At 39.7% G+C, this 144179-nt stretch overlaps 1 protein-coding gene across 2 annotated transcripts; it reads left to right on the top strand.

Annotated features, from left to right (window-relative positions):
- The first annotated feature begins 23615 nt into the window (after positions 1-23615).
- Positions 23616-135875, top strand: LOC124788218 (nucleotide exchange factor SIL1). 2 transcript variants are annotated; one of them, XM_047255398.1, is made up of 6 exons: positions 23616-24484; positions 60756-60979; positions 71690-71925; positions 73738-74053; positions 120305-120505; positions 135282-135875. In XM_047255398.1, the coding sequence occupies exons 1-6, from the start codon at positions 24334-24336 to the stop codon at positions 135576-135578; spliced, it is 1425 nt and encodes a 474-aa protein (XP_047111354.1). In that variant the 5' UTR covers positions 23616-24333; the 3' UTR covers positions 135579-135875. The 2 variants fall into 2 exon arrangements, with proteins under 2 accessions (XP_047111354.1, XP_047111355.1); XM_047255399.1 differs by lacking the exon at positions 23616-24484 and adding an exon at positions 54091-54232.
- Positions 135876-144179: the final 8304 nt, after the last annotated feature.

The following is a 144179-nucleotide window of genomic DNA, read 5'->3' as shown; positions in this document are numbered from 1 at the left end:
TGGAGGGTAAAAATCGTAGAGGGAGACCAAGAGATGAATACACTAAGCAGATTCAGAAGGATGTAGGTTGCAGTAGGTACTGGGAGATGAAAAAGCTTGCACAGGATAGAGTAGCATGGAGAGCTGCATCAAACCAGTCTCAGGACTGAAGACCACAACAACAACAACAACATCGAGGATACATTAAAGGCACCACCAACTATAATTGTATGAGTGGGTACATGTCTGAAATCAAACTCAAGTTTTCTTTGAAACTTTCAGAAACTGTATCATCTGAATTAGGAGTTCGGTAAAAGGATCCAATAAATATTTTCTGCCGGTTGCCAACAATGACCGCTGCCCATACTAAGTCACAGGAAGTATCTACTTCAATTTCGCAACGGGATAAACTACTTCTATCAGCAACTAACACGCCACCGTCAAACGTGCTTAGCCTATCCTTTCGGAACATCGGTTCTTCGCAAAAATTACGGCTGAGCTTATATCCGGCTTCAATCAGCTTTCAGTGCCTATAACGATTTGAACATCAGTGCTTTCTATTAGCGCTTGGAGCTCTTGTACTTTCCCAACACAGCTACGACAATTTACAACTGTTATACCGATGGTTCCTGTACCTAAGTTCTTCCCCTGTTCAACCTGCATCTTTTGTGACTGAAGCACTTCTTGTGTTTTCCCGAAACCCTCTAATCTAAAAAACCGCCCAGTCCACACAACACAGCCCCTGCTATCCGTGTCATCCCCTTCTGAGTGTAGTGGACACCTCATCTATTCAGCGGAACCCGAAACTCAACCCCCCTTTGGCGCAAGTCGAGGAATGTGCAGCCTACATGGTCGCAGAACTGTCTGAGCCTCTGATTCAGACCCTCCACTCAGCTCTGTACCAGAGGTCCACAATTGGTCCTGCCGACTATGCTGCAAATCGTCAGCTCTGCTTTCATCTTGCAAGCAAGACTGGCAGCCTTTACCACTTCTGTTAGCTGCTCGAAACCAGAGAGAATCTCTTCTGATCCAAAGTGACACACATCACTGGTACTGACATAAGCAACCACCTGTAGTTAGCTGCACCCTGTGCTCTTCATGGCATCCAGGAAGACCCGTTCCACATCTGGAATGGCTCCACCCAGTATGCACACAGAATGCACACTGGTTTTCTTTCCCTTCTTGGCAGTTATGTCCCTAAGTGGCACCATAACACGTCTAATGTTGGAGCTCAGAACTATCAATAATTCCTCCCTCTGTGATTGTCCGGATCTTGCAGGTTGAGAGGTTTCCTCTGAAACAGGACAGGTGACAGCATCTGGCTCAGTGACAGTGTCAGCCACAGACAGCACCTGGAACCTGTTTGTCAGACAAACTTGGGGGGGTGTGGGGGGTGTGGCTTACGTGCGGCCACCTGGGAAGTTTTTCGCCGCCTGCTACGCCCCAGGGGAACCTCCCACTCGATCACAGGTGAGGGGTGAACCTCAGTGCGAGGAGTAACTGGGCTGGCCACCAGTGAGAACCGATAAAAGGACTCAGACGTGCTGGATGTCCATTGGATCCCCACGGCCAGCCATCAATAGTGGTGTCCATCCACTGTAGCCTCAAGATATGTAACTGAAGCCATCACAGCCTGAAGCTGAGAGCAAAGTGTCACCAACTCCAACATGTAATGGAATTGGACATAGTCCTAATCTCCGTTTACTCTCCCCCTCTCTCTGGTTGTCTCCTCATCCGCCCTCTCTTTGTCCATCTTCTCCTGCTTCCGATTTCTCTGTCCATCACCTCCTCCTCCCTCTCTCTGTCATTCACCTCTCCCCCCTCCCTCTGGCCATCTCCTACTTCCTTTCTCTCTGTTCATTCCCCATCCCCACCCCCTTTGTTCACCTTATCTTCCCCTCTCTCTGAGTCTTGTTTATTCGTGTTCAAAAGAAAACCTCGATAGAAAACTGAAGTCACTTGAAATGAATGAGTAAATTGGTTGGGATAATTGGTACATAGGGTATGAGAGAGATCTCTCCAACTGCAGAATCGGTGAGGATAGTAGCTTCAGTGACAGTGCTCTGAATATTCTGCAAATTGGTATGGTTACGAAGTTTGGTACTATTCAGTTTCTGTAGTAGTTAATTTAACCATAAGCTGATAAGCCATTAAGACAGCTTCCCCGTTTCTGTTAAAACCGAGTGTGAGGAATAAAACAAAACAGAACATTGTTGGTTATGCAAATTCTGTTTCAAACTGTATCTAAGGAGAAAGAATATTATATAGGAGAACTAATTTGTCTAATGGTTTAAATGCTCTGATACTGTAGTTAAAATATATTGTGAGAAAAACAAATAAACCACACATTTTCACTGTACAACATTTTTTCCTAACAGAAAACCTATACATTGTTGTTCAAAAACTATAGGTTATGTCCATCTGAATGTTTATTAGAGTACTGTGCAAAAAAAACTGAAATAAATCGATCAAGAACTTTTCGAGATTTTTGTTGTATATTACATACATATTTATATACAATATATATTTATATGCAATACATATTTAAAGATATGTAGCCTCTGTCTGTCCAAACTTTAGTACAGTATGGTCTAAAGATTTAAAGTTTACAGTACTGTCAGACATAGAAAATATATACAACAACATACTTCGTTGTTGTAGGCCAGCTGGAGTGGCCATGCAGTTCTAGGCGCTACAGTCTGGAACCGCGTGACCGCTATGGTCGCAGGTTCGAATTCTGCCTCAGACATGGATGTGTGTGATGTCCTTAGGTTAGTTAGGTTTACGTAGTTCTAAGTTCTAGGGGACTGATGACCACAGCAGTTAACTCCCATAGTGCTCAGAGCCATTTGAACCATACTTCGTTGTTCTTGTCAGAACAGCAATTTTTGTATAATAACACCATTTTATGTAATACACCGAAGCCAGATACCAATGCAGGAAAGAAGGGCAATTTATATATTTAATTATTCACATGTGCAGTACACTTCCTTAAAATAGATCCCTATATCCAGTTTGGTGATGTTTGTGAATTGAATGAATGGCTGGTCGTCTGCTGACCACAGATAGTGAAGGTAGATTCTATAATCATCTTTGAGGCAGTCCTCTGGTCACCTTTGGCCAAACCAAAGAGAGGAAGTACACCAGAGCACTACAGGGCCTGGAATGTGGCTGACCAATATGGTGGCAAGGTCCTCCCCCACTTCCGTGGAAGTGCGGGATGACCTGATGAACGGCCATGTTTCAGCACTCTGTCACTGGTTCCTGAGGTGTGAAGATGTGTTTTATGTGTGCTCCATAAAAACAAATTTAAATGAAAATGGTATGGACGTGGAATATTTAAGAGTAGATAAAAATAATGATTTCTTTTTTTAGAAACTTTTGGTGGGAGGCTCATGTGAATTATTCGCAAAAAGATACCCAGATAAAGTTCATGGGGAACATAGGATTCTTTGGAAGTGACCAACAGTCACAATGAAAGTGTTTGTTGTAATTATAAGATGATATACTTACATGTGGTAAAATTAAGATGAAATACTTGCGTGTGTAAATCAAAGTTGGAAATATTTCAGAACTGTGTGTGCAGAACTTGAATGAGAGACAAACACTTCCATGTGGTAACTACAGTGTGAGTCTCAACGTGACTATGAGACAATAAAAAAATAGAAGTGCTTGTCCAAGCATTCAGTTGAGGATCCATGTATGAGATAATTAAGATACCAAAAATTTCCATTATGAGATACATTTGTGTGACACTAGCTTGATATTCTGATACTCTGGGAGAGAATTAAGGTGAGACAGCCATGTACCTGGCAATGCCATGTGGGTTGCATTGCACAGGCAGATGTGCAGAAATCCTCCAGAGTTTGTGGTAGGGAAATTTATTACGTGGGTCAGTGACATGTGAATGTGGGATGACTATTGATTGATGTGGGAAAGCAGAACAAGTAGATAACCAAACATTTTTTAAAATGTGTTTTATACTGCCAATGCGATTTATTTTGTATATTTAATCAGTGTGATTTGCATGAAACAGTGGCAAATTAGTTTCAAATACGGTGGGTCAACCATGATTTTCCTTAGTCCAGCCCAATAGTCAGTAAATTCGTTATGTAGCCAATGAATGATATTATGAGAGTATGGGAGAGGATGAAGTAGTGAAAGATTCCTTACCAATCCAGAAAGTGCACAGTACCAATAAACTGAAACATTATGAGACTATAGAATAATAAAATGCTTATGTAATGTCATGCCCATTGGGTGGAGAATCCCTTGTTTAACTATTGTGTTTAAGTGTAATGCAAGAAATTATGCAACATTAGTGTCAAAGAATTTATTATAAAAAAAGAGGATATATATGAAACAAATGGTGGTCTTGATTATTGAGTTGTGGATAGCCATTTTTGTTGAGGCATTATAACATAAGTCTCATTTTTTGCTAGTATGCCCAAGCTTTGATTGAAATATATGCCACAGAAAGGAAATGTGGTCTTGCCAGGGTGGAGTGAGTCAATCAGAAATGTGCACAAGCTATTAGACAGATGGGTTATCCATTCTGCTGCGTTAAGAAGTAAAGACGAGAATGAGTTATAGCTTAACTGTTAGGTACTAAGGCTCTAATTTCAAGCATTGCAGTTGGTATGATAAATCATGAATATATTTCTGATGTACAAATAATAAAAGCAATTGCCTGGCAGGCCACTCATCTGGTAGGCCTGACTACTAGATGCCACAGATGAGGATAACATTCCACAACGTTAAACAACGCTTTGTCTTTATATAATAGCGTAGCAGTGGATGAGTGTAATTGCAGGTGTAAATTGTGAAGGCAAAAAAAAAAAAGAACGGAGGTTGCGCTACATACTTACACTGTACATTGTTTTGAAACCAGAGCAGGCAGGGCCTACCGCCATTTTAAATAGCCCAAAACATTAGCAGACTATTGTTTACGATTGCTTCCTGTTCATTATTTCTGTAGTGTGCAAGCAAAAGCTGTTTTAAATACTAAAAATTACAGTGCTTATACAAATAACATAGAGTAAGGAAGGCAGTTTCGAGAGCTTCTTTTTTTCTTGAGTGCTCATTTGCTCTAGTAATGCGACACATTTGGCCTCGTTAATGTACTATATTTCTCTTCATATGTTTCAAATAACCAAGAAGAGAAGGATGTGATGTGAAAAGGATGGTTTCGTAATGTCGACAGCAAATAAAGCTGTAATCCTGAAACCAATGGTTGTTTGCTTACTGGTACTGCTTTTTATTCGTCACATTTTCAGCTTTCAGCTCGTAAGCACAACATTTGTAATAATTCACGAGTGCAAAAACTTTATCTACATGTCCTTTTGTAGGACACACACGTAATATAGAGATATACCTCCATGCAGAATAGAGTTTTTATTTTATTAGATTGTCAGTTCTTTGGTCTCACTGCAGTTTATACATCTTCTCGCTTTGAAATCTACCTATGATGCATCATTCAATATGTGACCTATAATAGCAATTTACAGGGTAAAAAAGATGTAATTTTTTAAACATCTTCCAGCATTCTGGAATGCTATAAATATCATTAAGGGAATGGATTTAAACGTTCAAGACGCTGTAAAATGGATATTTTGCTTCAACATGTATGCAAGTAGTTCATTTTAGTAATGATAGCCTAATCTGTGTAAGATGTAGGTCTACCTTTCCAACAGTGACCTATTTGCTTATTTTCTTGGAATATTTCTCGCTAGTAACATTTTTTCAGGAATAACAAGACATAGCACAATTGGGATGTATGTCTAGTTTGATCATATGATTGATTTTACTTTTGAATTTCATTTTGAGATTTTCAAAGTACATACTCCTATACCATGATTTTGGTATACAAATAGTTAGTTGATTACATAGTTAGCTCGTTAGTTCCGTGTTCCATGTGTCAATTACACGATAAATTTAATAAAATAGAACAACTCATTATATACTGACATCAATTTTTTTCAAACATGCCTTCTTGCTGATCATTTATTAGTTTTTTCGTTTCTAATTAAAGACAGACAGGTGGTAGTGAGTAATTCCTACCCATCGCCATTTACACATCACAGTAATACATATCCATCTGCGGAACAGGAGGAGTTTTCAAAGATTTTTTTCAGTTTAGTTCTAAATTTTACTTTTTTGTCTGTCATGCGTTTTATAAGTGACCAAAGCTTTTCTTTGCAGCATTGTGAACACCTCTTTGTGTTAGAAACAATCTTAATGTGGCGTAATGAATGTGATTTTTTTCTTTTGGTACCATAATTACGTTCATCATTGTTCCTGTTGATATATAGTGGATCATTTGCAACAAACTTTATGAGAGATTAACTATGCTGTGAAATGCATGGACTGTTACTCACATGGCGAGCAGCAGGCACCTATGATGAAACGAGTATTCACATAAGTTTTCAGCAAAAGCTTTCTTCAGAAAGGAAGCAAAGCACGCACACACATTCACACGGTCATAAACACAAAACTCACACACACATGACCGCTGTCTCCCGCTGTTCTAGCCAGAATAATTTTTAAAGTATGAGGAAATGATAGTAACAAATTATTATCAGCAGGGGGGATTTAGGGCATGAGATGCTGCCCCAACGATCAGCGCTGTTACATGGCCGTGTGTAGTACGAGGACGAGACCATTGATACATTGTGGCTAGTAAGTGGGAGCATTGGGACTTAGAAGGCAATGAAAAACATGGGGAAGAAAAGAAAACAGACACTGAGTAAGGCCGGTATTACACTATCAAATTTCTTTGTCAAAGATTTGATCAGAGATGTGATCAAATATTCCATCAAATATTATCTGACAAAGATCTTCGACGTAGCACTAGAAGGGGTATTACACTGTCATCATATTTTTCGTCAAAGTTCAAGATGGCTGACAACAACTTGTTATTAACCATAGCAGTTGCATGTACCACAATTGCACTGTGTGCATATGCGAAAAGGAAGTGGGGGGAAAAAGGAAACATACCTGGGTGAAGCCGTGGGTTTAACGACGACACGATAAAAGCATTCAACAAAACTTGTTATGTAAGCTTATAGTAGAGGACGTCAAGTCGTACATCAATTACTTAAGAATGGATGAGCACACATTTCTGTATGTGCTCAATGAAGTGTATCCTCATATCACAAAGCACAATATTCACTTAAGAACTGCTACATCTGCAGAAGAGAGGCTCACTGTAACACTCCGATTCTTTGCTACAGGAGAGGGTTAGATTAGGCTAGGTCAGGTCTCCAATCTTCGTAATCTATTTTTGTATTCAGCATGCCTCAGGTTGTAAAGTGCCTCATCAGCTTCATAAGTCTCTATTAATTTTTTAGTTGTCGGCATACACCAATTATATTTACCCGCAATGTTTATAAAAACCCTACAGATGACAGAATGCAGTGATGCTAGTGCTCCATGTGGTAACATGTCACATTGTACTGAACAGAAGACAAGCGACTTCTTTGATCAAATCTACAGCGAGGCCCTAGATTTGATAAAATATTGGACGACATTTATCAAAGTTCCCTATTACACCATCAAATATCTTTGACAAAGATATTGGACAAAGATATTTGACAAAGAAATTTGATAGTGTAATACCGGCCTAAAGTAAGGCAAATCTAAAGTCAAATGACAGAAATAAAACCACTACAATAAAAGTAAACAGTGCAACCGTAATTCGCGTATACAAAAGAAAATATTGCTTGAGCAGCTTCACTTACGAATGAAATGTAATTTCTTTACACTTAAGACTGTGATCGCATCAATTAGTACACCCAAAAACAACACAAGTTGGCATTTTTGATGAAACAACTACGTCTCCACACATTCAAAGCATCCAACACGGTCGGAAATGGGTACAGGCACGTCAGAGTGACGCCACAGGGAAGTATCACAGCGGTGAAGCTAATGTTTTAAGCTACTTAAGATGGTGGACGTCGGCTTCAAGTCCGTGACGTAATGACATCTCCCTTCTTTTAGCTCCATGTAAATGATGCATCAGAAGAAGATCACTGGTTGCAGCATGGAATTATTATTATTATTATTATTATTATTATTATTATTATTATTATTATTATTATTATTATCGTTATGGAACTTTTGTCCTTTTTATTCTTTGGTTTATCTTTGTTGTTTGTTGGTTAATTACATAAATAAAATACGAAAATGTTACTTGCGTGTTTCTTTAATTAGTTACTATTATGCTGCTAAATTTGTGTCCCCAACGAAGCAAGCAAATTTATAAGATAACATACCTTTTTCCTCTGAGGCGACGGCAAAATGAGACATGCCAGAGGCAGAAGCCAATGTAAAGGCTACCCATGCCTTGAACATCACTGCATCAAACCACTATGGAGATGGTTCAAGCAGAAAGACATCCTATAAATAATATGGGCTGTAACAACTTGCCACGCCTTAGCGAGAATAATAACAGCGAAAAAAAGAAACAAGTAAGTAATCATTAACTCCTTAATTCGCATAGAAAACCAACAAATTACAAAGATAAATCAAAGAACAACAAGGACAAAAGTTCTGCCATAAAAATAATTCCATGCTGAAATCAGAGATCTGTGTCAGCTCTAGTAATCAGGGCTGATTTTGTGTCACGTCGATAGAAGACTGCTCGCAATTGTTACAACATTCCAGCAAAGTAACACAGTTGTGGGCCTGTCAGTGCGAAATGTTCAACAAACGGATATACAGATCAAAACGACAACGCATTCAATAATCTCTTGCACAAACAATGGGAGATCACGCAGCCATATAGTGCCAAAAGAAGATTCAGACACGTGATGGTGCATCACATAAACATGACCCCTGGGCAGCCAATAGCAGCCAGATCGAGAAGACTGCCACTGGACATCCTACGAGTAGCACAAGCGTGTTTTGAAGAACTAATCACAACAAGTATCCTAACCCGTTCTTGCCTGCCCAGTTAGCCATGCCGTCTAACGCACTGCTTTCCAGGTGGGAAGGCGTACTGGTCTCCAGCACAAATCCGCCTGCCGGATTAGTGTCGAAGTCCGGTGTGCCGGCAAGTCTGTGGATGGCTTTTAAGGCGGCTTTCCATCTGCTTCGGCGTATGCGGGCTGGTCCCCCTTATTCCACGTCAGTTACAGTCTGTCGGGGACTGCTGCACAAAGTGGGGTGAGTGGACTGCTGTAGCCTGTTGTGGGTTGTGGACCACTGAGGACTATGGCAGGGACGAAGCTTCTCTGTCGTTTCTAGGTCCCCAGTTCTATACAATACAATACATGCTACGGTCGCAGGTTCGAATCCTGCCTCGGGCATGGATGTGTGTGATGTCCTTAGGTTAGTTAGGTTTAAGTAGTTCTAAGTTCTAGGGGACTGATGACCACAGATGTTAAGTCCCATAATGCTCAGAGCCACAATACAACCCGTTCTAACACCTCTTGGCCTTCATCATTCAATACGGTATGTAAAAAGGACAAGACTTGGCGTTTATGTGGTGATTACAGGGCACTTACAATTCCCGACAGATACCCGGTACCTAATGGCACATATTTTAATTGTTCTATTGCACAGACAAAAGTATTCAGCACAGTAGACTGTGCGAAATCATATTTACAGATACTGGTAGCCAAAGAGGGTGCACACAAAACTGCAGTAATTACACCCTTCAGCTGTCCCAGTGTAGTTTCATGCCGTTTGTGTTAAGAAATGCAGCACAAATATGGCAAAGATTCATGCACAAGGTATTGCGCGAATTTTCGTTTCTCTTCAGCTACATGGATGACATACTCACTATCTCGGCTTCAGAGAAGAACACAGGTCATTTGAACCTACTGTTTCAATGGTCGCAGTACATAACAGTGGCCAATGTCGCCAAATGTATACTAGGCAGGAGTAAAGTGAGTGAGGTGGCGCAGTGGTTAGCACACTGGACTCGCATTCGTGCAGATGACGGTTCAAACCCGCATCCGGCTATTCTGATTTAGGTTGTCCGTGATTTCCCTAAATCGCTTCGGGCAAATTTCTGGATGATTCCTTTGAAATGTCACAGCCGACTTCTTTCCCCATTCTCCCCTAACCGATGACCTCGCTGTTTGGTCCCTTCCTCCCAAATCAACCAATCAACCAAAGTGCAATTTCTCGGATACACAGTATCTAAGGAAGGATTTTTGCCACTTCCAAGCCGAGTAGAAGTAATACCAAGCATGCGGCTACTGGCAAAGCCCTTTCAAAGAATTACGTAGATTTCTTCGATGGTCAATTATCATCGACGATATCTTCCACATCTAGCATAACAACAAGGACAGCTTAATGCACCACTCACTGGCAAGCAGTCTTCAGAAAACCGTAAAATTATGTGGAAGCCAGCAGGCGAAGAGGCTTTTAACATGATCAAATCGCGTTTACCACAGGATACAGTTTGTGAAGGCACTGATAATTACATATATAATTTTTTGCTATAATTTTCTTCCATTTTCTACTTTTTTCTTTTGTTCATACCAGCATATAAAACTATGAGGATGTAACGTACTACTGTTGCTTTTAAATGTAAAGATGTAATTGTGATTATTTCGTTTGCCAATGGATAAATATGTTTCTTGCTTTGTAACTGTGAAAAAGTTTGTAAATTTATTTTTTGCTGTATTATTAATTACGATAAATGCAGTCAATAGCATTTATAAAGATTTGTGTAATTTACGTTAATGATGTAGCATCTGTAGACAAGGCACAGCGATAGTCGGACAGAGGATGTGTAGTAGAAGATATGGTGGACGATGCATCTGTGAAGTGTGCGCGGGAAAATGATAGTATGTTTTTATGATAAGCACCCGGAATTGTATGGACAGTGCTAACGAACTATGAGAATGTGAGTTCGCTTTACTACTGCGGTCCGTAATGCCATCGCCAGCGAACTTTAGGATCAAATAAATCGAACTGTGAAAGTGCTGCTAACAAGACTTTCTTGTGACCGTCACAAACAATGCCTTTATGCGAATGAACTTTCCTGGCATTGATATTCGGGTGCTTTAACTACTGTCTTTCTCATTCTATCAAGCCTTGAAAGTGGAGACTAATGAACTGTGAAGTAGATTTGGCTTTCAATGACGTTACAGAAGTTTGAATTGCGACAACAGAGTAGACATTGTTTACGATGTGCATCACGTAAAAGAACGATTCTATGAACTGTGGCTACAGGTACGGCTATATGAATGTGACGATCTGTGTCGCTGTGGACGAAAGCCTCACGGACAGTGCACAAAGTGTATAAACGAACGCTGTCTGCGTAATGTGCTTTGGAAGAAGGACGTGTCAACAGTGGTCGCATACCAGCGTCTTGTGGTTTGTTAATCGCCACTGGGTTACTGATACAGCTGCGCATAGTCTTTGCTCGCCTTTCGGCGGAGAAGGTTAACAAGCGAAACTGCCTGTATCCTGCTCACAACATCGTAACCCGCCAACATCATGCAGCGCAACACTTGCAACGAAAAGTTAAGATATTTCGCCAAACGCTATCCCCTGGTCTAAAAACTTTCTTTCTCTATTAAAAGTAGCAGAATTATGGACTCTATTCAAATCAGTTCTTTGCTTGTTTATGTTTGCTTTCTGCCATCGAAAATAATAATACAATTAGTGAACAATAGTCACTGTTGAAACACTGGTAAATGTAAACTTCATCCTCTCATTAGAACTCTTTCTCCTTGCATGCCAAAATTATTGCAGTCGTATTATTTTAGGTGATTTTATGTATTGTCATGGATACAGAAATGTGACAGTGATTAATAAGAGTATATTGTCGCGAAATACGGCTGCGCTAGTAAATTACGACGACCATCATAATTGCCTGAGATCCAACCAATGACATAAAAGCTACTATTTCACTATTGGTGCATTTCCTGCCGTGCATGTGAATCATATATGTCAGTTGCAAAGACACGGGGGAACGTTTACACATTATTAAAAGCTTTGATATTATATTGCTACTAGTCGAAGTATTGAGATATGCTGGAAATACTCAGAAGTGGGTAGATGTATGGTGAATACACCCAGTGTTCGTGTAATTATTAACAGTGTTGTATGAGATTCAAGTAATTTTGTCAACTTTTATAAATTCTGTCAAATGTTGTCTTTGACGTTTTTGAAGTTTCCGAGACTATATACACAATTTTATTGACTCAGGTTATTTTCAAAGCAGTTTCTCGTAAACATTCGGCTTTTAAGTTCATAAATAAAGTGGGGTTGTGACCAATTGAGAAGTATAACAAATAGTTTGGTTTTCCAACTAGAATTTTGGATGACTTCACGGTTCAGATTTTTATAATTATTTTTCCTATGGGGTGAGGTCATCACTAGACCTAGCACACCCTCGTAGCGATGCTCAAATGGCTCTCGTGATATACATGAGCAACACATCAATTGGCGTGGCGCTGTAACAAAAGATAAACGGACATGGTAAGCTGTCGGAATTTTTTTTCGAAACCTCTCATGTCATCAGACAAAATAGAGTGCAGTTGATCGCAAACTATGGACAATTTTTGGTGCGATCAAACATTCCCATTTGACAGTAAAAGAGAGGCATTTTATAGTTTCCTCCGATCATAAGCCACAGATGTTTTTTCAACTCATAATGAAGCACAGGTCTCAGAGACAATGTAGACAGGCGGAATTCATTGCTCAATTTACAATCAACGCATGTCACATTTCCGGGGCACAGAACATAGCGCCAGCTTCTCTATCATGAAACTGTGCTACCTTAAGTACAATTTCGTGGGAAGAAATAGCTGATGAACAGAAGGATGATAGGAAGGTGCAAGATCTGAGAAAAAGTAAACACATGGCATTGTGGTCACAATGCATATTGGAGGCTTACAGTGGTATCAGAATCAGGTGTGATATGTCAAGAGATCACACTGACCTTTTATTCCAAAGGAATTTAGACCAAGTATTTTTCATAACTTGCATAGTTCGAACCACGCAGTAATCACAAACGATGTCATATGGCCAGGCACACAAAAAGATGTACTTGTCACGAGCATGCTTAGAATGTCAATGTAACGAAATCAGCTGACATGCCCTTCCACCAATTTTGCAATTTCCAACACCTTCTAGGAGATTCGCAGTCATTCATGTGGATTTAGTAGGGCTGTTCCCTTCATCTAGTGGGCAATGGTACGTGGTGACAATCGTGGATCGTTTAACAAGATGGCCGGAAGCAACACTGGTAGCAAATATCTTGGTCGAAACTGGCGAAAGTTTTAGTGGGTGAGTGGTTGGCACGTATCGAAATTCCACACATGACCACGACAGACAGAGATCATCGATTAGAATCACAACTGTTCATGAAAGTAACGAATACACTGATCAGCCAAGGTGTTAAGAACACCGCCCACCGCGACGTTGGTTGCCGCTTGGTGGCGTTATGGGCACATGACACAGTACCAAAACTATGTAAGCAGACACGGACGGGGAATCACAGTAGCGAAAATATGAGCTGGAAATGGGGAAATCCATTGAGATAAGTGACTTTTACAAGGGGAGATTACTATTATGCAGAGCCTGTGAACGAGTATTCCGCAAATGGCGAAGGTGGTCGAATGTTCATGTGCTACTATCATGAGCTTCTACAGAAACCACCACTAGGCGCTAAATGGTTGGACATCCATGACTTTTCACGGAACTTTGGATTCGGAGGCTTGTCTGGTCTGTAAAGTAGGATAGATGGTGATCTGTGGCGCCTGCTGAAAGAGCACAATGCTGGTGCATGCACGAGTGTTTTGGAGCACACCGTTCATTGTACATTGTTAAACATGGAGCTCCACAGCAGACCACTCATACGTGTTCACATGTTGACCCAAGAGCATCGTCAAATACGAATGTCGTGGGCATGGGGCCATTGGGTGAATCACACTTTCGCTACACTAGGTCGACAGTCGTCTCGACAAATGGCATCATCGAGATGAACAGCGGTTCGAAATGTGCAGCATTCCACGAATGTAGGCTGCTGGGAGCAGTATTATGCTGTGAAAGCCATTCTGCTGCGCTTGCATGGGACCTGTGGTAGTACTCAAAGACACGCTCATAGCTGCAGACCACATGCATCCCTTTCTGCTTGATGGCAATGTCATCTTTCAGCAGTAAAATTGTCCATCTCTCAGAGCCAGAACCATGCTATGGTGGTTTGAGGAGCATTATAGTGAACTCATTGTGATATCTCCGCGACCAAATTCTCCTGATGTAAATTCTCTGCAATCCATCTGGGTCGCTATTGGGTGCCATCACCACGGACTCAAATCAGCAGTCTGTTATTTACTCCCATTATAAGACCTGTAGGAAGACATCCAATGCCACATACCTCCACAAAGCTAATAACGAACTGTCAGATCCCTGATACATAGAATCAGTGATGTATTTCGTTACAAAGATGGACAAACAGTCTATTAAGCAGGTGGTCACATTGCTTTGGTTCATCAATGTACCTGCAGCTGAAACTATCTACGTACAACCAGTTACCATCCAGCAAGTAAAGGTATGGTGGAAAAGTTTCAACAGACATTAAAGGCAGCACTAATGTGCCACAAGACAGTATGAACTGAGACGTTTCCTCTTGTGTTATTAGTCTTGCACACAATAGTGAAGGAAGATATACTAAGTTCACTGGCAGAGTTGATGTATGGAGAAGGTTTGAGAGTTCCAGGAGAACTAATAAATCCAACGACATCCTCAGGTGTGCAAGAGCTGAGAACAGAATTCGTTAGGTAGGTCAGCAAGCACATGAGACAGTTACAAACTGTGCCACCCATCAGGCATGGGGATAGAAGGACATTCCGACATAAGGCCTTATAAATATGCCGCTTCGTCTAGCTACATAGCTGCATCATGCAACTGCTGCTACAACCACGTTATGTAGGTCCATATAAAGTATCGACAAAAACAGTAACAACTGAATAGTTGAAATAGCATTACCAGTAGAAGGAGGGAACACTATGGCACAAGCAAGTAAACACACCTACCGCCAATGACTCGTCACCAGTGTCAAATGGAAGAGACAGATACTCAGTAGAGAACCTCTGAGCAGGAAGACATCCTGGCACAGAGACTGCAGGCTTTCGTTACCAGGACAGGTTGTCGTATGAAGTACCAGTACCCCAACAAACCTGGGGCACCAGGTTTAAGAAAAAGGAGGGGAGGGGGTGATGTAGCAACAGAGGAGTATAAATGGCAAGTAGTAGAAGATGATCGCTGGTTGCAGCACAGAATTATTATTACTATGACAAAACATTTAAACTTGTTATTCTTTGATTAATCTTTGTTGTTTGTTGGTTGGTTACGTGAATAAAGTACAAAAAGACTACTTATCTGTTTCTTTTATTTGCTGCTATTATTCTTGCTAAAGTAGTTACATACATCTACAAATGTTTATTAAAGTACTGTGCAAAAATCTGTAGTAGCCTAAATCAGTCAAGGACTTTCGAGATATGTATATTCAAATGTTTAGTATAGTGTAAAAATTTGAAGTGCTTCTGTCAGGAACTTTTGGAGATTTTTGCCAACAACTTATCCCCTTTGTATAATATATAGATATTTATACATCACTTATATTAAAAATATATAGTCTGTGTCCAAACGTTTTTAGACTATATCTAAAAATTTAAAGAAAGTCGGTAACAAACTATTTCTGAGATTTTTGCAACAATGTTTCTCTTTTATATAGTTTTTATAAATGTAGATAGTATATTCATTAAAAATATATAGCACAATCGGTCTGAACGTTTGCTAGAGTATCGTGTAAAAATCTGAAGAACATTTGTGAAAACATTTTGAGACTTTTACGAACAACCATATCCACTTTTACAGTATATGTGTACACTTGTATATAATATATGTTTAAAAATGTGCAGCTAGTGCCTGTCTGAGCGTTTATTAGAGAATCATGTAAAAATCTGAAGTAAATTGGTCAAGAACTTTTCGAGATTTCTGTTAACAACACTAAATTTTGTCTTGTCTTCCATTAAAAGTACTGATTCTAGATACAACTTTATATTCCATCTGTATTAACATTATATGTAGCCTTGTCTAACTGAATGATTATTAGAGTGTCGTGTAAAACTTTGAAGTAAATCAGTCAGTAACTTTTACAGTTTTTTGCCAAAAGCCATTCGTCTGTCCCAACGTTTATTAAAGTCAAGAGCTTTTCGAGGTCATCGGTAAGATCGTTAAACGACCTATCTTTGTATGGTAGTCTAGTTAATTTCACTGTATTATCATTGAAAGACTATTTAAAGACACTGGAGTAAAACATATTTGCAAAAGGAAGGCGTTTTATTACATGCATAATATTATGTACGCAATGGCACTCAAGTCATTTAAGATCATTCAACTGTTTTAATTATGAGAATAGTAGAAACACAACTTTTAAGAAAGAGAAAGAAACACTGTACTTTTCTACAGGGAGGAAAGCATTAATTCAAGTTCTTCCAAAGCAATAACCTTTTCACTCTTACAAGAGACTTCTCATTATCATACACACTTTAGCTTCATTTTCCTCTGATTTAGTTTTCTTACACAATTATTTTTTCTCTGTACGTTGTCACTGTGTCATGAAAAATACGGTCTTTTCGCCACTTGTCAAGGCCAGGCACATACACAATGAGGCTTTTTTTTTTGCCTACTTTTGTCATTATTTCATCAAGAAGCAATGATAGTACATCTTGATATGGTCTGTCTGAAATAAGGAAAGCAGAAAAAAGCCTTGTTTCATGTTGGCACATATAAGAATTGAAATTAATTGATTACCAAAACCATGGATTCCATCGATGCAATTACAGTCACTGTGAAAATTTGTAGCAGTTCATCTTTAGCACTATTGATAATAATGAGAACAAATGTTACTTGTGATCAAAGAAGTTTCACTGAATTTAGACTTTGTTTGCACAAATAACTCTGAGATTATTTCCAGTTTGTGTTTATTTTCTGTGTGAGCACCTACCAGATTAATATCTAATTGGTACATTGCTACTGTCCATATGAGTTGTGAAAATTATTCCATTTTTGAAATACCTCACTTAAACGGAAAGTTCTTATAACAATTTCTTGATAAATTTTGGGAATATTATGACTACATGTAAATTTTCTCCTTGAGAACACTACACAACAATTTTAACAAAGACCTCCCACAGTCTGTAGGTCTCCTGTCTGGGTAACCCATGTCCTGAGGGAGTGTCTGGTGCCATTTCTAAACAATGTATGCCATCACTTCTTACGAAAGGAGGAAAGATATATAGGGTGGCTGGCCAGTTCAAGAACATCTTAGACCTCATAACAAAATTTCATTCTAAAACTTTTCTCATTTACTTTTCAGTGAAGCAACCAGCATGAATCCTTTGCACTGCCTAGGTGACATCCAAGACTGTCCAGGACAGAAGCAGTTAAAAGCAACTGACAGGGTGTACTTTCAGCCTCTGCTGAAAGCACTGGCATGCCAACACCAGCGAGTTGACCAATGGGGAATGTGGGAGGTGAGTGACATGTGAGGTCACTCGAGAGTCTTGTAGGATGGGATGTGGTTGCTTCTCTGACTTGCTTTCCATGTTTGAGATAGAGCAGATGTTCTCTTGTACTCCACATTTCAACCAGGACAGACACCTACAACTGTCCATCCCTGGCCCTGCTCACTGGGATCTGTTGCCAGGCACACAAACATGAACCGGCACTTCTGCTGTGTCTTATTTCATAAATTTCTTCCTAGACTGGCAGTTGAACTCTGCCTTCACACTCAGGGTGAACTCTTTCTATATTCCATCACTGGGAATATATCCAAAGTTTCCTTTAATCAGCTCTTTTATTTTGACACCACCCTTCCGATACTCACCATTTCTGCAGCGCATCCTGTAGCTCACTTAGATCAGTATCAAACAGAAAAAGTGGAGTTAAGAGATACCATCTGTATTACAAAATGTCGAAGCATAGTACTAGAATTAAGGAACAAAAAAGTGCCAAGTTTATTAATGGCCAAAGAAAACTTCATAATGGATGTTCTCCATCTGTTTTGTACTATAAAATGGTGAGTGATAAAACAACATTTGAAAGCATCGAAGTTTACTCACCAGCGATAACACAATACATACAAACATGTCAAACAATACTATAGAGGAATACACAAGTTATGTTTATCTTATCCATTATGTTTTTTTCGTATGTAGCATATGCTATCAAAAACAACTGTATTTTTCTCCCTCAGTACAGCTGACTTTTACACTTGACAAAAGATTATTTAATAATTGCTTCAACAATTTATGTTCTTAGTTTTACATGTAGTGTTGGCATCAACACAGTTTGTAAAACAAATTTTTGCTTTTAGATACCTGACCTCTGTTGTGGAGGAACACTCTGTGAACAAAATACTCATGTCATAACGGTTGGTTTGCAATTCACTACGAGAACTGTTAAAAGAAAAGAAAAAATTCCTTGACGTCTATATTTATGTGCTGCTCCATGACTCTGCTGTCAATATCTTTATTCTTGGCTTGTGTGTAACTTCTGTGTATTTTCTTACAGTAAATGTGTTTTTTTTTCGTATCCAGGGTGTAATTACAAAGCTAATAAAATGTTTTCTTGCCTTTAAATAATATTTTTCATCAGGTTATGGGCCCAGTACACGTGTAAAGGCAAACAACACAGTTTCATTAAAACAATATTTGAAATGAGCGTATGTCTGTAAACAAACATGACTGCTAGTGGCGATTATAAGGTCAGCATTGATAAGCTTGAAGGACCTGACGACTGGGCGAAATGGAAATGGCATATTTCTATGGTGCTACGTTCATATGGACTAGAAGATATTATTAACGGTACACGTGAACGTGTAGAGTTGCCGCAAGATGCGACAAGTGAACAAAAAGAAGCGTACGTGGAATAGCACAAGGACGACGCAAAGGCAGCAAGTCTTATAGCAAGTGCGCTAAGTAAACCTGTTCCAGAACTCGTCTTAACGTGCAAGAATGCTAAAGAAATCTGGGACAAATTACGCGCCCGATTTGAACGAAGCAGTACTCAGCGTTTGAATATGTTGATTGAAACATTTTTCCGTGTTAAACGTGATGAATCGGAAGATATTAGTGCACATGTGGCCAAACTGCAAAAGTTATTTGTGGACCTCAACGGTGAATTATCAAAACATGAAGAAAATACGCTATCTGAAAGAATCTTAAATGGTCGAATTTTGTCTACACTGGGAAAAGACTACGACAATTTTAAGGATCTCTGGGATACGATACCGACAGAAAAGCAAAGCTTGAATTTATTGATTGAAAAACTCTGTATTATTGAACTGCGTGAACAAGACGTTAATGGAAGTGCAGCTTTTGTCGTTTCTAAAACAAGAAAACGGCAAACAAGTAATCAGCAAGTAAAGATGACGAAGTCACAATGAAAACAGAAGTTTCCGTGTAATAAATGCAAGCAATTAGGTCACTGGGCAGCAGAGTGTCCACAGAACATTCGTGACAGCAATAAAAGAAAAGAGAAGAAGCGAGACAGTGAACACGCTGCATTTACTTCATATGCTATGGGTGTGTGTACCAGTAATCACAGTGACCCAAATAAATGGTATTGCGACAGTGGCGCTACAAATCATATCACTCCCAACAAACAGTATTTTGTTTCGTATAGTGAATTTGATGTTCCTCAAGTAATTTCATTGGGAAAACAAGATGTCAAAATGTGTGCGTACGGTCAAGGAACAGTTTACATCCAAATCCGACGAAACAATAAATGGTACAATGCTAGAATGGACAATGTTTTATACGTCCCTGATGCAAGTGCTAATCTGTTCTCTGTGAGAGCCATTGCCTGCAGAGGCTACAGTACTAATTTTAGTTATAATAATGTCTGTGTTCGAAAACAAGTCAGTGGCAATATTGTTATGACAGGTTATGTGAAAAATGGACTTTATGTGTTGAACATGCATGTTGTTAGAAATGCAAAAATGAATCGTATGAGCTTGATGACTTCATCCGAAACATTGCAAGTGTACCATGAAAGGTTTGGTCATCAGAATAAACAACATGTGAAGAATATTTTAAAAGGAATGAACATTAATGTGGAAGATGCCAAGAGTGAATTTTGTGACGGCTGTGCGGTTGGAAAGATGCATAGGCTGCCATTCAAATCACGAACAATACGAGGTACCAGTACTGGTGAATTAATACACGCAGATGTAAATGGACCAATGAGCACGAAATCTTTTGGAGGCAAGCATTATTATGTATGTTTCAAAGACGATTTTAGTAAATTTCGTCGAATTTTCTTTTTAAGACACAAAAGTGAAGTGTGTACTGTGCTTAAGCAGTTTTTAAATGAAGCACGAACTAATGGACATCTTGTCAAACAATTTAGATGTGATGGTGGCAAAGAATTTAACAATAAGAATGTCAGTGAACTGCTTGCAGACAGGGTAATAGAGGTACTGATTCCTCCTCCTTACACTCCTGAACAAAATGGTGTGGCTGAACGGGAAAATAGGACCATTGTTGAAGCTGCCCGGTCAATGCTAAATCCGAGTAAATTACCTAAAGGGTTGTGGGCAGAGGCATGTAACACAGCAGTCTACCTAATAAATCGAACTGGAAAATCTTCAGTTGAAAATAAAACCCCTTATGAACTATGGTTTAATCGACCAGTAGGACGACTTGATCATCTCAGAATTTTTGGTACAGGCTGCTATGTTCACATTAACAAACAATTCCGTTCCAAGTTTGATGATAAGGCAGTTTTTGGACGACTTGTTGGATATGTTAATGACAAAGATGGGTTCAGAGTTTGGATTCCATCTAAAAGAAAAGTGGTGTTGAGTCACGATGTAAAATTTAAGCCAGAAATTGTTTGTGATTTACATAGTGATCATGTTGAATTTGAAGTCCCTCAGGAAGAATTTAATGATCCGAATTCATCTAAAGATGACCAATGTAAATCTCCTAGGCTGTACACTTCTGGAGGAAGCCAAACTCAAGAAAAAATTGGCACTCTCGATTCTAGAAAAAGTCAAGAGTCGAGTGAATCTGAAGAAAATAAAGAATTAACAGAATTTCTAAAAGCAGAAGCTGCTGAATCTTCTAATGAAGAGAAACAGAAGAATAAAAGACAACGAAGAAAACCAACCTGGATGGAAAGTGGTGAATTTTGTATGGCAACAAAAGTTCATGCACTTGGATACAAAGATCCAAACTGTTTTTCAGAAATATTGCAGTCAAACGAGAAGGAAGAATGGATGCAAGCTATTAGTGAAGAACTTCAATCACTTAAGGAAAACAATACCTTGGTTGCTGGTTGACCGTCCGAAGAATGCCAAAGTATTGCAAAACCGCTGGGTTCTACGGCGAAAGGTCGCAGTCAATGGAGGTACTCGCTTTAAAGTCAGATTGGTTGCAAAAGGCTGTATTCAGAAAGCAGGAATTGATTATGACGACGCCTTTAGCCCTGTGGCACGTTATGACACCATACGAACTCTGTTGGCTGTAGCTGCTTCAAAGAAAATGCTGCTAGAACAATTCGACGTAAAGACAGCTTTTTTGAATGGAATACTTGAAGATGAAGTATATATGGAACAACCAGAAGGTTTCGAAGATGGTACAGGCCGAGTATGTTTCTTAAAAAAAGGTCTTTATGGGTTGAAGCAAGCGCCACGTTGCTGGAACAAACGTTTTGTTGAGTTCATGAAGAAAGCTGGTTTTTCAAACAGTGATGCAGACCCATGCCTATTTTATCATAGACAAAATGGAAATAGCCTTTATGTGGCAATCTACGTTGATGATGGCCTGATTGTCGGCAGTAACAAGAAAGAAATTCCTGTTTTTATGGATGTTTTACAACATGAATTCGAAATAACAACTGGCAGTCTTGACAATTTTCTTGGCATAAAAATAAAGCAATATGAAGATGGAGCAATAATGATAAGTCAAGAGAAATACACAGAAGAAATTCTGCAAAGATTTCGAATGGCAGAATGCAATACAATCTCAACTCCTATTGGACGTGAGGACAATAATCAAAACGAAGAAGTTTCGTCATCTGTACCCTACCGTGAAGCAATTGGTTGTCTCATGTACCTTTCAACAGTAACTCGTCCAGATATCACTTTTGCAGTCAATAAAGCTGCTCGAGCTATGGAGAAACCAACCACTGAAGACTGGAATAGAGTAAAGCGCATTTTCCGATATTTGAAAGGGACCTTAAATTTTGGAATTGTATATAATAAAAAAGAAGAGTTAAAGATTTACGCTGGTGCAGATTTCGCAGGTGATAACCGGACAAGGCGCTCAACAACTGGAATTCTTGCAAAGTACTCAGGTGGTGCAGTGTAATGGACAAGTCTGTTGCAGAAAGTAGTGGCCACATCCACAACCGAGGCGGAAATAATTGCAGCTAGTGAAGGAGCAAAAGAGTTAGTTTGGTTACGTCCTCTGCTATCAGAATTAGTGGAAATGTCGGGGCAGCCTCCAGTTCTTTACATTGACAATGCTAGTGCATTGAAGTTGGCAAAAAATCCAGAATATCATCGACGTTCTAAACATATAGAGGTCCGACATATCTATTTTCGTGAAAGATATCTGAACGGTGAGATTTTCTTGGAACACATTGATGGACACAATCAGTTGGCAGATATTTTGACGAAACCTCTTGAACGAGTTCGATTTAATTTTCTATGTTCAGAAATTGGCATGCAAGAGACAAAGCAATAATTTCATGATTTTTTTCTTTTGGAGGAAGTGTTAAAAGAAAAGAAAAAATTCCTTGACGTCTATATTTATGTGCTGCTCCATGACTCTGCTGTCAATATCTTTATTCTTGGCTTGTGTGTAACTTCTGTGTATTTTCTTACAGTAAATGTGTTTTTTTTTCGTATCCAGGGTGTAATTACAAAGCTAATAAAATGTTTTCTTGCCTTTAAATAATATTTTTCATCAAATCAAAATAATAAAATAAAGGCTAAGAAGGCCCAACAGCAGAAAATCCAGTACTGTAATATGGGTGAGAATGGCGAAAATAGGTTAACTTTCGATAACCCATTTCCCTCATCAACGTCAAGGTTAAAACTTCCTTCCCGAGAAACCTTGACAGTGACGTTCCTCTGCGTTCTGTGGCGTTGATAGCGTGTGTAAATGCCGCCATTTGAAATACAAAGTGGAATGTTTTGACGTGACATTCTGTTGCGTCAAGTATGAATCATCCTTAATGGAAGAAATATTCAAGTCGTTATGTGTCACAAAAACGAAGCAAAATAATAAAATAAAGACTAAGATGACAAGAAAGCACAAGCGTTGCAAAATCGATTTGACTTCCGATGTTAACAGACGACGACACCGTCTCCGCCGTCAACAACAAAACTTTCATGTAGAGAAACCTTGACTGTCCTTCACTCCGTTGATAGCTTGTTCGAATGACGTCATTTGAAACATTTTGTGGGATGTTTCGGCGTTCCTTCCCGTCAAGTATTAGTCGACCTGACTAAAAATCGGAAACAAAGATTAGATTCGAAAGGCATGGTTTGGATGCACATCGCCCGGATCAGGTTGGCTACACTTGTCACGACGATGTCATGTTTGTACATCACAAAATATAAATGCAAGTTTTGGCGAGCGAAGATTGGAGTAAGACTTAAAATAAAACTGCCAATAACGACCTCATGTGATGACTATTAATTATTACCTCTGCTCAAACAACGTTATTTCTAGACTCAAACAATGTACATATACAAACAGTTGTATGCTTCACTAATGAGAACGAAAGACATTATTGGAGGTGTAACACATCGAGTTACATTTGTTGCTGCGTACTTATGTTATGAGTTTTATACCCCATGTATGATAATTCCCCTTTTAACTTTAATTATTAAAAATGTTCATGTAGATAACTTGAGACGAGCGCACCTTTCAGTTTCTCTCCTCGTTTACGGTATATATTATGAGAGCAAGAGTTTCCAATAAAGTATTTGTAGTGCATAGATTTTTCAAATTCGAAATCGTATTAATGACGTAGATAAAATTGCCAGGACAGTGCGAAATAATATCACATTTTTCCCTAAAAGGAATATAAGCATGCGAATTTTCTTGTCTCGGTTCAGAGATTATTCCGTGCTGAGAAACAATTTTTAGTTTTGAATTAAATTTTGGTTGCGCATGGTTTCGTAAGTAATTACAATCGTACATCATTTTCCCCTTGATACACGTGGAAAAATCTGATTCGATGTTTACGCTGTCTTTCCTGAGTAAATATAACCAACACGAGTGACGAATACACACGCCTCAGGTTTTGCTGTTGAACCAATGTGAAAATTTCTGTTTGTAACTTGTTCGTAGTCAGTATTCCATTATGAGGTTATGTGTCGTGTTTGCTGTGCTGTTTTTCGTCGAAGCCGTCATCGGACAATTTGCAACCGTGCGAATGAAGAAGGTTGTAGTGAAAGATGACGAAGAAGACGATGATTTTGTAGCTACTGAAGAATGGCAAACAGTGAAAAAAGGTATCAAACTCTTATTTCTCTCTCGTAAGAATTATTAAAGTGACTGTATTTTGATATCAGCCACAACTTGCAGAAAATATTCCGTTCAAAATACGAATCACACCGTTATGCTAAGATGATGTCTTCTAAGAATTCACGCGACTAGGCAACAAACAATATAAGCAATACAAACAGAAAGATCCACGATAATGCATTTCAATTAGACCGCTTACTGCTCTCATGACAAGTGCCGAAGTCCGTATTTGAGTACTACTATGTACAAATAAAGCTTCCCAGTCTTTGAAGGCTCTCCTGCATGATGGGATTGACGAAACACGTTTGTGAATGAATGAATGAAAAGTGAATGCTGATAATCATTTTCCTTGTAATAACTTTTGATGGATTGTCTGACACGCGTAACAAATGACATTTTTTTCGCTTCCTCATTGTAGCCTTTGTATATTAAAATTTTTAATATCTTCACACACTACTGTATAATATTACAGTTTCAGGCCTATAGCATATTGAAGCCAGATATTTTTCCTCCCACCGATTCACGGAGGGAGCTATGAAATTCAGTGTATCGATTTCTTCTAAATATATTAGTTGCTAAATGAATTCTCTCTGTATTGTGACTACCTGTTTCACTTGTAATTTTAATTCCATTATACCGTATCTGTACAGATCAGTTTGCATAATGAGGTGACAAATGGGTCACAATCGTATCCTATTTATGGGTGTATTTTAAACGGTCAAACCTATTGTAGCAGAAGTTATCAGTGCAAAATACTTGCAACCTATTATTTTTATGCCAAAACAATGTCCTATGCGTTGTGCAGACAGTTTTTTAAGCCTTGTAAAGAGATTTATATGACAGGGCCTATACTGTCCTATACTGTTGGATAGATTTTGTCAACAAGCAGTAAAATCTTTATATATAAATGATCAGCTATTCTTAAATATGGTTGTTTTAAAATCAATATTTAGTAGAAATCATACTGTTATAACTCTGTGGGTCTCTAAATTGAACATGAGGTACTTTGTAACACTCGAGTGCACATTGTGGAAGGATTTCAGTGATTTCTGTATGTTTACTAACCCTCTATTACTAAACCCATGTAACAATACCAGAGAAGGAAAGTTGCTACTCACCATATAGCGGAGATACTGAGTCTCAATAGGCACAAATAGTTTCGGCTCTCTGAGACTGCAGACATGTATGCAAGTTGCATTTGCGTGAGTGTGTGTGTGAGTGGTATATGTGTGTCTACTGCTGACAAAGGCCTTAATGGCCGAAAGCTATGAGTGTATGAATATTTTTATTGTGCCTATTGCGACTCAGCATCTCTGCTATATAGTGAGTAGCAACTTTCCTTCTCTGTTATTGTTACATTCCATCCTGGACTTTCCATTGTTTGATTTAGACCCACGTAAGATTTACGAATACAGTTAGTACCAATTCGCAGTTCTCAGCAATCTGGTATTGTCAGTATAGAGTATAAAACAGAACATTTTGTACATATTTTGTGTGTGAAACACCACTGCAGGCCTTACAATTGTAATTAGCTAGTACATGAACTATAAATTAGGACTTTATTTGAATAATGTATCGAGTAGTAAAATTGACGATGATTTTGGAACAATGTAATATTTTCCCCTCTGTAGGCCTAGTGTTCTAGAGCAAAGGTGAATGCTAGGATGATTTCTTCGAGAGAGCATGGTAGATTTCTTTCATCACCTTTCCTAAATCTGAGCTAGTGCTCTGTGTCGAATGGCCTTTTTGTCAACGGTATGTAACACCTTAATCTTCCTTCATTTTTTTCATTAGCTGCAATTGGAAAAAAAATGGGACTGTGTACAAGAGTATCTTCTTCATTGGGGTAATTTTTATGTGTAATATGGACAAATGGAATAAAATTTTTCAAAATTATCTGAGGATGAGCTCAGAGATTAGAAATAAGACTAATCATGGCCATAGTTGCATCATATCTGCAAATAACATTGGCAAGGCTTGTTTTGCCTCTTTAGTATCTGTTGCATTACGCATACTGGAATAAATTAAGTTATCTGCTGTGGCAGTTGTCAGAAAAGAAAATATCCTCACAACTTCTCCATTTGAAATTTCACTCAAAAGATTTCTGATTGACATTAAACACAGCATTGATCCAAGGACTGCTGCAGGATAACACCACTGGTAATGTAAATGGGAGGACTGTAAATGATCAGTCCCAGGTAGTAGACTTGTTTAATAATCATTTCTTAAATGTAGTAGGAAATATAGGGACAGACACTTCAAGAAGAAAAATCAAAAGAGTATACTGAACAAACATATCATACATATGGCCATCTCACCCACTTCTCCTTCTGAAAGTAAGAAAATTATATATTCTCTCAAAAATAAAAGCTCATCTAGATTTGATGGGTTTTCCAACGAAGTACTAAAGACTTGGCACCACATAATAAACAATGTTTTTTCTGAAATATGTAATGCATCATTATCTTAGGGCATTTTTCCAGAGACATTGAAATGTGCTAATGTTTAAGCAGTCTACAAAAAAAGGTGATAGGAGAGATCATCATTAACTACCAACCGGTTTCACTACTGACATCATTAGCCAAAACTTTGTGATGGTCATGTATTTTTGCCACCTGTGCAACAATAATATCCCCAGTAAACCATAGTTTGGACTGCAGAAGAGTTGCTCAACTAAGCATGCCAGTTACACACTACCTCACCAAATTTGATCTATGATCATGTATGTAATAATAATAATAATAATAATAGTAAGAGAGTTACCTCATGAGTGTTTGTGAGAACAGCACAGAAAAGGACATGCGCACAAACTGAAAATATGCCCCCAGACTAAAATGTTGCTGGAGTCCCATCTGCACAGGGCATCCATATGCATGTTAAGAGCATCAGCAAAGTATTGGGCAAGTTGTAATGACAGGCACTAAGCATCGCTGGGAGTGGGTGGAGGGTGGGGCTGCAGTGCAGTAACAGCAAAAAATCATAAAATAATAATGAACAAATTAACAAACAAATGCAAACCACATTACAATAAAAATGCAAGTATACATAGTTCAGGATGTATAAGATCAAAAACTGTGAGTGGAGTTATAAACAGAAAGGCTCGTAGTCACAAGTGCAGTACAATAAAACTAAAATTCAGAAAAGCACTAATAAAAGAAAAAAATTGGCAGTAAATATAAAGCTAAAATGAAACAAAAAAATTTAAATGAAGTACAATAAAATACATATGGTGAAAAACAGAGACCTTGGTCTTAAATAACAAGTTGAATTAAAAAGTCATTAACTCTTTAAAAATGGTAAAATACAATCGTGGAAGACTTTATGAATATTTAACAATTTCAGTCTCTTCGAGACCATTGGGTCTCTTCCCTTTGGGAACATGACGTAAAACCATTAGGTTTCTAAGGGTGAGTTGTTGTTGGCGACTGGATATGGGACGTTCAGCAAAGACAAATTACATTTAACATGCCCCTTTGAAGTGATTAAGCAAATCCGTTGTGCTAAGAAACTATGCTATGTGATCGAAAGTATCCGGACACCTGGCTGAAAATGACTCACAAGTTTGTGGTACTCTCCATCAGTAATGCTGAAATTAAATGTGGTGTTGGCTCACCCTAGCCTTGATGACAGCTTCCACTCTCACAGGCATACATTCAATCAGATACTGGAAGGTTTCTTGAGGAATGGCAACCCATTCTTCATGGAGTGCTACACTTAGGATAGGAGTCAATGTCAGTAGGTGAGACCCGGCACGAAGTTGCTGTTTCAAAACATCCCAAAGGTGTTCTGTAGGATCCAGGAGTCTGTGCAGGCCAGTCCATTACAGGGGTGTCATTGTCATGTAACCATTCTGCCACAAGCCATGCATCATGAACAGGTGCTCGATCATGTTGGAAGATGCACTCACCATCCCCGAATTGGTCTTCAACAGTGGGAAGCAAGAAGGTGCTTAATACACCAGTGTAGCCTGTTCTGTGATAGTGCCATGCAAAACGACAAGGGGTGCAAGCCCCCTCCATGAAAAACACGACCACACCATAACATCATTGCCTCCGAATTTTACTGCTAGCACTACACACGCTGGCAGATAACGTTCACTGGGTATTCACCATACCCACACCCTGCCATCGGATCGCCACATTGTGTACCGTGATTCGTTACTCCACAAAACGTTTTTCCACTGCTCAGTCATCCAGTGTTTACATTCCTTACACCAAATGAGGTGTCGTTTTGCATTTACTGGCGTGATATGTGGCTTATGAGCAGCCACTCGACCATGAAATCCAAGTTTTCTCACCTCCTGCCTAACTGTCATGTACTTACAGTGGATCCTGATGCTGTTTGGAATTCCTGTGTGTTGGTCTGGATATATGTCTGCCTATTACACATTATGGCGCTCTTTAATTGTCAGCAGTCTCTGTCTGTCACCAGATGAGGTCGGCCTGTACTCTTTTGTGCTGTACGTGTCCCTGATGTGGAATCAAACGCTCCCTTCCCTACAGCCTAGGTATTCGTGGTAAACGTATCTGCTCCAGTGATGAATCCCTCAACAATTACACCAATAACCTGACCAGTGCTTTCCTCTCCCACAATTATCCTGCAGACCTTGTCCACAAATAGATCTCCCGAGCAATATATTCCTCCCCGTCCAACAACAATGTTCCTATCTCCAGACCACACAGAAGCATCCCCCGTGTCACCCAGTATTATCCTGGCCTCGAATACATCAACAAATTACTCCACCAGGGATATGACTTTCTCAAGTCAATCCCTGAAATGAGATCATCCCTTGACAAAATTCTCCCCACACCACCCAGAGTTGCCTTTCGTCGCCCCCCAAACCTCCGTAACATCCTTGTTAAACCCTACAATATTCCCAGACTACCTTCTCTACCCAGCGGTTCCTACCCCTGTAACCAACCCCGCTGCAAAACCTGCCCCCCCCACAACCACCTACTCCAGCCCCGCTACTGGTAAAACGTACACAATTCAAGGCAGGGCCACATGTGAAACAACACATGTCATTTATCAGCTGACATGCCTGCACTGCACAGCCTTTTACATCGGTATGACAACAACTAAACTGGCTGAGCGCATGAACGGACACAGACGAACTGTCCGCCTAGGAGATGTCCATTACCCAGTAGCAGAGCATGCCCTCCAGCATAATTCTAGGGACCTAGGAACCTGCTACACCGTATGTGCCATTTGGTTTCTCCCACCCAACACCAGTCCCTCGGAACTGCGGAGATGGGAACTTGCACTCCAACACATCCTTTCATCCCGCCATCCCCCTGGACTGAACCTACGTTTAACAATCTCACTCCCATTTACTCTTCAGTCTTCTCCTCTTTCCCTTTCCTCTTTAGCCATTCACGCATCTTTTCATCCTACATAGTTGTGTTTATCTTTATACTATATACCTCTTTACTTCTGTATGCATTCTTTTTGGTTTGAAGCTGGCACAGTACTTACAGTAGAATATCTTTGGCTTCCCTCTGACAACCATGCCTCCATCCTTGCTACCCTCGCTGTTTTCATTTCCCTGTTGCTTCATAACCTGGGTTGTGAGTAACTGAATCCACTTTCCCTTCTTCCCTTTCTTTCCCCTTTCTCCTCCCTGATGAAGGAACAAAGTTCCGAAAGCTAGGAACATAAATTTTCTGCTCTGTTTTGTGTATCTATCGGCTGTACTGAGCTGAGGTAAGTACTGGCCAACCCCTCTATCTCTTTGTTAGTATTTTTTGAATTGTTTCACAAATATGACGAGGAAATGCCAGACAGTATTACCTTCAAACAGTGGGTCACAACTGACAGGGCAGAAATGATAACGCTGGTTAAATCTCTGGAAGAGTACTTAGAATCTTTAATTGATAACTTACACAAACTCAGAAGTCACCACTATGTTTCTAAAATCCAAAGTAATTTTTTAAAGGACAAAAAAGCACAACTTCATGAAACTGAATGCATAGAGCTAGCTGATTTTGCATTTGTGATTCAGGATGCAATACAAGGGTAGCACTGGGTCAATGACCAGGCAACAGTGCATCCATGTATTCTCTACTTTAAAAATGAGAAAGATGAAGTTCTTCAGTTTGCATTCTAAGCGACTACTTGGAGCACAACACTTTGGCTGTACATGTGTTTCAAAAGTATGTAATAAATTACATAAAAGAAAATTTTCCCAAGGTTGAGAAGCGGATACACTTTTCAAATGGAAGTGGTAGTCAGTATAAGAACAAAAATAATTTTTCAAATCTGTGTAACCACAAAGTAGACTTTGGGTTGGAGGCTGAATAGCCCTTTTTTGCATCTTGCCATGGTAAAAATGCATGTGATGGAGTAGGAGGTACAACAAAATGTGAAGTACCGTAACTAAAGCCAGCCTACAAAGACCAACCACAGACCAAATTCTCAAAGTACAGGACATGTATGTCTTTTTCAAGTAGAATATTAAAGGCATTACCTATTTTCCTATCAAGAAAGAAGAATTAGTTCTGCATATGAAATTAACACTTCAAACCAGATTTGTAAACTGTTTAGCAATAAAAACGACAAGGCATTTCCACAAATTCTTTATCATTGCAGAAAACTTAGTTTGATGCTGTGTAACATCAGAAACCAAAATTTACGAGGTTCATTGTGTCAGTAAAATTACATCTCTGTCTTTAACTTTGAATGACATAGTGGCATGTGTGTATGATGGACAGTGGTGGCTTGCAGAGATTGAAAGAATGAGTTTGGAAAACAATGATGTTTTTGTGCATTTTTACCACCCTGCTGGCTCAAGAACATCATTCAAGAAATCTACTAGTGACAACGTTTGGATACCAATGAAAAATGTTTTAAGGAAACTTTAAGTGCTTGAACTTATCACAGCAACTGGGAGGTCGTATTCTGTACCACAGAAGCTGTCTTAACATTCACCACCAGGCTTAGGGACAGTCGCATCTCAAAGGATGTTAATTGAAAATATTGATTTTAAGTATGTCAAAAGAATATAAATGTTAATTTCAGCGATGTTTCCACTTTTTGTATATAATTCAGTACCTTACTTCAATAATAACTAATTATATTCCGCCAATATCACACATGAATAGGCAACAGCCCAGATCAGTTGTAGACTAATGCGAATTATCTCCTCATTTTCAAAAAATCATATCTTTGTTCACAGTCAAGATATCAATGTTGAAATTTTTACAGTACGTTGCTATCATATAGGTGTACACACTGTCCAAAAACCATATTTTTATATTCAGTTCCACCTGAGATAGCTAATCCCAAACTTCCAAAAAAATGAAAATTTCAAATTTCAAAAATTCATAAAAAATTAAGGAAACATTTGTAAGTTCTGTATGAGGCTAGTAGTGTATGATATATAACTATAGGAAAAAAGATAGTGTCTCATAAATCACTCCTTGTTTGTTAATTTTGGACCTAAAAAGTGGATTTTGGAAAATTTGGATACCAAACTTTGGAGGTCATTTTGACTGGTTATTTTTTAATTTAGGGTAGTTTGTGTAATAGACAGTGTTGTAGAGGACACTTTTCTAAAAGCGATCATGTCAATTGCAATGTTGTAACTTAACCCAGTGCGGAGATATTCATATTTTTGCTAACGTCTCTAAACTGAAACAGTCGCACGTTTAAAAACAAAAATGGTCACTATTCAGTAAAGGTGAAAGATAAAATTTTTTAAAAACTGTTTTGAACTTCTCTATTATAGGGTAACCACATATAAAAAAATTCAAATATTTAAAAATGGTCAAGCAACCAACTTAATTTTTATTGGACCACTTCATTTGGATTGACCCTTCTTTATTTTTTTTACAGTTTGTGAACTTGAAGTTTCAGTTTTAGTGACCTGATTTTGACATTATATGTAAGATTTTTGCAGGTGTGATTGATGTGCATCTTCTGCAGTTTTTGACACGTACCTTCATGGATGTTTACAAAAAGCTTGTTCTGCTGTTTGCATTTAGGGAGGAGAGAGAAAATCCATAGAAGAGGAGTATGTTTCAGCATAGATTAATTTTGTTATAGTGAAAACTTCATGGAGATCGTCATGAGACTGTGTAGTTTCATTAAAAGGGGTGCTGTGCATCATGAAGTCTCCTGTTAAAATTCTGAGGGCATTCGTTTAAAGAAGTCAGGCAGTGTATTATTTCCTTCCACATACAACTCATTAAATGACAACAATGGAAATAGATAGATTGTCCAGAGGCTTGCAGACAGTCCCTCATGCCATTTGTGACTGGAACAAAAAGAAAAGGAAAACTATAGCTGCTTTCAAAGTACCCTCCTTCACACATAGTAATGTGACTTGTAGAGTGCAGACATAGTGCTAAACAAGAATTGTGGTCTTCATATCTGACATTTGTGAACAAATAACTACTATCAGAGAAATCAGAGTTTATCAGCTTATTACAGAGATGATGATGATTTCAATGAGAATCACTCATACAGCAGGAGGACGTAGGTCAAGTGTTAACTTGGTATGTGGAATAGTTTTTTATGTGTAAAGCTTTTTAACATAATCACAATATTATGAAAAGGATAGATAGATAGTCGCCATATAGTGGGGATATTGAGTTGCAGATAGGTACAACAAAAAGACTGTCAAACAAGTAAGCTTTTGGCCAAAAAGGCCTTCTTCTGAATTAGACAAGACATACACATACACAAGTGTTCACAGCCCCCCCCCCTCCACACACACACACACACACACACACACACACACACACACACACACACACACGACCTCTGCCTGTGGCTGCCAAGGCCAGACTGTGATTAGCTGTGCTTGATGGGAGAAGCAGTCTGGGTGGTGGGTGTGAGGAGGAGGCTGGCTGGGGTGGGGAGGGAGAGGGATAGCGGGGTAAAGGTGGGGGACATTAAAATGCAGTTTGTGGGAGCATACAGGGTCAAGATGGAGAGAGGAGAGAAGGTAGGGCAGCTAAGTGCAGTCAGGAGGCTAGACAGAGGGCAAGTGGGAGAGGGGGGTGGGGGGGGGGAGCAGTAGAAAAGGAAAGAAATAAAGACTGTGGGTGTGTTGGTGGAATAGAGGGTTGTGTAGTGCTGGGGTGGGGAAAGGTAGGTGGATGAAGGACAGTGACTATGAAGATTGAGGCCAGGAGGGTTACGGGAATGTAGGATGTATTGCAGGGAGAGTTCCCACCTGCAATTCAAAAAATCTGGTATTGGTAGGATTGGTCCAGAGGGCACAGCAGTGAAGCAGTCATTAAAATGAAGAATGTTGTGTTGGGCATATGATGAATAGCAGTCTATCCTTTTCATAATATAATATTATCATTATTCCACCCTGGATTTTCCATTTTTCTAAAGTAATCATTTTTTTTATTTTTCAGATAATTAGTGTTTTTTTTAAGATGGGTAAATTCTTATACTGTGCTGTCACAAAATGTTTTACTTTGTTTGCTTAATCACCATCATCATCCAAAATAAGGAGCCTGCCCTTTCTTTCATTTTCAACAGTTGGGAAATGGGCAACTAATTCAAACAATGGAAAAATCCGGGATAGAACATTGCAATAGTGTGTGTGTGTGTGTGTGTGTGTGTGTGTGTGTGTGTGTGTGTGTGTGTGTGTGTGTGTGTGTGTAGCTTTAATTGTGAGAGTCTTTTTGTTGTACCTATCTGCGACTCAGCATCTCTGCTATATGGTGTGTAGCAACTTTCCTTCACATAATATTGCATGTAATTCAAACATAGCCATACTTTTCTTGAAGGAGGATTGGCAGTAGTAGGTCCCAAAAGTGGAACTCTATATGAGTAGTAGCAGCAGCAGCAGCAAAAACAACAGCAACAGTTGTTTTCATCTTTGACTTACTTTTACGAGATAATTGGACAAGGGGTATTGTGTTAAAACTTCATATTTTATAGGCACATCCTTCCAGATCTAGTTTGACGAGGATAGGCCAGTCATCTGCCATGGCCTTGTAGTGGGAACTATCCTATGCATAATATGATTTGGACAGTCAACAATTATAGGCATTCATTCACTCACACATCACGTTTCTTGAAGTCCATCATCCTTTTACTTGCCAGTGTTTCCTGAATTCTGTGAGTTGACTACATGCTTTTTATCAGTGTCCAGAGCAGCAAAGTAGTGGGAATGTCTTGGCTAAAGCTAGCAGACTTGCAGTTGTTTCTCTTTGAACCTGCTGCATGGGGTAGCCGCATGGTCTGAGGCGCCTTGGTACGGCTACCCCCCGTCGGAGGTTTGAGTCCTCCCTCGGGCATGGGTGTGTGTGTTGTCCTTAGTGTAAGTTATTTTAGGTTAGATTAAGTAGTGTGTAAGCCTAGGGACTGATGACATCGGCAGTTTTGTCCCATAGTCCTTACCACAAATTTCCAAATTTTTCTTTAAACCTCTTGCCGAGTTTGGCAGGTTTGTGTGCAGTCCAGTCACCTACCATATTCCTAACCTTGGTGCTGCCAATTACAGCTCTTAAATGCTCTAATTCTGAAAATAACTCACTACCTGGCACATTTATATTTGTATTTCTAGTGAGAAGGCATTGTCCATTCTCAGATCATAAAATACATGCTATGGTTCAATCATACCATGTATAAACCACATTTTTTGTTTGAAAACATCATTTATATATGTTATGATTGAACCATGGTCTGTATTTTGTGATCTGGCGATTGCCAAAATTGGTCATTTCATTGTAACAGTGATTGTGCTGGATGGTAAGTTATTTTAAAAACAGTCACTCACTGTGTTCTTCGGCTCAACAGAAATGTCATCCTTTCCAAAATATTTAATTCTGCCTGTGCTAACATGAAAAACCGCATAGTCTCCACACTCTCAACCATTTCTAGTCTGCAGCTTTGATTCTAACTGATTACTTTTAAAAAGACTGCACTACATTCTATGCATAGTTTTGTCACTGAGGATGACACTTGAGCCAATTATTTCATGCTGTAAGTCAAACAGCAATCATAGCAGTGGTGGAAGTGGGTGAATCTGAGCCAAAACACATCAAGTTGAATTCATTTCCTGGAATGCTTTAGATCAGTATTGTCTGGGTTCTATAAGTGATTTCTTATTTATCTTCACCTTGCAAGAGGTATAACTGTTGAATACTATGAAAACTACAGGAGAAGAGACCTGGAGTATAAGTATGGGCCCACAAAATTTTCTCCACTTTATTTATATATATTTATGCACACTTACATTATTTTTTTAAATTAATGCCCTTCATCGTAACAACCCAATTGCAGTAAAGTGTCCTACTCAAATTTCACTCAGCCTTATTATTTACAATATGGGACATTGAATATTTCAATGATTTTGCTTGATTAGAGACAGGAAATAGTAGAATTCCATTCTTCTTCTGTGACATACATCTAAATTTTTGTGCTTACTCCACAAGCCATCATAGGGTGTGTGTGGAAGAGGGTACTTGTACCACTGTTAGTCATTCCCTTTCCTGTTCTATTTACAAATGGAGCAGTGAGAAGCAATTGTCAGTACATTTCCGTAAGAGCCCTGCAAGCAGCAGCAGACCACTAACACTATTCAAACATTACAGGAATGTTTTTCTTACCCAAATGCACTAACTTACGTTTTTCAACATTGAGAGCAAGCTGCCACTCATTGCACCAAGTAGAAATTCTATCCAAGTCATCCTGTTTTCTCCTACAGTCCCCTTACGACAGCAGTTTCTCATACTCTACAATGTCATTGGCAAAGAGTTGCAAATTGCTGCTCACTCTGTCAGGCAGTTTATATAAAGAGAGAATGGTCCTATCACACTTCCCTGGGGCCCTCCTGACAATACCTCTCTCTCTCTGAGGAACACTTGCTGTCCAGGACAACATACTGTGCTCTATTACTTAACAACTTTTCGAGCCACTCACTTATCTGAGAACATATTCTGTATGCTGAGACCTTAATTGACAGTCTTGAGTGTGACACTGACAAACACTTTCTGGAAATTTGTTAATATGGACTCTATACCTGTTCCCATTCGTATATAGTTCACGAGATATCATTCGAGAAAAATGCAAGTTGAGTTTCACACAAACAATGCTTTCAAAATTAAATTTGTGAATAGAAATTTTTCTGTGTCAAAGAAGGCACAGATTATTATTATTATTATTATTATTATTATTATTAGATTCAAACTTAGGACATTCTCAAGAATTCTGCAGCAAACCAATGTTAATCTTTTACCCTTCTTATGGGAGTCCTCTGTACTTTTTTCCAGTCATTTAAGACTTTGCTGGGTGAGGTATTTATTGTAAACGTGAGCTAAGTAAAAAGTACTTCCTGTTAAACCAAATTGAGACCCTATCTGGGACCTGACAACTTATTTATTTTTTTAACCCTCTTAGTGATTGTACATTTTCTAGCCTGTGGCAAGATCTAACATGTGATGGTGGAAGTTGCGTGCATTGTGAATTGATTTTCTTTAGAGTGCGATTAATGGTCACTTTAAACTTTGCCCATAATTCCTCTACATCCATCATATTGAAACTAAGTGATGTTCTTTCATTGTCTAAGTAGGATGCTAACAACTGTTTATTTGCTCTTTTCAGCATAAAAACTCTCCTTGCTTTCATGACAGACATATCAACTTTCTTAACCGTCACGGTCGTGATGACATTGTGTTTGCTAATCCCTGGCCTTCTATGGATCGGAGCTTGGAATCTCAGATCCCTTAATTGGGCAGGTAGGTTAGAAAATTTAAAAAGGGAAATGGATATGTTAAAGTTAGATACAGTGGAAATTAGTGAAGCTCGGTGGCAGGAAGAAGCTGACTTTTAGTCAGGTGAATACAAGGTTATAAATACAAAATCAAATAGGGGTAATGCAGGAGTAGGTTTAATATTGTATAAAAAATAGGAGTGCAAGTAAGCTACTATGAACAGCGTGGTGAACACAGTAGTACAAGTTTATGCGCCAACTAGCTCCGCAGATGATGAAGAGATTGAAGAAATGTATCGTAAGATAAAAGAAATCATTCAGATAGTGTGGGGAGATGAAAATTTAATAGTCATGGGGGACTGGAATTCGATAATAGGAAATGGGAGAGAAGTAAAAGTAGTAGGTGAATGTGGAATGGGGGTAAGGAATGAAAGAGGAAGCCACCTGGTAGAATTTTGCACAGAGCATAACTTAATCATAGCTAACACTTGGTTCAAGAATCATGAAAGAAGGTTGTATACGTGGAAGAGGCCTAGAGACACTGGAAGATTTCAGATAGCTTATATAATGGTAAGACAGAGATTTATGAACCAGGTTTTAAATTGTGAGACATTTCCAGGGGTAGATGTGGACTCTGACCACAATTTATTGGTTATGAACTGTAGACTAAAACTGCAAAAAGGTAGGAATTTAAGGAGATGGGACCTGGATAAACTGAAAGAACCAGAAGTTGTACAGAGTTTCAGAGATAGCATTAGCAAACAATTGACAAAAATGGGGGAAAGAAATACAGTAGAAGAAGGATGGGTAGCTTTGAGAGGTGAAATAGTGAAGGCAGCAGAGGATCAAGTAGGTAAAAAGACGAGGGCTAGTAGAAATCCTTAGGTAACAGAAGAGATATTGAATTTAATTGATGAAAGGAGGAAATATAAAAATACAGTAAATGAAGCAGGCAAAACAGAATACAAATGTCTCAAAAAAAGAGATCGTCAGGAAGTGCAGAATGGGTAAGCAGGGAGGGCTAGAGGACAAATCTAAGGATATAGAGGCATATATCACTAGGGGTAAATCAGATACTCCTACAGTAAATCCCTCTGTGGGTCCGGGGCTTAGAATAGGCCTGAGGTATTCGTGCCTGTCGTAAGAGGCGACTAAAAGGAGTCTCTCACATTTTGGCCTTTATGTGATGGTCCCCTGTAGGGTTTGACCTCAATTTTTCAAAATTTTCCTGAAGAGTGAGCCATTTGGGGAAGGGCATCTTACATGGTGCATAGTGTCCATTATGTGCTGAGACGTCTCGCGTCCTTCATCAACGTGGATCTGCACTTCTGCTCGTTCTCTAGCTGTTGAGCGAGGTCACCCTCCAGGGTGCATTTTCGTCCATCCTCTGTGCAGTATCGCTTTCTGCACTGTCGACAATAATGGACTTCTTAGCTCATTTGCGCCCAATATCCAGCACAGTAGCCAGCCCGTTATGGTGGGGCTGCCATGTACCCTGTTGGTTGTATCCCCCTAACCACATAGGGAGTGCTCTGCTGATGCCTGCGCTGTTAACTCCCCACATATGCCAAGGAGTAGATGCCTGTCACCCTGGGACATCGGGACTCTTGGCAAGGCCATCTTGTTGCCAGTTGGCCTTTGCTGCGGCGGGGTGGCACCCATAGGGAGGGCCCCTGGTCTGAGTGGGTGGCATCGGGGTGGATGACACGCCATGAAGCATAGTACATCGTCTCTTGCTGCAGGTCAAACACCAGCAGTCAAGGTCTAACTTCAATGCTAAGAAATACGACTACAAATCCTTCCCCCCCCCCCCCCCCCCCCCCTTCCTCCCCCTCCCGGCCATACCATGGGAGAAACGCCAGGCTAAGGATGGCAGCGAAGCTTATTCATCCCGGTACCTTGTATGTACGAGAGTTGATGGGGGATCTTTCTTGTCAATCAGGCCTCAGTTTTTTGTGGAGCATTTAGAGGACAAGTTTGGAGAGATGGAGGGCTTGCCCAAAATTTGTTCAGGCTCGGTCATGATCAAAACAGCATCCTCTGATCAGTTACGAGCACTACTCGCCTGTGACAAGCTGGGGGATGTTTCTGTTTCCAACATGCCTCATAACAGCTTAAATATGGTCCAGGGTATCATATTCACAGGAACCTTCTTTTGCAGTCTGACAATGAGCTGTGTGCCAATTTAGAGCAGCAAGGTGTCCACTTCATCCGGCACGTCCAACGGGGTCCAAGCCATAATCAGGTTGCCACCAGTGCCTTCCTCTTGGCCTTCAAGGGTGACACATTACCCGATAAGGTCAAGGTGATGGTCTACCGCAGTGACGTAAAGCCATATATCCCTCCCCCGATGCAGTGCTCTAAGTGCTGGAAGTTCGGACATATGTCTTCCCACAATACTTCCAGTGTCATCTGTTGGGATTGTGGACGTCCTTCACATCCCAATATTTACCGCAGTGACGTAAAGCCATATATCCCTCCCCCGATGCAGTGCTCTAAGTGCTGGAAGTTCGGACATATGTCTTCCCACTATACTTCCAGTGTCATCTGTTGGGATTGTGGACGTCCTTCACATCCCAATATTCCCTGTGCCCCGCCTCCCATCTGTGTCAACTGCGGAAAGCAACATTCGCCTTGCTCGCCAGACTGCAGGATTCTCCAGAAAGAAAGAAAAATAATGGAATACAAGACCCTGGACCGACTGACCTACACTGAGGTTAAGAGAAAATATGAGAGGCCACATCCTGTGCATATGACGTCAACCTACGTTGCCTCTACGACAACGATTCTACCATCTTCCATTCTGCTACGTACAGTTGGCTCTCAGAGCTGTCAGACTCCACCTGCCCCCTTGATGGTGGGGGGCACTTCCCTCCCTGTTGCTCCTGCACAACCTGCTTCAGGAGCAACACCAGCCCCTGAACTATCGGGGACATCAGTCCCCATTTCTCAGCCAGAGAAGTGTAATTCTTCTTCGGCTCCTCTCGCCAGGAGGGAATCCCTTGGTTCACTCCTGTCCCAGGTTCCTACCAGTGGCAAAGCTAACAGCCGCCACTGGCTGAAGCAGCCACAGGTAGCTGGTTGTAGGGCTTCACAGTTCTCCTTAGTCTCTGAGACTGAATCAGTGAAGCCCTCCCAATCAGACAAACCTAAGGAGCAGTGAAAGAAACTTAAAAAGGAAATGACCTCCAGGAACCAAAGCACTGTGGTGGCACCCACACCACCACTATCTATAAGCTCTGTGTCTGAGGATGAGGTGGTTATTCTGGCGTCCGCTGAGGACGTAGATCTCACTGGGCCCTCAGAGACAATGGATGTCAATCGCACAGATACTCATCTGGTGGCAGCAGGTGACCCTGTGGCGTAGAATGCCTCATTGAGTGTTTCATGCCTTCCAGTCTCACGATTACGTAATCCTCCAGTGGAATTGCAGCGGTTTTTTCCACCACCTGACTGAGCTACGGCAGCTTTTAAGCTTTACACCTGCTTTCTGCATTGCCCTCCAGGAAACCTGGTTCCCAGCAATGCGGACCCCTGTCCTCTGTGGCTATAAGGGATATTACAGGAACCGTAGCGACTATGATAGTGTCAGGTGGAGTTGTGTCTATGTTCTGAACTTGATATCAAGTGAACTAGTGTCCCTTCAAACCCCTCTTGAAGCTGTGGCTATCAGGATATGGGTGACGCAGGAAATAACTGTCTTCCTCCAGGTGGTGCAGTACCCCCGAACGTATTGGCTGCACTGATTGATCAACTCCCTAAACCTGTCCTACTCTTGGGAGATTTTTAATGTGCATAACCCCTTGTTGGGTGGCACCATGCATACTGGCTGAGGTAGGGAGGTCTAAAATTTACTGTCACAACTTGACCTCTGCCTCTTAAATACAGGTGCCCCAACACATGTCTGTGTGGCACACGGCACGTATTCGGCCATTGATCTCTCGGTTTGCAGTCCTGGCCTTCTCCCATCTATCCACTGGAGAGCACATGATGACCTGTGTGGTAGTGAACACTTCCCCATCTTCCTGCCACTCCCCTGGTGTCGTGCACATGGACGCCTATCCAAGTGTGATTTAAACAAGGCAGACTGGGAAGCCTTCACCTCTGCTGTCACCACTGAACCTCCCCCACATGGTGCCATCGATGTTGTCATTGAGCAGGTAACTAGAACAATCGTTTCTACGGCAGAAAACGCGATCCCTCATTCTCTAGGGTCCCCTCGGCGAAGTCGCTGAGACAATAAAGAGCATCAGCAATCTCTACAGTGACATAAGCGGCACCCTTCCCTAGAGCACCTAATAGCCTTTAAGTGGCTCCATGCCCATGTTCACCAGCTTATAAAAGACTAGAACAGGAGTGTTCAGAGAGGTACGTGTTGACCATTGGGTGCCATACGTCGCCTTCCCAAGTCTGGACGAAGATCAGATGTCTTTTTGGGTACCAGACCCCAATAGGTGTCCCTGGCATTAACAACAATGGTGTGTTATCTACCAGCGAAGACGTGATTGCTAAGCACGTTGCTGACCACTATGCTGGAGCCTCTGTGTTGTAGAACTACCCCCCAGCCTTTTGCACCCACAAACAGCAGATGTAAAGGAAAGTCCTCTTGTTCACTACACACCACAGTGAACCATATAACGCCCCATTTACAGAGTGGGAGCTCCTCAGAGCCCTTGCACATTGCCCCGACACAGCTCCTGGGCCTGATCAGATCCACAGTTAGATGATTAAACATCTCTTGTCTGACTACAAACGACATCTCCTCGTCATCTTCAACTGGATCTGGTGTGATGGCGTCTTTCCATCGGAATGGCGGGAGGGCACCATCATTCCGGTGCTCAAACTCGGTCCAAACTCACTTGATGTTGATAGCTACCGGCCCATCAGCCTCAGCGACTTTGTTTGCAAGCTACTGGAATGTATGGTGTGTCAGCAGTTGGGTTGGGTCCTGGAGTCATGTGACCTACTGGCTCAATATCAGGGTGGCTTCCGCCGGGGTCACTTTACTACTCATAATCTTGTGTCCCTCGAGTCTGCCATCTGAGCAGCCTTTTCCAGATGTCAACATCTGATTGCTGTCTATTTTGACTTACGTAAAGCGTACAACACGACCTGGTGACATTATATCCTTGCCAGATTGTATGAGTGGGGTCTCTGGGGCCACTCCCAAATTTTATCCTAAACTTCCTGTTGCCCTGTACTTTCTGTGTCCAAGTCGGTGCCTCCCATAGTTCCCCCCCATATTCAGGAGAATGGCATTCTGCAGGGCCCCATATTGAGTGTGTGTCTATTTTTAGTAGCTATTAACAGTCTAGCAGCAGCTGTAGGGCCGTCGGTCTCACCTGCTCTATATGCAGATGACTTCTGGATTTCGTACTGCTCTTCCAGTACTAGTGTTACTGAGTGGCGCCTACAGGGAGCCATCCACAAGTCTAGCCCGGTGTCGCACTGTTCATCCAGAATCAGAACGTTACCTTAATGACGATCCACTCACTGTAGTGGAGACATATCGATTCTTAGGACTGGTTTTCGACACCTGATTCTCTTTGCTACCTCACCCTCGTGAGCTTAAGCAGAAGTGCTGGCAGCACCTCAATGCCTTCTGCTGCCTGAGCAACACCAACTGGGGTGCAGATCGCTCAACACTGCTGCAGCTCTACAGAGCCCTTGTCCAGTCCCACCTTTACTATGGGAGTCTGGTGTATGGTGCAGCAGCACCCTCAGCATTGCGTTTACTCGACCCAGTGCACCTGTGGCGTTCGCCTAGTGACAGGAGCTTTTAGAACGAGTCTGGTGACCAGTGTCCTGGTGGAGGCCGGAGTCCCTCCATTGAAGGTTAGGCATGCACAACTGCTTGCCAGTTACGTTGCACATATTCATAGTTCTGCTGTGCATCCGAATTACTGTCTCCTTTTCCCAACCACGCGGTTCATCTTCCACATCAGTGGACCAGGTCAGGGCTTACAATTGCGGTTTGTGTCTGGTTCCTTCTGTCTGAACTGGAGTCCTTCCTATTACCACCTCTCCTCAAGGTACATTCACGTACACCTCCATGGTGTTCACCTAGGCTGCAGATTCTTCTGGACCTTTCGCATGGCCCTAAGGACTTAGTTAACTCTGCAGCTTTCCGCTATCATTTCCTCTCGATTCTCGACGTGTACTGGGGCCATGAAGTGGTTTACACTGATGGCTTGATGGCTGATGGTCATGTAAGCTTTGCGTATGTTCATGGAGGACGTATTGAACAGCACTCCTTGCCAGGTGGCTGCAGTGTTTTTACTGCAGAGCTGGCGGCCATATCTTGTGCTCTTGAGTACACTCGCTCATGCCCTGGCAAGTCATTTCTCCTGTGTACTGACTCCTTGAGCAGCCTACAAGCTGTCGACCAGAGCTACTCTTGCCATCCTTTGGTAGCATCCATTCAAGAGTCCATCTCTGCCCTGGAACAGTCCAGTCATTCAGTGGTGTTTGTGTGGACCCCAAGACATGTCAGAATCCTGGGCAACGAACTCGCTGGCCAGACAGGCTACGCGGAATCTGCTCCTGGAGATGCGCATCTCTAAAACTGACCTGCGTTCTGTCTTACACCGCAAGGTTTTTCAGCTTTGGGAGACAGGATGGCATAACAGTACGCACCACAAACTGCATGTCATTAAGTAGACTACAAATGTGTGGAAGTTTCCATGTGGTCCTCTTGCAGGGAATCAGTTGTCCTCTGCCGACTCTGCATTGCCATATGTTGCTAACGCATGGTTACCTCCTACATCACGAGGACCCACCTTGATGTCGCTGTGGCTCATTAATGATGGTTGTCCACCTCTTGCTGGACTGCCCTCTTTTAGCCAATTTTAACAGTCCCAGCAGCCTATCTTCGCTGTTGGGCGACAATGCCTCAACAGCAGTTTTAGATTTACATTTTATTTGTGAGGGTGGGTTTTATCATTTGATCTAAGTTTTAGCACATGTCCTTTGTCCCTCTGTGTCCTCCACCCTAGTGCTTTAATGGTGGAGGTTTTAATCTGTTGCAGAGTGGTTGGCTTCTCCTTTTTATTCTTGTGGTCAGCCAGCCATGGTAATCTGCTCTCTTGTTTTGATCTCTTCTACTTGTTTCTCCTGTGGTTTTCTTGTCCGATTTTGTCCATTTTAGTGTTTGTTGCCCTTCTGTCATTCTTGTGGTTTTCTCCTTTCTTCCAGCTGTGTTTTGTATGTCTCGATTATTTTACTCCCACCCTTGTGGAATTATTTTGATTGAACTGTGGGACTGATGACCTAGCAGTTTGGTCCCTCTCCCCCTCCCCCCCCCCCCCTTTTCCCTCTTTTAAACCAAACAACCAACCTACAATACAAGTAAAGAGACCTTTGGAGAAAAGGGAACCACTTGTATGAATATCATGAGCTCAGATGGAAAACTAGTTCTAAGCAAAGAAGGGAAATCAGAAAAGTGGAAGGAGTACAGTAGATAGAGGGTCTATACAAGGGCGATGTACTGGAGTGCAATATTATGGAAATGGAAGAGAATGTAGATGAAGGTAAAATGGGAAATATGATACTGCGTGACAAGTTTGACAGAGCACTGAAAGACCTGAGTCAAAACAAGGCCCCAGGAGTAGACAACATTCCACTAGAACTACAAGAGTCAGCTGTGACAAAACTCTACCATCTGGTGAGCAAGATGTTGGAGACAGGTGAAATACCATCAGACTTCAAGAAGAATGTAATAATTACAATCCCAAAGAAAGCAGGTGTTGACAGGTGTGAAAATCACCGAACTATTAGTTTAATAAGTCACAGCTGTGAAATACTAACACAGATTCTTTACAGATGGACGGAAAAACTGGTAGAAGCCGACCTGGGGGGAAGCTCAATTTGGATTCCATAGAAATGTTGGAACACGTGAGGCAATACTGACCCTACGACTATCTTGGAAGATAAATTAAGGAAAGGCAAACCTACTTTCTAGCATTTGTAGACTTAGAAAAAGCTTTTGACAGTGTTGACTGGAATAATCTCTTTCAAAGTCTGAAGGTGGCAGGTGTCAAATATAAGGGACGAAAGGCTGTTTACAGTTTGTACAGAAACCAGATGGCAGTTTTGAGTTGAGGGGCTTGAAAGGGAAGCAGTGGTTGTGAAGGGGGTGAGACAGGGTTGTAGCCTATCCCCGATGTTATTCAATCTGTATATTGAACAAGCAATAAAGGAAATAAAAGAAAAGTTTGGAGTAGGAATTAAAATCCATGGAGAATAAACAAAAACTTTGAGGTTTTCCGAGTACATTGTAATTCTGTTGGAGACAGCAAAGGACGTGGAAGAGCAGTTGAACGGAATGGACAAAGTCTTGAGAGGAGGATATAAGATGAACATCAACAAAAGCAAAATGAGGATAATGGAATGTAGTAGAATTAAATCAGGTGATGCTGAGAGAATTAGATTAGGAAATTGGACACTTAAAGTAGTATATGAGTTTTGCTATTTGGGGAGAAAAATAACTGATGGTCGAAGTAGAGAGGATGCAAAATGTAGACTGGCTATGGCAAGGAAAGCATTTCTGAAGAAGAGAAATTTGTTGACACTGAGTATAGATTTAAATGTCAGGAAGTCTTTTCTGAAAGTATTTGTATGGAGTGTAGCCATGTCTGGAAGTGAAACATGGATGATAAATAGTTTTCATAAGAAAAGAATAGAGGCTTTCAAAATGTGGTGCTACAAAAGAATGCTGAAGATTAGATGGATAGATCACGTAACTAATCACAGGGTACTGAATAGAATTGGGGAGAAGAGGAATTTGTGGCCTAACTTGACTAGAAGAAGGGTTCGGTTGGTAGGACATGTTCTGAGGCATCAAGGGATCACCAATTTAGTAATGGAGGGCAACGTGGAGGGTAAAAATTGTAGAGGATGTAAGTTGCAGTGATAGCGCCTGTTCAAATTTGTCGTTTGAAAATATCAAGCCTCTTCAGTTTCTTACTCGTTTTGTGATTTCCGCCACTATAGCCTCCGCCAGCAGTTAACTTCGCGTTGTTTACATTCGCTTGCTGCTACATTCGCCTTATGTCCAGAAGTTCTCTGCTCATCTCACTTGAAGCTAAGTTACTTGCTACTAATTATTAATTGGCGTAGCGGAATTGTTTGTAGTGTAATTTGTATTGTTTAATCTGCCATCATATGCGACAAATGTGGATGTTGTCATAGATTAGTGAGTACGGGAGTGAAATGTCAGGATTGTGGGTTTGGTGTTTCACTGGGATGATTGTAGCGAGGAAGCTGTTATAGTGCCAGATGAGGCTCACCAATAGAGTTGTAGATTATGTAGCTGTGACAAGAAAATCTTGGAACAGGGAAAAAAGATTTGTGCCCTTCAGGCTGAACTAGAAATGGCGTACTTTGAATTAGACAGGTTGAAGGGGGAAAGAGACAATGGGAGCTGGGAACAGCTAATAAGTCGTAGTCAGAAGGAGAAAACCCCATAAATCACTTTTCAGATTCCAGTGAGCAATCAGTTTGATTTGTTACCTGAAGTAGAAGAGCCTCATACAGTTTTTGAGCAAAGTAGGGTGCAGCAGACTCGTAATAACAATTGTAATGCTAGGTCAGGAGTAAAGTCAAGCAGAAAGAAAAGAGTCCTGCTGTTAGGTAGCTGTCATGGGAGAGGTGTAGGCCAGTTGTTACAGGATAGGCTAGGAGTCAAGTACCAGGTCACGAGTATTGTGAAACGTAGTGCTAAGCGTAGCCAGGTTGCAGGAAACCTAGGGGCCTTGTGCAAAGATTGTGACTGTGAGGACCATGTTCTTATAGTAGGAGGAGTAGGAAACAGCCTGGCTAGCATTTCGGACTATAGTATTTCGTGTGACCTGGATGTAATAGGAGCAGCAACAGCTCACACTCGTGTGGGGTTTGTGGATGTTTTGCAATGCCATGACCAGCCCTGGGTTAACACGGCTTTCAGTCGTGTTAACAGAGAGCTTGGGGGGCGGGGGTTACTGTTGGCAGAAACTGAATCTCATATCTGTGCTGTGCCTGTTGATGCAATTGGGAGGTGGGGTTACACTAGTCATGGCCTGCACCTGAATAGGAGGGGGAAGGATAGATTAGTTGATGTTCTTGCAGAAACTGTAAGGGGGGGCCACATGCACACAAGACAAAATACCTGTGATTGCTGGCGTCAGGGGGACACATTTTTTAGGTTAGAATCAGGTTACAGACAGAGAATATTGAAAGAGATTAAAACAGAACAGTGCCATAATGTCTATAGCAGTATTCAAAGAAATAAAATTTGTGTGTTTCATCAAAACATTAGAGGATTGAAAAATATAGATGAGCTTCTTGTATGCCTATAAAATGGGGGTAAATTCTGAAGGTATAGATGTTTCGTGTCTCTCTGAACACCATGTAACCGCAGGGACGGAGAAATTGAATTTAAGGGATTACAGATTAGCTTCTTATTCATGTAGAGTCAACATGGAAAAAGGAGGAGTTGCTACTTATATAAAAACTGGACACAAAGTCAAAAATATTGAAATAAGTAGTTTTTGTGTAGATCAGATCCTTGAAGCATGTGCTTGTGAGTTGCTACTGCAGTATACATCTATAGTAATTGTAACAATCTACAGGTCCACTCAAGTAACTTTCAGCTACTCATGAAAAATCTAGAGGCATTATTGAGCTACCTGTCACACAAAAAGTGGTTTGTGATGATTTTAATGTAGATTTCTTAAAGGATACGGATATGAAAAATGAGCTAGAATTTGTGTTTGGTTGTTTCAATCTAGTATCTGTTGTAAATTTTCCAACTCGTGTGCAGCAGGACAGTAGGTCACTTATCAATAACATTTTCATAGACAGTGCTCAGGCAGAAACAATTAATGTGTACCCAGTTGTTAATGGGCTATCTGATCATGATGCACAGTTAATGGAAATAACACATGTAGCACCTTACAGACTTCAGGCGGGTTCATACAAGGCAGGGAGGCTTATTTAATGCGAACAGGGTACAGAGTTTTGAGGGATGGAGAAGAGGTGGTTTTAAGAGCAGCCTAGAAGAGGTGGAATGGGATGAAGTATACACAGAAAATGATGCTGATGCCAAATTCAATTTATTCCACTGTAAATTTGTCTCAGTATTTGAGAGTTGCTTTCCTGAAACGTTATCCAAAAAAGCCATTACAAAGTCATGTAAGCCATGGATTACTCAGAGAATTAAGATATTGTGTAAGAGGAAGAGGGAAATATATGTACAGGCCAGAATAAGTCAGGATCCGACTTTACTTGCTTACTGCAAAAGATTTAAAAGTAATTAAGAAGTCAAGAAGCTGTGTGTTCTGACAGAAATTGATAATGCGGATAATAAGATTAAAACTATATGGAATATTGTCAAACGGGAGACGGGGCAGCCTGACAGTGCACAGCATACCATAGCAATAAAGCTAAATGACAATGTTGTGAGTGATAATTCACAAGTTGCAAGTATTTTTAACAATCACTTTTCTCAATGTAGCAGCAAAAATAGGGTTAAAGAGTTCAGCTGAAGAAGCAAAAAAATATGTTAAAAATCATTTGCCAGGGCTTTAGGCCTTTAGAAATAGCACCAACATCCCCCACTGAAGTTAAGGGAATTATAAATATACTGAAAAACAAGAGCTCATGTGGTATTGATGGAGTCTCTAACAGAATTTTGAAGTGTTGTTCTAATTTAATAAGTGGAGTCCTTAGTGATATATGTAATGCTTTGCTAGCACAGGGACTTTTTCCAGACAGATTGAAATATGCAATGGTCAAACCTCTTCATAAGAAAGGGGACAAGAGTTACTTAAATAATTATAGACCAATCTCATTGCTGACTTCATTTTCTGAAATATTCGATTGAGTTAGGTATTCAAGAGTAGTCTCGCATTTAAGTGAAAATAATTTACTCAGCATGCCTCAGTTCGGATTCCGGAAGGGTTACTTGACTGAGAATGCTATCTACACAGTTACCCATCAAATAGTACAAGCCCTAAATAACAAATTATGGCCAGTTGGTATTTTTTGTGATCTTTCCAAGGCATTTGACTGCGCGGATCATATCACACCCTTAGAAAAACTTAGGTTTTATGGAATTGAAGGCTATATCCACAGCTGGTTTCAATCATACTTGACGAACAGAAAGCAAAAGGTTGTGCTGAATAACACAAATAATGTTGGGCGGGTGGTAAATTCTAGTGAATGGGGAGTTATCAAAAAGGGATTCCTTCAGTGCTCGATGTTGGGTCCTCTGCTGTTCCTTATTCATGTGAGTGACCTCTCACTTAACGTTCAGCAAGCAGAACTAGTACTTTTTGCAGATGACACGAGTGTTATAATAAATCCCATTCCAGAAAAAGCAGCTGAAGATATTGTTAAGGATGTCTTTCAAAGAATTATTAAGTGGTTATCAGATAATGGACTCTCCCTTAATTTTGAAAAAACTCACTATATCCAGTTCTGTACAACGAATAGTGTCATACTGACAATATTGTAGCATATGAACAGGGCTCAGTTATCAGGGTAGAATTCTCCAAATTTTTGGGTGTTCGCATTGATGACAACTTAAACTGGAAGAAGCATATATTATAGAGTTTCTCAAACAATTAAGTTCAGCTTCTTTCGCTCTTCATATAATCACTAGTCTTAGTAATAAACAGATCAGCTTCACAATGTACTTTGCATATTTCCTCTCAATAATGTCTTATGGAATAGTTTTCTGGGGTAACTCACCACTTAGACATAAAGTATTGATTGCACAAAAGAGAGCAGTGAGAATAATTAGTGGTGTTCACCTAAGGATGCCATGTAGGCACCTATTCAAGAAGTTAGGTATTTTAACTGCACCATCAGAGTACATATATTCACTAAAGAAATTCATAATAAATAATCCATCTCAATTCGCGAAGAACAGTTATGTTCATACTTACAACACTAGAGGGAAAAATGACCTTTACTATCTGTTATTCAAGCTGTCAGTTGCTCAAAAAGGAGTACATTATTCAGCAACAAAAATCTTTGATCATTTGCCCAACAACATAAAGTGCCTGGCAGGTAGCAGATCAAGTTTTAAATCTAGCTTAAAATCATTTCATTTGGACAACTCCTTCTATTCCACGGACGAGTTTCAGTTTCAGAACTGGGAGGGGAGGGGAAAAAAAAGAAAAGAAAAGAAAAAGGTTTATACCTCTCATGTAGTTGCTTGTGTAGAACTAAAAATTTCAGTAATAGTAATATTTGCACTATTCATGTGTGTGTGTATATATCTTGTAATCTGACTTGTTCCACATCATATTGATAAAATAATCATGAAAATGATCTACGGAACATGACAAAGACCAAACTAAACTAAACTTCAAGATGAAGAAGCTTGCGCAGGATAGGGTAGCATGGAGAATTGCATCAAACCAGTCTCTGGACTGAAGACCTCAACAACAATAACAATCCCTTTCTCTGTAGGCTACTGATACTGTTGATAAGGTCAGACTTGTTTGTAGCTGCAGTGTCTACAATATTTCCATTATGTGTGAATTGTTAAAGTACTTGGTCAAGACAGTTTTTGGAGGAAGTGTTCAGAACTACTTTACAGGACAGTCTATCAATATCACTTGCAATGAATCTGCAGATGTGCCAGTCTATACTCCATAGATTAAAGTTGCCTCCAACCAATTTTTGTATGATTCGGGTATTTCTGCACTACTGATCATAGACATTGTTTGAACAATTCTACAACTCAGAGTGCAATAATGCACCACTTCTGGAACTTGGGAAAGCGAGCTTGGTTCACATTGAGCCTGCTTCGTGGATTAATGAGGGGGATGAGTTGGTCAGCCTGGATGTAGTTTTTAGGCAGTTTTCCACGTCCCTCTAGGTGAATATTGGCCTGATATTGAAGTTCCATCTTGGACACATGCTAAGCAAACATTTGGTAAACATTCTCACATTTGTACATTGGGTTAACTCTAGACACTGACCGGCAGGGGCAAATAATAGACTATTGACTGTAGAAGTTTAGTCTCTTCAAACCCTTAATCAGCTGCATCTGATCCTACAACTGTTATGGTGGAATGAGGAGCCTGGTAAAAACATTCGATGATCAATTTGAGTTCACCTAGACAAGTTAGCTGGGTTCAGATAACTTCACTGTCAGACTCAGTTTCAACCTCAATAGACATAAGGTTTTTGACAATTGCAATGAATACTCCCTCCTCTGATTTATAATCTGTCTTCTCCATTGTGTGTTCCATGTCTCTCTAAGTACTCTGGTGTGCAAACCTTAAGCACAAAATTAACTTCCACATGTGTCACTGCCAAGTAATGTAGTTCGATGAAACTTGGACTATACATAGAAAGAACTACTACAGTATATTACAGAAGGGAACTGAAACAAATATGCAATGAGACAAACAGAAATGACACTTTCATTCAAAGACAATAATTATACTGAAGTCACTACAATTTACGATAGTTCCCTGAACCACCTTTGTGCAGTCCACATGCAGCTGTGAAGCCTGAGATTGCGTGCCTTGCAATCCTGTTAAAGGTGGTTGCAATTGCACCCAACGTTTGACTTGGATCCCTTCTTGGCTGTTGCACAATACATATATCAGTCATCTGCTACTATAGTTGACTGTGGTCAACCACCTCCTCTCCTTTGGGCAGCAGTGCCTGTCGTTTGGAATGCTCGCCATGCATGTGAAACACTGTTGTGAGAAATGCCAAACTTGTGGAAACACTAGTCACCTTTGTCCTTCTACCAGTTTCTCAATGATTCTTCCTCGTGTGAAATCATCCAGATGTGTTTCCAGGCCAAGTTGTACTGAAGACCACCACCACAGCATGCTGTAATTGTTCACTCATTGACACACACTGTCTTTTCCTGTTTCTTCAACTGCCACATGTTGTGGTGCTACCCCCATATGGTGCTACAGTCACGTTGACTTCACACCATCTGATGTCCAGCTCTTTGTATGACTGGAAGAATGCTGACAACATGCTCCCACAGTTTAATTGGCTTCCACCAAGTAGTTAAATGGTATCAGAAGTTTCATTTAAATGTTAAGTTACTTTACTGAGGTCATCCTTGAGTTTTGCAGAGCAATGTATTTCAGAGTTTTATACTCCAGGTTTTATCCAGTTCATGGTTTTGAGTATGATTTGAGTTTGACAACTTTCTTGTAGGATGGTAAATTCAGGGATTTTGCTCCAAGTGTGAGCATTCATCGGAGGACCTTAAACTGTAGACTAGCCTAAAAAAAAAATGCTTTCCTCATGTACTGTGCTAGCTGAGTAACTTCTTCCTCTGTGTAGTGCATCCCTGATCTATTTAGGAGAACCCCACAGTTCTCTAACCCATAATGCAGGTTCAGAAATCTGCAGCCAAGTAGTCTCTGGTTGAGACCCAGACCAGTACTTCTGCTAGCTGCATGTAGGAACTGAGGGTGACCTCAGAACCCAAGTGACAAGAGTGACTGGTGCCAACATGAGCCACAATTTTCTGAAGACTGCAACCTCCATCCTCAGTAGCTGCAGGTAGGGCCTCATCCGCATTTCGGATGCAGCACTCAAGCAGACATACTGAGCACACATTGGACTTATTTTCAGTACTAAACACTATTTCCCTAAAGTGCTCTGTAATGTGTTCTACATTGAAGCTCTCAATAATGAAAAAACCATTTCCCCCATGCTCCTATTTCTCCATCTTGAAGGAGATGGCTTTTCTCCATTGTTAAGGTGAATGGAATGTCAGACAGAAAGTCCTGACATTCATCATCCGTCTCAAATGATGCGAACTGGTTACAACCTGCAGAGGTCATTGGCAAAACAAGTGACACAAGAGTGTCCCATGCAATGTACTAGTTTCTGCGCTGTTGTTACATGTAGAGGCAGCAGCCTTCAGGTAGTTAACTGTAGCCAACAGCAGCTTCAGCCTGCTTGCTAACTGTGGGCTGTTCTTCCTGCAATCGCATAAAAGCATGCTCCCTGCTAATACTAAAATTTGAAAGAAAACAGTAAATAAATGAACATTAACCCTGTTGTCTTTTAGATGCAAATATGCACTACCAGATGTCTTAAAATTACAAGTGCCAGCTGCTAGAAAGCACTGACCCTATCACTGAACACTGAACAACAAGGAAATACTGACTCAGCTAAGCTGAATATCTTGAACTGTTTTAATACGACAAAGTGACATGTTCTTGCTTGAAAATGACAGGTACAGTTGCTAAACATATCAAAGTTCTTTTTTGAGCATGTAATTGTTTTTGATTGGTCATACCTTTCACTCCAAGAATCTCCATGTAGGTAAACACTGATCACTTTATATTTGCACAAAGATGGTAAATAATAACCACAGCTTGATCTCTGGTGCATATTTCAAACTAATTTTGCTATTTTGTTAACCTAATTGCTAGTTGCACCACAGTGATCAGGAATCCATTCCTGAACAATGTGCTTCCCATCAGCAGTCCCTTCAGTATGATTTTGACCTATGAAAATAATCTTTCAAGACTTTAAAAACTAGTTCGAAAACTGTAACGTTTGCTGATGACACAAGCACAGTAATCAAGGACCGAAATCAAACTTGCCAGAAGCTGCTCAGGTGAGAGCTGAACAGGCATTCAACTGTTTCATTGTATCTATTTTAAGTCTTAATCTCACAAAGATTCATGATGTACAGTTTCGAAGAACCAAGGAAGTCTTGCTTGCGCTAGAAGTTAACATTAATGGTCATACATTAAAGGAAACATGCTGTGTGAAACTCATTAGGCTCCAACTTGAAAGCAATTTAAAATATAGTCAGCACTTACATGTGTATTTCAAATTGTAACACCAGGAAAGACAGAAAATAATGAAATTTTACTTGTTGTTTGCATACAGGGTGTGAAACTTAGTAAACAATGGCACTAACCCAGCTGAGAATTGAGCTGGACCGAGCTTGGGTGACAGATATTGGTGTGTCATACCATGCTGCTTCAACTCGTGCCAGAGTTCGTCAATTGTCGTGAATTGCGATGGTGGCATCCCAGTTTTTTGACAGCCCATGACCAGATGTTTTCAAAAGGTGAGATATCTGGAGAACGTACTGGCCAAGGCAACAGTCCAACACTCACTGCATGAAGGTACATCATGACAGGGGCATCATATAATCTTGCATTATCTTGTTGAAGTATAACTTCCCTGAGACCTCAGAGTTAGGGCGCAATCTTTGGCTGTAAAACATCAGAAATGTAATGGTTGCTGCCCAAGTTATTGGCTGTGGGAACCAGAGGTGATCATGTCGTGTACCTAATGGCTTCCCATAAGGTCATGCAAGGTGCTGAGCATGGTGTGATGATGATGAAGAATGCTATCTGGCAATGGTCATTCTCCTCTGAGCCTCCACACACACTCTTTGTCTATTATGATGCCACACGCACAACTGGGACTCATCTGAGGGGTATGGGGGTGTGGGGGGAACATTGTGCCACTTTTGTGTCCGGTTTTCTCATTGGGTGCACCACCACTATCCCACCATTCTCTGCTGCTGCAGTAAGAGAAGCTGCAACAATGGCCACTTTGCTGATAAACCACGGTGCTCCAGTCGCACTGTCCGTGTGGATACCTGTCTTACTAAAGACTACCTCATTTCCTGACTGGAGGTACTTGACTTGAACATCAGATCCTGCATGGCCAAGTGACCAATAAGTATGTCCTCTTTGGATGCTAGTCATGTAGGACTATTGACATACTGCATAGCACTGACTGTGGCCCTCCTTAACCCACCGATTCCATATTTGCATCACCATCATGGGATACAGACCATTGTGAGCAGCAGTGTCACCAAAAGATAAACTGCAATCTTGACACGGGGCGACCCTATTGCTATTGAATTGCGACACGTGACGGTAGACATTTTTCCTTCTTGTTTGAGACATAAACATGGTCTTCCCATAAATAACCAAATTTCAGATGTGATTTCTGACTGGAAACTACTGCATAACCTTTTATTATATGCAGTAGATGGACTTACTCCTAATTACTTTGTGCAGTTCTGCTGAAACACTAACCATTTGCATATCCAAGTGTGTAGTATGCTTAATACCAGTTTAACATACGTTGCATGCTGCCTTCATGGTGTTGCACTTTTACGACTAGCAATATCAATTAAGTATTTATTCAGTGGAGGGAAGTTCGAAGAATATCATAAAAAGTAGATAGCCATACAGCTTGCAGAGATCTCTGACACGTATTTCTTACATTCACTTTTTAAGTACATTTTCTCCTTAATACTTTTTGTAGCTAACTTTGAAAATCAGTTTCAGTTTAACTGTGATTTGTGCTATCAATATACAAGGTGCAAAAATAATTTTCCAGTAGACTTCACTCATTTATCTAGATTAAAAGTGAAGTTTTGAGGTCTGTTGTAGAGGTATTCAACAAACTTCCATCAAACACAAAGAAAGAAATCAGAATCCCTCCTCCATGCTTTAGGGGGGTGGGGCTTATCAATCTTCTGACTGGTTGCATGTAGCCTTCCTCTAATTATTTTCTGTATTAACAACTTCATCTCAGAGTAACACTTGGGCCTAAAGTCTTTAACTATTTGTTGAATATATTTCAATCATTGTCTTCTTCTACAGTTTTTACCCTCTACAGCTCCCTCAAGTACCAATGAAAGTTATTCCTTGTTGTCTTTAACGCATGTCCTGTCCACCTGTTCCATCTACTTGTCAGTGTTTCCCACATCTCTCTCTCCTCACTGACTCTGCAGACAACCCTCTAATCTTTTATCATATCAGTCCACCAAATTTTCAACACCCTTCTATACCGCATCATCTCAAACGCATCTCTTCACTTCTTTTTTGGTTTTCCCACAGTCTATGAAGGACTTGCATAGAATTCAGTGCTCCAAACATACATTCTCAGAAATGTCTTCTGTACATTAAGGCCAATGTTTGATACCATAGACTCCTTTTGGTCAAGAATGCCCTCTTTGCTTGTGATAGTCTTTTTTTTTTTTATGCCCTCTGTGTATCATCCATCGTGTGTAATTTTGCTTCCAAGGTAGCAGAATTCCTTCACTTCATCTATGTCCTGGCTTCCCATTTTGATATTAAGTTATATAATCACTAATCTCATTTCTGCTATTCTTCATTGCTTTTGTCTTTCTTCAGTTTATTGTTGGCCATATTCTGTGCTCATTGGACTGTTAATTCCACTCAGCAGGCCCTGCAACTCTTCCTCACTTTCACTGAGGATAGCAGTGTCATCAGTAAACCTTATCGTTGATATCCTTTCGTTTTAATTGTGTTTCTAAATCTGTATTTTATTTCTATGATTGCTTCTTTGATGTGCAGACTGAGCAGTAGAGGAGAAATACCTCATCACTGTCTCTCGCCCTTTTTAATCTGATTACTTCATTCTTGGTCTAGTTACCTGTTTGGATAACCATGCATGTTAAAGCGTATATTACCTATTTTTCCGTTCAGCTTACACCAGTTTTCCTGAGAATTCCAAATATCTGGCAGCATTTTAAATTTTTGAATGCTTTTTCTAGGTCATCAAATCCTTGGAAAGTATCTTGATTTTTCCTTAAGTCTTGCATCCATTATCAAATGTAACTTGAGAACTGCCTCTCTCGTGCCTTTACCTTTCCTGACTCCAAGTTGATTGTCATCTAAAAGATCTTCATTATTCTTGGAAGTAACTTGGATGCATGGGCTCTCAAGCTGCTTGTGCAGTAGTTTGTGCACTTGTGTGTCCTTACTGTGGTCAGTATTGTATGGATGATAGTCTTCCAAAAGTATGAAGTCCAGATTCATAGATTCTACCAACCAGCTTGAATAGTCATTTGGTTACCACTTCCCAAGTGATTTTAGAAATTCCAAAGGAATGTTTTGTATGTACCCTACCTTATATCATGACAAGTTGTCCGAGGCTCTGTTAAATTCTGACTCTAACACAGGAGCCCCTGTGTTTTCAATATGACTTCAATATCTTCTTCTCGTCACACCATCAGCCAGTTCCTCCCCCTAGTAGAGGCCGTCATTGTACTCTGTTCACCCATCTGTTCACTCTACCGCGTTTAACAGTGGAATTTCCACTGCACCTTTAATGTAGAAGCTTTTGCGTTTGATTTCACCAAAGGTTGTTTCTAATTTCCTGTGTTAGTCCAGTCATTTGGTAGTTTATGAGGAAAGTTTTCACTAGAAGAAAGTTTTCCAGGAGTTTTAAAAATTGGTGTTTTCATAGATTTCAGTGTTGTAATTTTGAATTTTTCCTTTGTCACCTTGTATCTTTTCTTCATGCCATCATATGGAAAAAAAATGGTGCCCAAAAACATGTTTTTGACAGTATCTACTTTCTCAATCTTTTATGATGAAAATCGATATGTAATAAATGAAACTACAGAAAATTTCTTATAAATTATGCGGTAACCTTTTTTGCAAGAAATGAATACTTAAGCGTAAGAGCATCACAAAGTCTATGCCAACATGTATTCTGGGCAAAAAAACTCATTTCTGTACCATCAGTGAGGTACAGTGGTGCAGTTTTTTTGTGGTATCCCCATCAGGCATAATCCACATGTAATGCAATATTACAAAATGTAATGCTTCCTCCTGTGCTTCCCTATCTTTTTATTTGAACTTCCTTTTTGTTGTTTATTACATTGTGCAACCATTGACATGTTTGAGATGTTCCACAACTGCTTGACCCCAGTCTTCATTATGAATTCTAGTGAGTTCTGAAATGCTGTTTTTCATTGACAATTTATGCACGGTATACACCATATTTGGTCTCCCAATAAGAATACTGTGGTAGTGGATTGCGGTTGTGGATGGGAAAATGAGACACCATTTCCCCTTTGCAAAGATGCAGAGATTAATTTCTCATTATTACAGCATTTTTTACACACATCGTGAACCAGTATCGGACTCAGTCACTCCAAGAGTTTGCCCCAGTTGTCTTTTCTTTGAACACTTGACTTACGAAATGTCTCCAGTTCTTTTTGATTCTCTTCAGTCACCTTACTTCCTGGTAGTGAAATTTATTTTAAAGCAGTTCATTTCCTTAGAAACCATGGCCCTGAAATGCAAATGACACAGTAGAATGATAAACTCATACTGATGATTCAGGCACAGAGTATTTCAGCTCTGTTGGCAGAATTTCGTAGAAGGATGCACCGCAACACTAAGCTACATGTTCCTTGACACATGCAGCTTGTCCCTCTAAACTTGTGACAAGAAAGGTTGTTGCATAAATTACAGGAAATTTTCAATAGTTTAATTTATTACATGACTGTTTCATCATAAAGTGCGTCAGGAATATTGCCAAAAACTGTTTTGGCGCACCATTTTTGCAGTGTTGTAGTATGAGTGGCAAAGATGCAAGGTGGCAAAGTGAAAAATCAAAAACAGCACATCAAAATCTATAAAAATACCAGTTTTCAAAACTATCGGAAAACTTTCCAGGTAACCTGCGTTTTCTGTTAACAACATGGCAAGTTGAAGTGTTCAGTGTAGTGCTGCATGTCAAGTACCAGTGTGTTGTGGAAGGGTCTCTGTATTATAGATATAGATAACTATTTACGTGGAAAAAAAATACCAATTTAACCAAGTAAGTATAAACTGGGAGGAATTTGAAAAGTTCTCAGAATGGAATAGAAAGAAATTACTTCCCTCAGTGAAACGTATTTATTTTTCAATGTAGTCTTCCTGTACACTAGTGCACTTGGCCTAGTAGTATTCAGATGCCTTGATCCTATCTCAAAAATTAGATTCCTCCAGGCCTGCAACTTCGGTTATCAGTTCTTTGTCTAAACAGAATCTCCATCCACTGAGGAAAATTTTTCACTTGGAGAGTAGATGGAAGTTGATGGAGCCAAATTAAGTGAATAAGGTGGTTGTGGCAACAATTCATATCTTAGTTTGTGTTTATCTGCTATGGCAATGACACTTATGTGTGAGCAGGCATTGTCTTGATGAACGATTGTTTCCTTTCTTGCCAAAACTAGGCTTTTTTCATGTATCTTTTGCTGTAGTTGGTCCAAGTGGTTAGCGTATAATTGTCTCATAATTGCTTGATCAGTGGGAAGGCGATCTGTCACCAGGATCCCATTTGCATCTCAGTAAACTGATGCCGTGACCTTTCCAGCCGACTGTATTGCCTTAGCTTTCTTTTTTGGTGGTGAATCAGCATGTACCCACTATTTTGACAGTTGTTTTGTCTATGGAGTGTAATAGCAGTCAGAAACTGACACAAAAAATCTTGGTGGTTGCTCTGAAAATGGGTCAAATACTGTTTTGACATTTCCATTGTAATATATTTCTTATCCTTCATTAAGAGTTGTGGTGGCCATATAGCAGATAATTTTCTTATATTCAACTCCACTGTCAAAATGTTATATGGTCATCCAAATGATATCCCTACAGCTTCAGCAATATCTCACGCTTTGTCGGCAATCCTCCACGACTATTTTATGGAATATTGCAATAATTTCTGGGGTCGTGGTCTATCTAGGCCAACCACTATATGAATCATCATCTAAGCTGTCCCAACCAAATTTAAACTCATTTGTCTACAAGGCAAGAGTTCAATCGAAGGAGCAAAGTACCCCAGTGTGTTCTGAAAATTGGCATGGATTTCCTTTGTTTTCATCCCTTCCTTTACAGAGTACTTAATCACTGCTCAAATCTCTGTTCTCCCCCCCCCCCCTCCCCCCTCCCCCCTCCTTCACAAATCACTACATGGAAACAACAACAAAAGATGTTCACACCAAATATATTTACTCGGAGCATTGATGCATCATATGTTTACTGCTAAGGATGACCTATTGTTACACAGGAACCTTGTCGCACTAGTGCTGACATCTGGTGTTGATTATGCAGAGTTTTTGAGCTGCCTTCATTCTGGTAGGAGATGCACACCAGCTATTCCATGTGATGAAGAAGCAGCAGTCCGTTTTCAAAATAGCAAGCTATCCTTCTAATTAGCTGGCGTAAGCACAAATAGTAAGCGGTGTATATGTTGAGTTTCTTTTCTATGATCTGCCTGCCTTTGTTAGTGTATATCTTAATTCATTCCACACCATAAAATGTTCTTCGTAATGGGATCTATAGAATACTATGAATGAGTGAAAGAATGTGAATCTAAATTTTAAATTTACATCAATAGTTGAAGTATCGTTAAGTTTTTAATTACAAAGTCACACATCCAGATTGCTGAGAACCTTTAAGCAAACATCCTCAACATTAAAGTGCTCACTATATGGCAGGGAATTGTTAAGCAGCTGAAACACTACAATTGTTTCACTTCAGCTGTCAATACTAAATAAAGGTGGAAACTTATAATGTTGGGTTTTTATTCCTAGCACAATGTTTTGTCGTACATGACATTATTTCTTCTTGTTCTTCTTCTTCTCTCTCTCTCTCTCTCTCTCTCTCTCTCTCTCTCTCTCTCTCTCTCTCTCTCTCTCTCTCTCTCTCGCCCAAAAGGAGGACTGTTCTTGTAAATACTTGTCATGTTTCAGAATACACCATTTATCCATCTGCACAATACATATGCCACCAGGTAACTCTTTAGTATTTTATTTTCTTTCATTCCAGGCCAGTCTGTACCAAGTGGGCTTCATGTGAGACTAAATCTGGAGACAGGAGAGACAGAAGCGAAACTTCTTGATCCAAGTGAGAGACCAGGGGCTACTGCTGTTGCACCTGTATATGATGAAGCAGCCAAGGATGAAAACTCCGATATTACCGAAAATAAAGAACGAATTAGGGAGTCTATTTTGAATATAGAAAGTGTTGAAGATTCTATAACAACAGAAGAGGTTATTGTCTATTCTAAAAGTTGTTCTCAATTTTTGATTTTTCATTTAAAGCCATGCTGTCCATCAGTGTGCTCCTCTGACCATTTGCACCAGTTATTTGTTTCTCATATCAGAAAGTCCCAAACATCACTACAGCTATTCTAAAGATATCATGGTTTTGCACCTCTTCCAGTTGTATAATCATTGTTGTGATATTCATGTACCATAGTGTTGTTATGTTCTGTTTTTCTTTCATTCAGTATCATTCATTCTTTGGATACGGCCATAAAAACAAACTCTGTGGTGGCCCATTGTGTCTGTAATTTAAATTTATGCCAGACCAGGGTTCGAACCTGGGTCTCTTGCGAAATGCCATAAGGAATGAGGATAATTGTCAAGGGGCATTACATTAGTAGTTTGCGGATAATTAGAGAATTAGGGTCTGATGGAAAACGTGCTTGGGTAGTGGTGACCACTGTGTCCGGATGGCACATCTGCCTAGTAAGCAGGGGACCTGTGTTTGAATCCCGGCCCAGCACAAATTTTCAACTTTCTTCATTGATTTAAAACAGTACCCATTCATAGACAATATCTGTAATTTCTTTGTGTCTTAATTCATAGTGGCTGCTGGATCAAAATTGTGTCTGTTTCTTTGGATACATCTGCAAGAACAGACAAAACAAATACAAGATACGTTCAAAATGTAAGGAGACTTTCTATTTGTATGAAAAAAAAAAGTTTGGATATTCATCAGTATTCATGTTGTCCCCTTCAAAGTAATCCCCGTCAGGTACAATACACTTGTGCCAATGCTTCTTCCGATCCTTGAAGCACTTCTCATAAGCACTTTTTGCTACAGCCTTGAAAACTTCCAGCAATGCAGCTTTTATTTCCTCAAACATTGAAAATCTTCATCTGTTCATTGGTCTCTTCAGTTTTGGAAACAGGAAAAAGTCACAGGGGACCAAATCCAGTGAATATGGTGGCTGAGGCATGATTGTCGTGTTGTTTTTGGTCAAAAAATCTCATACAAGCGATGATGAATGAGCAGGTGCATTGTAATGATGCAAAAGCAACGAATTGTTTTTCCACAATTCTGGACTTTTTTGCGTATTGCTTCTTGCAAGTGGGGAATAACGTCAAGGTAATACTCTTTATTGGCCGTACAACCTTGAGGCAAAAATTCATGATGCACTACACCATAGTAATTGAAAAAAAAACAGTGAGCAAAACTTTGACATTTGATCAAACTTGCTTTTTTTGGTCTTGGCTCTCCAGGATGCTTCCGTTGGGACAATTGGCCTTTGGTTTCAGCATCATAACCATAAACCCATCTTTTGTCACCAGTTATGACCATTTTTAGCAAAGCAGGATCGTCATTGGCATTGAAATTTCCTGGCAGATTAAAGCTTAAAGCTGTGTGCCGGACCAAGACTCGAACTCGGGACCTATGCCTTTTGCAGGCAAGTGCTCTACCAACTGAGCTACCCAAGCATGACTCATGACCTGTCCTCACAGCTTCAATTCTGCTAGTACCTTGTCTCCTACCTTCCAAACTTCACAGAAGCCCTTCTGCAAACCTTGCAGAACTAGAACTCCTGGAAGAAAGGATATTGCGGAGGTATGGCTTTGCCATAGCCTGATGATGTTTCCAGAATGAGATTTTCACTCTGCAGCGGAGTGTGCACTGATATGAAACATTCTAGCAGATTAAAACTGTGTGCCAGACTGAGACGTGAACTCAGGACCTTTGCCTTTCGCGGACAAGTGCACTACCAACATTGACGTCATTCAAAGAGCTCCTGAGCGGTGCTCATGTGACGGTTCTTCTGATAAAAATTGAGAAGTTTTGGAACAAACTTCACTGACACATGTCTCACACTCAAAACATCTGAAAAAATTGCATGACACTAGCTGACCAATATGCCGACATCCTCAGCAACTTCTCTTATGGTAATTCAATGATTTTCGAAGACAATTTTCTTTACAGCTTCGATGTTATCATCTGTTGTTGATATGATGGGGCATCCAGAGCGAGGTTTGTCGGGACTTAAAGCAGACTCACTGTATGCCACTGTCAACATTTCAAGTGTTTCAGAGCACTTTATTCCATTTTTCACACAAAACTTGATGCAAATTCTTTGCTCCTTCTTAAAAAAAAAATCGAAAATCACCGAGCACACTAAAATACTTCTAACCTTTCTATCTGTCAAAAACAAACAAAATATGCTGTACTCTTAAAACTGTGTACATATATTCGGGATATGTGTGCTAACATAACAAAGAAAAGAAAAGAAAAATAGGTAATCGAATGTATGTTGCCCACGCAATTTGAAAAGTCACGTTACTTTTCAAACAGCCCTCATGTATATACACATTTGTTTTATGACAGAGTTGTTACGATGCATTTCAGTTTTCATTGAAAAGCACTTTTTATTGTAAATGGTACATACAGTGTGTAGAGCTGTTTCCTTTTTTCTGGCTACTGCTTTGAAGGCATTTTTATCTAGCCCATTAGCTGTAATCCATTGTCCAGATATTGACGGATAGACCCACATTTTCTGTACCTGGTGTTTAATTAGCGTGTATTGACCTTGATATCTGACATTATTTCTGCTTTTCCAAAACATAGTTGTAAACCCGTTATTCTGCTACATCTTTCAGTACATGAATTTGTTCGTTTGCCATTTCAAAATCTTCTGTCATTATGGCTGCATCATCCACATAAACTAAACAGCCTATTCCCACACCATTCTTCTCAGTCCAAATGCCCGAAAAGTATACACAAGTTCTGAAGTTTTAATTCCTTGCGCCGTTTTTGTATTATTTTTTAAACACATAATTGAAAAAGAATGGCAAGTCTCCATCTCTTGGGCAACCTCCTGTTATGAGTGCAAGGAGTTTACAGAAACATCCTTGAAATTTTACTGTGGACTTTGTGTTAGTCAGTAGAAAGAGAACCACTGCTCAGAATGATGTCAAAGTTGAACAACATGTTTTTGGCACAGGAGGAAACATCATGGAACAAAAACATAATTGAACAAAATTTTACCAATAATGGAACTGTAAGTGTCTTAATGTAAATGGGGATGGCTACAAATCGGGGATGAATCACAGTATAACAGCTGTGGTCTGAGTTGCACTTTACCCCGCTCCAACTGTTCAGTGTGCATGACTGCACGAGTTCGGCAGTCAACAGTTGTTAGTTAGGTTAGCCCCATCCACTAAGGCAAGATTGTACCACAACAGATGGGAAAAAATGGTTTTCAACTGTCATGAGACTGAAAACTGCATAAAAAGCAAAATGAGATCAGTTTTTAATTACCCCGGGACCAAAAACTGCATAAAAGGCAAAACAACGTTGATTGTTAATGGTACTGTGACCAAAAACTAGAGAAAAAGCAAAAATATATCGGTTTCTAATTGTTGTGAGACTGATGCAACACATGTACATTAAGCTGTCCATTGTTTCCTGTCACAACTGGAAATCAAGAAACAGCATGTTCCACAGCAGATCGAAGGGTCTCGGGGGTCACATTCAGAATGTGTTGTACAAGGCGTGCTTCAATTCAGCTACATTCATAGTTGGAGCACTGAACATGATCTGGGTGGCCAGGCTGCAAGGAAATGATGGCTGTTAAATCTAGCATTTCCAAAAATGTCTCTGCAGCAGCCACTTCATTGGCTATGCAATGTGCAGAGGAGAGCCATCTTGCATAAAAATGCAGAGATCCATGCTGTTGAAGGGTTGGAATGACATTGCTGTGCAAACAACATTCGTAGCATTTACCAGGACCAAGAACCGCAGGACTCATCTCCTTAAAAAAAAAAAGTGTCCCTATAATAAACAATGCTGTCAACCTGCACCACACAGTCACCTATGCAGAGAGAAGTGGTACTGGTTGAGATGTGTACGAATACCCATGTTTTGCAATTCTGCATATTGACATGTTCTTGGTGATGGAAATGGGCTTCGTCTGTCCACAACATACTCCATTGCCATTCATTGTCCACTTCCATGTGAGCAAGAAATTCCGGAGTGAACATTTGTCTTGCTGGCAGGTCAGCAGGAAGCAGCTCCTTGGTTGATTGTGTATGGATAGCAATGCAGAATTTTTCGCAGGATTTTATGCACCAAGCTCGCAAGCATGTCCAATGTTCAGGCAGTTTCCTGTGGACTACATGTTTGTGCACCACCACTTGACCCCTCCTGCAGTGCTGTGGCCACGTATTTGACAGACATGGATCAACTGCTTTCCTCATTCTCCCACACTGTACTTCAGAAGAACCTATCATTTCGAATTTTGTAATCATTTTCTCCAGACCCTAGCAGATGTCAGACCAATGCCTATTTTCATGCCCTTGAGTGTCCAGAACTTCTGCAGGACTACTCGCACACAGCCACTGTTCTTGTAAAGAGTGTTACCAGCATCATGCGATCCTTCATGGAGACAGTCAGATTGGGCATCTAGGATGCAAACTGAGCAACAAATGTGTGCTGTATGTCTGTTGGTGCACATATTCTGACACTTAAAGTGTCATCAGTTGGTGAAATTTTCATTACATTTTTTTTGGTCCATGGTGTTTCTCCTTTCATCAATAATATGCGTTTTTCTAATTTGATGTCATTCAGAACAGTAGTTCCCTTTTTGCAGCATTAAGTAACTGGAACATTAATTATGAATACAATTTAGTAGTGTAGTAATTTCAGAAGAGCATTTCAGCCTTGGTCAACTATGTATACTTTCCTGAATCATCACACAACTGTTATTCTGTATTTGAAGTACTGAGAGAGTACCTCAAGGTAGGCCTAATCTTTGATGATTTTTGTTAATGTGTTTTCATTTTGCTACATATTCATTGATATTATATATATATTCTTGAAAGTGACTTCACTGTCCTACCTCAATTTCTGAATTCTGATAGTTTCTTCTTCACATATGTGGGAAGCACCAGTTACAGACAACTAGTGAAGAGACATAATATTTCTTTGGTCGACCAGCAGAATAGTGTTTACTGGTTTATTCTTTGTGAGTTTCTTCAGTTAGTTCTTTATTTGTCTGTTTGTCAAGTGATAATATTCTGTTGTAACCAGTAAAAAAAATACACTGTTATTATACTGTATACTATAAGTGTGTGTTTTGTAGACTATGCTATGAGCAATACCTATAAAATGGTGACCCCAAAAGCAAAAAAGAAAACAGCAAATTGAAGCATAGCGCAAAGTGAGATGGTGACTTCATGTGATGGTGATGGTTGAGACCGGATGGAAAAACAACTTTTATGCTTACAGGAGGAGCTAGACAAAGACAAAGGAACTGGGAAGTCCAGCATGTCCGCCAAACTGATGATGAAAACTTAAATGCCAAAGTTCCTGCTGGAGAAGCCCATACTTTAGTTTGCAATGTTAGAGCTAGTATTTATGCAGAACAGTGTCACAAATGACTATACAAAGTTAGCAGTGGCAGTTAATAGCGTAGAGGCTCGAGCAGTGGAGACAGTATTGGATGTCATTTTGAAGTCTCCTACACACAATCAGTATCAGCATTTGAGACATGTTGATCCAGCACATGGGGAAATCTTCAGACCAATGGATGCAGCAGGTTCTACAGTCAGAATAAATTAGCGACGATGCTTTCCGAATTCTGGTGGCACCTCCGGCATACTGTGAAGGAGGCAGCAATGTCAGATGAGATGCTGCTGCATTTGTGGCTCATGCAGCTGCCGCCGTCAGTGAAAATGGCTTTAGTCACTTGTGGGCAGGATGACATTAGTTCTGTTGTGCCAATCGCTGACAAAGTACACCGGAAGTGGGGCAGACAGTTGCCTTAGCAATAACACAGGTAGCTGACAGCCGCAACCCAGCAGAAGCCATGGTTATATGACAGGAGCCAAGAAAGTCTGTCAATGAGCAGCTCCACATTCTAAAGCTACTGTTGGGCGCAATGCAGAAACAATTATCAGTGCTGGAATCGGACAGACGAGACAGCATGCAGAGTGGTAAAGTAGGGAGACATTCGCCTGGTTAAAACAAGCAAAGGCTGTAGGGACAAGAGGCAGAGTATGTTGGTAAAGGCAATACTTCCATCCACATGCAGACACCTGAGCAAGCTCCCCCACTCATGTTGTCCCATCGCTTGTAAGTGACGGACAGAAAGTCAGATTGATGTTACCTGATTGATGGGCATCGCCACTGCACCTTGTTAGGAAGAGAGATGACAAATGGAGGCCCAGTGGGGATTATTGGACGTTGAATGCATGAACACTACTGAACCGCTATCCCATACTTAACTTGCAAGATTTTATGAGCGCCTTTCGGACTATTTGAACACATCTGCATGCCATATCGACTGAAAAATACTGCCTAGATATGGCAAAGATTTGTAGATGTAGTGTGAAAGCCAGTATAGCATTCACAATCTGTCTGTGTGGGAACCCCCAGTCAGTTAGTTCTCAGTTTATCAGTTGTCAAGTGATAATTTGCTGTTGTATTCAGTAAAATAAATGGTTACTGCATGGTGTCCTGTGAGTGTCTGTTTTGTAAATTGTGCTGTGAGCAATACCTATACATCTTTACCATTTTTAATGCGACAACTGAAGTAATTAAGTTATTTAACTAGTTTAAATACTTCATCATGCAGTTTTCGTGCTCATGGGGTGTTTTTACCTTAAAAATCATAGTTTAAGTTTTTCATTTTGGTACCTGCAAATGATATTTTTTTTGCATATTCTGCGCAATGAGTAAATTCTTTTTTGTAAATTGTCATCTCTTTCTGCCAAAAATGTCAGATTGTTTCTGTATAAGGGGCATGTTTAAAATTGTGCTAGTCTTTCAAAACACCTGTGCCAAATTGAGCTTTCCATTTTTTTTAATGCATAATCCAGGTACGTTTTAAGACTGTTCGTCATACACTGCACCCTTGCATGACCACCTTTGTTTTTTTTTTCAATATAAGCTGAATTAATTTATCATTTTTGTTTTTTTCAACTTAAGCTGAATTAATTTACCATTTAAATCTTTAAATCTTCATACAGGCTTCTCAGGGCATCTGTAAGATGTAAACAACAACCTCTTATTTCCATTATATTTAACAGTTTTTTCTTCTATTAAAATTATTTACAGCTTTTATGTAGATTATGAAGCTAGATGATTTTCTTCTGTTAATTTCTCATCATATTTAATTTTTTTGTTACCACAAACACTACAGTTGCTACTGCAGACTTTCTCTAAGTAAAGCCCATTTCTTCATCACATAGCAGACATTTGGATATAATTTACAGTACATTATTCAAATTTGTGGCATGTAATTTGCATGCAGTATCCAGCAGAATTATCCACCCATAATTTTCACAGTTCTTATCACAATTACTATGGCTTGTTGCCATACTTCGGCACTGTTAGTTTTCCAGCACATGGTAACATAATTGCAACACTCTGAGATGAGAGATCAAACCATAGCAGGTTAAAAGTTCCTTATTTATGCCATTTATAATAACATATTCGTTTTTAATATTAGCCATCATATACAGTAGAGGAAGCAGTTTTTAAATCAGTATTTATTTATTTATTTAAGAAGCAGCCACTTGACTGTATGCTAAATAAATATAACTCGGGTACTGAGTGCTGCAGGTTTTGAATCTGCGCCAGACGGCATGGACCACGATTACCACTAGAGGTCTCTGCAGCCATCGCACCATAAGCCATGGCTGTGCACGCTTCTGGCCCGTGTATAATGTGAGGGCGCCACTGTGGAGCATGTGGTCCCAGCAGCCAGTAGCGATGTACCCTATCCTGCCTATCACTTAGCCAGGCAGTCTGATATTCGCATGAGTCTCTCGATATCTTGCTTGCAGACATCGTGTTTACTTTGCTTATTTCCGTGTCCGAGTGGATGTTGTTGATTTCGTGAGGTTTTCTCTTGTGACCCCATTGCTTCTTGTGTGTTGCTGTTCTTGGTGTCTTGCTCAGTCATCTGTCATTGTGTGTGTCCACCCTTTTCCGTTCGCCCATCTTGTTTGTTCGCGGGCCGCTCCTGTTCGGTCCCGCTGCACTTTCATTCATGGCCACCCCACGACTGGAATGGTCGCATTTACAACAATAACGATTCACATGTTCCTGTTTTTTAAGGCTTTTTTGACTTCTGTTAGCACTTCCATGTCAAGAGTGTCAGTTGCTTTCATGCCCCGTTTACACATTTCACATAGAACTTCGCATTACAGTATTGAGTTTGCTTTACAAGACCCTAATAGTCTTATCACTTCTTTAAGCAATTTTACAGTTAGCGTTGCACATTCCATAAAAGAAACATACCTCACAGGCAAACAAAGCACATAAGAACAAAACACAACAATTATGTTTAATACCTCATTGTTATTCACAGCTGACTGATAAACAGCAGCTGAAGTAGTAGAGTGATATGTCAACTGTGGACAGAATAGAAGATGGGACCAAACTTGTGCTCTGATCACAAATTGATTGTTGCTATGGTAGCTGTCCTGAAAACAACTGAAGCTGTTAAACCTGCTGCAAAATGAAAGTCATTTCTTGTGGCAGACCCCATATTTATTTTGGCATATCTATCTGTTTTGTATTATAACCTGCAGTATGCCATTTCAAGGTAATGGCACAGTGAAGATTTATCACAAAACTCATCCTCATCACTAAATGTCATTTAATGATGCATCAACAATATAAGCCTTCATGAGAGACTTTCTACATCTTACCATTGTTAATGTATCCTGGGACTTTCTTAAGAATGCTATACAAGTATGTTTTGCAATATTCAAAGTTATTTATATTTCTGTCTGATTAGAAAGTGACTGAAATAAATATTTGGCTGTTTATTTCTGAATATGTGGTAACTTCTGAGTGTGTGGTTAGGTGGGGACTTAAGAACAACTTAAATAACCATGGGTGAAACAAGCAGCTTATTCTTCATTGTCACAAATATTTTGCTGTTTATTTCAGAATACATGGTGATTTCTGAGTGTGTAGTTAGGCAGGAATCTAAGAGTACAGCTTAAATTGCTGCAAGTTAGGTGAGCTGCAATGACATGTGCAAGGTGAAACATGTCTTAAGCCACTTCAGTTTGGAGCGGATGGATATTATAGGTTTAACATCTTGTGCAAACAATTAACTGTCAGTCACTTTGTTATTCTAATCGATGCAGCGTATAATGACCTTGTCTTCAGTAGTACATTAAAGCCTAATCTTCATTTCACCGTTCTTCACCATCATTGCCTTTTTTATTTTTTATTTTAACTGTGCAAGTTTGTTGTCCAATCTCTTTTGGGACATGCCTGTGTCACATGTCTTCACTGAGCAAAAATACTTTATAAGCCTCTTTTCATGTTTTTCCTTTTTGTATCACTCCTCCTTTTGCATATTGAATACCTCCAATATTACAAAGTAGTGATCAGATGCTGTAACACATCATCAAGATACTTATGTGTCTCTTGCTTCTCCATCCATTTTCCTGCTGATAATATAGTCCATAAGGGACATATATTGTGGGATATTGCATTTCTGAAAAAATGAGTTAGTTATTTTCAATCCATTGAAAGTCAAAAACGTTCTTGATACTTTTCCATTCTCATTAATAGTATGTCCTCCCATTCTTCTGCTATGTGTTGAATTGATAACTTTCCAATTAGTGCACTCTTATCTCAGAATGAAATTACCTATGACTATTATTTTATTTACTTAGCATTTGTTGAAGTACATTATAGACAACTTTGGATTCTTCTGCTTTATTTTTTTCAGCTGCACAAAACATAATCATTATTAGGCTCCTTCCATGCTCTTTTCATGTCAGTGGTAGTGTAAACTGGTACAGCCTTTTATTTTATTTTCCCACTTCATGTATATATGCTTCATTACCCTGTTACTTACTCTTCGTGTTATACTGTCAAGAAATATTCCCATAAATATTTGTCCCCTTGGCTTTTCTTCTTGTTATGGAAATTGTTACTACATTAGTTGGCTTCAATATTAGTTAGAAATCCAGAATCACCAGTGATTCTTCATGGTTTATTTATCTTCTGCGAGATCCTTCTGATATTGCCAAGACAGAGTATTGTAAGTAGTTTTAATGTCCCTGGACGATTTAAAAACCTCAAATTCCAGTTACAATTCATACTCTTGACAGAGGTAGAGCATTTCCTCTGACTACCAAATATTGAGTAAAGCAATAATAATTCTCCAGAGCCCTGTTCGCTAAGCAGAGTACACTGATAGTTGGTCACATGGATTCTGGGCAATGGGTTTTGTGTTCACATCACCACCCTACTAGTACTCCTACAGTTTTTCTGTTGTGCACATTGTTCTCTGCACTGAAACTGGGCATAGCTATCAGACTGTTCATATTGCTTATTCACTTGTACATTTTTACAGCTTTTTTAATCTTCCGTCGTGCATGGTGTTCTCCAATCTGAGATCAGGTGTGGGTATCAAACTATTCAGGTTGCTTATTCACTTGCTTTTATCAGAACAGTACTAACAAGAAGGTTTCATTGCTGTTAACTGTTTACAAATAACTGACAAAAAAATTTTGATCAGCTGCACCTGATGGAAAACTAGATTCTATAATTTTTGTTCTATGCTCCTGTGCAGAATTTTTAAACAGCACTTTTTGGCAAGAAATTTAGGGGTAAATTTTATTTTATGAAGTAGATATCAGTGTGATAGCAACATTCCGACAAAACAATTAGTGGATAACATTTATTTGCAGGACATTGAACGAGTGCGGAAGAGATTTAGATCCTATGATGAATTGAAAAAGAAATTTGAAGAATTAAATTTGAATATAAAAACTGATCTAGAATTATTGAATGAGTTGCTTGCAAAGTTCAGAGCAAGTGAACTGAAAGAGGATGAGGGTGAAGATGAATTAATAGCCATTTTGACTGATCTAGAATATATGGTGCACCAAGTGGACAATGCAAAGGAGTTTGTTCAAGCAGGAGGGTGAGTACTTACTCTAAATTGGATAAAATTTCACTGAATTTTTTAATGAATTAATAGAAATCTATAATTTAAATTAAATAGTTTAAGAAATATTCTTAAATAACAATAAGAATTAGTTTTTGGTTAGATTATCTCTATCAATCTCTGTGCTTTCAGTGTGACACTTCTACCTGGTAAAAAGTATGAGCACATTATTGCAGTAAATAAATTATAGTATGCAATAAATTTTTATAAAGATGGCAGAGGGAGCAACGATGATGTGCTGTCTGCACAAATGGATATTGAAAAAGGATCTTTAAAAAATGAAGATCAAAGCAGTTCACTGAAATTGAATTGTTCATTTACTCTTGATTTAACTTTCTGCAGACTGTTTTCCTTTTTTCCTTTGTTACACATGGTCCCAAGAAGTGATAGCCTTGTTGTAACTTCTGCTTAAATGGCTGAAACTGAATAAAAATTATTTTAAAGTATGAAGATAAGTGTTCTGTCACCCACCAAGTTTATTTATCAGCAAAATTCTACATGTGTGTACAATCAATGTTTGAAGGTTAACGAATCTAAGGACTCCGGAAGCACAAGTCACTGATGAAGCAGTGCCGTGTGATGTACAGCTGTGACCAGCATATTCATGTGAATCATGAATAAGGTGTTATTTCATAAAAAGCTTAACATTTGCTTGAAACATTAGATGTTCATGAACAAATTATTTAAAGAGTAATATTTCCCAAAATAGAAGTTGCTGTGTTGTCTTCCCTTGTCACTGGTGTGCAAATGTGGTGTTTCAGTGAAGCGATTAAAACACAGGTACGAAGCACAGATTTGAAAAAGGCTGCATCTTTTTCGTTGTATCCAGACTGCAGTAATCCAGTATCAGAAACCACAGCAATCACATTATCAAATGATCCAAAAGGAATATCATCTTCATAATCAAATCTGCGCCACACACATGTTAAGCTGCTCATTATCTCAGTACAGAAAATTAGTTGTTGATACTAAAATGAAGGCATATGATGAAATACTGATCATGTGGCATGACCTGTGGTTTGTCAATTTGAAAATTACTTGTGCTTCTGTAGGTTTTAAAAACATTAACGTTCTAACATCGATTGGACATGAATGCCCTATTTTTGCAGGTAAATAACTTTGATGGGTAGTAGAATACACATACATATCTGTATTTTGAAATCATTTTTATTTCATTTTAGCTTCTTGAGCTTGGATATTCCATTGTAAGACTTCTTGCTTCAGCATAAGAGTTAATTCTAAGATTATCATCAACGCCATTGTTCCATGTCTATTGACAGGCTAGTAATGCTATATGTGTTACGGTTTTTTCTATAACTGTACCTCTGTCTCTCTATTAGCAAACTGTAAAAGTTTTATGTATAGACATTGATTATTCGCAGGATTCTTGGAATAAGGAGTAGTGGAGTGCATTTGTGTGGGGATAAAATCTGTTGGTTTTGATTTCTTATGGTTAGCACCTGTCATTATTGTTGACTTTTATCTAATGTAGTTCTGCTGCAGTAAACCGTAAACATCAGATGTTTATAAAGATGCATATTTACATATGAATATGCATAGTAAAAAGTGATTCCATCAATAATAATAATAAACTAATTACATTTCATTTATTTTAGTCACAGATCTGGTAGAGCAGAAGAATAACCATCTGAAATAAATAATAAATCGAGCATATCATAATGAGCAAAGAAGTGCGATTATTTTTTTGTTTGTGTGTGTGTGTGTGTGTTTTTTTTTTTATTATTCCACAGAAATGATCACATGGCGAAACCTTCCCTTTGTTTTTAGGATTTTGGAGATACTGCCATTGCTGAATGCCACCTCTCCGCGACTACGTTCAGTCGCAGCACACTTATTGGGCTCAGCAGCGCAGAGCAATCCTAGAGTGCAGATTGCTCTGCTAGAGGCAGGTGCACTTCCAGCACTCGTTCGTGCTGTTGCACTAGACACAGATCCCACAGTTCGTTCTCGTGCACTGTTTGCCTTATCTTGCCTTATTCGCAATTTTCCAATTGCTCAGGCACAGTTTGTAACTGAAGGAGGTTTGTCAGGCCTTGCAGAATTGTTTGCTGGTGGTGATAGCCATGACAAACTAAAACTCCAGGTATGTTTTGTAAATGTTAAAAACAGAAAAGTCATTGTTACAGAATTATTTTATCCTGGACCATGTAATCATAGTTGGTCTCCAGAAAGTAATACACCTTTTACAATCACAATATAACTAGTAAAAATATTTTATATCACAACTATATAACTTGTATTGCTTCTCTAGATAATCCTCAGTAAATTCAAACACTAGCTGTATTGTGTAGTAAGGGTCTCTTTTTATCCCTGCTTTATATTCATGCCTTCTCCATTGCCAGATGATTGAGAAAGGCAGTGACCACTTATTTCAGCTCTTCATCACTGTGAAATATTGTTCATTGGGAAAATCTTACAATTTTATGAAACTGTGATAAGCAAGAAGCCAAATCAAAGTTATAGTGTTGGTGACCAAAAATTTCTGAGTTGAAACTGTTGGGAGAAATTGCAATTTCACTTGTGGTGAGGCATTTTCATAGAAGAGCACATTGACAATTCTGAACTGCCATCACAATCTGCATAGAGCTTCACTGAATATGTTAGTTTAAGATTAAAAAAAAGATAAGGAATAAACCATTTTGCTTCAGAAATGATTCCATGTATTTTGGTACTGAATCTTTATCTTTTGTGATCTGATTAGAGAAGAAGCATAACTGACATTTGCTCAGATGTACACAATTAAGACCACAGTTTTTATTTCTTGTTGCAGTTTGCATCAGTATTAAGATTTTTTTATTCAAGCAAATTCCCAAAACATTTAAAGATACAACTACTCACTTACTTTTATGCTCATCAGTATATTGTTGTGGTCTTCTGTACAAAGACTGGTTCAGTGCAGTTCTCCACATTGCTCTGTTACATGCCAACCTCTTCATTTCTGCAAATAACTAGTACAGTCTACATCCATTTGAACCTGATTATTTTGTTCAAATATTCTGTCCCTCTACAATCCCGCTCCCTCCTGCTTTTCTCCATAGCTTGATGTGTCAAGACTTCTTCTATCAACTGATCCTTTCTCTTAGTCAAGTTGTGCCATAAAATTTCTTTTCTCTCCAGTTCCTCATAAGTTATTCTATTAACCCTTTTAATCTTCAGCATTCTTCTGAACCACCACATTTCAGTGCTTCTATTTTCTTCGTGTCTGAACTATTTATCATCTGCATTTCACTTCTGTGCAACGCTCCACTCCACTGGTTCAGGTAAAAAAAAATTGATTTTCAGTTTTCATCATATTTCGATAGATTTAGGTTATATTTAAGTACTCTGAAAAGGATTTTGCTGAATTTTTTTTTTCGAGTATTTAAAGAGCATTTTCCTACAGTGTGTGTTTGTGCCATGCACACTTTTCTGTCACCCACTGTCAACCAACACACTGTCAACTCTAAGCCATGTGGAGATGCCATTATTCGCAAAATAGAATGTGCAGGCCATGTTCAAAAGTGTTTGGGAACAAGGTTGAGAAAACTAACGGTTGATATGAGAGGAAAAACCTTAGAAGATGGAAAATTGTTGACCGGACAGGGTTGGTTAACTAAAACTTAAATAGAAAACTTGCAGGTATACTGTGAGCAGGCAATTAGGAGGGATAAAGAAAATCTGGAGGCAATGAAGAGAGATATTTGGGCCATATTCTTCCATAAGTCCTCAACTGATGATAAGACATGTCGTGGATTGTGTCCATCAGGAGAAAATTTGTGGTGCAAATACAATAGGGCTCAGGCAACTGGAGAGTCTTATTCTCACCAGCATTCTCTTCCTGCTGCTGTTATTACAGCAATTAAACCCATTTTCAGACACTTGGCTGCATGGGCAGACACAGAACCCAAATGAATGTTTCAACAGCATAATTTGGAACTGCCTTCCTAAAACTGCATTTGTAGGCGGGCATACAATGAAACTAGGAGTTAATGATGCTGATATTACATTCAGTTGTGGTAATATTGAAAAGTGTTGTGTACTGAAAAAGCTAATCCTGGTGAAAGTATGATCACTGGGCTGCAACATTGCAATAAAATGAGGATAGCCAATGCAGACAGGTCTGCATCTAATATGGCCAAGAAAGCAAGACAAACATCCAGGAAGGTGAAAAAGAAACTGGAAGACCTGCTAAAGGCCAAAGAAGGGCCATCATATGCAACAGGAGAGTTTTAATTAACTGTAAGTAACAAATTTTAAAAGTTTTTTCTTTAAAGTCAATTTCCCGCAAACTAAAATTTTCAGTACATATGCCCCATTATATCAGAAACTATCATAGATAAATGAATGAAATTTTCAGAGACTCTGGTCTACATTCATGAATAGTCCCCCATTAGGAAGTTCACAAAAAAAAATTTTCTGAAGGAAAAATCTTAATATTTTTTGTTAATTTAAAAAAGTATTTTTTAAAAACTATAAAATGGATAAAGTAGATTTTAGTACAGCTGACTCTATTAGCACCATGTAACATACAGTAAAAATATTACGGGCCTGCATCAAATAGTTTTTTCAGAAATGGGTCAAATACTGCCTAAATTAACATGGGTTAGATAGGCAGGGTGTGGTCCCCTTAAGGTAACCCCAAAGAAGAAATTGCAAGGGGTTAAGTCACATGACCTGGTTGGTTGCCATTACACAAGATGTGGCAATCTGGTAACTGCTCCTGGAGCAATTCAATCATTTCATGGGAAGAATGACAAGTGGCACCATACTGCTGAAATCACAACTCTTGACTGTCCATTACATTGAAATGAGGCCATAAAAATCTCTAATCATCACATGGATCAGTTTCCATTTAACTATCACAGCTTGTCCTGTCTCATCTTCAGAAAAATAAGTGCTAGTGATGCTACCCACTGAAAGCCACACCATGCTGCCACTTCCTGTGAATACATTTCCCTTTCATGAACCATGCAAAAATTTCCTAGACCCCAAATATGGCAGCTCTGTTGATTCATAAATCCATTTAAGTGGAAGTGAACCTTGTCACTAAAGATGATGATACTTGCAAAACTGTTGTCTTCTCAAAAACCCTTGAACAGAATATTGCCTCTTCTCATGATCAGATTCTTTCAGCTACTGCACTAACTGAATACTGTAAGAGTGGTAATAGAGATCATACTGGAGAATTTGCTGTACTATGCCCAGTTCTTGGGAATAGTGAAAAGACTAACAGCCACACTGTCACAAACCACCACAATATTTTGCACAGATTGGCCAGAATAAGGATACCCAGAACACTTAATGTTCTCTGCTGAATCAATTTCATTGAACTTTGCAACAAGTCCGCAAATTGGTGAGGTTTTTTTTTTTTTTACATTGCACAGTAGAATCACCCAAAGATTTCTCACAATTGTTGTATAGTTTTCTATGTTTTGATAAAATGTTTTCACTATTGGCATGTGCTGCACAGTAGTAAACTGCTACATGATCAGGCATACTGTGAAGAAATGTGAGAAATCCAAACTGAAGCAGAAATCTGAATGTTGATGGAAACCAAAATGATACACCTCAGAGTGATCAACTAACAAATAAAAATGTACTGCACAATTCAAAATGACACACTTTTTGAAGGACACTTTACTTTTGTTGATTTTCATGTTGTTGTATCCTTTCAAGACACTATATATTCCTGCAAACTGCTCTTCTGAATCCTTTGCTGTTTCTGAGAGAATTTTAATGCCATCGGCAGACCTCTTGGAACTTTGCTTTCCAAATCTCTCTGTACTTTTCTTTACAGCTTGCTCAGTCTACATGTGGAATAACGTTATAACTTTGGGGTGGGTTACAATGCATTTTCACTCCCTTCTCAACTAATACTTCCCTTTCAATTCCTTTGAATAGTATAATTGCAGTCTGTTTTTTGTACAAGTTGTAAATGACTGTTTGCTCCCTGTATTTTGTCCTTGCTACCTTTAGAATTCCAGAGAGTGTATTCCAGTCAGCATTGTCAAAAGCTTTCTTTGAATCTAGAAATGTTACAAACTTAAGTTTGTCTTTCTTCAGCCTATGTTCTAAGTTAAGTTGTAGGGTCAGTATTGCCTCCCAGGTTCGTATATTTGTCTGGAACCCAAACTGATCTCCCCAAGGTCAGCTTCTTTGTCAGTTTTTTCCATTCTTCTGTAATTTGTGGCAGTAGTTCACAACCATGATTACTTAACTGAGAGTTCCAAAATATTCACACCTGCCTTCTTTGGAATTGGAATAATTACATTCTTTTTGAATCCCGAGTGTAGTTCGCCTGTCTCACATATCTTGCACATCAGGTGGAATAGTTTTGTCATGGCTGACTCTGTCAGTAATCCTGAAGTAATTTTGTGTACTCCAGTGCATTGTTTCACCTTTGAACTTTCAGAGTCCACATTGAGGTTGACTTCTCACTCATGGTCAACTGGGAGATTGTTTCACAGTGTGGCAGACAGCAAAAGACTTTTAGGGGGGTGGAGGGGAGCAGCGTGTAGACTGTCCGGACCTATACCTCCTTATTCACATGGTCTCCAATTTTGTGACTGTCGTGTTACAATCCACACCTCACGCATTGAGAGTGTCTCGCACAACACGTCCAGGCCCTGGTTGAATTCCAGGGGCTGTCCTCCAGTTGGGGGAGGGAGTGTCAGTTTCTTCATTCCCTACATCTATACCACTGGTGGTTTCCACACCATTGGTGCAGCCAGAGGTGCCTAGTCATCCTCTGGCATTAGGGATGATGACACCTGTCAAGATCCCCTCCTCTCAAGACAAGGACTAACAGCCACAGCCTGCAGCTGAAGAAAAGTATGGTTCTCTTTGCTCCCAGAAGATAAAATGAGGAAATCTTCTCAGAAATCTGTCCCAGAAGAATAAGCAGAAAGGCAAACTACTTTCTGAGGCTTCGGACCTTCTGCTTCCCAGTCTTGCTGTAGTTGAGCCTCTGCACATGGACGACAACAGATCATGCAGTCAGGTGGCAAAGCAATCACACTCATATTTTCCATTTACCACTTTCTCAGAGCTGACACACGAACACTCCTGCAGTGGAACTATAATGACTACTATTGCCATTTGCCTGAACTCTGTCATCTAATGACTACTTATTCTGCAATTGGCATAGTGCTTCAGGAAACATGGTTTAGGGAACGCAGCTCCCTGCTCTGAAAAACTACCACCCCTACTGGACTAATTACATTAATGTCGAGAGAGCGTCCAGTCATATCTGTATCTTCATATGCTCTGATATTTTCAGCGAGCAGGTGCCCCTTACCACTGCACTAAAAGCCGTAGCCTTCAGGGTCTACCTGTCAGTTAGGATGACAATATGTTATGTTTATTTCCCCAGATGGACCTTTCCATTATCACGAGCTGTTAAGAGTTAGGAGAACAGCTCCCTGCCCCATTCCTCTTATTGGGGGACTTGAATGCCCATAATCTTCTGTGGGGCGGTGACACTATGTCTCACAGAGGCCAATTACTAGAACACATCCTTTCATAATTATATCTCTGCCTACTCAACACTGGATCTGCAGCCCATTTCAGTATAGCCCCCAGAACATTTTCAGCTTTTGATCTCACAGTTTGCAGCCTGAGTATTTTACCCCTGATTCAGTGGTGAGCCCAGAGTGATCTTTTTGACAGTGACCATTTTCTTATTGTTCTCTCCTTCTCTGCTCGGACATCTAGAACATGCTCCATTTGGGTAGCTTTGGAAAGCTGATTGACAGGCTTTCTCCTCTGCAGCTTTTTCAGCTAGTTGTGTGATGGATATTGACAAATTGGTACAATACCTTACTCCTCCGGCTCATTCAGATGACTGCCTGTGCCGTGGTGGTCTGAAGATACAGCTGCAGCTATCAGGTAATGCCACAGGGCACTTAAACAGCACAAGCTCCATCCCTCTATGGATAATTTAATAGAATTCAAGAGAATCTGGGCGAAAGTGCGATTTTTAATAAAGAAAAGGAAGCGGGGGTGTTGGGAGAACATGTCTCAACTATGTGATTCTACACCCCATCGTCCCAAGTACAGACTAAACTCCGCCACATTTGCGGCCTTCCATCATCCATGGCAGCTCCTGGCATTCTTGTAAATGGCAATATCTGCTCTGATCCTGTGGTACTTGCTGAATGTTATGCGGCGCACATCACTGAAGTGTCCACTTGCAGTAATTGCCATCCTCATTTCTTGGCCTGAAAACATCTTACTGAGTGTGACTTGTTATCTTTCCATGCACATGGCTCTATCTCATACAAATGCTCAAACACCTTTGTGCTGACAGCAAGAAACATATCCTCTGTGTAGGGAAGCAGCCCACTCACACTGTAGTAAATTCACATCAGTTTCCATTGTGTGCCAGCCAGTCTGCTGTAACTAGCTCTGACCTCATAAATGTTGCGCAATACCTTAAAAATCAAGCAAATGAACTAAAACTTTTCTAGCATGTCAGAAATAATACTAAATTAATGTGTGTTAAATATCAGTTCGATAACTTCAGCCATTTCCGAGATTTGGACGTTTTTCTGGAAAAATCATTGGCGCAACAGAACAGAGCTAGAGACTTCAAAATTTATATTTAGATTCATCTTTCATAATGATTTAATAAAAACAGTACTTTGGATTTCACAAATTAAGACTTTAGTGGAAATTCATGATTTTCTGGTTTTCGTCTCAAAACTGAAGGAAGCAAGATAGATTAAGTAGGCTAGTAAATAAGGCTACGATGTTTAGATTTAAATAGGTTGGAGGTCCGCTATGATTATGAAGATGTGTAAAGTTTCTTTTTAATACCTATAAAATTATAGCGATAGCGGATCTCAAAAGGGACAGTTCAGAGCTCATCTGCTGCGTGCAGGGTAATTTAATTAATTCTCTCGCCCAAAGTATTTAACTTAGCCCCGTCAAAATTTTATTATCAATACTTACCTGCGTGCTGAATGCACGTTTAAATTAAGAGCTTCTTCGGCCATCAGCCAAAGAAGCTATAAATTATTATGTAACTTGAAGTGGTGCGTTACTAGCCCAGCGGCTAGTCGGGAGAGCGGATTTGATCAGGCGATCCCTCAGCCGTCCGCACCGCGGCTTTATATATAAGAACACTGCGCGAGGAAGCAGGGCCCCAGTTCTCTCCAGACGCTGAATGACACGCCATCTGTGTCGGTAGTCGCGTCGCATCAGTGTATCTGCTACAAACAGCCTCGGGTGCCGTATTAAGTTACTAGAGATACGCGGAACCATGAAAACATTTCATGTGAAGTGATAATTCTGGAATGATTTTCATTATCTAGCTTCAGTTTGCGTATTGTCGTATTTTCACGTGCCGTCGCGGGACAGACATTCTACCAAAAATTTAGCGTGGCGTTTGATGAAATATTTTCATCAAATTATGGCGAGCATTCTTTTTAACATTTGATTCGGACATTTATAGTTGCATCAGCGCATTAGACTCTGAACTGTTCTGTTAGTTAGGTTGTAGGGATACTTGTGTTGTTTATCAGTGAATTTCAGAATATACTCAACTATTTTGGAAAACCGTTTTTGATTAGAAATCCCGGACAATCTCCTAATTCCTCAGAGCTATAAGCTGCAGCTATAAGAACATTCTCAGGTAAAGTGGGCACTAGGATATCTATTTACTGGCTCCAAGTTTTATTAAATCACTTTCTGGGGGTCACGGAGTAAATAGAGAGCCAGTGTTGAGAACGGCAAAAGACAGCAATAACAACATTCTAAAAGTTAGAAACTGATTCAACACGCAAGCATATATCCAGCAATCAGATTTTTATTATTGTTACAAACTTATACATCCGCCGCCCCACATATGGTGCATCGGCCGGGAAATCAACTAAGTGAAAGTGATTTTTAACTATTCGGATTCGCGAGTGAAATGCGACACGCAACTGAGTATAAAACAGTGAATGTGTTACGTGTGCATGTGGACGCCGCAATTGGATTAACAACGCATCTGGATTGACGGAGCTGGCACTGAGTCTAGCGGTGCTGCCGGCATCGCGAGAAGCCAGTCTCGCCGTACCGCAGTCGTCCCCTGGAGCAGCCGGCGCAGAGCCTGCAATTGCGGGCCACGCAAACACACAACAGCCGTCGGAGAGCCGTCTGCAGTTCAACGTGCCACGTCGCATCAGGAATCCTGGTACGCCGCGCCGGCAACGCCATACGTCGTGCAGAAGGAACTAAGTTAAGTGAAAAGCTGTTAAAAATTTTACTAACCTGCACTAAAAGACTGTCGGCGATGGAACCGTCAAAAGAAGCTGAGGTTAAACTTAAATCAGAACCTATGTCTGTTGAGGGAACTGTAAATACAGACAACGGTTCAAGTGTAAATATGCATGAAAGTAGTAATGTTAAGGTGAAACATGAAGTATTGTCTCCTGACAGTAGTGTGCGAAGGGGTAATGATTCAATAATAGAGACCCCTGTAGTAAAGCGGAAAGTAGAAATGGTAAATTTATTGGATGATAGTTTCTCTGATGAATTAAAAATGAAACAGTCTTCAGAGATGGTAGAGTGTAAGAAGGAGAAGTTAGATATGACTAATCAATCAGAAGTTTCAGTTAGTTTTGATGATTCTGGTGTTGGAGCTAGTTTTTCGTCACCTGAGTGTGATAAAAAGCCAGCTCGTGAGCAACCCAAAGATGCTGGGGCTGTTGATTTAAATGTTATATTACAAGCAATAGCTGCCAGCAATGCTGAATTAAAGTCTGAAATGGTGGCCAGTCAAACAAATTTTAATAAACGGTTTGAGGCAATGGACAATAAATTAGAATCCAATAATGCTGAAATGTCAGCCAGTAATGCTAGAATGAATGCTGAATTAAAGGCTGAAATAAGTGAACAGGTCAAAAACAGTAATGCTGAATTAAAGTCTGAGATTGTGGCCAGCCAAACAAATTTTAATAAACGATTGGAGGTAATGGACGATACTTTCAAGGCTGGTTGCAATAAGTTGAAAGAAGATCTAGACAGTTTGAATTATAAAATTGATTGCAATCATGAGGATATTAAGAAAAAGGTTGCTCAACAATTTTCTGAAATGTATAAGACAATAAAATCCGAAGTCGCTGAGGTTCGCAAAGACTTCCAAATGGAAGATGCGAAGCTGGAGCACAAGTTAACAGAAAAGATCGAGGCGGAGTCTGAACTGTGCTCAGATAGATTTAAAGATGTTAATATAAAAGTAAACATATGTCAAGCAGAAGTAGAAGCAATCAAAACTGACACTACTCATATTGTGCAAAGAGTAGATAATGTTGAAATGAAAGTAGAAAATATAAGTACTAACATTGCTAACATTGAGAGTAAAGTAGCTTCAGTAACTTCTGGTAATGGTAATGTACAACAAGTTGTAGCTGCAAACGCCGCTTTTATCGGGTGTCGGCAGTTCTTGCGGTTCGATCCAGATAAAAATATCCACCCGCTAGATTTCTGGAACGATTTTGAAGATGTGATTCCACCAACTTGGTCTGAGCGAGAGAAAATCTCATTTATTAGAAGCCATTTAGCAGGTGACGCCATGCGTTGGTCAGCTGATGTTATGTTGAAATGTAAAACATTAGCGGAATTTAAAACAGCTTTTATTAATGAGTATTGGTCTAGCAATAAGCAAAATGAAGTGTTGAGAGAATTTTGGAGTGGAAAACGCTTCAATGCAGGCAAGGAATCTATTAAAGAGTTTGCTAGGTCATGGATTTCACGTTTGTCACATTTGGCGGAAAAGCTAAAACCAGAAATGATTATACTAGGTCTGGAAGCCAAACTGCCATGGTACTGGCAAACTAGAATTATATCAGCCCCTAGAGACAATCTGGATCGTTTCATTGAATATTTGGAACGTGTAGAACGTGTTGCTGCCAATGAGGAGCAAGCACGTAATAACCGTAATGTCAATAATAATAATAGTAATTTTAGGAACGAGCAAAATGGCAATGTAAACATCAGAACAGTAGGTGTTCGTCATCCTAAGAGAGATAGGAATTGGGGAAATAATTATCAGAACCAACAATGGCGTCCAAGGGATAATAATTTTGTTCCAAACAGAAATATGCATGTAAACAACAGTACGGAAAGTAAGGCTATGCCAGCTAACTATAATGAAAATAAAGGAAACAGTAGTAGACCTAGGCAGGAAAACTAGTTCCCGTCTATGAGGACACTGGCACTCACCAGGCGGTTACTTTTCCTATGCCAGTAGTTAAGGGAATTGGTAAGACAGATCAGAATACTCAAACTGAACATGTGGATGAAGAGTCGGTAGCACCTAAGGATACAACAGAAATATTAGATCACTCACAGTATTTGATAGATACCGTGTTAGAGACGCTTTCTAAGTGGGAAGAGAAAGAGAAGGCGCAGCAGTGTAACAGTAGGGATGAGCTACAAAATACTGAATTGTCAGGTGAAGAAGCAGAAGAAATTCATGCTTATATTTACGATGAGGATGATGTGCTCTTATCTAAAGTGCCTGTGCAGGATGTTGATAATGTACTAATAGATTTAGAACAGGAGATAAGTGGGAATGTAGAGGGTAGGCAGTTTGGGGTCGATGAACCCAGTAGCTGTGACCAGTTGTCACTTGAGAAGGAAACCGACGATAATGGTGAAAGTGGTTTAGCTGTAACTAATGTTATGCCCGGTCTGGAGGCGCAGAATCGCTCAGACTACAGTAATTTGGGTCATGTTCAGCAAACTAAATGTAATGAAGTCGTGCGGTGTTTCGATTTAAAATTAATAGACCGACTGGAAAAGGCAGCTGAAAATGTGATTCAGGAAACCCCTACACACTATGACCTAAATGTAATGAAGACAGATGTTGATCACTTTAGTTGGAGACAAATCCAAAAGGAACTATTAGATGAATCTGAGGAACCACCTGTACAACCTAGAATAAGCCACCCTATAATAATAGTGAATATGTTGGGTATCAATGTACGTTGTCTCTTAGACAGTGGAAGTGAGGTGAGTGCAATATCTCAGTCCTTCTTTGATGCATTACCTGGTAAAGACAAACTTACTGTAATGAGGGTATCAGGACTAAGAATAATTGGTGCTACTGGCAAGGTGTCAAAAACGGTAAAGCAAGAAGCTTTACTACCCTTTAACATTAATGGTAATTTAATTGATCATCCATGTTTAATTGTAAACAATCTCAGTATTGAGGTTTTAATTGGCATAGATTTCTTGTCAAAATATCAGAGTGTTGTTGACTTTGAAAGAAGCCAGTTAAAAATGGTCTTGCCAATAACCGGAGTAATTATAGTACCTTTTAGTGATAAACATGTAGTAACTGATCATGAAACTTGGGAGCTGCCTATACGAGTTCTGAAAAATAGGAGGTATTGGGACGAAGGTGTTAATCTTAATAACAATAAGCTGAATACAGAAGAAGAAGAAGGAGCAATTATTTTAGACAAAATAGAAACTAAATTGCAGGAAATCGATAGGATTTCAGCCAATCAAAAGGAAGAACTGAAACAGGTTCTAAAAAGGCATCACAAAGTATTTTCGGATCGACCTGGCATAGTCAAGGGTTATGAATGTAAATTACAAGTGAAACCCGGCCAAGTGTTTTTCAGGAAGCCATACCAAATACATGTAGCAAGGAAGGAGGCGGTTCGAAAGGAGATACAGAGAATGCTGGAGTGGGGTGTGATTGAGAAAGCGGTCAGTGAATACAATAATCCTCTTGTTGTTGTACCAAAAAGAGACGGGAGTGTCAGATTGGTCTTGGACGCTCGTTGGTTGAATGAAATAGTGGTTAGGGAAAGTGATAGACCGCAGAACATGGACGAGTTACTGCAAAAATTCCGGGGAGTAAAATTCTTAACGTCTATGGACATCACGTGTGGGTATTGGAATTTGCCACTGGCGGAAAGTTCAAGGAAGTACACAGCTTTCTTGTACGAAGGAGTTTGTTACCAATACCGTGTGGTACCTTTCGGACTTAATATCTCTGTTTGTGCCTTCGTACGTGTGATGTGCCATGTTTTAGGACCTGCTTTAAGCAATAAAATAACAGTTTACGTAGATGATCTGCTAATAGCAACTCCTACCTGGGAAGAACACATGGCTTTATTAGAGGAAGTGTTAGAGGCTATTGAGAAAGGTGGCATGAAACTAAAGATTGAAAAGACAGAGTGCGTTAAAGAGGAAATAGGTTTCTTGGGATATAGGATAAGTGGAAAAGGTATTCTGCCTGACCCAGGCAAGCTAGCAGTAATTGAAAAATTTGAGGCTCCCAGAAACAAGAAGCAGTTGAGATCAATGTTCGGTCTTTTCGGCTTCTATAGGCGTTTTGTTAGTGATCAGGCTTTTAATGCTCCCTGTCTTCACCTCCTGCTGAAAAAGAATACCCCTTGGGTTTGGACAACAGAATGTCAACAGGCGTTTGAGGTGCTTAAACAATCGTTAATTAATAGTCCAATTTTGCATCATCCTGACTTTGAAAAACCTTTCTGTATGTCTGTTGATGCTAGTGGCTATGGTATAGCTGTGGAGATATTCCAAGTAGAAACAGAGAACGAACAAGAAGTGCACAAGACTATAGCTTTCGCCAGTCGATCTTTACAGGCAGCAGAGAGAAATTACGGCATCTCAGAACTGGAAGCATTAGCAATTGTATTTGGGGTACAGAAATTTGAGCAGTATCTATTAGGTCACAAGATAATAGTTTACAGTGACCATAAGGCATTGACCTTTTTAAAGACCTGTAAATTGAGGAATGCTCGTTTGATAAGATGGTCATTGTATCTCCAGCAGTTTGACCTTGAGGTTAAATATATTCAAGGGAAAGACAATCTAGTAGCTGATGGGTTATCTAGGAGTGCGGAGCTCTGTGATGACGCAGGAATTACAGCAACAGACCCAAATGAAATTCGAATGTTTGCATTGCACGAAGTAAAGGAAGAAAGTGCATTAAAGAGGGTGATTAAGAACTTGAGACGTGAGCAGAATGCAGATGACCAACTGAAATTAGTGAAGAGCTATTTAGGAAATGCGAGCTATCCTAAGGTTTCGCAATACTATTGTTTGCATAAAGGTATTCTGTTTAGGAGGAAAAAGGTAGGTGTTTCTGAGTGGAAGCTGTGCTTTCCCTCACAACATGTAGACTTACTAATCGACTATGTACACCTGAGGTATGGGCACTACGGTGCAAAGAAGTGCATTGCAAAACTACAAGAGAAGGTTGTATTTGACAATATGTACCGCCGTGTGGCCAAGCGTCTAGCATCGTGTGTAGTGTGCCAAAAGGTCCGTGCTGCCAACACCAGAATACAAGGGGATATGCATTCAGTAGAGCCAACTGAAACCCTGGAATTACTGGCTTGTGATTTGTTTGGCCCTCTTCCTGTTTCGAGAGGTGGTTGCACCCATGTTTTTGTTGTGGTGGATGGATTCAGTAAATATGTTAAGCTATACCCAATTAAAAGAGCAAATGCAAAAACATTGGTTGAAAAGTTGGAAAAAGATTTCTTCGTGAACGTTGGCGTTCCGAAGAATTTGCTGTCTGACAATGGACCTCAATTTACTTCTGATAGATTTAAGGAATGTCTAGATAAGGCAGGCGTGAAACATCTGAAAATATCTGCGTATTTCCCCCAAGGAAATATGAGTGAACGTATTATGAGGGAATTGAATAGGCTTTGCAGAACTTATTGTGCTCGGAAACACTCAAGTTGGGCAGAGCACATTAAGTATTTTGAGAATGTAATTAACAACCTAAGACATGATGCAACTGGTTTTGCACCTTGTGAATTGATGTTTGGCCAAGAACCGCACAATGTGATTGCAGATATGGTAGAATTCCCTATTCTAACGCAAATATCCACAGACGAGAAGAAACTAAAGGCTAGGGCTAATATGAGAAAAAGAGCGTTGGAAAGGAAGAAGCGTCATGACACAAAAGCTGTACCTACTAGCTTTGAAATAGGTCAATTAGTCCTAGTCAAAACCAAAGAAAAATCAAAGAAAGTAAATGCAGAAACAAAAAAATTTATGTTCGTATACCAAGGACCTTTCAGGATAATAGGAAAACCACATGCCAATGCATATAGGCTAGAGTACCCTAAAAGTAAGAAGCTCTTAGGTCTCAGGAACGTGATTGACCTAAAGAAATTCATAGGTAGCCAATGAATGCTGTAGGGAGGAGGTTGTTCTGTAACCTCTACACAGTGTGGCAGCTGTGCAGTCCCAGCTGTGTGAGATCTTCTTTCCTTTTCAGGTCTCACTCACTCTTCATCTTTTCTATCCACCTAAAATTTCTAACTCTTCTTTACAGCATTAAACTAATGAATGCTGTAGGGAGGAGGTTGTTCTGTAACCTCTACACAGTGTGGCAGCTGTGCAGTCCCAGCTGTGTGAGATCTTCTTTCCATTTCAGGTCTCACTCATTCTTCATCTTTCCTATCTACAAAAATTTCGACGTCTTCTTTCCAACACATAAAATTTTCCGTTATGACTATCAAGCCAGCATTAAACCAATGAATGCTGTAGGGAGGAGGTTGTTCTGTAACCTCTACACAGTGTGGCAGCTGTGCAGTCCCAGCTGTGTGAGATCTTCTTTCCATTTCAGGTCTCGCTCATTCTTCATCTTTCCTATCCACAAAAATTTCGACCTCTTCTTTCCAGACATAAAAATTTTATGTCATGGCTATCAAGCCATGAGTTATGTAACCATTCTATCCACCGATTAGTGAAACAAAATACCTAATGTGACAAACCTAATAGTGACAAACAATAGAGAAGTATGACGTAATTAAGATACAAATGTATTTGAGTAACAATTATGTATAGTACCCTGGTAATATAGTAAGTACAAAGTGTTGTGTTATTGGAAATGATCCCACAATAATAATTTAAAAAGATGTATGAATTCATGTACAAGCAGGATCTGAAGTGGTAGTGAAACCTAGTGTATGCATTAGAGCTAACTAAGAAATAGTAAAAGAGATTGCTTAGTGTTAGGAAAAATATGCAGATAAGTTGTAAGATTACACTCACCTGGTGTAGCAAGGAAAGGCAGTGTAATAGAATTGGGCAGTGTTTGTGGTTGAGACGTGAAGGACACGTCCCTGAAGTATTTATAAGGTTGGAGCTGGCCATTATTTTAGTGTAGTGTGTGACAGGATACACCTACACGTATTGAGGTTATGAGTTGGAGGCGTGAATGCGACCATAGGTACCCTTATATTAGATGAGACAGAGCAGCTCATGGTGTCCTATAGGTTTAAGGAAATTAGCATTACGCTCGTCTATATTTACTTGATGCAGTTTAGTGGTAGGTCTGAGAGAGACTACCTGTGGTTTCAGCGTCCGATTGAGTGGAAATGGATTGCCACGTGAGCAAACTGATCAGCTGCAATACACTAAAGATATGAAATAAATGTGCTATCCTATGCTTTAAATATTAATAGAGTGAGTGTTAAATAAGTACATACACTAGCAAAATAAATAAATAACATACTGACAGACGTAAAACATTATTTTAGCTCAGCATAAATACACTTCAAAGTAAGTAAGTACCTAATTGCAGATGTGGAACTGACAACAGCAGAGGACCAATAAGTGGATTTAATAGTCAACTAAACGTAGTGTGTTTTGAACACTCACAACTGTACTATTACCAAAAGTTACTCACCTGTACAAGAAGCTGAGAAAACAACCACTAATCATACTCATACTATCTCTAAGAATAAGGTAATCAAAGATGAGTCAGTTAAGTGCTTAAAATACAAATGTATCAAGAATGTACCGAGCATTGGTTCAGTATTCCGGCCCAGAAATTCAGATTAAATATGATTTATGATTGTATGCCTTAGGAGCATAAATTTTCTCCAGTACGTGACTAACGGCGTTTTGAGCCATTTGTTTACCGATTTTATGACAGTTAAGTAACCGTGAGAGTAAAATTAAAAAGGTTCTGTTAACTTTGTTCCAGCAAAATATTGGAAGATAAAATGTATATATCCCCATTTCATTGTGATCCACCCATAGATATTAAGTGAACAGAGTCTGAGGCACTCTTTTTGTTTGTTCTACAGGACAAACCAGATTATGGCAGCCTGGTAGCTGCGTGAAAGCGTGGAGTGACTTGGACACAACTCACAGTGACCCCTCCCCTTTTCCCCATGTAATTTAGAGAGAACGTGAAGGACGCACACCATAGCAACTTCCCCTCCTCTACCCTTGTGAATGGAAGTGTAGGACGCCAGCCTAAGCGGCTACAACCACGTGTGTAAAAAAATTATTTGTGAACTGTTCTTTCAGGTTTAAAAAAGACTGCTAAGAGATAATCATCTGTTTATCTGTCATGTTATTTTCTTTGAATTTGTGTATGTAAAAATGTATTTAATGTAGCTAAGATTTTCATAATTTTTCAATTTGTATGTGTTTGTTTGTCAAAGGCAATATGTATGCCAAAATATTTCGTTGACTTTGCTTAAAAATTTGAGTAATGACATTGTTTAAAAGGCAGTGAACGTGCCTACAATTTAAATAATTAATGTAGGTAATCAGTTTTCTTTAATGTTTCTACGGTTTATATTTCAATTTGATTTTTCATAGGGAGTTAAACTGTACTCTTGCTTCCCTTTTTGTAATTAAATTTTTTTTTCCTTCATTAACATTCATAAACAAAAAATTTAAGTAGAGGGTGATGTAGGGAAGCAGCCCACTCACACTGTAGTAAATTCACATCAGTTTCCATTGTGTGCCAGCCAGTCTGCTGTAACTAGCTCTGACCTCATAAATGTTGCGCAATACCTTAAAAATCAAGCAAATGAACTAAAACTTTTCTAGCATGTCAGAAATAATACTAAATTAATGTGTGTTAAATATCAGTTCGATAACTTCAGCCATTTCCGAGATTTGGACGTTTTTCTGGAAAAATCATTGGCGCAACAGAACAGAGCTAGAGACTTCAAAATTTATATTTAGATTCATCTTTCATAATGATTTAATAAAAACAGTACTTTGGATTTCACAAATTAAGACTTTAGTGGAAATTCATGATTTTCTGGTTTTCGTCTCAAAACTGAAGGAAGCAAGATAGATTAAGTAGGCTAGTAAATAAGGCTACGATGTTTAGATTTAAATAGGTTGGAGGTCCGCTATGATTATGAAGATGTGTAAAGTTTCTTTTTAATACCTATAAAATTATAGCGATAGCGGATCTCAAAAGGGACAGTTCAGAGCTCATCTGCTGCGTGCAGGGTAATTTAATTAATTCTCTCGCCCAAAGTATTTAACTTAGCCCCGTCAAAATTTTATTATCAATACTTACCTGCGTGCTGAATGCACGTTTAAATTAAGAGCTTCTTCGGCCATCAGCCAAAGAAGCTATAAATTATTATGTAACTTGAAGTGGTGCGTTACTAGCCCAGCGGCTAGTCGGGAGAGCGGATTTGATCAGGCGATCCCTCAGCCGTCCGCACCGCGGCTTTATATATAAGAACACTGCGCGAGGAAGCAGGGCCCCAGTTCTCTCCAGACGCTGAATGACACGCCATCTGTGTCGGTAGTCGCGTCGCATCAGTGTATCTGCTACAAACAGCCTCGGGTGCCGTATTAAGTTACTAGAGATACGCGGAACCATGAAAACATTTCATGTGAAGTGATAATTCTGGAATGATTTTCATTATCTAGCTTCAGTTTGCGTATTGTCGTATTTTCACGTGCCGTCGCGGGACAGACATTCTACCAAAAATTTAGCGTGGCGTTTGATGAAATATTTTCATCAAATTATGGCGAGCATTCTTTTTAACATTTGATTCGGACATTTATAGTTGCATCAGCGCATTAGACTCTGAACTGTTCTGTTAGTTAGGTTGTAGGGATACTTGTGTTGTTTATCAGTGAATTTCAGAATATACTCAACTATTTTGGAAAACCGTTTTTGATTAGAAATCCCGGACAATCTCCTAATTCCTCAGAGCTATAAGCTGCAGCTATAAGAACATTCTCAGGTAAAGTGGGCACTAGGATATCTATTTACTGGCTCCAAGTTTTATTAAATCACTTTCTGGGGGTCACGGAGTAAATAGAGAGCCAGTGTTGAGAACGGCAAAAGACAGCAATAACAACATTCTAAAAGTTAGAAACTGATTCAACACGCAAGCATATATCCAGCAATCAGATTTTTATTATTGTTACAAACTTATACATCCGCCGCCCCACATCTGGCTTTTTAATTGCATTTGGCAAGAGGAAGTATTTCTCTCTCAATGGTGGGAAGGTATTATTATTCCTGTCCTGAAATCGGGAAAGGAACCATATATTTTAACAAATTACCTGCCAATCTCTCTAACGAATGGGCTGTGTAAGCTATTCAAACGAATGGTCAATCGCTGTCTTTGTTGGTGCCTTGAAGCCAGAAGGCACATATCATTTTTTTTATTTATTTACATTTTCTTTGCATGGAGCCATCGTAATGATGGATTTTGCAAATGTCAGACTTAATACTATGGTTATATTTATACTTATAAAATACACTATATTCCGTAGCTGTTGTTTCTTATGTTTATTTTTTTACATTTATCACATTACAACTGATATGCTAATGCCTCATGTTACAATCACTACCTTAAAATTCAGTGAAAGAATATAAACATTTTTCTATTAGAAAAAAATTTAATTTTGTTTTAAAAACATTTCCCGTGTACATTTATAGAGAGTTTGGTAGCTTGTTATACCAAATCAAACCACTGATGTATGGACTTCTATCAGTCATTTTTAACGTTGTTCTGTTACGGAAATAGTTACACTTTGTTCTAGTGTTGTGATCGTGTACATCACTGCCCTTGATAGCTTCTGTTGGTTGACTTATAAAAAATACAACTATTTTGAAGATGTACAGAGAATATACTGTCAGATATTCGTGCTGCACAAACACTTCACGACATGAATCTCTATGTCCCACCCCATGTATACCCTAAGTCTTATTGCTCTTTACTGTAGTAGTATTATTCCTTTTAAATGTGCATCAGCTGCACAGCCCCATAGTTCAATTCCATAATTGATAAATGGGTAAAGTGTTCCATACTATACTAATTTCAGTGCTTGGCTAGGAACTATCTTTGCGAGCTGGCTGAGGAGATATATGGCACTACTGACTTTTCCGCATACGAAATTAATGTGGTCAACATATACACCCAGGAATTTACAGTTACCATTTTCTGTTGCAGAGATATTACACACACTATTCATATTGTTGTGATGAGAACTGCCTGTTTTAAATGTCAGTAGTTGAGATTTGGTGACATTCACCTTGAGTCCCTGCTCATTGAAGTATTTTGTTACTTCTGTTACACCACTAGTAGCAAGAGATTCTAGCTCTTTAGATTCACTCCTATAGAATAAGATTGACGTGTCATCTGCATAGCTTACAATATGGGAGTTAATGGGTTGTGCAATGTCGTTAATATATATAAGGAAGAGAAAGGGTCCGAGGATTGAGCCCTGTGGTACACTTTGTAATACAGGTTCACTGATGGACTGGGAGTTCATGATTTTATTATCTAGTTTGTATGACAATTTAGTGCTTTGCTTACGATTCAACAGGTACGTGGTTAGAAGATTCATGGCTTGATCCCCAATACAATAAGATTTTAGCTTTTTAAAAAGTACCCTATGGTTTACCGTATCAAACGCTCTTGTCAAGTCCAAAAATATACCTGCAGTCTGCATCTTCTGGTCCAACAGATAGTAAACATCATGGATGAATTGTGTAACTGCTGTGGTTGTACTTAGCTCTTTTCTGAAGCCATGCTGCGAATCTACAAGCAGTTTATGTTTTGTGAAAAAGGCACTTAGCTGAGAAAGGATAATGCTTTCGAATATCTTACTAAAAGTGGGAATTAATGATATTGGTCTATAGTTGGAGACTTCTTCCTTACTTCCCTTTTTATACACTTGTTTCACTACACTCATTTATAGAACCGTTGGATAAATGTTTTCTCTAATGCTGCAATTAATCAGGTGAGTAAGAGGTTTAGAAATTTCTTTTAAGCATGCTGTAGTAGTAGCACTGGATACACCATCCCATCCAGATGAAAATTTTTTCTTTAGCATGTATATTGCCCTGCGAACCTCCTGCTCATTTACTTCCACAAATTCAAATTCGGTACACTGGGTGAGATAGCACCGGATATCTGTCTGTGAATCTGTAATATTCCTTGATATTACATATAGTATCTGGGTTTTTTATAATGTTACCATCATGTCTTATGCTGAATGGTTCCATGATCATTTTTTTTCGGTATTTGTCAATCAATTCCAAGATGCTTTGCTTATGTTGTCATACTGTTCTATTGTTTTGATGTTAATCTGCTTCCTTAGATTGACAATTTCAGTTTTATAAGTTTGCTTGGCCCTATTGTATTTTTCCTTGAAAACCTGCATAGTAGTAGCTTTATAAAGCATGATTCCGAAGTGGGTTTTTGGGCTTTCCGGTCCACCACAGATCACCTGGTTTGTTTGGTATCTGCAGTGCGCAATGCTTTTGCACATTGCCAACATCTGATTGCTGCGTTCTTTGACCTACAGTAGGCATACGATACCAACTGGTGACATCACATCCTCTCTACACTACACGAGTGGGGTTTCGAGGGCAGTTTACCCATTTTTATCCAGAATTTCCTAGCTTTCAAATTTTTTTAGGTCCGGATAGGTTCAGCTCTCAACAACCACTATGTACAGGAAGCTGGAGTCCCTCAGGGATCAGTTCAGAGCGTAATGCTGTTTGCTATCGCCATCAGTGGTATCGTAAATGCAGTGGGCCCCACAGTTTCTCTGTCACTGTACGTGGATGATCTTTGCCTGTACTGTGCCTCTGCATCACTGTTCACTGTGCACCATTGAGCGATAGCTTTAGGGGGCTGTCTGGAGAGTCCATAATTGGACCCTGAACCACGCCTATCAATTTTCTCCTGCAAGATCATGAGTTATGCATTTTTGTTGACTCAGGACTGTGCACCCATACCTAGAAATTTATCTTGGTCACCAGTTACTCAAAGTCATTGACACTTTCCAATTCTTAGGTGTTTTATTTGACCACAAGCTAACTTGGCTGCCACATGTCCACCAGCTCAAGGCAACTTGTATGAAGAAGCTGAATGCTCTCAATTTTCTTAGTCACTCCTTGTGGGGCATGGACCGCACAGTTCTCCTGAGATTTTACAAAGCACTGATTTTATTCCACTTGGACTATGGATGTGTTCCCTAAGGGTTGGCAGCACTGTCCATACTGAGACTGCTGGACCGTGTTCACAACATTGGCATGCGTTTGGCAACGGGAACCTTCCGTACGAGCCCTGTTGACAGCCCCCTAGCGGTAGCTGGTGCGCCACCACTGTGGCTTAGTTGACAGTAGCTTGTGGCAAGTTACGCAGTCACAGTCTGTCAGATGCCTACCCATCCATGTCACTCAACACTGTTCCACAACCAGCAGTTCAGACTCTTTGCACATTGCTCAAAACTGGGGAGACCATCTGGGAGCCGACTCAGTTTTCTACTGAAGAACCTCCTAGAGCTCCCTCTCAACATCCCATATGGGCTTACCATGTCCTGTGATATTAATGGACCTCTTTTGTGGCCCCAAGAAGGATGCTGATCCTACCCTTCTCCAACACCTCTTTCTTTCAATCCTCCACAATTATTCGGTATGCATCTACACAGATGGATTGAAAGTCAATGGCAGAGTCAGTTATGCTTTTGCACATGCAAGGGAACACGAGATGCACTCTCTGCTGAGTGCTTGCAGTGTATACACTGCAGAGTTGATTGCCATCTCTCAGGCTCTGCAGTATGTCAAATCCCAGGCCACAATGAACTTTCTGATCTGTAGTGATTCTATGAGTTGCTTAAAAGGCATAACCCTGTGCTATCCCAAAAATCTTTTGGTCGCCAACATTCAGGACATACTGGCTGGCCTCTATAGCTCTGGAAAGATGGTGAGTTTCATCTGGATACCGAGCCACATAGGCATATCACGAAATGAACTCTATGACCACCTAGCAACTACAGGAGATCAACTTCACATCAGGACACCTGGCTCAGCCTTACGATTACAACTCCAATGCAATATTTTTATGCTCTGGTAATTGGAATGGTTGGCTACTACAACCCAAAAGAAGTTGAGAACAATTAAAAGATCCACTAAGGTGTGACATACATCTTTCCAGGCCTCTCGGGAAGATGCCACTGTATTGTGCTGACTACACATTGGCCACGTGAGACTCTGCATGAGCTCGTTTTGCATAGGAAGGATCCTCCTCACTGCAGCTGTGGTAGTCTGCTGATGATAGCATATGTTCTTTTGAGTGCGGATTGCTGGCTGATCTGCTGCCCACACTCAGCTTGCCCATCTCACTTGCGGATAACATGACAGACACTACCAGAGTGATGCATTTCAAGAGGGAAAGCAGAGTTCACTGTAACCTATAGTGATCTTCCACTTCCAGTGTTAGGGGTGTTTATGGGGGTGAGAGCCTCCCCCTGTGGTGGGTACCCACCAAGCAACTGCAGATTCCTTTCTTACCCTCTCACCTTGTTATACTCTTAGCGCCCCGTGCAAGATGGTGCCTCATTTATCCCATTTCTTTTACCTATTGTGGTACAACTACCGTCGCACCCTTTTAAACTCTTCAACTTGCTTATATAGTTTGAGCAGCCTAGTCCCCATTGTTTTTGGTTTTTACCTTTTGACATGTTTCTTTCATGTTAAGGAGGGACTGATGACCCCATTGTTTAGTCCCTTAAATGCATAATTATCAATCAGATGCAGTATCTTCCCCAGTTTCAGCGGAAGCCTCTCAGCCTGCAACATCTGGGCATTCACAGAGGGTGGGATTGTTGCTAGTTGGAGCTACGATGTTCATGCCTAATGAGGCCCATAGGAATACGGCTGCCCTACCAAGGAGAGAAAGAAGTCTGGTATGCACTCTGTGGGCATACCATGGAGAGTCATCTGAAATGTGCAACGGGTGCCTCCAGATGCCATTAAGCAATCAATGTGCATCCAGCTGCAGTGTGTCACTTGGGTCGGAAGAGATTCTCTCTGGTTTTGGGCAGCTATGTGGAGTGGTAAAGACTGCCAGTGTTGCTTGTGAGATGAAGGCAGAGGTCACCATCTGTAGCATCATCGGCAGGACTGATTGCAGACCTTTTCTACAGAGCTGAGTTGAGGGTCTGAATCAGAGGATCAGATGATTCTGTGACTGTGTAGGCTGGAGTTTCCTTAACTTTTGCCATAGGATAGTGGTGTTTTGGGTTGCACTTAATAGGACAGGAGTCCATTATACTCAGGAGACAGCTATACAGATAGTGGGGTTTTTGTGGAGTGCACTGGATGGTTCTTTAGGTTAGAAGGTCTCAAGGAAGTACAGAAAGGGCTCCAGTCTCAAAGGGTACAAAGCAAACAGAGGATGAGCATTAGACCTTTGAACAAGTGGTATTGTAGCTGTAAATTGTTATAGTTGTGCTAAAGAACCAGAGCTTGAAGTGCTAGTAGAAAGTGTTGAAGCTCAGATCATTATAGATGCTGAAATTTTACAAAGGGAATAATATTGTTCAGTTAGAAATTCAGTTGACATTTTCCTGAGAGACAGTCTCCATGCTATATAAACTAATTATGTAAGTGTGGAATAAATGTGGCTTAAATACAAAGAAATAGTATTGACAGCAATTGAGAGATATCTGTACTAATAATAAATGTGTAAAGCTATGTGTGTGTCTAAACACACTAATCTCCAAAACTGCTTGACAAATTTTCATGGTGTTTTCACCAGTAACTTGAGCATAACTTTGTACAATGTAAAGGCTTTATTTCCTAAAAATTATATCACAGAAAAGATATAATTTAAAGTTTAAACAAAGAAAAATCCAAAATTATGAAAAGAATAGATTGCTGCTCACTATATAGAGGAGACACTGAGTCGCAGACAGGCACAGTAAAGAGATTGCTGTACATTTTATATTTCAGCCAAAAGGCCTCCTTCTGATGTAGAAAATACATACACATTCACACAAGCACAACTCGCAGAGACATAACCACTGTGTTTGGCCATTGAGGCCTGACTGCATACAGCAACTGTCCCTGATGGGAGAATGGGAGGGGTCAGGAGGATGGTGAGTAGGAATGGAGAGGGATAGCAGGGAAGGGTGAGGGAAGGTATTGTGCTGCTTGTGGGAACATGCATGGATGTGGTGGGGCAGGATAGTGCTGCGTCCACTTGAGTACTAAAAGGAATCTGTTAAATTTCAGTTACGTGATAAATCACCCAAATCTGAAGGCTGTCAGTTCAACTAGATAGATAATGTTATGGGGAATGCAAATCAAAGACTGTGTTTTATTGATGGAACACTTAGAAGGTGCAAGACGCCTACTAAAGAGACTGCATGCACTACACTTGTCTGCCTCTTGTGTAGTGCTGCTGTGTCGTATGGGATCCATATCAGATAGGATTGACAGAGGACATCGAAAAAATTCAAAGAAGGGCGGTTTGTTTTGTATTACTGTGAAATGGGGGAAAGTGTCATGGATATGGTACACGGGTTGGGGTGGCAATCATTAAGACAAACTATTTTTCATTGTGGTGAGATCTTTTCATTAAATTTCTATCATCAGCTTTTTTCTGTAATGCGAAAATATTTTGTTGGCGGTCACTTACATAGGGAGAAACTAGGGAGAAATTATCTTAGTAATAAAATAATAGAAATCAGAGCTTGCACAGAAAGATTTAAATATTGTGGAGTGGTAAAGAAATAAGATATGCATAGTCTAAAGAAGGTATGATGAAGCATTTGTCAGGCAGTTGTGAATTACCGTGTAGTCATGTGGATTTAGATGTAGATGATGTCAAATTCTTCTCAAAGTGTAGCATCTTGCACCTCGTCTTCATCTACTTCCTCTTCCCTTTCTATAATAACGCATCAAATTTGTTTTCCTTGCGTAGGGCTTCTGTATATTCCTTTGACTCTGAACTTTTTATATTCATACACGTGCTTCTCTTTTGTCCAAAGGTCTCTCTAATTTTGTTATAGGCGGCATCTATCTTTCTTTTAGTAGTGTTGGCTTCTACAGCTGTGCATTTGACGTCTAGCCATTCTTGCTTAGCCATTGTGCACTTTCTGTCAATCTCACTTTTTTACGTTTCCTCCTTCATTTTCATATTTTCTCCTTTTGTAAGTTAAATTCAATATCTATTGTGATATCCAAGAATTCCTGCTGGGCCCTTTTTATATTTTTGACCCTCTGCTGCTTCCCCTGTTTCATCTCTCAAAACCATCCAGTTTCATACAGGTTCCATTTTCTTAATTTCCTACATTTCTGCACTTTCTTGAGTTTTAATTTTCAGTTCATAACCAATAAATTACAGCCAGAGTCCACATCTGTGCCTGGAATTGTTTTGCAGTTTAAATTTTGGTTTTGGAATCTGTCTTACTATTATATAATCAGTCGTAACATCTTCTGGTGACTCCTGGTCTCTTCCAAACATACAAGCTTTCTTCATGATTAAATTATGCTCTGTGCAAAATACTACCAGATGGCTGTCCCTTTCATTTTTTTCCTCAGTCCATAGTCTCCTACTTTTTTCCTTTTCTTTCTTTTCCTACAACCGGGAGTTCCACATCACAGTTAAATTTACATCTCCGTTAACTGTCTGAATAATTTTGATTATCTCATTGTACATTCTTCAGATCTCTTCATCCTCTGTAGAGCTAGTTGGCATATAAACTTGCACTGGTGTGATGCAACTATCTGCTATCTAATGTAAAGCAAGAAATTAGAATCCCTACTGCTTCAAAAGAAAATTAGAAACATAGCTTATTAGCCACTCTTTCTTAAAAATTATCTCAATATTTACATTCCTGGACTGAAAAGTTCTATTAGCTTCATGCCAAGTAGCAGCGTTTGTTGTAAAACTGTATGAAAAGTAGTGGTGTGTCACCCAACAAAGTGAACTGGTTGCCTGACCAGAGTGGCACAGAGTGTTTTCACCACACTACACATATGTAAATATCACTGATTAAAGTGCCCATTACTAAAAAGAGCAGAAACACAGCATACAGTGTATCTCACATTGGCTGCTCATGATACGTTGCTGGCAGTATCCATAAAACTACCTCACCCAATGATATCACTGTCTTTCTCACAGATATAATGCTGACTCCTTGTTTGAATCTGTGCCAACTGATTTTGTTACATGTTCATTTTCCTGGCTATCAAAGTAGCTTTCTTCCTGTCATCATCACACACTTATTTTGGTGTGATACACAGCATACCAAATCTTCTAACATCACAGTAGTAAAAGCTCATGTCACAGTAGCAGTAGATAAGTGGCCATGTTGTTAGCATTTGTGGCTAGCAATGCCAGTGTCTCAAGTTGATCCTTGGTGCCGTTACAGGTGGTGGTGGTTAGTGTTTAACGTCCCGTCGACAACGAGGTCATTAGAGACGGAGCGCAAGCTCGGGTTAGGGAAGGATTGGGAAGGAAATCGGCCGTGCCCTTTCAAAGGAACCATCCCGGCATTTGCCTGAAACGATTTAGGGAAATCACGGAAAACCTAAATCAGGATGGCCGGAGACGGGATTGAACCGTCGTCCTCCCGAATGCGAGTCCAGTGTGCTAACCACTGCGCCACCTCGCTCGGTGGTGCCGTTACAGATTTTTATCTGGTGGAAAGGTCTGGAAGGGGGTCTATTCACTTGTGATGTCAACTGAAAAGCTGCTTGTTTTATTTATTTATATTTCATGTTCCGTTGATCATTTGAAGGATTCTGTTATTGGTATGTTGTGGAATGAGTCAGTTCACGAGGTATGTATACATGTTTAGTGTTAAAATTAGCCGGCCGCGGTGGTCTCGCGGTTCTAGGTGCGCAGTCCGGAGCCGCGCGACTGCTACGGTCGCAGGTTCGAATCCTGCCTCGGGCATGGATGTGTGTGATGTCCTTAGGTTAGTTAGGTTTAAGTAGTTCTAAGTTCTAGGGGACTGATGACCACAGCTGTTAAGTCCCATAGTGCTCAGAGCCATTTTTTGTTAAAATTAACGAACACATTATAATTTTTAGTCGTACTCGTGCAACAACATATGTACCTCACAGTTCACACCAAGTGCCTGGCAGAGTGTTCTTTGATCCACCATTAGACTATTTCTCCACCATTTCCCTCTCTAATGGCAGGTAGGGGGAATGGATTCTTAAATGTTTCTAAATGAGCTCCTACTTTTATTATTATGATTGTCATTGCTCCCTGTGTAGGTTGGCAACAGTAAAATATTTTTGCATCCAGAGGAAAAAGTTGGTATTGTAATTTCATGAAAACATTTCAACACAAAGAAGAACGCATTTATTTTAATAATTTCCACCCCAACTTGCTTATCGTATTCATGACACACTCTTCCCTATTTCACAATAATACAAAACAAGCTACCCCTGTATGTACTTATCTCATGTTCTCTGTCAATCCCATCTGGTAGGAATCCCATATCGCACAATACTACTGCAGAGGACGGACAAGTGTAGTGTAATCAGTCTCTTTAGTAGAACTGTTGCATCTTCTAAGAGTTCTGCCAATAAAACACAGTCTCTGATTTGCCTTCCTGACAACATTATCTGTGTGATCATTCCAGTTTAAGTTGTTTGTAATTGTAATTCCTAGGTGTTTAGTGGAATTGACAACATTTACATTTGCTTGCTTTATTGTGTAACCAAAATTTAGCCGATTACTCTTTGTACCCTTGTGGGTGACATCACAGTTTGTTTTATTCTGAGACAATTGTCACTTTTCTCACCATATGGATATCGTGTATAAGTCATTTTGCAATTGTTTGTGATCTTTTGATGATTTTACTAGATGGTAAATGATGGCATAAGTTGCAAACAACCTAAGAGGGCTGCTCAGATTCTCTCTAAAATTGTTTATATAGATTAGGAACAGCAGAGAGCCTATGACTTTCCATTGATTACTACATACCATGATCTTTATGATAGCAAATAATGAATCCAGTCGCACAATCAAAGTGCTTGCAATTAGATTAGCAGTCCCTAGTGAGGACTGGTGTTACAAGCATTCTGGAAATCTCTGCACTTAAAAGCAAGGCTTTTTTTGGGTTACCAGTTTTTAAATAGAAATTTGTCCATGGAGTACGAGTCGTCAAGAAGAAATGATTTTAAGTTAGTTTTAAAACATGCTTTACTACTGTCAGGCATTCTGTGTTATTTGGCAAATGATTTTTGTTGTTGCATATTGAACTCGTTTCTGAGCCACTGATAGTTTTAATAATGGGTATTGCTGTTGTGGTCTTCAGCCAAAAGTCTGGTTTGCTACAGCTCTACATGCTACTCTAGTCTGTGCGAGCCTCTCCATCTCTGAGTAACTACTGCGAACTACATCTTTCTGAATCCGCATACTGTATTCATATCTTGGTCTCCCTCTAAAATTTTTACCCCCAACGCTTCCCTCCAGTACTAAATTGGTGATCCCTTGATGCCTCAGAATATGTCCTACCAACTGATCCCCCCCTATTAGGTTCTACCACAGATTTCTCGTCTCCCCAGTTCTATTTAGTACCTCCTCATTAGTTACATGATCTATCCATCTAATCTTCAGCATTCTTCTGTAGCACATCTCAAAAGCTTCTATTCTCTTTTTGTCTAAACTGTTTATCATCCAAGTTTCACTTTCATACATGGCTACACTCCTTACAAATACTTTCAGAAAGGACATCTAGGCACTTAAATCTAAACTTGATGTTAACAAGTTTCTCTTCTTCAGAAATGCTTTTCTTGCCATTGCCAGTCTACATTTTATATCCTCCCCACTTCGACCATCATCAGTTATCTGGCTTCCTGAATAGCAAAACTCGCCTACTACTGTAAGTAATTCTCTCAGCATCATCTGATTTAATTTGATTACATTTCATTATCCTTGTTCTACGTTTGTTGATGTTCATCTTACACTGAAGTGCCAAAGAAACTAGGATAGGCATGCAGATTCAAATACAGAGACACGTTAACAGGCAGAATATGGTGCTGCGATCGGCAGTGCCTATACAAGACAACAAGTGTCTGGTGCAGTTGTTAGATCGGTTACTGCTGCTAAAATGGCAGGTTATCAAGATTTAAGTGAGTTTAGACATGGTGCTATAGTAGGCGCACAAGCGATTTGACACAGCATCTCCAAGGTAGCAGTGAAGTGGGGGTTTTCCAGTATGACCATTCCATGAGTGTACCGTGAATATCAGGAATCTGGTAAAACATCAAATGTCTGACATCGCTGTGATTGGAAAATGATCCTGCAAGAACATGACAGAAATGCAACTATTCCAGAGATTGCTGCAGATTTCAGTTGAGCTTTCAGAACCGAAGGCCCACTCGTGTACCCTTTATAACCCTACAACGCAGAGCTTTATGCCTTGCCTGGGCCCGTCAACATCGACATTGGACTGTTGATGACTGGAAACATGTTCCCTGGTCGAACAAGTCTTGTTTCAAATTGTATTGAGCGGATGGACGTGTACGGGTATGGAGACAACCTCATGAATTCATGGACCCTGCATGCCAGCAGGGGACTGTTCAAGGTGGTAGAGGGTCTGTAATAGTGTGGAGCATGTGCAGTTGGAGTGATATGGCACCCCTGATATGTGTAGATACAAAGATACAACTCTGACAGGTGACACGTACCTAAGCATCTTGTCTGATCACCTGCATCCATTCATGTCCATTGTGCATTCTGACGGACTTGTGCAATTCCAGCAGGGAAATGTGGCATCCCACATGTTCACATTTGTTACAGAATGGCTCCAGGAACACTGTTCTGAGTTCAAACACTTCCGCTGGCCACCAAACTTCCCAGACATGAACCTTATTGAGTATATCTTGGATGCCTTGCAACATGCTGTTCAGAAGAGATCTCCACCCCTCATACTCTTACGGATTTATGGACAGCCCTGCATGATTCATGGTGTCAGTTCCCTCCAGTTCTACTTCAAACATTAGTCAAGTCCATGCCACGTCGTGTTGGGGCACTTCCGCATGCTCGCGGGACCCCTACACTATATTAGGCAGATGTAACAGTTTCTTTGGCTCTTCAGTGTATATCCTTCTATCAAGACACTCTCCATTCCATTCAACTGTTCTTCCAAGTCCTTTGCTGTCTCTGACAGAATTACAATGTCATTGACAAACCACAAAGTTCTTATTTATTCTGCCTGGACTTAGGGTTGCCATACGCCACGGATTTCATGGACAGTCCGTGATTTTAGGGTAAATGAAAACGCCCGAGCCAAAAAGGCAAATGTCCGCAATATTTGCTGGATTTGAAGTCAACTTCCGGTAATTTCAAAAATTACTGTCAAAGAAGCATCAATATGTTATCTCTTTGCCCTCACAGTATATAAAATCCAAACAGAACAGAACAGCTTTCGAGATATGGAAACAATGGGCAGTCAGGCTCAGGCATACGGTACATCCTCTTCGATTTGCGAGTTGTTGATACAGTGGGCGGTCCGTCATCTCTGGCAATGAAGAGTATTATCCTCTTTGATTAGCTTGTTGAATGTTCGCATGGTTTGTTATGCTTGCGATTTCGTTGTGTTATATTGTATTAAATAGTTGTTATTATTTGCCTGGTGGTTTAATAATGTCAGCTAGACGGAAGGTTAAGTACACGGAGGAATATACTGAACAGTTTCCAAGTACTGAAATTAAAGTGTGTTTTGGGGGAGGTCAAAGATGAAAGTTTTGAGAATATGATGTCACATAAGAAATAGGTGTTCTTCATTCATAATTGTATTTCTAGTGAGCAGTATTCAGAGTTGCTGAAAATTGTGGAATTTTATTTCTCCATTCCCAGTCATAACGCCAATGTAGAGAGAGTCTTTTTCCCTCATGAATTCTCTGTGGACAGAAGAAAGGAATAGGTTAACAGTAAAATCAGTTAATGCAATGATGCAAATACAGTACAACATGAAAAATGTAAGTTGCTGTGAATTTCATAAACTGATTGAGAACCAGATTAAGTTCCTTTCATCTATTCAAGGTTCTGAGAAATACGATTGGTATAAGAAAAGCTCTAATGATGACAATAGAACTTCGTGTACTGAATAATGTAATGCATATTCTTATTTTCTGTAATAAATGCTTTCTTAATGAAGCAGTCCTTCCTAAACTCTGGATCATTAATTAAATGCACATTTTCCTTAGCTTATGGGCATGAGGACTCCTTATTCCTCTTATTTCCTTCGATCGGCTACGGTGACCGTAAGTTTTGTCCTGGTTTTGGATTCCAAGATTATTGCAACCCTACCTGGACTTTAATTCGTACTCCAGATTTTTCTCTTGTTTCCTTTATTGCTTGCTCAATATACAGATTGAATAACATCTGGGATATGCTACAAACCTGTCTCACTCCCTTCTCAACCACTGCTTTCCTATTGTGCCCCTCTACTCTAATAACTGTCATCTGGTTTCTGTACAAATCGTAAATAGCCTTTTGTTCCCTGTGTTTTACCCCTGCCACCTTAAGAATTTGTAAGAGAATATTCCAGTCAACATTGCCTTTCTCCAAGTCTACACATGCTATAAACATAGGCTTGCCATTCCTTAACCTATCTTCTATGAGAAGTCATAGGGTCAGTATTACCTCGCATATTTCTATATTTCTCAGAATCCAAACTGATCTTCCCCAAGGTCAGCTTCTACCAGTTTTCTCGTGCTAGTATTTTGCAGCCATGACTTATTAAACTGACAGTTCGGTAATTTACACACCTGTCAGCACCTGCTTTCTTGGGAATTGGAATTACTATATTCTTATTGAAGCTGCGAGTATTTCACTTAGTCTCATACATCTTGCTCACAAGATGGAAGAGTTTTGTCATGGCTCTCTCTGCAAAGGCTATCAGTAGCTCCAATGGAACAGGGGCTTGTTTTGACTTAGGTCTTGCAGTGCTTTGTCAAATTCGTCACGCTATATCATATCTCCCTTCTCATCTGCATCTATGTCCTCTTACATTTCCATAATGTTGCCCTGAAGTACATCTTCCTTGTGTACACCTTCTATACACTTCTTCCACCTTTCTGATTTCCATTCTTTGCTTAGGACTGGTTTTCCATCGTCTTTTTAGCTACTTGGTCCTCATCTGGCTTCTCTATTTTGTCTCTCAAAGCTAATCATTCTTCTTTTACTGAATTCCTTTCCCCTGTTCTTGTCAGTCATTTCCTAATGCTCCCTCTGAAACTCTCTACAACCTTTCATTCTTTCAGTTTATCCAAGTTGCACCTCCTTAATTAAATTCCTACCTTTTTGCAGTTTCTCAAGTTTTAATCTGCAGTTCATAACCAATAAGTTGTGGTCAGAGTCCACATCTGCCCCTGGAAATGTCTTACAATTTAATACCTGGTTACCATTATATAATCAATCTGAAACCTTCTGGTGTCTCCAGGTCTCTTCCACTTGTACAACCTTCTTTCTTGATTCTTAAACCAAGTGTTAGCTATAATTAAATTATGCTCTGTGCAAAATTCTACCAGTCAGCTTCCTCTTTCGTTCCTTTCCCCCAGTCCATATCCACCTACTACTTTTCCCTCTTTTTCCTTTTTCTACTATTGAATTCCAGTTCCCTATGACTATTAAATTTTCATCACCCTTAAGTATCTGAGTAATTTTTTTTATCTCATCATACATTTCCTCAATCTGCTCCTCATCTGTGGAGTTAATTGGCATATATACTTGTACTACTCTGGGTGTAGGCTTCATGTCTATCTTGGCTAAAATAATGCATTCACTGTGCTCTTGGTAGTAGCTTACCCATGTTCCTATTTTGTTATTCATTATTAAACCTACTCCTACATGGCCCTGTTTGATTTTGTATTTATAGCCCTGTGTTCATGTGACCAGAAATTCTGTTCCTCCTGCCTCTGAACTTCACTAATACTCACTATATCTAGCTTTAATCTACCTGTTTCCCTTTTTAAATTTTTTAAACTACCTGCCCAATTAAGAGATCTGACATTCCACGCTCCAATCCATACAAGCCAGTTTTGTTTCTCTTGATAAACATCCTCCTGAGTAGTCTTCAGGAACCCTACATTTGTCTGGCTTTTTGACAGATACCTCTCTGTTGTGGTTGCACCTGTGGTCGGCTGCGTGTATTGCTGAGGCCCACAAGCCTCCCCACCAACTGCAAGGTCCATGATTCATCAGATAATGAAAGTCATCTTTTTTCCTCAAATGTAGGCATGGCTATCACGTTCTTCTCAAATTGTCATGGATTATTTATGATGAGTTTCATTATCGAATATGTGTATTGTGGTTGTGGAGTTAAAATACTTAAGCCCTTGAAGAGATACCTACATGATTACTGCGGGTGAACATCACATTATTCTTACTGCTCACTTCTGTGCAATCGGTACTTCCTAAGTGGTGAGTTACCCCTGAAAATCATTCCATAAAACATCATTGAGTGGAAATATGCAAAATATGTCAGGGGATTGATTCATTTGTTTCCAAAACTAGCAATTATACGAAGACGAAAAGTACGTGAACCCAGTTGTTTAAGCACCTCAGTAATATGCTTCTTCCCATTCAAATTTTCATTGGTATATATGCCCAAAAATTTGAAGCATTCTACTCTATTTACTAACTGCTGTTGATGTTCCACTTCAGTTGTTGGTATTAGTTTGTTCGTCGTACAGAACTGAATATAATTTGTTTTCATAAAATTTAGGGAGAGTCTATTGTTAAATGCTAAGTGCAATTCATTCCAGTATGTAATGAATAGGGGTGTACCCAAAATTGAACCCTGTGGTACATCCTTTGTGGTTTCCCCATGGTCACTAAAATATCCCATCCTTCCATTGTTTGAATTATTCACCTCAACTTTTAATGTTCTGTTTGTTAAGAATGATTCAAACCAGTAGTGTGTATGACTATTGATTCCATAAAACTTGAGTTTTTCTGAGAGAGTAAAGTGATCTCCATAATCAAACACCATGGAATGATCACAAAAAATTCCTAATGGTGATACTTTCATTTAAGGCTTGTAATATTTGATGAACGAATGTATAAATAGCATTCTTAGTCAAGAAATCCTTCTGGAATCCAATCTGTGATCTACTACATAAATCATTGTTTCTACTTTTATTTGAGGCTACTTTTGAATACACTACATTTTCAAATACTCTTAAAAAAAAAAAGCCTCAATACCGAAATTTGATGATAATTATTTAAGTCTTACCATCTTTCTTACAAAGAGGTTTAGGAAAAGGATTGATTGCAACTCACCATCAGAGCCACTTTTCGGTAACACTGAGCAATCTACCCCTTCGCTAATATTGTTGATACTCCAATCTGGAGTTTCCATTGTTTGATTGTGAAGAGGTTTAACAATTCCATATTTTAATGTGTCTGGAAATATTCCCTGTTCCAGTAATGCACTGTACATATCTTAAGTAAGGACGTTACTTTATTAAGTTAAAACAATTCTGTCTGAAATTCCTTTAACACCTTCTAGTTGCTGAAAGTTTTGTGGAATGACATTTTTTAATATATTCTCTTGCTACTTCAACTAAACCATTTAATTATATTTTTGCTGCTACATTTAGAAAGTGATTGTTAAAAGTACCTGCAGCTTGTGAATTATCGGTCACACAAGTCATTTAGTTTGTTATGGTACTTCGTACACAGTCTGGTTGTCAAATCTCCTGTTTGGCAATATCCCAATAGTTTTAATCTTATCTGCATTATTAATTTGTGAGGATGTACTATTTTTTTACATTTTAATGAGTATCCTTGAAATATTACAGTATTTTTTGTAGTGTGCAGGTAATGTCTGACCTTGATTTATGCTGGCTTTTGTATAAATTCCCCTCTTTCTCTTCCATAAGATTTTGGGCATGTGTGTGTGCGCGCGCGCGCGCGCACACACACACACACACACACACACACACACACACACACACACACACACACACACACACACACACACACATTTTGTGAATCATAAGATAGACCAAAACAGTTGGGTACACATTGTTTCAGCCTCACCTCTGTCTATAAAAATGTTGTCAACCTGTGTCTTACAATCTTTCTGCACGAGTTGGAAAACTGACTACTGAAATTGGATTAAAGCACCCAAAGTGTGATTTTAATGAACTATTGCTGTCCGTATCTTTCAAGAAGTCTACATTGAGATCTCCAGTAAATACTAAATGTTTCTTCTTGTGTGATCTTTCACAGTTCAAAATCAGTGTGTTTTTTGAAGTGCCCTTTACATTTCATTGTTAAGTGGATCTTTTTCAGGTGTTTTTGAACATGCTATCATATCATCAATGCAGAAGAGCCATCTGGGAAACGCCTCTTATGGTGTCTCCTTGCTGAACAGAACTTCTTTTCCATATGTTGTTTTCAAATAACAAGCTGTAAGATACTATTCCACTGAAGAAAGAGTCTAAATGAATGTTAAATGTAATACTCATTTAGACTCTTTCTTTTATAGGTTGTTATACAGCAACGAGCGTAGTCTATTGTTATTTACTTGTGGCACACAGTTGCATATGTAGTGTGTGTGTGTGTGTGTGTGTGTGTGTGTGTGTGTGTGTGTGTGTGTGTGTGTGTTTGTTTTACTTACTTACTTGCTTGCATGTTTCATGGATCATTGTTTTGACCTCTCATTTGCTGTGAAATGAGACTGTTTTACTATTATAGTAAACTTTCTAAGTGAAAAATGTGTCAAACATACTGACTATTTACACACTAGTCGTAAGTCCCCCCCCCCCTCCCCCACTTTTGATTTTCACTCTGGTAGAAAGTGGGAATTAAAAAATTTCATCTGAAAACAAAGAAATTCTGCTACTGATGTCAATGAAGTACCTGACACAGGTGCATCCACTGTCTCTTCTATGCATGCTACACTTGATGTGCATTTCATTTCAAGTTCCTTGCACTCCCCACTTATCATGTCCTATGTGGCTTATATTGATGAAATTCTCTCTTTTCAAGAACATTTTTACATTTCTTTCTTTCAGCGTCAAAACGTAGTATTTCCTCTGTTACCCAAAGATTGCTCACATTTGCTTTCTTTGTATCTTCATTTGTCTGTCCAACTTCTATGGATACCCTTTTCAAGCATGTCCATTCCTCATCAACTGTAGTACTCATTATCACAGTCCGACAGCATACAGCATCAGCAGGGCCAGTTTAAGGAATTCCCCCCTCCCCTCCCCTCCTGCGAAGTCTAAGTTTGGGACCTCCACTCTTTTTCTGCAAAGTAATTTTGTTTACAGCTTGTGTGATTTTTGTGATTATATATGACTGTTATGAATGTGTGTTGTGTATGAAACAAGCCAGAAGTTATTAAGTAGTCGCTTACTTGCGACTTTGCGTGGTAAGCTAGTACTTATTGCTAAAAACAAATTTAGTTATTTTTTTATATGGAGAGTAGAATGTTAACCTCAAGTTGTAAGAATACTAGATAGTGTAACTTTCACAATATCTCTGTTCATCTTTTTTTAATGTAAACATACTGCGCTGGTGCTCCAGCTAGGTCACCTGCTGGTCCTGCCATGTTAAATGTGAGCACTTAGGCATTAAAATATGCACAAAAAAACTGAAATATACACTACAACAAGGAAAATATGCACCAAAAACATACTAACATGCACTTAAAATGTAAAACCGATGCCAATTGGAATTAAAATATAATAGGCATTTCTCACAGTATGATAATACTGAACCAATTCTGAACTGATTTTAGTTGTGGCTGTTGTAGTAAATTACAGTAGAGCGTCGATTATCCGAACGTCGGTCAACCGAATGACCGCTTAACCGAACTGTGTACTCGCTCACACCTGTTACTCTCCCATCCTACCGTCCATCATCCCCCTCACTCCCAAACCAAGTTTCCCACAGTAGTCGCCGCACTGGGCCACCGCTGGCGGAACATTGCCTATAATGGGGCCTTCACAAGGCGCTGCTGACTGGCCAAGCCACCAGTCACTGTGTTTCAACAATCAGCACACTTCTGTCAGCTTGGCACTGGCAGTAGAAGTAGTGGCAGTATCAGAACTGTTTACAGCAACAGCTGCGCCAGCTTAGAGTTGAGGCGTGCCGCTCTGCGCAGTTTGAAAGATTGCGGGCCCCCAAGAAGAGCTTCTCACGGTGCAGTCACCTTCTGTTCTCTGTTAGGGCCACTTGTGTGCTGCTGCGTGAAGAAGTGAACTTAACGATACAAAATGCTTAAACATAAACGTGTTGTCCTTTCTATGAGGGACAAGTACGAGATCATTAAAAGGTTAGAAGAAGGTGAATCTGCAACCACTTATCCACTTTTAATTTTGTATACTGTGTGTATTGTTCATGCAAAATGTGTATGTAATATGTATATATTTTTGTTTAATAAACTGTGCCACATACTATATATTCCTACTGAAGTTGCCTTTGTATGTTACTTTGTAATACTAAAAGAGATTCCTGTCTTTATGAATAAATTTACTGTAGAGTACTTCTTTTTGGCAAATAAACATGTACAGTTTGATTATCTGAACAAACCAGTTTTCCGAACACCCATGTCCCCCAATTACTTCGGATAATCGATGCTCTACTGTACTAAATATTTTTCCTAATCTTTCAGAAAGGCCATCCTGACATCTGCCACAATAGTTTCACATTTGGAAAAATCTCCTTTGTGCCACATTATGGTATGGAAAAGAACTTCATTGTTGCAAAGTCCCTTGCAAAATAATTCTTGAAAAGAATGTCCGGAATCATCATACCAGACTTAATGTTTTTCTTTAACTCACAGATTTAACAGCAAGCAAGTATATGGTGATTCTGAAATGAACTAAAAAGCCTACTTACAGTATTTCATATGCATTGAGGGAATGCCAGATTACTACAGATATTACAGAAGCTATAACAACTGCGTGTGTCATCTAATTTTTACTTTTTAAGAAGCAATAGAACCTGGTCCAACACTCAGTTTTCAGAGTGCATGAAACATTGATCTGTTTTTACAGTCAAAACAAGCAGCCAATGAGAGCTGTTGTAGAAATACACTATGTTTACAAGCATTCTTAAATTTTGTTTTTGTCATATTTTATCATTGATGAGTACACTTCAGTAATAATTTACAGTAGTTTCAAGCTAAGCCTAGCTGACTTGGTAGTAATAATTATTATATGCACCACTACAACCATGCAAAATTAGGCATATAAGTTAATAGATTCTGTCTAATGATAAATAAAACAGGGAAAAACCTACTAAATCATGAAAACATTATTTTAAAAAATTACCGACCTAAATCTTCATTTTTCTCGTGTTTTGAGCAACAAAGACCTTCACCAGTTTCTCCATGCCGAGTGAATGCACAATCTGTCTTTCCACTGCTATTATTGCAAAACCTCTTAGCTGCTCATTCTCATTGAAGGTCTGATATAGTTTAGATCTTTAACTTGGAAAAGCTACATTCTGCAGAAGCTTCAGACATTGGCATGTGCAGAAATATTCCTAACGCAATTGTTGCATTTGGAAAAACGCCCTGCAAGTTCATTTCACAGACATACTGAATACTTGTGTCTGTAGTTTGTGAAAGCACAGGGGGCAACAGTTCCAATCCTTTTGCAAGATCCTACAAATTTATGCCTTTGAAATGCATTTTGGGGTCTCTCAAAGCTTCTGCAGGCTTTCTAGGAACACGTCACAGCAGTTACTGAGCTGCTGAAACCTTCCCTTCAAAGACATAATAGTGGTGTCTGTCACAACATAGTAGTAGTTTACCCTTCAGCAGTTCTCTTCCCCTAACTTTAGTAAGAAAATTGCCCGTTAGTAGTTGCAAATCTGGATTCTGTTAACTCGGCAACATTTCCTAAAGATGCAAACAATTCCTCTGCTTCTTTCTTAACCTTTTCAAAACTGTTGGCACTAACACTTCACTGTCTGCCACTACCACCATTCTATCCCTCCCCCTCCCCACCCCAGCCTCCTCCTTACTCCCACCCAGTTGCCACTCCCATCATGCACTGGTGCTGCTGCTCGCAGTGTAGTTTCAGTTTTCTGAGACTGCAGGTGTGTGTGTGTGTGTGTGTGTGTGTGTGTGTGTGTGTGTGTGTGTGTGTGTGTGTGTGCGTGCGTGCGTGCGTGCGTGTGCGTGCGTGCGTGTCTACTGTTGACAAAGGCCTTAATAGCTGAAAGCTATAATTGTGTGAATCCTTTTGTTGTGTCTATCGTGACTCAGCATCTCCGCTATATGGTGATTAGCAACTTTCCTTCTCAGGTATTGTTTCATTTAAACTAAGTGTTGATTTTATTAATTTTACTGCAGTGTGTAATTGCACACCTTCTTGCTGAACTACTGTATTTACTCTGTTGACATGGCAAAAGACATTATGCCGTATCACAGCACACAAAGAAAACTTAAAATTTTGAGATTTCTTCCAAGAGGATAGATACTTCACTGAAACACATTGGATCATTTTTGCATGTGTTATCAAGGTCTTATGGGACTGCAATTGTTGTGTGTGGATGTGAGCCAAGTTGGTGACACTTCGCTCTCAGCTTCAGGCTGTGATGGTTTCGGTTACACAGCTTGAGGCTGCAGTGGATGGGGCCCGCTGTTGTGGGCCGGCCGTGGGGATCCAACGGACGTCTAGCACATCTAAGTCCTCTGATCGGTCTTCATTAGTGGCCAGCCCAGTTACTGCTTGCACTGAGGTTGACCACTCACCTGTGGTTGAGTGGGAGGTCACCCCAGGGCGTAGTAGGCGGCGAAAGACTTCCCAGGCGGCTGCACATAAAGCCTCCCCGGTTTGTCTGACAAACAGGTTCCAGGTGCTGTCTGTGGCTGACACTGTCGCTGAGCCAGACGCTATCGCCTGTCCTGTTTCAGAGGAAACCTCTCAGCCTGCAAGATCTGGACAGTCACAGAGGGTGGGATTATTGATAGTTGGGAGCTCCAATGTTAGGCACGTTATGGGGCCCCTTAGGGACATAGCTGCCAAGAAGGGAAAGAAAACCAATGTGCACTCCTTGTGCACAACGGTTGGAGTCATTCCAGATGTGGAACTGGTGCTCCCAGATGCCACGAAGAGCACAGGGTGCAGCCAACTGCAGGTTGTTGCTCATATTGATACCAATGATGTGTGTTACTTTGGATCAGAAGAGTGTCTCTCTGATTTTGAGCGGCTAACAGAAGTGGTAAAGGCTGCCAGTCTTGCTTACGAGATGAAAGCAGAGCTGACCATTTGCACCATAGTCGACAGGACCTCTGATACAGAGCCGATTGGAGGGTCCGAATCAGAAGCTCAGACGGTTCTGCGACCGTATAGGCTGCAGATTCCTCTACTTGCACCAAAGGGTGGTTGGGTTTCAGGTTCCGCTGAATATGTCAGGTGTCCACTATACACAGGAGGCGGCTACATGCATAGCAGGGGCTGTGTGGCATGAACGTTTGATTTCAAACACGTACACGACTCATATTATTAAAGTTGGTGGTGACATTAATTTATCCTTGATATGTTGGCGAAAATACATGTTTAATTCCTGAGGTATGCATAAAACATCATCTGTAATTGTGTTAAACGCATTCTCTGAAAATTATTTTGAGCAGTTAGTTCATGAACCCACACGAATAGTAAATGGTTGTGAAAATACACTTGACCTCTTAGCAACAAATAATCTTGAGTTAATAACAAGCATCAAAATGGATACAGGCATTAGTGAACACAGAGTTGTTGCAGCGAGACTGAATATTGTAACCCCCAAATCCTCCAAAAATAAACGAAAAATATACCTATTCAAAAAAGGAGATAAAAATTCACTTGATGCCTTCCTGAGAGACAATCTCCATTCCTTCCGAATTAATAATATAAGCGTAGACCAGATGTGGCTTGAATTCAAATAAATAGTATCGGTAGCAATTGAGAGATTTATACCAAATAAATTAACAAATGACAGAGCTGATCCTCCTTGGTACACAAAACGGGTCAGAACACTGTAGCAGAAATAACGAAACAAACATGCCAAATTTAAACAGACACAAAATCCCCAAGATTGGCGATCTTTTACAGGAGCTCGAAATTTAGTGCAGACTTCAATGCGAGATGCTTTTAACAGTTTCCACAATGAAACTTTGTCTCAAAATGTGGTAGAAAATCCAAAGCGATTCTGGTCATGTGTGAAGTGTGTTAGCTGCAAGAAACAATCTATGCCTTCTCTGCACGATAGCAATGTAGATACTATCGAAGACAGTGCTGCCAAAGCAGAGTTACTAAACACAGCGTTCCGAAATTCCTTCGCAAAAAACATGAAGTAAATATGCCAGAATTCGAATCAAGAACAGCTACCAACATGGGTAACATGGAAGTAAATATCCTCAGAGTAGTGAAACAACATGAATCACTTAATAAAAGAAAGTCTTCTGGTCCAGACTGTATACCAATTAGGTTCCTTTCAGAGTATGCTGATGCATTAGCTCCATACTTAACAATCATATGCAACTGTTAGCTCAATGAAAGATACGTACCCAAAGACTGGAAAGTTGCACAGGTCACACCAATATTCAAGAAAGGTAGTAGAAGTAATCCACTTATTTACATACCCATATCATTAATGTCGATATGCAGCAGGATTCTGGAATATATATTGTGTTCAAACATTATGAATTACCTTGAAGAAAATGGTCTATTGACACACAGTCAACATGGCTTTAGGAAACATCGTTCCTGTGAAACACAACTAGCTCTTTATTCGCATGAAGTGTTGAGTGCTATTGACTAGGGATTTCAGATCGATTCCGTATTTCTGGATTTCCAGAAGTCTTGTGACACTGTACCACACAAGCAGCTTGTAGTGAAATTGCGTGCTTAAGGAATATTGTCTCAGTTATGTGACTGGATTTGTAACTTCCTGTCAGAGAGGTCACAGTGCGTAATTGATGGAAAGTCATCGAGTAAAACAGAAGTGATTTCTGGCATTCCCCAAGGTAGTGTTATAGGCTCTTTGCTATTCCTTATCTATATAAATGGTTTGGGAGACAATCTGAGCAGCCGTCTTAGGTTGTTTGCAGATGATGCTGTCGTTTATTGACTAATAAATTCATCAGAATATCAAAACAAATTGCAAAACTATATAGAAAAGATATCCAAATGGTGCGAAAATTGGCAGTTGACCCTAAATAACGAAAAGTGTGAAGTCATCCATGAGTGCTAAAAGGAATTTGTTAAACTTCGGTTACACTATTAATCAGTCAAATCTAAAGGCTGTAAATTCAACTAAATACCTAGGAATTACAATTATGAACAACTTAAATTGGAATGAACACGTAGAAAATGTTGTGGGGAAGGCCAACCAAAGACTCTGTTTTATTCACAGGACACTTAGAAAATGTAACAGGTCTACTAAGGAGACTGCCTACATCTTTCGGAGTTTTTGGGACTGCTGCTGCCATCTGTTGAAAACCTTATCTTTGGACTAATGGTCACCATCACCCGCGAAGTAGTTCCCATCCACATGTGCACACCGATCCAGGGGCTTCTGCCACTGGTCAAATGCTTTCTGGAAGTCCTGTTCTTTGAGGGTGTTTATCACCGCCAGCTATGCTTTTTGAATCATCTCTAGAGAGTCGAACCAATGGCTTTTCAACTTGAGTTTCAGTTTTGGGAGTAGCGTAAAGTCGCCAAGGTGCCAAATCTGGCGAGTACGGTGGGTGGGGTACAACTGCCACATTGTTTTTTGCCAAGAAGGTCCTGGTGAGCAAGGACGTGTGACAGGGCGCGTTGTCGTGATGCAGTAGCCAGTTTCCTTGACGCCAAAGTTCGGGCTGTCATTGCTACACGTTTTCACGGAGCCACCGCAAAATGTCATAGTAGTACATGAAATTCACTGTTTGATTGGGTGGGATGAATTCTTTGTGCAAAATTCCCTTGGTATCAAAGAAAACAATGATCATGCTCTTCACTTTGGTCTGCACCTGTCTCGGGGCTCTTCCACTGGGATGACAGTTGCTTTGTCTCTGGGTCATAACCGTAAACCCAGCTCTTGTCACCAATGATAACTAGTGACAAGAAGGTTGGATCATCAAATGTGCTCTGGCGAAGGTCCATGCACACTTCAACACGCTGTGCCTACTGGTCGGCAGTCAAGATCCTTGGCATAAATTTTGTGGCAACACGATGCATGTCCAATTCATCAGTCAACATTCGTTGACATGTCCCATAACCAATACCCATTTCATCCGCAAGGTCTAGAATGGTTTGATGTCGATCCGCATGAACCAGTTGTTGAAGTTTGGCAACAATGTCTGGTGTTGTGGCTAACGGGCCTTCCAGTGTGAGCATCATCTTCGGTGTCTGTACGGCCAGCCCTGAACTGAGCAAGCCACTCAAACACGCGCGTACAGCTCGTGCTCTGTCCCCCAAACACTTGTTGAATCATTGCATGGGTCTCCGTAGCACTTTTCCCAAGATTCACACAGAATTTGATGCACATGCACTGTCCTGTTCGTGGATCCATCGTAAAATTGCCACGCAGCAAACACAGGAGTACATCGATAAAGTTTAAAGGAGGGCAGCACGTTTTGTATTATCACAAAATAGGGTAGAGAGTGTCACTGAAATGATACAGGATTTGAGACAGACATCACTAAAACAAAGGCGTTTTTCGCTGCAGAGGAATCTTCTCACCAAATCTCTATCATCAGGTTTAACCACATGATTAATATGATTATTTAATACAGGATCGAACTTGGCAATTAATTCTACTTGTCTTAAAAAGTTTTCATTACCTGGATTTCCCAACATTTCATGGTCACCTCGTAATGGAAGATTTATTTTGGCAAGAAAACATACTTTGGAAAATAACCTTAACAAAATCGATCTTGATCTGTTTTCTTTGATCTTCAGTTGCATGATCAATTAATTTTTATATTTTAATTTTCTGTGAAAGCACTTTCCACATGCACAATTCAGTAATATGATTATGGGACAGTTTATAATTAGAGAGAACTTTCATAAGTCTTTGCAAGTCTCTTAAACCATTTCTTGTGGTAGCGCAGGCACTTGAATTGAACAACTTTCAACAAAAGCAATACACAGTATCTTTTGTCTGGGAATATACAATCCATGTTCGCTTACCTTTTTCATCATTTGAAAGATGATGGAAGCAATGAAAAACAGTAAAAAAACCTTCTTGTCTCATTACCCACAGGAAATGTGACTCTTTTCACTTACGTCTTGTGAATCTTCCTTAATTGCTCTTATCCTAAAATTGTCTTTGGCAATATCTAGCCAGATTCCCGGCTTGCTAAGATCATCAACTTAAGGCTGTTACCTTCCTTTGATGATTTTCTTTCATCTTGGCATGCTGCAGTTTCCTCTGCAGTAACAGTATTATTAGCTATTTCCACTAGCGGGACAGTTTCATCTGCCACTAGTTCTTGCACAAAACATACAGTTCTTCAGAATTATCAACTGATGAAGCTTTAGTAGCACTACATTCTTTAATGTCATGCTGTCCATTCACTGAAACACTGTCAATTGAGTTTAAAAATTTATTTTATGAATGCTTTTGCCAGAACTGCTCTTTTAGGATGTCACACCTATGTTTTCTTTTTTCAGCACCCAACAAGTATTTACAATCCATTTGACACTCTAGCATAAAACAAACCACAGGTTCCAATAGCGTCAGACACAGACCGCAGACTGCCTAATATTCGTGTTACATTCCTGTGTGTTTTGGCCATTTTCAGGTACCTTGTCGTATAGTGATTTTTGAACGTGATTATCTGCTGTTATTGCAGAACACAAGTACTCTTTCTTCTCTTTCATTCTTATTTCTGAAACCGTAACCTCTCTCCAGTAATTCTCTGCTTAGTAACTGAAAGTTTGAGTCCCCCATGATTATTTGATTTTCATCTTCTGCATGTGACATCAGCATGTACACATGAGCTATAGTTGTTGGTGTTGGTTTGGAGCTTTCTGTTAAAGAAAGCTTAAAATTGGTAATAATGTGAATAATCTCTAATGGTAGAGCACTTGCCCCCAAAAAGCAAACGTTCCAAGTTTGTGCCTAGGGCCGGCACACAGTTTTAATCTGCCAGGAAGTTCCATATCATTGCACACTCCACTGCAGAGTGAAAATTTCATTGTGGAAACATCCCCCAGGCTGTGGCTAAGCTGTCTCCACAATATCCTTTCTTCCAGGAGTTTTAGGCTTATGAGGTTTGCAGGAGAGCTTCTGTGAAGTTTGGAAGGTAGGAGACGAAGTACTGACAGAATCAGAGCTGTGAGGACAGGTCATGAGTCGTGCTCGGGTAGCTCAGTTGGTACATCACCTGCTCATGGAAGGCAAAGGTCCTGAGTTTGAGGCTTGGTCCGGCACACAGTTTTAATCTGCCAGGAAGTTTTATACACACATTTACTTACAAGAATGTTCTTTCATATGCAGAATTCACTTGTAAAAACTATAAAATCTTTGTCTCCCCTCATCCTCTGTGTTGAATGACCTGCCCCTCGTAATCCTCTTGGCTCACTGAAGAAGAAACTAACAGTTCTGAAAATAAGAAATTGTTTTTTCTGCTTCGAATAGCAGCATTATTACCATTTCATCCCCTGGCTGGTCATTCTGTCTCCTTGCCATGTTCTCCTTCATGTTGACATCTGATGACAATAATAGAATCCAACAGTGCTCCACTGGGAAATATGTAATATAAATAATACCAATGTTATTTGCTACTAAGGCTGTAGTTCAGTGAACCACAGACTTTTTCTGAAGATTTGAAGCACTCATTAATTAATGACTGGCTATGCAGGCTTGAATTTTTGAAAAACATGAATTATGTAATCCAAATCAAGTTTTGGCACACAGTTATGATAGCATCACACAATTTTGTATTCTTTTGTGGTAGTTTCTATTAATAATTGATGCACATTACGGAATCACTTTGCGAGCTAATGTGTTAAAAGTGCCAAAACCGTTAAAACTTCAATGTTTTAAAAAGATTGTTTTTTAATTTATCCCTGCTGTGATTTAAAAGCAGCTACAAACTGCTAGGTGATTTGAGATATAAATTTATGGTTACAGGTGAGCGTGATGGGTAAGGGATTCATTTAGCACTGTCCTTATGCAATTCACTGGATTCTTGAAATGCTTGCTCATATTCTCAAAGAATACCATTAGTATTTGAAAATGCTGTTGATACATACTAATGAAAAACATAAAAGCTTCATAATTTTTGCAGGTATATTGAAGGTACAATTGCAGTAGATGCTTGCTAATATCAAACTTAATGTTAACTGTAATTGTTTTTTGTTTCTGCTCTTCTTAAGCTGAAAGTTGCAACTCTGCTGCAAGATCTACTGCAAGAACGTACCGATGCTCTTATGGCTGAAGATAAACAGAGAGAAGAACGAATAAGGCAGTATGAACAAGCTGGTTTGGAGGCTCATCTCTCAGAACAAGGCTGGTGCCGGAGGGTTGTCCAGTTGCTAGCAAGCCAGGCTCAAGTTCCTGCAGAAGGCTTCAATAAGGTAAGTTTCCTGGTATAGGAGGAGTTTAATGATGATGACAAAGGAAATTTAGATTTATTTCCATATTTGTTTATGAAGGTGGATAATTATTAGTGAGAATATTTTTGTTATTTCTTTTACTTCAGGAGAAATCATTAAATCACATGAATTTAATTACAGATTTCATTGATGTGTATGTGTTACCGGCCAAACCCCTGTTTCAGGATGAACTAGTTTCACCTACGTCAGACTCGTTCATTCTCTTACTGAGAGGCTAAAACAGTTTAGCCTAGGTCGAATGGTTTATCATAGTTAGAATTTACATGCTTTAGGATAAACTGGTCTGTCCTAGTCTGAACTAATTTCACCTAGTTTGTATCTTCTGTAAGCTTTTCAAAGTAAACTGAATAAAGGAATAGAAATAAAATAGTCAGTATTATTCATTAAAGTTATTTATTAATTAATCAGTAATTTCACATTTATCACCAGATCAACTTATCTGCAAATTGGTTATTTACTTATTTTTGGCACTTGGAATTGCAGCGTATTTTTTCTTACAATTGCATTTGTTTGTTGTACAGTTTTTCATGCAACTGCATGTCACAAAGCCTTGCCCTGATCCAATGGAATGTTTTGTGGTTGCAATCCTTAAAGATATTTCAATATCCTGGTTAATATCTCCCACATCTAAAAACTTCTTAAAGCAGACATCAAAATCAGCTCTTAAAAAAAAAAAAGAAGTTAAAACAAATATTTTTTGATATTTTATTACAAAAAATTATGAAAAACTTGAATAAAATTATACCTGCAATAATGTTGGGAGAGCCAGTCCTGACAAAACTCTACCATCTGGTGAGCAAGATGTATGAGACAGGCGAAATACCCTCAGACTTCAAGAAGAATATAATAATTCCAATCCCAAAGAAAGCAGGTGTTGACAGATGTGAAAATTACCGAACAATCAGTTTAATAAGCCACAGCTGCAAAATACTAACGCCAATTCTTTACAGACGAATGGAAAAACTAGTAGAAGCCGACCTTGGGGAAGATCAGTTTGGATTCCTTAGAAATATTGGAACACGTGAGGCAATACTGACCTTACGACTTATCTTAGAAGAAAGATTAAGGAAAGGCAAACCTACGTTTCTAGCATTTGTAGACTTAGAGAAAGCTTTTGACAATGTTGACTGGAATATCCTCTTTCAAATTCTAAAGGTGGCAGGGGTAAAATACAGGGAGCGAAAGGCTATTTACAATTTGTACAGAAACCAGATGGCAGTTATAAGAGTCGAGGGACATGAAAGGGAAGCAGTGGGTTAAAATCCATGGAGAAGAAATAAAAACTTTGAGGTTCGCCGATGACATTGTAATTGTGTCAGAGACAGCAAAGGACTTGGAAGAGCAGCTGAACGGAATGGATAGTGTCTTGAAAGGAGGATATAAGATGAACATCAACAAAAGCAAAACAAGGGTAATGGAATGTAGTCGAATTAAGTCGGGTGATGGTGATGGAATTAGATTAGGAAAGGAGACACTTAAAGCAGTAAAGGAGTTTTGCTATTTGGGGAGCAAAATAACTGATGATGGTCGTAGTAGAGAGGATATAAAATGTAGACTGGCAATGGCAAGGAAAGCATTTCTGAAGAAGAGAAATTTGTTAACATCGAGTATAGATTTAAATGTCAGGAAGTCGTTTCTGAAAGTATTTGTATGGAGTGTAGCCATGTATGGAAGTGAAACATGGACGATAAATAGTTTGGATAAGAAGAGAATAGAAGCTTTCGAAATGTGGTGCTACAGAAGAATGCTGAAGATTAGATGGGTAGATCACAAACTAATGAGGAGGTATTGAATAGAATTTGGGAGAAGAGGAGTTTATGGCACAACTTGACATGAAGAAGGGACCGGTTGGTAGGACATGTTCTGAGGCATCAAGGGATCACAAATTTAGCATTGGAGGGCAGCGTGGAGGGTAAAAATCGTAGAGGGAGACCAAGAGATGACTACACTAAGCAGATTCAGAAGGATGTAGGCTGCAGTAGGTACTGGGAGATGAAGAAGCTTGCACAGGATAGAGTAGCATGGAGAGCTGCATCAAACCAGTCTCAGGACTGAAGACCACAACAACAACAACAACAATAATGTTTTTGAAGTACGTCATGTTTGGTGCCAACTTTGTAGAGGCCCTCATCAGCCTTTGAAGTATTACTCCAATTATGTTTCGAAGGTCACCTCTGCCTTTATCTACATCTGGGATAGGTACAGTTACGTTGCCTCCAATGTCAGCTGGTGGATGGGATTTGTCATAGGAAGCTTTCATGCTTTTAACTTGTTTTTTTTAAATTTTTCTAGCATTTTGAATGCCTTTTGTGTCAATTTTCACAATGTTATCATCATCACTGTCTTCGTACTGTTCAGTATTGCTGTCATCTTTGATTGCCTTCTTTAGGTCATCTTCATCCTAAATATCATTTATGATTTGTTGAGGCAACGGCGAGGAAGTGGAAAATCCTACTCTAGGTTTGATTTTGAATAATGCTTTGTGAGGTGATTTTTTTATGCCAGTGTGGTTAGTCAATTTTTCATGAATTGGACATACCTTAATCCTTCCGACCACTTCGTCGAATTGTTGTCCCAACAGTTAGGAATATGTCATTCAAATGATAAGCCACTTCTTCAGTCCTCTTTGATATTAACGCATGAAGGAGAACATATTTTGTGAGATGGCCTTGGTAAACTGGAATGAATTTTAAATTCCCATCTGGTTGTGGTGGGAAATCAATCAAATTGACTTGGCGTCTGCTATTCATTTCTGAATGGAGAATTGGCTTTGAAACTAGCCCTCTTTTCTTTTTTGTCGACAAACATCACACATTGATAAATAGAGGCATTTCCTTTGTGATATTGGCAATTATTTTTGCTGCCTCGGCTAACATCTTATCGTGACCACCATGAGCCACAGCTACATGAGCTGTGTCAATCACATCATTAAGTTCGTCAGCCGGAACAAAGTATTTTATATTCGCTTCACACCATGCAATGAGTTTTCTGACTTCATTAATTTCAAAACAGCAAATTGTTTGTCTTCTTTCTTGTAATAATGATCTATTTTCCAACTTTTCTGCCTCTTCTGCTTGTTTAACCAAATCTGCATATTCATCTACTGATAACACATTATAATGAGAAGACTTTTTGTTTTCACTCTGCAAAATTTCCTCCAGAAACTTTTCTCTCCACAGCTTTTGATTGGCTTGTTTACTGCACGAAGGCTCATCCATGATGAAACACCTCACAATAATTATACTAGGATTATAATCAAATCTTTTAAATGCAACCAGCAACTTAACACACGCACTCGTCAATGCAAAATACCATTCAAAACAAAGAACAGTGCAAGTGAAGAGCGGTTGAGAAGTGTGAGGGGCGAGCCAGAGATGATTCGGGGATTCCCTGTTCATACAGGCAGCGACATGCGGTCTGACTAGGCAAAATTAGTTCAGACTAGGACATACTAGTTTATCCTAAAGCATGTAAATTCTAACTACGATAAACCAATTCAACCTAGGCTAAACTGTTTTATCCTATGAGTAAGAGGATGAACGAGTTTGACCTAAGCGAAACTAGTTTATCCTAAAATCGGGCTCGGCTGGTAACATATGAATCAAAGTATTGTGTTACAGGACCAACAATGGCTCCATAATAACTTTCCACAAAGGTGCTGTGGGGGGTGAAGTGGAATTCATTTGCACAGGAGTGGGCATTAAATAACAAAATTTATTTTTGGTGACCTATCAAGGCATATAACTGTGTGAATCACAATACTCTCCTAGATAAACCAAGATTTCATGGCGTTGATGGTATAGGCAAAAAAGGGATAATGTCATATCTGACCAAAATAATGCAGAAAGTGGTACTTAATAATTCAAACAGTGTAAGCAGGGGAGATTCTTCTAACCAGGGAGAAATCGATTACAGGGTTCCACAAGGTGCTCTCTTAGGTGCACTATAGTATCTCATATATTTAAACAATCTTCCATGTAATACAGGATTAGTTCTTTTTGTGGATGACACTAGTGCTCTGCACATCTGGAGGTACCACACCAATGACGAGGATATAATAACTAGAGTGGAAACTTCACAATTTTTAGGCGTCCATGTTGATGAGAATTTAAACTGGGGAATAAAAAAGTCACTATGGAAAATCAAGGATGGAATAATGACAATATTATGAAAAGGATAGATTGCTACTCACCATACAGCAGAGATGTTGAGTCACAGATAAGCCCAACAAAAGGACTGTTAAACAAGTAAGCTTTTGGCCAAAAGGCCTCCTTCTGAATTTGACAAAGCACGCATGAACGCGTGTCAATCACACACACACACACACACACACACACACACACACACACTTTCTCTCTCTCTCTCTCTCTCTCTCTCTCTCTCTCTCTCTCTCTCTCTCTGATGGAGAGGCAGTGTTCCTGAAATAGTGACTGCATCTTCAGGGTATCAACAGACTTGTTCTGCTAACCACATTAGCGATGATCACACGTGAGGACAAGACACAATATCTCGGCATATTTGATAACAGCTATTTGAACCCAAGCATGTAAGGCATCCAATCTGCAAAACTGTGTAGACAGTAAGCTTTCTACAGGCTGTCATCAAGAATAATACAGGATCACTCTTAGCTAGCTCACACTGTAAGAGTTGAAATGTCAGAAACCGTCAAGTAGAGTAATTGCCAATTCCATGTTGAAGAACTATTATATGTGAGTAACTATTTTATCCAAAAACCATCTGCTCGCTTTGGATCTATAAGTTATAAGCCTACATGAGTATTTCCACTTGCCATGTATTGCAGAACACAGAAATAAACACAGGCCCAAGAGCACCACTATTGCTGAATTCTAGAGCAGGGTATATGTGTAGCTTCCTGTCAGGTCTCCCAGCATTCCATATAGATAAATGACATGCAGATTTCCCAGCTGATCATACTCATAATTTTAGGAGACTGTACCACTTCATTGGATACTTGTGCAGCCAGAAAGCCAGTATATACCACATTACTCAACTTCCGTTGCATGCCTGTCTCGTTACCAGTTTACACAAATAAAATTCTTTTTTCACAATCCAGCAAACATTTTTTGCTTCTGGTGTAAATTCTAGTTTCTTATAACTCAGATACTTTTCCACATCAATTCAGCAAAGTATTGACTCTGTTTTAGCTTGTGATACAGTTGAACATTACCGAGCGAGGTGGCGCAGTGGTTAGCACACTGGACTCGCATTCGGGAGGACGACGGTTCAATCCCGTCTCCGGCCATTCTGATTTAGGTTTTCCGTGATTTCCCTAAATCGCTTCAGGCAAATGCCGGGATGGTTCCTTTGAAAGGGCACGGCCGATTTACTTCCCCATCCTTCCCTCACCCGAGCTTGCGCTCCGTCTCTAATGACCTCGTTGTCGACGGGACGTTAAACAATAATCTCCTCCTCCTCCACAGTTGAACATTGAAGAATTTTACACATCCTATTTCATTTCATGAATTCTCATTGATGTCTATTACTGATAGAAGTGACTTTTATTCCTTCAAAGCAGCACAAAATGAGTATTTGTGAGATTAAAATTTGACTGTTTGCTGTGAAACATTTACAAGCTTGTTGAGTTGTCGTCTGGGCTTTGTCTGAATTTGATTGAGGTCCTTTGTTGGTATGCTTTTGCCACCAGGAAAAGATTTTGTTTAGCAGTCCTGTAAAGACATTCTAAGGTAATTTATGTACATTAGACCAAATACCGATATTTGTGTGCCTCCCTATCTTATTCAACCTGTCCCTAATTCAGAGTTCAGTTTTGTTAATGTGGTTCGGGTAATCAGTGTGACACTATGCTTCCTGTTATGAAGGTAACAAGTGGTTCAAATGGCTCTGAGCACTATGGGACTCAACATCTCAGGTCATCAGTCCCCTAGAACTTAGAACTACTTAAACCTAACTAACCTAAGGACATCACACACATCCATGCCCGAGGCAGGATTCGAACCTGCGACCATAGTAGTCGTGTGGTTCCGGACTGAAGTGCCTAGAACCGCTAGGCCACCGCGGCCGGCTGAAGGTAATATTCCATCCATATGACATGGGTGCTGTAAATGCCATAATGCTTTAAGTTTTCCAAGTAAATTTTCTTTGTGATGCACACAGTCAGAGGCCTCAACAAGGACACAGAGTATACCGATAGTATTTCTTTTTTAGCTCTGCCAGGACTTGTGGATCATATATGGCTTTATGTATAGATAACTATTTATGAAAGCCAAACAGAGAGGAAAGTAACAAATTATACTGTGAAAAAATCATTAAATGGTTTGTTGTAGTCCACTTACTTAGAAAATTAAAACTGACTTGTTATAAGAAGTGATTTGCTTATCCCAGTTTTTATGGTTAAAAATCACTACTGCACATTTGTCAGTCAGGAAATACCATTGAGCACTATCTGATTACAGTGACAGAGCCAAAGTAACAGCAGATACTAATAATGTGCTAGTTACTACCAGAAGAAAATAATCACACTTGGTAGGCTACTGATTTCAGTGTCATCGTTCCTGCGTTAACAAGTTTCTACTAAATCAATTTTGCCCGCCTCGTTGTTTTTATTTGTTTGTTGCTTAACAAAGCAGCTAGTCAGGAGCTTTATCCTTGAATGCATTGATGGATTGATTCAAAACTGTTGGACACTAAACAACATGGTCAGTAGTGCCCTTTCTCAAGATCGTGGTACTGGTTTATGAGTAGTAGTTAAAACAAAAAGCAAAGGTATTATAACTACAGCAACAGTAATAAAAAGTTTCACATGCAATCACCAGTGTATCTGTTCAAACTGTTGTCACGCATTAATAAAACAGTATATGGCAGGTTGATCACAAAACTAATAGGATGAGCAAGCCACATTTAAATTGCACAGCAGTCTGACACCACGCAAAATGCGAACGATTTACTTGTACCTAAAATTGAGAGCAGGTTCCTTAGTAGACCAAACACCGCTTCCTATTAGTAGACAAAACACAGGACATTAAAAATTGATGCACCATGAGTGGGATGCCAAAAACAGTGCATTCCAGTGGATCTCCATGCACAGGAGGTAAGGATGCATCATTGGGCTGTGTCCAATATGAAGGTGAGTGAGGAACACTTCATCCCTTCTCAGATATCGAAAGGAAGTGTACCGTGAGTGAGTAATTGGTTTGATTGATGCAGTTTTTTCTTGGCCACTTCCAGCAATTGTCTTTCCCACTCTCCCAACACTCTGTCACCCGTGGCACATATGGGATGTTACAGGAATTGTTGTATTGTCCTGGCAGGCTACTTTTGCTGTTCTGTCAGTTTTCTCATTCCCCTCGACCCACGTGTACCCAGGCACTCAGCAGGAGGCCACCTCTTTATTTTGCCTGTGTAGCAGGTGACTAATGCCTTTGACCATCTGAACTATTCTATCTGCTGGGAACATTTGCTGAATAGCTTGCAGAGCACTAAGAAGGTCTGCATAGACAAGAAACCTTCCACAGTGAGAAGTCTCGTATGCTCCAGTGCCTTCTTGATCACCCAGAGCTCTGCGTAGTACACTGAGAAGTGAGTTAGTAGGGGGATTTTAATGATTAAAGCTGGGAAGATAACAGAACACTGCATTGTCCATTTGCTTTGAACCATCAGTAAAAACTGCCATGTGCTGACAATACTTCGATAAAATGACATTAAAAATCCTTTTTAAAACCATATGCGGTGTGTGTGCCTGTGTGCTGTCCACTTGTAATCAGTGAGCTAGTATCTAAGTAGCAGTTTGTGCATTTCATTTTGTAACAGTGATTATTAGTATCGCCTTCAGTGCCATCTAAAAACCACCAAACTCGTTTTGTTGGTAGTCTGAGTTTGTTGTCTGCCTGTGTGCTGTTCACTTGTGTTCAGTGGACTAGTATTTTACTTTAGGCAATAGTGAAAATTCTGCGGAGCAGATTTTAGTGTCTGTTTATCCTCCTAGTTTATATTTTGTATACATTCACCTCAGTAGTGCCACAGCCAGATAATTTTCACCCTCGTGGGGCTGTGTTTGTACTTTCTCTTTTACACCTGACTGCTTTGTATTTATATACAGATATGGACTATGCTTGTTGTGAGCATTCATGAAGAGAATTGGCTGCTGCCTGTAAACAGTTGGAAGGTGTGTTGGGCACGGTTGACAGGCTTCTGGCTCCTGCTCAAAGCTGTGGTGACCGGGGCATCAATGATGAGGCTGCAACACCTTTATGCCATTGGAATCCCCTGGTGACCTGGTTGTCACTGTGTCTTCTGACACGTAACATCTGATTGGTCTGTCTTCACTCAGAAGGGAGTGACAGACAGGATGGGTTTGTGTGCCACTGAGCAGAAAATGAAAGAGGGAATGGGCTACTGACTCCTTACGCCTTAGCACAAGGCTGAGAGAGCAGGTGTGACCACAGGTATCACAAGGAATGTTAAGACAGGTTGTTGTGGTCTTCAGTCCTGAGACTAGTTTGATGCAGCTCTCCATGCTACTCTATCCTGTGCAAGCTTCTTCATCTCCCAGTACCTACTGCAGCCTACATCCTTCTGAATCTGCTTAGTGTATTCATCTCTTGGTCTCCCTCTTCGATTTTTACCCTCCACACTGCCCTCCAATACTAAATTGGTGATCCCTCGATGTCTCAGAACGTGCCCTACCAACCGATCCCTTCTTCTAGTCAAGTTGTGCCACAAGCTCCTCTTCTCCCAAATTCTATTCAATACCTCCTGATTAGTTATGTGATCTACCCATCTAATCTTCAGCATTCTTCTGTAGCACCACATTTCAAAAGCTTCTATTCTCTTCTTGTCTAAACTATTTATTGTCCACGTTTCACTTCCATACTTGGCTACACTCCATACAAATACTTTCAGAAACGACTTCCTGACATTTAAATCTATACTCGATGTTAGCAAATTTTTCTTCTTCAGAAATGCTTTCCTTGCCATTGCCAGTCTACATTTTATATCCTCTCTACTTTGACCATCATTAGTTATTTTGCTCCCCAAATAGCAAAACTCCTTTACTGCTTTAAGTGTCTCATTTCCTAATCTAATTCCCTCAGCATCACCCGACTTAATTCGACTACATTCCATTATCCTAGTTTTGCTTTTGTTGATGTTCATCTTATACCCTCCTTTCAAGATACTGTCCATTCCGTTCAGCTGCTCTTCCAGGTCCTTTGCTAATGTCGTTGGCGAACCTCAAAGTTTTTATTTCTTCTCCATGGATTTTAATACCTAATCCAAACTTTTCTTTTGTTTCCTTTACTGCTTGCTCAATATACAAATTTAATAACATCGGGGATAGGCTACAACCCTGTCTCACTCCCTTCCCAACCACTGCTTCCCTTTCATGTCCCTCGACTCTTATAACTGCCATCTGGTTTCTGTACAAATTGTAAATAGCCTTTCGCTCCCTGTATTTTACCCCTGCCACCTTCAGAATTTGAAAGAGAGTATTCCAATCGACATTGTCAAAAGCTTTCTCTAAGTCTACAAATGCTAGAAATGTAGGTTTGCCTTTCCTTAATCTTTCTTCTAAGATAAGTCGTAGGGTCAGTATTGCTTCACGTGTTCCAGTATTGCTACGGAATCCAAACTGATCTTCCCCAAGGTCGGCTTCTATCAGTTTTTCTATTCGTCTGTAAAGAATTGGCGTTAGTATTTTGCAGCTGTGACTTATTAAACTGATAGTTCGGTAATTTTCACATCTGTCAACACCTGCTTTCTTTGGGATTGGAATTATTATATTTTTCTTGAAGTCTGAGGGTATTTAGCCTGTCTCATACATTTTGTTCACCAGATGGTAGAGTTTTGTCAGGAATGGCTCTCCCAAGGCCGTCAGTAGTTCTAATGGAATGTTGTCTACTCCCGGGGCCTTGTTTCGACTTAGGTCTTTCAGTGCTCTGTCAAGCTCTTCACGCAGTATCGTATATCCCATTTCATCTACATCCTCTTCCATTTCCATAATATTGTCTTCAAGTACATCGCCCTTGTATAGACCCCCTATATACTAATTCCACCTTTCTGCTTTCCTTTCTTTGCTTAGAACTGGGTTTCCATCAAAGCTCTTGATATTCATGCAAGTGGTTCTCCTTTCTCCAAAGGTCTCTTCAATTTTCCTGTGGTCAGTATCTACCTTACCCCTAATGAGATAAGCCTCTACACCCTTACATTTGTCCTCTAGCCATGCCTGCTTAGCCATTTTGCACTTCCTGTCGATCTCACTTTTGAGGCGTTTGTATTCCTTTTTGCCCGCTTCATTTATGCATTTTTATATTTTCTCCTTCCATCAATTAAAATCAATATTTCTTCTGTTACCCAAGGGTTTCTACTAGCCTTCATCTTTTTACCTATTTGATCCTCTGCTGCCTTCACTATTTCATCCCTCAAAGCTACCCATTCTTCTTCTACTGTATTTCTTTCCTCCATTCCTGTCAATTGTTCTCCTATGCTCTCCCTGAAACCCTGTACAACCTCTGGTTCTTTCAGTTTATCTAGGTCCCATCTCCTCAAATTCCCATCTTTTTGCAGTTTCTTCAGTTTTAATCTACAGTTCATAATCAATAGATTGTGGTCAGAGTCGACAACTGCCCCTGTAAATGTCTTACAATTTAAATCATGGTTCCTAAATCTCTGTCTTACCCTTATATAATCTATCTGATATCTTCTAGTATCTCCAGGGTTTTTCCATGTATACAACCTTCTTTCATGATTCTTGAACCAAGTGTTAGCTGTGATTAAGTTATGTTCTGTGCGTAATTCTACCAGGCGGCTTCCTCTTTCATATCTTAGCCCCAATCCATATTCACCTACTATGTTTCCTTCTCTCCCTTTTCCTACTCTCGAATTGCAGCCACCCATGACCATAAAATTTTCGTCTCCCTTCACTACCTGAATAATTTCTTTTATCTCATCATACATTTCATCAATTTCTTCGTCATCTGCAGAGCTAGTTGGCATATAAACTTGTACTACTGTAGTAGGCGTGGTCTTCGTGTCTATCTTGGCCACAATAATGTGTTGACTATGCTGTTTGTAGTAGCTTACCCGCACTCCTATTTTTTTTATTCATTATTGAACCTACTCCTGCATTACCCCTATTTGATTTTGTATTTATAACCCTGTATTCACCTGACTAAAAGTCTTGTTCCTCCTGCCACTGAATTTCACTAATTCCCACTATATCGAATTTTAACCTATCCATTTCCCTTTTTAAATTTTCTAACCTACCTGCCCGATTAAGGGAACTGACATTCCATGCTCCAATCCGTAGAATGCAAGTTTTCTTTCTCCTGATAACAATGTCCTCCTGAATAGTCCCCGCCTGGAGATCTGAATGGGGGACTATTTTACCTCCGGAATATTTTCCCCAAGAGGACACCATCATCATTTAACCATACAGAAAAGCTGCATGCCCTCGGGAAAAATTACGGCTGTAGTTTCCCCTTGATTTCAGCCGTTCGCAGTACCAGTACAGCAATGCTTTTTTGGTTAGTGTTACAAGGCCAGATCAGTCAATCATCCAGACTGTTGCCCCTGCAACTACTGACAAGGCTGCTGCCCCTCTTCAGGAACCACACATTTGTCTGGCCTCTCAACAGATACCCCTCCGTTGTGGTTGCACCTACGGTACGGCTATCTGTATCACTGAGGCACGCAAGACTCCCCACCAATGGCAAGGTCCATGGTTCATGGGGGGTAAAAGTGGGTAGAGCAGTTCAAAAATGGCCACAGCTCAGTGACTGATGAATACTGTTCTGGCCGACCAGTGCAGTTTCAACTCCCTCTCTTGAAAGTCGAATTGATGACATTATTTGTGCCAACCGCCATGCGACTGTGGAAATGATAGTTGATTAGGTTCAAGTTAGTACTGGTATGGTTCATAACATTATCTGTAAGAAGCTGAAGTACCGCAAAACATGCAATATGGGTCCCAAAGGAGTTGACGTGGCTAAACAGGGAAACAAGGCTGAGAATGTGCACAGAGCTAAAGGAACGTTATGAAAGAGAAGGTGAGCACTTCCTCAACAAAATTTTAGTTTGTGATGAAACTTGGATTCACTATTATGAGCCAGAATCAAAAAGTCAAAGCATGGAGTGGAAGCACACCAACTCACCTGTCAAGAAAAAATTCAAAACCCAAGCATCAGCAGAAGAGTCATGTCAACTGTGTTTTGGGATGCTGAAGGTCCAATTTTTTGCGGTTATCTCAAAGAGCTGCATACACTGAACAGCCAATACTACTTGGATGTGCTTTTAAACAAGGTGAAGTCAGCCATGTAAGAGAGACGTCGTACGTGTCACAGGAGAGCTGTGATTCTCTAATAAGACAATGCACATCCTCATATTGCTCAACAAAGCCGTGAACCCTTTGACAAACTAGGCTGGGGAGTACTGCCTTATCCCCCTTAATGTCCTGATCTAGCACCTAGTGTTTTCCACTTGTTTGGTGCACTGAAGGAGGCATTACGTGGGGAGAGGTTCCAGGATGAGGACGTGAAAAAGTTTGTGGGAAATTGGTTCAAACATCAAGATAAAGAGTTCTTTGCTGCCGGAATAAAAAAGCTTGTAGCCCGTTCGAACAAATGTATAAATGTTCAAGGGGATTATGTTGCAAAGTAGAAAAAGTTTTGTTTTGGAAAAATAAACGCTTTTTTCTCCAGACCCATTTGTCTGTTTATTGAATAACCCTTTTAAATAACAGTTTGTAAAAATATCATTGATATTAATAATGTGTTGTACTGGAAATCTGTTTTTTCTCCATTGAAACACTTTTTTTTTATCTCCTACAAGAAAAAGAGGAGGCATGTCGAGTATCAGACATTCGACCAAGACAACATGGTCCAATTGCTGCCCATTGTGATTGATAATTTGAATAATGGGATTAAATGTAAAACATTGTTGCATAGATGAAACACTGGGTGATCAATATGCACATAAAAAAGACCAAGAGTGTTGCAAGTTTTCTGGAAAATCCTTCTTCAGAGATAATAGAATGCACATACAGATATTCATACAGCTGCATGACTATGTTGTCCTGGCTGACTACATTGTGCTTGCACTGTAGTTGGTCTGTGGTGATGTGTTGTATCAGCAGAGTGGGCAAGGGGACAAAGAAACTAGGAGGGAAGGTTGGGGAAGCGTGGCTGATGGCTGGGAGCAGCCATTGAAATTGTGCTAGTTGTTTCTGTGACTGTGTGGTCAACTCCACTCTTGGCCACAACTTGGCAATGGTAATTCATTTTGGTCTATTCCTGATTGGTAATTGTCAGCATAAAATGCGCTGTGCAGAAGTTAACAGAAGAGCTGGTATATGATACGAGTGTTTTTGCAGATTGTTCTGCCTTTAGTAGGATATGATGGGTCTGTGATGAACTGAAATATGATTTGCTGAATGGGTGCATCAGACAGGCTTTGTTCCTAGTGATGGGACAACCGTTTTCAACAACCAACTGGTCAGTCGATCGTCGTTTCCTCCATCCAGTTTTTTTTTTTTTTTTTTTTTTTTCCCCCAAATAAAAAAAAAACTAAATGAAACTAGTCTCTGTGGCCATGTCTGCTATATGAATGTTTTCACTCACTCACTTGGGTCAAGTGGTTTCAATGTGAGACAGTCGACTGAAACAAGACTCCATCAGCTGTGGCTGTTATATGAATGTTTTCACTCACACGCCTGGTTTGAGTGGTTTCATTCAAAGCGAGACAACTGACTGACATAGGTATCTGTCAGTTACATCAGTTATATACATGTTTTCACTCAGTCTCTGGGTTTGAGTAATTCACTCCCATACTTTCTCGCCATTTCCCGGGGGGGGGGGGGGGGGGGGGGGGGGGGGGGGGGCGGTTCTTTTGGGGGGTGGGCACATGGTGCCGCTGCTATGGCCGCCTCCTACTGCTGCCAGGACCAGCGTTCCAGCTGGCGTGAGAAAGTAGCGCAGTGGCTGGTGCAAGCGTAGCACTACTAGGACCTGTGCCAGCGGCAGTAGGATGCTGATGTGGAGGGTGCGGGACGCTCAGATACAACTAAAACGACTGATTGGTTTCACTGGAAAAGAAAGAATGAATAACTCAGTCAGTGCGCAAAACACCGCAGGATTGTGTCGACTGTTTTCATTCAGTAGCTCCAGTGGACTTGTTTCACTCAAAAGAACGAATGAATAATTCAACTGATACGTAAAGCTACAACCGAATGAGTCAGTTGTTTTCCGACAACCGACTGAATCGATTATTTTCTTTCGATTGCTCCCAACATTAATTGCACCTTGGTCTTCCAGAGGGTAGTGTGATGGGAGTGTGGACTAGGATATTTCATAGATTTGGTGGGCAGTAGAATAACACTATGGGAGGAGTGAGAAGAACTGTAGATAGGATATTTTTTGTTTCCAGCCATAATGGTAAGTAATAGAAGCCCTGGAGACAACATGATTAAACAGTGAACCTCCCACACTTGCAGTCACTAGCAATTGCAATAGAAATGGGTTGCTCACTTCATTAGAGATGATGACATACTTCTGTAATGGGACTTGTTGAAGTATATGGCTTTCTTTGTAATTTATAAAGAAATTCAGACTAGTAATTTTCTTATTTGATAAAAAAAAATGGAGGCTGGTCCTGTTTATCTCCCCAGTCAGTCAGTTATTATTTACGCAATGAAGCCTACTCGACGTAGTATATTTCTTTCACAATTTTTTTTTCAGTGTTTTCAACTGCAGTATTATCTGTGCAGGTTCGACGGGATGACTTCAGTTCTGCAGTATCCCAGGAAGTGCCTGTTTTAACACACCATGATGCTGTAGAGAAGGCCGCAGGCGCAGTGCTTGCATTGGCACGGGGACCATGTCAGAAAGAATATCGCGGAAACAGTCGGCTAATTTCAGTAATTAATGAACTCCGTGTGTGGTACAGTGAACTAGCATCACGAGAAACACAGCCAGATGGACAATACTTCTCTGGTCTTTTTGAGCTTTTTGATCAACTTAGTATTGAAGTTGGAATCAAAACTGGAACCAAAGATGAACTTTGACTGTGATTGAGTGTGAAATAAATTGTGCATTGTATGAAAGTTCCTAGGACATGGTTCATAGTCTTATGTTTTTTTGTGTATGTGTTTGTATAAATAGTATGTGGACTTTTGCAGTTAAATTTGAGACTTGATCTGCATACAAAACAACAAAGGGACACTCTGCTAAGTGGAGATTGTTTTGGATGGAAATAGTGTTTATGGAAGTATGTTGAATTCATTTTTTATTAAAATTTGAGATGTATTTATTTTTTGTAGCTTGTGCAGCTAATAATTTTAAATTTATTTTTGAAGGGAGAACTAAGCTTTTTCATTTTGAGGACTTTTCATTTGGAATACTGCATTCATTGAAAAAAGACAGAGAACAGGCAGTTTTGAGAGAATGGGTAGAACCAGTTATGAGCAAGTTTAAATCCTGAGTCCATATTTGTTATTTTTTTTTATCACAACAGAAATATAAAGCACACTCAAGAAAAGTTTTCATGAGAAATGTCGGTAGTGTAACCAGGTGATTGTTTCCTACCTCATGGGCTGCTGCAGAGGAGGAGAGATGAGGGAGGAACAGGACCTGCCTCTTCATCACAGGATAAGCAACAAACTGCATCCAATATTGCATACACAATGCCTGTTACACTGCTGTAGTGCACTGCATTGTTTCGGAATGATCTGTATTGGTCTGAAGTCATCCAGCTTCCACAGATTCCTCCACTCTCAAGAAAGTCCCAAGTCTTAGTGTGTGATTGTAGTAGCTCTGTGAAATCCAGTCCGTGAATTAGGTTCCCTCACGTTTCCCTGCAATGAGTGCTTTGAAGTGTTATTGCTGTATGGGAAACAAGACAAAACACTTCAAGGGTTCGATGCCAGTAATATATGTAAAATTATGAGACTTTGTTGCATCCCAGGAAATACGGGGGAGGTGGAGAGAGAGAGAGAGAGAGAGAGAGAGAGAGAGAGAGAGAGAGAGACTCTCTCATACTTCCCTACCATTATGCCCAAACTCCATTGGCTTACAGTTTCTTTCACTGTGCCGTGGCCAAATGAAACTTCCAGTGGGTGCAGATCCAGGTAATATGATACTTTTCCTTGATATTTGCGTGAATTTCCTATTGTATGTCATTCACATATCTGCTCATTTTGAGTTCATTCTTTGGGCAATTTTGAATTAAGAACAATGTTAATGACCATGTAAATAAATATTGCTGTGGTGCAGTTAAAAGCAAGTGAAAACTATAAATGTTGTATTTCCTGAGTATATGGAGCTCTGCTGTATGGTGTAATGATGACAGCATCCTCCTGTGTAAAATATTCCAAAGGTAAAATTGTCCTCTACCAGGTGTACCGGTATGAAATGAGCGTTAAGATACAAATGTGTCAATAGGGAACATTTGTTGTGAATGAGCCCTCTTGTCAAAGATATTCACTATACATCAAGTCATGTAACAAACAACATCATATGTTTTCATCATGTTAACAATGTCGAATTGCGTATCAGAATGTGATGATTTACGGAAAGCATTAATTTTTTGTTTTCATTTGAAAAAAAGTGCTTTCAAGGCATATGGTGATCATGCTCTATCAGAAGCAACATGCAAGAGATGGTTTCAACGGTTCAGAAATAATGATTTTGATGTAAGAAATGAAGGACATAGAAGACCACCAAAAAAGTTCGAAGATGCCGAATTGCAAGCAATATTGGATGAAGATGATACTTTAAGTCAGAAGCAAATGGCAAACATTATCTGACTGTTTGAAAGCTATGGGAAAGATCCAAAAGTGTGGAACATGGGTGCCACATGAATTGAATGAAAGAGAGATGGAAAACTGTTTATCAAATTTTGCATCAAAGACATGAAAGAAAATCAATTTTGCATCGAATTGCTACTAGCGATGAGAAATGGATTTATTTTAAGAATCCTAAATGGGAAAAATCATGGGTTAATCTGGGGCAACCATCAACATCGACTGCAAAACCAGATCGATTCGGCAAGAAGACAATGCTCTGTGTTTGGTGGGATCAGAAATGTGTGTTGAGTCATGAGCTTCTAAAACCCGGTGAAACTGTGAGTACTAATCACTACAGACAACAAATGATAAATTTGAACTATTCATTGACCGAAAAAAGACCAGAATGGGCCAGAGGACATGGCAAAGTAATTTTTCTACACGACAATGCACATGCACACAAAGCAAAACTGGTTCAGGATACAATCAAAACACTTGGCTGGAAGCTGCTACCCCACCCGCTGTATTCACAAGACTTGGCCCCTTCTTACTACCATTTGTTTTCATCAATGGAACACGCATTGGCTGAGGAACACTTCCATTCCTACGAAGAAGTCGAAAATTGGGTGTCTGATAGGTTTGCTTCAAAAGACGAACATTTCTATTGGTGTGGTGTCCACAAATTGCCAGAAAGGTGGTCAAAATGTATAGAAAGCAATGGCCAGTACTTTGAATAAAATGTTTTTACTTTTCAATTCAAAATTAGTGTTTCATCTTCACAAAAAAAACGCTCATTTCATACAGGTACACCTGGTATTCTGACGTCTTGAGTGGGGACTACTCAGGAGGATGTCATTAGAAAAAAAAAACTGACATTTTATAAGTCTCAGTGTGAGATGTTAGATGCCTTAATCATGTAAGTACAGGGTGCGGCTGCATTCATAGCGTGATTTGACTTGCGTAGTACAATGATGTACTGTAGGCCTGCATGCCAGCTCGAGCTGCATTCGTGTACTACTGAGCTGCCATTTCGAGAGTGACAGTGATATGGAGTGGTCAAGTGCACAGCATCGTGCCTTTGCTGTTGAAAGTTATTTAAAGAATACTGACTCTGTTATTGCTACCCAGCATCTATTTCGGCAACATTTCAACCTGGGACGTCATGCGAAAGTTCCAGATGGATGGATCATTGTGAGGTGGGTACATGCCTTTCTTACAACAGGTTCTGTTTGCAATGGCAAACGGGGAAGAAGTGAAAGAACTGTGCGGACACCAAAAGTCATGGAAAATGTTCGTGCTGCACTATTGCGTAGCCCAAAATGATCTGCTTGTTGTCATACACAAACTGTGAATATGTCTGAGCTGTCATTCAGGAGAATATTGGATGCAGATCTGGAAATTAGGCCTTGCAATTGGGTTTCACGTGAAACATTCTGCTTAACCATGCATGATCTCCTTCGCCAAAATCCACAAATGTTGCACACCAGCCTGATGTCAGATGAAGCTCATTTCGAGTTATGTGGTTCAGTGAATAAACAGAATATGTGTTATGGAGCGATGTAAACCCGCATGAAATGCACATCAAGCCCTTGCACAGTTCTCGTGTCACAGTGTGGTGTGGAGTTGCTTCCTTTGGGATTATTGGCCCTTACTTCTTTGAGGATGACAGCGGTGTGGCTGTAACTTGCCGTTGTGCAGAGAGGGCATCATTTGACAGGAGTCATATTCAAAAAGTAATCCATGCAATGGATAATGACTTACACATTAGTAAATGGCATACCTTTAACTATTAATTGACATAAGAGCTAATAAATAAATTACAATTACTGCCTGATGGTTTGTTTTTAATATCCTACTATGAATGCCGCCGCACCCTGAATGTTGGAGAACTAAAAGGACAGTGAACAGGTTGAAGTTACATATAGTGGGAAGGAGTCAAATGCTATGGCAGGCCTAAGAGGATTTTTGAGCTGTTGAGTACATGGTTATCAACATGCAATTAATATGGACAGTGTAGGACTAGGACTAATAATCAACAACAAACTAGGAATGCCATTGAAGTTTTACAGACAGTATAGTGAGTAGCTTATCATAGTCAAGACAAGACACAAAGCTAAGACCCACAATAGTAATATAAGGAAAAGTATCTACTAATGCTGCAAATGGGAAAGGGATAGAAGAAAATGTAAGACGAGATATAAACAACAACATGAGGAAAAGATAGATTGCTATTCATCATAAACATGAAATGCTGAGTTGCAGAAAGGCACAACAAAAAGACACTTTCACATTAGCTTTCTTCCAAAGCCTTCTTCAGAAAAGGAAACACAATTATTCACACAAACAAGCACACCTCATGCACCTGGACTGGAAGGCAACTTTCACATAGAACTACGTGACAGTTTCATCCCAGCCCGAGCTGCTGGAGATGGGGGTCATGTGTGTCAGAGGTATGCTTGCTTCTTTGGATGAATGTATCTGTCCTGTCTGTGTCTGTTTTCTCTTCCAAAGAAGGTTTTGACCGAAAGACAATGTGTGTGTTTTTTTATACTGTGCCTGTCTGCAAATCAATGTGTCATATTTACGGCGAGTAGCAATCTGTCTTTTCCTTATATTGTTGATTCCCATTGTTGAAGGTGTTATAAACAAAGCTGTACACGAAAGGCTAGCTGTTTAAAGCAGTTGATTGTAGATTAGCACAGAAAATGAACTTGAATCAAGCTGAACTCTGAAATCTGTCTTGCATAAATGTTAATCTCAGACTAAATCATCGAAAGTTAAGATCACCTTTCACTGCCAAAATTTATGGCTCAAGTCAAGTTCAACTGCAATTGTGAATTCATGCCCTATTGACATTACAAAACACATTTTTTGTTTCCGCTACCAATAACAACTGAAAACCTCTTACAGAAATGACTCAATAACAGTAACTACACAATTTGTATTACATTTTTAAGTACTGAATACGTACTTATGCTGCTGTGACAAATGCACATATGTTGACAAACATAATATTAGTAAACATAATTAAATCAATTAAAGTGATATTTATGAACAAATGAAGAAAATTGTCGCGGTGGCTCAGTTGTTGCATCCTAAAGCATAGTACAGAGGATCTCTCAGGTTCGATCCATGTCGGTTCTCTGAATTTTTATTTTCCAATTTGCCACTTCCTTCACCTCTTTCATTGATTGCTAATGCACAAAATGCCAAGTTGTTTACATTTAGTACTCAGAGTGACACTAAATTGTGTGGCAGCTATTGTAGTCACAGCATTTTTCTTGTGCAATATAGGTTTCAGTGCATTAGATGAGCAGCTCAAAACAGATATCATCATATTTGATAGAAGATCATAGGAAGAAATTCAAGTAGCTACAGAAAATGAAATCAATGAGAGTTACAACAGGGATGAATTGTGCAGGTGTGTTGCTATGATGCAAGAGCCATGAATTGCCTCACCACATTATAGGACGTTTCCTTCTCACATTTTCTCGCAGGTGTCGCAAACACATCTCGCTATTAACAGTTTACCCCTGTGGCACAAATTTCGTATTAACTAATCCTTCAAAGTCAAAGAAAACTATCAGCGTAGATTTGACATTTGACCTGACCTGATGAGCTCTTTTTTATTCTTGGAGAACTTTTCCCAAATCACTGTGAAGATCGAACCTAGTCAACATCATAACTGTAGGCCCACATCTCATCACCAGTTATGATTCTCATAAGGAACGTCTCGTTCTCATTTGCACAATCCAAAAGCTCTTCACAGACTGTGAGGCGAATGTCTTTCTGGTCGTGAGTAATGAGCCGTGGGACCAACTTGGCATCAACTTGATGCATTCCAAGATACTGTGGCAAAATTTCATGACATGATCCAACAGAGATGTTAAATTCTTCTGCACTCTCTCAGACAGTCAGTGTTTGACTGGCACACACAATTTTGTTGGCAGATGTCCAAGGGCATCCTGAACGAGGGTTATCTTTAGCTCCCATCTGGTCATTTTTAAACTGTGTAAACCATTCGTAGCACTGAGTATGGCTGAAGCAGTCATTACCATAGGCTTACTCCATTGTCTGGCATCTCTCTGTAAAGGTTTCCATGAGTTTCCACAAAATTTATTATAGACACGTTTTCCTCTACCACTGCTATCTCGAAATTCGCAAACTGTGTGACACAATGTTCTATTCAATACAGCACTGAACAATAACTAACAGGCATATGACAATCAAATTTCTAGCAATTACACATTAAACATAGGCGTGTGCAGGGATGTGAACCACATTTCGCTGCAATACACCATTGGTGTGAAATTATGAATGTTCCACAATTTTTTGAACAGACCTTGTAAATGGAGGGGAAAAGTCAGTATTTTAGATCACACAAGGCAGTTCTGCATGAGTCTGCTTTTTATTCAAAATTGTCCTAACGATATTTTTTGTGTCACAGACTAGAGCAGCTGGAGACAAGTCTTGTGTGCATGAGGTGTGTGTGTGTGTGTGTGTGTGTGTGTGTGTGTGTGTGTGTGTGTGTGTGTGTGTGTGTGAGGGGGGCGCAAACTGCAACCAGTCCGGCACACAATTTCAATGTGCCAGGAAGTTTCTGTCCAAAAGGATGCAAAATTTGCTCATGGTTCCTGATACACCCACCCAAAAAAGTTCTTAAGTGGAAATACTAACTGGAAAAGAAACAGGCGGCGAGTTCATACTCGTACCACAAATTTCACTCATATCAATTAACTTCACATTCAACTTTGAAAGACTCAACTTTTTGGTAAGATTAGTGTACAACTACCAATAAAACAAAAGGGCAAACATTCCATTGTTGCAGAGAAAATTTAAAAGAACAGACTTTCTCATACAGACAACTGTATACTGTATAGCCCAAATCAAAACACCAATTGCAGTTTATAACAGTATACTCTGAATAAGTTAGATGGTATGCAACTGATATGGTAGGTGCACTTTTCAGGAAACAAATGGAAAATACCAAGTGAAGCTAGTATTAAATATAAGTTGTAAGTGTTCTGTAATATTCTCTGAAAATATTTGTATGGAGTGTAGCTTTACATGCAAGTTGAACATAGACAATAAACAGAACAGACAAGAAGAATGTAGAAGTTTTTGAAACAGAAAAATGCTGAATATTACTCAGTTTGTGACATTCACCTGCTTTATTTGTTGATAGTCCTTGGTGTCAACATACTGCATTTTTATACTGGCTGAAAAATGGGAAATGGGGGTGGAAATTCAACACTGACTATTGTAAATGACGTAGCCGACAGTTGCACAGTTGTGTTTCACAGTTATTTACTTTCACAGTTCACAATCCCTCCAATATTACACAGTTAATATGGCCAGTTCACTATTGGCTAACTTTTGATAATCCTCACTAATAGTTTGCAGGCAAACATCAGCATACTGCTACAGTAGTTTACCGTTGAACATCTATGAGCAGTAAAAACGTAACCACACAGTTCTTGCAGAATAATAGGGAACATGTGGCACTACTGAACACATTGTTATTATTTTAACGCATGGCCTATTTGTGTTACACTTATTTCACGGTTAAATTCATTCATTGTTGTTGACGTAACCAATACAGTTTCTTGTCTGAAAATCGGCCATGGACTGACTGTCAGGATAAAAAATCGGACCTTTATACATCCACATTATAATAGGTACTGAAACTATACACTGTTCAATGTTTAACTTATAGAAATTACCATTAAAACATAATTCATTCAATTAACTGAATATATAGAAAAATTCCTTCTTTTTAACAGTTTCTTCTACTACAAGGGTTAGGCCAAATTATTTGTTTAAATGATAAAATTAACAGATGTAGTTATACAAACAAGACTTTTGACAAACCTGGTAATTATTTTGGAAATAATTAATGGCTGGCTTTGCTAATAAGTTTTCAAATGGAGACAAATAAATACTTTAAGAATCCTAGTACTTCTTCTCCAAAATGTTTATAATTAGTACATAATTTATATTTGTTTGTTAGTCAACAATAAAATCTAAGTTACTAAACAATTACTGATTTCACCCTATAACAAAAGATGTTAACTAGGAATAGTCAAAATAAATTAGGAAATTGATGACATGCACAAAATTAGACCTGGTCTTTAAGTCCTTAAGACTGATGGCCAACCTTTCTCTTTTAAGAAAATGCAGATTATACTTAGGTATGCCGGCCGCGGTGGTCTAGCGGTTCAGGCGCTCAGTCCGGAACCGCGCGACTGCTACGGTCGCAGGTTCGAATCCTGCCTCGGGCATGGATGTGTGTGATGTCCTTAGGTTAGTTAGGTTTAAGTAGTTCTAAGTTCTAGGGGACTGATGACCACAGATGTTAAGTCCCATAGTGCTCAGAGCCAACTTAGGTATGTCAATGGTAATTAGGGAAAAATGAAAATAAAATGAATTTCAGGAGGCGGATGGCAAAACAAGAGAGGAAGTAAGAAGATCCCAGCTTGCTTCATCACAAGTTTGTCTTGTCTAATGAAGGGGCACTGAATCAAATTGGAGAGAATAGAACTTCAGGACACAACTTGACTAAAAAAAAAAAGGATAAGCTGATAAGATACAAAACAATTATTATTTGGCAGTATGTTTTTAGTATCTATGTATCCCATAGTTGAGATGTGTCTCTACCACAGTTACCAACAACAGCTTTTTCTGCATTATATACATTTCCATGAGAATGAAAGATGATAGATTTACCTTCCTGTCTCAGTTAATACTCATAATTCAGAAACCTGACTTCTGTGTGTCTTACACTGACAAGTTTAAAACCACAAAAGGACAATTCATTCTGGACCCAAGAATATTGAGTTTTACTGTGTTTGAAATTACTAATTGGAAATATGTTGCACTGTT

Source organism: Schistocerca piceifrons, chromosome 3 (genome assembly GCF_021461385.2).
Source record: "Schistocerca piceifrons isolate TAMUIC-IGC-003096 chromosome 3, iqSchPice1.1, whole genome shotgun sequence".
Classification (NCBI taxonomy): Eukaryota; Metazoa; Arthropoda; class Insecta; order Orthoptera; family Acrididae; genus Schistocerca; species Schistocerca piceifrons.
Note: the sequence above shows the minus strand (reverse complement) of the source record. Positions and strands in the feature narration are given on the sequence as shown.

Bases quoted from the DNA above. Each gene is read 5' to 3' on its own strand.
- LOC124788218 (XM_047255398.1), top strand. From the start codon at position 24,334: ATGAGGTTATGTGTCGTGTTTGCTGTGCTGTTTTTCGTCGAAGCCGTC. The intron at 24,485-60,755 runs GTATCAAACTCT...CTTTCATTCCAG, and splicing joins ATGGCAAACAGTGAAAAAAG to GCCAGTCTGTACCAAGTGGG. The intron at 71,926-73,737 runs GTGAGTACTTAC...CTTTGTTTTTAG, and splicing joins GAGTTTGTTCAAGCAGGAGG to GATTTTGGAGATACTGCCAT.